The 112501-nt window shown below is 37.3% G+C and overlaps 6 protein-coding genes, 1 long non-coding RNA gene and 1 other non-coding gene across 9 annotated transcripts; 4 read left to right on the top strand and 4 right to left on the bottom strand.

Annotated features, from left to right (window-relative positions):
- Positions 1-221: 221 nt before the first annotated feature.
- LOC125239629 (dynactin subunit 1) lies at positions 222-90144 on the bottom strand. Its single transcript, XM_048147248.1, has 31 exons — positions 90014-90144; positions 89097-89280; positions 79418-79551; positions 74019-74051; positions 69612-69662; positions 66253-66364; positions 65312-65425; positions 63790-63987; positions 62963-63062; positions 60653-60763; positions 55698-55843; positions 44093-44272; positions 41386-41520; positions 40966-41098; positions 37168-37368; positions 36611-36695; positions 36088-36193; positions 33915-34077; positions 32318-32484; positions 29032-29169; positions 27629-27814; positions 26475-26603; positions 25334-25456; positions 22694-22833; positions 21729-21853; positions 16298-16336; positions 6444-6528; positions 4758-4920; positions 2482-2601; positions 1980-2188; positions 222-701 (listed from the first exon to the last, which is right to left on the bottom strand). Exons 2-31 carry the CDS (start codon positions 89268-89270, stop codon positions 617-619), a joined length of 3885 nt encoding a protein of 1294 aa, XP_048003205.1. The 5' UTR covers positions 89271-89280; positions 90014-90144; the 3' UTR covers positions 222-616.
- LOC125239630 lies at positions 18800-19501 on the top strand. The gene is made up of 2 exons (XR_007178541.1): positions 18800-18864; positions 19325-19501. It is a non-coding gene; the product is annotated as an uncharacterized LOC125239630 (long non-coding RNA).
- On the top strand, positions 42785-42859 carry Trnas-cga. Its single transcript has one exon. It is a non-coding gene; the product is annotated as a tRNA-Ser (tRNA).
- Positions 90145-90444: 300 nt separating the features above from the next.
- LOC125239626 (BRCA1-associated RING domain protein 1-like) lies at positions 90445-92139 on the top strand. The gene has a single exon (XM_048147245.1). The coding sequence runs from the start codon at positions 90534-90536 to the stop codon at positions 92049-92051; it is 1518 nt and encodes a 505-aa protein (XP_048003202.1). The 5' UTR covers positions 90445-90533; the 3' UTR covers positions 92052-92139.
- A 1052-nt stretch (positions 92140-93191) lies between these two features.
- On the bottom strand, positions 93192-94023 carry LOC125239628 (eukaryotic translation initiation factor eIF1). Its single transcript, XM_048147247.1, has one exon. It carries the CDS (start codon positions 93878-93880, stop codon positions 93548-93550), a length of 333 nt encoding a protein of 110 aa, XP_048003204.1. The 5' UTR covers positions 93881-94023; the 3' UTR covers positions 93192-93547.
- A 140-nt stretch (positions 94024-94163) lies between these two features.
- Positions 94164-94752, bottom strand: LOC125239627 (protein D2-like). The gene has a single exon (XM_048147246.1). The coding sequence runs from the start codon at positions 94722-94724 to the stop codon at positions 94164-94166; it is 561 nt and encodes a 186-aa protein (XP_048003203.1). The 5' UTR covers positions 94725-94752.
- A 9084-nt stretch (positions 94753-103836) lies between these two features.
- Positions 103837-108282, bottom strand: LOC125239997 (caltractin-like). 2 transcript variants are annotated; one of them, XM_048147793.1, is made up of 5 exons: positions 107947-108282; positions 106987-107080; positions 106588-106761; positions 104055-104167; positions 103837-103946 (listed from the first exon to the last, which is right to left on the bottom strand). In XM_048147793.1, exons 1-5 carry the CDS (start codon positions 108049-108051, stop codon positions 103887-103889), a joined length of 546 nt encoding a protein of 181 aa, XP_048003750.1. In that variant the 5' UTR covers positions 108052-108282; the 3' UTR covers positions 103837-103886. The 2 variants fall into 2 exon arrangements, with proteins under 2 accessions (XP_048003750.1, XP_048003749.1); XM_048147792.1 differs by lacking the exon at positions 107947-108282 and adding an exon at positions 107396-107862.
- A 74-nt stretch (positions 108283-108356) lies between these two features.
- LOC125239967 (small nuclear ribonucleoprotein Sm D1) lies at positions 108357-108892 on the top strand. The gene has a single exon (XM_048147760.1). The coding sequence runs from the start codon at positions 108451-108453 to the stop codon at positions 108829-108831; it is 381 nt and encodes a 126-aa protein (XP_048003717.1). The 5' UTR covers positions 108357-108450; the 3' UTR covers positions 108832-108892.
- Positions 108893-112501: the final 3609 nt, after the last annotated feature.

Below are 112501 nucleotides of genomic sequence, written 5' to 3' on the forward strand. Positions count from 1 at the left end.
TTATTGGAATTAGTCCGGTTTCCTCACGATGTTTTCCTTCACCGAAAAGCGACTGGCAAATATCAAATGACATTTCGCACATAAGTGAAAAAGTCATTGGTGCGAGAGCCGGGGTTCGAACCCGCGACCTCCAGAACGAAAGTCGCACGCACTTACCGCTAGGCTACCAGCGCTTCAATCTCTAGTTGCAATTATAATAAATAAATTCCTTCATAATGTCCTTTATACTTACATTTATTTGAAGCGTTCTTAAATAATTAAATATCCGCCAGGGAATCGAACCTTCACAACTAAGCTACCGAGTGACAGCTCTAGTCAACGAATTCTCTTTAACTAAAATTCGATTTACAAAAAGATTTCACTGGGAAAAATTATAATTCTTCTATTTCGTCACTACTTTTAAAAAAACTTGTATCTTTGTCTGTCAATGAAAAGAAAATTGTAGTAAGTATGTATGGAATGCGTATACTTACTGCGTTTTAACTTTAAGGAGAAGCATGAGATACGAGATTTTTTCAAAGTAGTGACGATTTGTATGTCTCGAATGGACATATTGCAAGAAATCTCTATCTGTTATTAAAGGTTATATAATCGAGCTCTATTCTTATCTTGAAGTTTAGGCTGCGCAGACTGTAGCGTCCAGCGGTTTGAGTTCCAGTTTCACGTCGTCCGATTTGAGTTCAGCCACCAGTTCTCGTAGCCTGTAGACAAAGAATTATTATTATTACAAGCCTATACTGTGTCCCACTGCTGGGAAAATTCCTTCGATTTTCACTCGTCCCGATTATGAGCGATCTCCGACCAGTAGGTAGCTGAGTGTAACCGAAGTTAACGGAATTCAATAAAAACCGGCCAAGAGCGTGTCGGGCCACGCTCAGTGTAGGGTTCCGTAGTTTTCCGTATTTTTCTCAAAAACTACTGAACATATCAAGTTCAAAATAATTTTCCTAGAAAGTCTTTATAAAGTTCTACTTTTGTGATTTTTTTCATATTTTTTAAACATATGGTTCAAAAGTTAGAGGGGGGAAGCACTTTTTTTTTCTTTAGGCGCGATTATTTCCGAAAATATTAATATTATCAAAAAACAATCTGAGTAAACCCTTAATCATTTTTAAATACCTATCCAACAATATATCACACGTTGGGGTTGGAATGAAAAAAAGATATCAGCCCCCACTTTACATGTGGTACCCTAATAAAACATTTTTTTCCATTTTTTATTTTTGCACTTTGTTGGCGTGATTAGTATAAATATTGGTACCAAATTTCAGCTTTCAGTAATCAGTATATTTATTGCTTCCATAGGTAAATACATGGTGTTACATTTCGTTAGTTCAGCTATGAAACCCTGTAGGGCACTGCAATATGACTTAAATCTAACTTATCTAAATACATAGTGATAGTTATGACTATGGCTTAAGGCTATTTATTAAATATACACTGTTTTAAGGAGAGATAAACACATAAATTTCTTATAAAGTTATATAACTCTACTCAAATAAATATTATAACTATATATCACTATCAAAAAACTCTTGTAACGAATAAAAGGAATTATCTAATAAGTATTTCGAGATCTTTTTATTAAATAAACTGTTCGTGTCTTCATCTCTGATGTGTTTCGGAAGTTTATTATATACTTTAATACACATTACATGCGGACTGGATGCATGCATTTTTAATTGAGATGATGGCACTGGAAGTCTGTCTCTAGGGCGTAAGTTAAAGTTTGGAGGTAATTTGGCAACTGGGAAGAATTGTCTGTTTTCTAAAAAATTTGCATATTTCAAATATATATAAAGATGTCAGAGTCATAATATTGAGTTTTTGAAAATGTTTTCTAGTGCTAACCGTTACAGAGATTATCCGCGGACGGACGGACGGACGGACGGACAGACAGACATGGCGAAACTATAAGGGTTAGTTAACTACGGAACCCTAAAAACACAGTGTATATGAAATCTATGGTTAATACTCACGTAGCTAGCTGCCTAGGCGTGACATACACCGTGTGTTCAGTGTTACTCGGCGCTGGGTAGTACAGGGCTCCCACGGGCACTGTTCTAGGTGCTAGGGCTCCGGTGAGGTCGGGAGCGGGGAACGTAGCCAATGGAGCCTCCACGCAGCGCCAGGGTCGGTGGAGGAGGAGTTGCTCGCGCACTTCGGTTTGCAGGGCTAGGAGACGGTCCTGGGAAAAGATTTAAATTTCGTTCAGCTGCGTTTGTGGCCCACAAACTGGTCTCGCCGGAAGATCAGCGCTGACCCCCGGGTCAGCATTTATGCTGAGGCGGGACCATTTCGTGGTAAACCAGTTACATTTTTTTAAAATCTCATCACTTATTAGAATTTTATATAATACTTACTTATGTATATTAACTGTGTTTACCATTGAATAAATTATTGAATCTGAATCTGAAAATCTTAAATAACGAATTAACAACAGGTTAGGTACTTCGCAAATGTGTGAGTGAGACAGCCTACCTCTAGCTGTTTCCTCATCTGCCTCTGCTTCTCCTTATGTTGTTCCAAAGTTTTAGCGTACTTGCTCGGGTTTTCCGGGAACTTGACTAGCCCTGAGCGAGCCACGAATAGCGTCCATTCCTGTTTCAACAATACATTAATGCCATTATCGTTAAAGGGTCAAAATATTTTTTTTTCTACTCCCGAACCGTTATTCGTCATTTACAGGGTCGTGCATAGATCTTTAAAACCCTACATAAAAGTCTCTTCCCCAAAGCCAGCGCCGGCCAGCTTCTGCGGACGCGCGCAGTGACGAAAAAATTGAAAACGCATTATTTGGCTTTGTAACCATGGCAACGCATTGTTATAACGATACTGCGCGCGTGCGCGGGAAGCCGGCGAGGGTGGCTGTGGGCAAAATACAGGAAACAGTGTGAATTTCACGAAAGTTATTTTAGAAAACTATTAAAAACTAAGTGCATGGTCGAAGAAAAAGTATTGTATGCAACGGTGTTTAACTGAGTCAAAAATACTCGTGGCGTCTTTATTAACAATTATCGGCTTCGCCTCAAATTGTTACTCACGCTACTCGTCTTTTTTCACCTCACTTAAACGCCAGTTTCATAAAATACAATTTCACCACGTAAAGGCTGTTGATACTTGAATAAACGAATGACAAAATTTCATTTTGTGAATTTTATCCACAAGAGTGTAAAGTAACTTCATACAAATTTTAACTTGATGCCCAACGTTCCGGGATTCTCTAGTTAAGGTAGATCAGTGCTGACAGTGCGTCTCTTTCCATATAATTTTTTGCTCTAACCAAGCTCACTGCATACAAATCGAGGTCATGATTCTCGAAAAAATCTTAACAGCGCAATGTAGTAGGCTTGTGTAGTACATGTACTAATAGTACAAAAGACACGATTCCCTGCACTGTACTAGACCGAATGACTCCCATATGATTCTGCTCTCTAGTACATTTAGTACACTCACACACGCGCAACAGAGTGGGAGCGAAAGGACCGAAGAGCCGAGAAGTGACAATGACAGCAAAGCGATCCGTGTGATCCGACCGCAACCGAACTAGAACCGACTGACTCGGACCGAGAGCGCGCGAAAACGACCGATCAGCTCTCGGCTAGTACGAGCGAGTTACTGTACGCCATATCGTCACTACTTTTTAAAAAACTTGTATCTTCGTCTGTCAATGAAAAGAAAATTGTAGTAAGTATGTATGGAATGCATATAGACTTACTGCGTTTTAACTTTGAGGAACAGCGAGAGATACGAGATTTTTTAAAAGTAGTGACGATATGCACAATTGTATCGCTTAACTTCAAACCTGGGTAAATCCATTCTGCTTTAAGGTTGAATACATAAAAAAGACAAAATGATCTGAAAGAAAATCAACCTTATGGCACTGGTCCCACCGCGAGCTAGTAAGCTATGAGCTATCGGCTATAAAAACGATCAAAAGATAATCACTCCCGTGTAAATAAAAGAGACACGGCGATATTGATAGCTCACCGCTGGGCGAGTAACTATAAACATCGCCGTGTCTCTTTTATTTACACGGCAGTGATTATCTTTTGTTCGTTTTTATAGCCGAGAGCTCATAGCTTACTAGCTCGCAATATGACCAGTGCCTATAGCAGAATGGATTTACCCAGTTTTGAAGTTAAGCGACACAATTTGTCTCTCGCTCTCTCGGTGTACTACTGTCCTAAAAGAACGAACTAGTACACTCGCAGATCGTACGAGTTGGGAGCGATCTTTTCAGTGAACGAGCAGGCACAACAGTTCAATGTAGGATTTTTCACACCCGGTACAGCGACATCTACCGAACACTTCCCGACTACAGTATGTCAAGAGGTCATTATTCTGGGAAAAATCGGAACAGCGCGATGTAGGATTTTTCGCCAACAGTACAGCGACATCTAGCGGACATTTTAAACACTCACCGACTGTAGTGTATCAAGTCTAGTCTGCAGCGCCGCGGCGGCTTGTCGCCTAGCAACGGCCTCGGGCGCTCCGGGATTCTCTAGCGGTCACAAGTTACGTGCTGCCACGGTTTCGCTATCTCACTCTAACATTATCTTTGTCAATCCTATACTAGAAAATCCAAGGAAGATCCCTGCTAATAGCGCGTCTCTTTCCATTAAATACGCTGCAAAAAAGCCCACTGCATACAAATCTATAGGCCAGAAGTCATGATTCTCGAAAAAATCTTAACTGCGCGATGTAGGATTTTTCGCCAACAGTACAACGACATCTAGCGGATATTTTAAACTCACCGACTGTAGTGTATCAAGTCTAGTCTGCAGCGCCGCGGCAGCCTGTCGCCTAGCAACGGCCTCAGGCGCTCCGGGATTATCCAGCGGTCGCAAGTTACGTGCTGCCACGGTCTCAGCGCGGCGGCAAGCGGCAACTCGCGCGGCGCGCTCGCGTTCCAGGGTCCTGAAGAATGAAGCGACATGTTGTGTGTACGTGTAATTTTATGTAATAGACAAAATTTGGCCATAAGTATGAAATAGAGTTCGAAACGAGTAGCGATAAATTAAAACAAAATAGACACGAGTTACGATATTTACACGAATATCAATAAAAATAAAATAAAATAAATATTGGGGACACCTTACACAGATCAACTTAGCCCCAAACTAAGCATAGCTTGTACTATGGGTGCTAAGCGACGATATACATACTTAAATAGATAAATACATACTTATATACATAGAAAACATCCATGACTCAGGAATAAATATCTGTGCTCATCACACAAATAAATGCCCTTACCGGGATTCGAACCCAGGACCGCGGCGCAGCAGGCAATAGAAATAATAAATAGATCTATGGCCGCCTTTACACCTGTAAGTTGCTTACATAAATCTTTCGTAAGCAACTTATGGATCCATTTACGCTTATCGTAAGTTTTGCTTATGGGAGTTTTGTGATTCTCAACTTACTGGAAGTTTACATTGTTGCAAGCAACCAAAGTTGAAAAGAAAGAAAAAACTTTCACTGGTGTCTCTTCTACAAGACATGTGGCGTGTCTCTTCCACAAGATATGTGTTAATAGTTATAACTTACCATCTGAGCACCTTCAGCTGTTGTTGTAACGCCTCGTTTACCTCCCCAGCGGCCACGCCCGGCGCCACCTTAACTGGTGTCTCTTCTACAAGACATGTGGGGTGTCTCTTATACAAGACATGTGTTAATAGCTACAACTCACCAGCTAAGCACCTTCAGCAGCTGCGGCGGCGACGCCCGGCGCCACTTTCACTGGTGTCTCTTCTACAAGACATGTGGAATGTCTCTTCCACAAGATATGTGTTAATAGTTATAACTTACCAGCTGAGCACCTTCAGCTGTTGTTGTAACGCCTCGTTTACCTCCCCAGCGGCCACGCCCGGCGCCACCTTAACTGGTGTCTCTTCTACAAGACATGTGGGGTGTCTCTTATACAAGACATGTGTTAATAGCTACAACTCACCAGCTAAGCACCTTCAGCAGCTGCGGCGGCGACGCCCGGCGCCACTTTCACTGGTGTCTCTTCTACAAGACATGTGGCGTGTCTCTTCCACAAGATATGTGTTAATAGTTATAACTTACCAGCTGAGCACCTTCAGCTGTTGTTGTAACGCTTCGTTTACCTCCCCGGCGGCCACGCCCGGCGCCACTTTCACTGGTGTCTCTTCTACAAGACATGTGAGGTGTCTCTTCTACAAGACATGTGTTAATAGCTACAACTCACCAGCTAAGCACCTTCAGCAGCTGCGGCGGCGACGCCCGGCGCCACTTTCACTGGTGTCTCTTCTACAAGAAATGTGGGTGTCTCTTATACAAGACCTGTGTTAATAGTTATAACTCACCAGCTAAGCACCTGCAGCTGCTGTTGTGGGCCACCTTTACTGGTGTCTCTTCTACACGACATGTGGGGTGTCTCCTATACAAGACATGTGTTAATAGCTACAACTCACCAGCTAAGCACCTTCAGCTGCTGTTGTAACGCCTCGTTTACCTCCCCAGCGGCCACGCCCGGCGCCACTTTCACTGGTGTCTCTTCTACAAGACATATGTAGGGTTAATATAAAGTTATGATATACTGTGTGACACTAGGAGGTACCAATATTAATCTTACCACATCTTACTAATAAATCATATTGCATTATATTCCAAGAGCGTTCTTGAATTTAAAACTTTTCAGTTTAGTAATTAGAGCTTGGAACCTAGTCGTTTTGTAGCAATATATAGGTAAGTCTAGAGAGCTCAGTGTTCACTCTATACAAAAGAGGATCGAGTATTATAGAGAGTTACTGTCGAAGTAAAATATGTAATCACAGGTGTGTGTGTGGATTGAGTGAGCACCCTCCGAAAATAAAAAAAAATATGCTGATCATTTAGTAAAAGTTCTAAAACAATTGTAAAACGAATCTCTGAATTTGTAAAAAGATAAATCAAAAGATACAGCCATTAACATGTGCTCACTCAGTTCTCACAAACTACCAACGAAAACAGTGAATATATTCATTTAACATATAATATTTATATACTAACATTTAGTAAAAAATAGGCCAACCTACCTCTATAAATATTAGATCACCTAGTGACGTATTTTATTTTTTACAAATAGTTTCTTATGCTCACTCAATCCTCACACTTTTTAAAAGCCGAATTTTGATGAAAAACATAAGATTTAGACCGCTATTATATGTGTATAGTTTAGTAAAAGTGAAATGGGAATTTGTAAAATACAAAACGAACCACTAACGTGTCAGGTTTTTTTATAATGAATTTTTGTAAGTGCTCACTCAGTCCACACGTTTTGAGAAAGTTAAAAATGTAAATATCTTACGATTTGTAGCACCTAAGACACTCGAAAGTACTTCAACATTTAGTAAAAATTTTTACTAAATATCCACCATCTAATATTTTATATTCGTTGTCTGGTTTTAAAGATATTCAGACATAACTTTTCTCATACAAATGTATCAAGTAGGGTGACCACACTATGTCGGCTCCTGATTTTCCCCACCTTCCCATTGTCATATTGAGATTGGGGAGTTTCGTTCGTTCAATTTTGATAATAGTTTATATTAAACTAATACCATATTAATTCTCCATCTGCAAACTGTTTTTAGGTTATGTTCTTGGCCTAGTGATGATGTGTATTGTGTAATTTTTATCGACGTCAGGATAATAACCATGTCGACATCTATATAGCTCGTGCGTATTGGCGCGACAGAGCCAGACTAACTGGCACGGCGTTTCGTTTTCGTTTGGCGTCGGAGTAATGCCATTCGGCTACGCACGCTGTAAAGCTGCTAACACATGACCGTACGAGCACCGTACCGCACCAAGGTCATCCATATGGATGCTTGCTAGCTTGTAAATGGGAGCGAGAAAATAATATTTCTCGCTCCCATTTAATAATCTAATCGTGCTAACAGATGAGCGTACCGGATTTATAAGTGGGAGCGAGAAAATAATATTTCTCGCTCCCACTTATAAATCCGGTACGCTCATCTGTTAGCACGATTAGATTACCAGGTTCTGGTTTCTTACTAGTGAAGTATTATATTCTTTGTTTCTTACCAATTATCATTCATGTCCTTTTTAATGCATGAATGTCGATATGGTTATTATCCTGACGTCGATAAAAATTACACAATACACATCATCACTAGGCCAAGAACATAACCTAAAAACAGTTTGCAGATGGAGAATTAATATATATGGTATTAGTTTAATATAAACTATTATCAAAATTGATCGAAACTCCCCAATCTCAATATGACAATGGGAAGGTGGGGAAAATCAGGAGCCGACATAGTGTGGTCACCCTACTTGATACATTTGTATGAGAAAAGTTATGTCTGAATATCTTTAAAACCAGACAACGAATATAAAATATTAGATGGTGGATATTTAGTAAAAATTTTTACTAAATGTTGAAGTACTTTCGAGTGTCTTAGGTGCTACAAATCGTAAGATATTTACATTTTTAACTTTCTCAAAACGTGTGGACTGAGTGAGCACTTACAAAAATTTATTATAAAAAAACCTGACACGTTAGTGGTTCGTTTTGTATTTTACAAATTTCCATTTCACTTTTACTAAACTATACACATATAATAGCGGTCTAAATCTTATGTTTTTCATCAAAATTCGGCTTTTCAAAAGTGTGAGGATTGAGTGAGCATAAGAAACTATTTGTAAAAAATTAAATACGTCACTAGGTAATCTAATATTTATAGAGGTAGGTTGGCCTATTTTTTACTAAATGTTAGTATATAAATATTATATGTTAAATGAATATATTCACTGTTTTCGTTGGTAGTTTGTGAGAACTGAGTGAGCACATGTTAATGGCTGTATCTTTTGATTTATCTTTTTACAAATTCAGAGATTCGTTTTACAATTGTTTTAGAACTTTTACTAAATGATCAGCATATTTTTTTTTATTTTCGGAAGGTGCTCACTCAATCCACACACACACAATCACAGTGCATAGACTGCCATCTCTTGATACAGGCTTAAAACTTTTGAACCTCAGTTTTGACAATTTGGTCCATATTCTTAGCTCGATATGTGTTAAAATATCAAATATTAATATTAGCGCCACATAGCTGAGCGTACCGTACCTTTTTCCGTATGGTACTGAGGTACGTTTTTTTCTTAGACTTTATCTGTCTATACGGAGTTATATATGTCTTTTCTCTATACATACAACTGGCTATTAGTCATATGAACATATGAAGATATAACCTAACCACAAAATGATAATTTAAAAAAAACCCCGACATAGTAGACTGATTTTCATGAAACATGGGTCCAAAACAGGACGCAAAAACGACGGGGTGTTATAAGTTTGACGTGTCTGTTTGTCTGTCTGTGTGTGTGTCTGTCTGTGGCATCGTAGCTCCCGAACGGATGAACCGAATTAGATTAAGTTTTTTTTTGTTTGAAACGTCCGTCCGTCCGTACGTCCGTCTGCATTACTGAACTAACAAGTCTTGAAGAGACTTCCGGTTGGGACGCCATCATAGCGGTTTCGTGTCGTGAATAATTTATTTTTCTTTTACTCATTAATGTTGTTTAAAGTGTAATATTGATAGCTTATTATGCAGTAAACTAATGGTGTAGTGAGAAGCTGATGAAGAATTGTTCTCGAAACGCGTTTAGCCTCTTTTTTGTCGTAAACGACCGGTAGTCCACGTGCTCTTGTAAAATCTAGCTATCAATTTACAAGTGCTAAGTCACCGTAATTACCGTACAAAAATTACCAATATTAGCTCATATCACCTTGACACTGGCGAAATAGTCCCAATGGACTGAAGCCATTTAATTTTAAAAAAGTCTTGAAGAACCATTTTTAACCCCCGACGCAAAAACGACGGGGTGTTATAAGTTTGACTTGTCTGTCTGTCTGTCTGTGTGTGTGTCTGTCTGTGGCATCGTAGCTCCCGAACAGATGAACCGATTTAGATTTAGTTTTTTTGTCTGAAAGCTGAGTTAGTCGGGAGTGTTCTTAGCCATGTTTCATGAAAATCGGTCTAGTATGTCGCGAACGGGGGTTTTTTCAAAATTTTAATTTTTTGCTTAGGTTATACGATTTTTGTTCTGAAATATCATTCGATATTTAGAAATCGCTTTACGGTAAAAGAAAACATCGTAACAAAGCTCAACTAATTTCACTATACCTACGTTAAAAAGACTACTAATAACCACAAAATTAAAATTTTGAAAAAACCCGACTGATTTTCATGAAACATGGCTTAGAACACTCCCGACTAATTCAGCTTTCAGACAAAAAAAAACTAAATCTAAATCGGTTCATCCGTTCGGGAGCTACGATGTTACAGACAGACACACAGACAAACAGACACGTCAAACTTATAAAACCCCGTCGTTTTTGCGTCGGGGGTTAAAAAAAACTAGTTCCTAAAGACCAATTCTATGGTACCTCCATAATGTCGTATTGGAAACATTTTTTTATAGTTAAATCATTCACCAGTTCCTGTTATTTAAAATTACAATAAGGGTCTGTTGCATCAAACCGTCTGTCACCGTTAAAGCGTTCGTTAAATTTTATTGTATGGGAAGTTCCATAGACGTCTACAGCGTGACGATGATGTGTCTGTCAAATGTGGTTGATGCAACTGGCCCTAAGTAGCGCATGGCACCAGAGAAGATCTCAAAAATATCTACACAATTTAACTTTTTTCAATTTTTTTTCGACTTCGACTCGTTCGAAACGAGTGGCGATATATTAAAACACGAAGGTTTTTAAATCGACACGAATTACGAATTTCCTTTTCGCACGTGTATTGTACGACATTTTTTGCGACTGTTTTAAATTTTGATATTTTTGTAACCTTCGTCGGTGTGGAAAAAGGTTAACATTTAAATCGGTAAAAATAAGTTAATCTTAAGAGTTACAATGATAAGTACATGGCATGACACAGATTAAATTAAATTGCATTCTGCATTATGAATTGAGCAATGACTTTTAAGTTTAGATACATCTTATTTAGGAAGTCACAAGCTTTAAAAAAGTCATACGAAAACCATAATTTAAAAATCATTGCTCATAATATGATACAAATACTTGAGTAATTTAGCCTCACAAAGTCTTACCCTCTTATTCATACACTGAGAGAAAATACAACCAGTTTTCATGTTCGTTCAACAAGTTTTTTGGTTAAAATAGCGCCTACGTGCTCTTTGGTTCAAACAACAAGCTACTTGTCATTTGAATTGGCAATATATTTGAATCAACAAGTCGATTTTATAAAAACAACCTGACACATATTGTTTTAAACATACGTTTGGCTGATTCAAACGGATAAACCGCAACAAGTCGAACTTGTTAAATTCACAATGCAAATTTCTCTCAGTGTAAAAACATTACTAAACTGGCCCCGTAGCCAATGGCATTTCTCCGACGCGGAACGAAAACGAAACGCCGCGAAAGCTAGTCTGGCTCTGTCGCGCCAATACGCGATAGAGATAGATATCTACTATCCATCTACTACTATCTATCTACTACCCCCGACGCAAAAACGAAGGGGTGTTATAAGTTTGACGTGTCTGTCTGTCTGTCTGTGTGCGTGTCTGTCTGTGGCATTGTAGCTGCCGAACGGATGAACCGACTTGGATTTAGTTTTTTTTTAGTCTGAAAGCTGAGTTAGTCGGGAGTGTTCTTAGCCATGTTTCATGAAAATCGGTCTACTATGTCGCGGTCGGGGGTTTTCAAAATTTTAATTTTGTGGTTAGGTTATAATTTTTTACATAAATTCTTACATTATTAACTAATCAGTTTAGTAAGTTTTTTATGAATAAGTGGGTTAATATCTAAAATAAAATAGATCAAAAAAGTTCAATATTCACTCTAATTGATATAGACTTTGCAAGGATAAACGTCAATGCATCGCATTACATTAGTTATAAGAATTAAAATTAAATTAAAACAAAGCAGATTGACAGTTGACATAGTTTCACATTCACAGCAAATTATAAAAAAAATGACGACATGACAAAATTAATACATTAATTTAAATTAGTATCCATTCCAAGTAAAATTAGTTACCTAAACCCTTAGTTTTTAGAGGATACCAAAAATTATAATAATTAGCACTATGTTTATAACATTTAAGAGTTAACCCTTTGGCTGCCAATAACGACGAGATGAAAAGGGCTTCTAAATAAACTTAAAAAAATGACAAAACGTTCGGCATGGACAGGAAATTAAAAAAAAAGTTTAAAAAAAAACATTTTTGGCACAAGCTTTTATGCTGCTGCTCTCCGAGACGTTTCTAAAAACCCCTTACTCGATGGGGATACGACGTTTCATAACAGACCACCTTTCGGCTCCATCATCAGATCAGCTCCGTGACACCATAATATTGCATTGTCACGTGATTTACATATGTGGGCAAAATTTCAGCTCAATCGGGAACCGGGAAGTGGGTCAAATTTAGCTTGTACGTTTTGACGCACACTAACATACTAACAAGGCAAGTTGAATAAAAACTTGTAACAAAATGAGATGTATTTGCTCATTTCAAAATATTATTTGTGATCCAAAAAAGTACAATTTTAAATTTATAGAAGGAACTCACGTTTTTTAACGGTGTTGTAGTGCTGCCTTGTGTCGATAAATTTATCGATATGTAGAAATAGTATCCTATCTATTAGATAGCCTGAGTTTGGACTTTTGCAGCTAAGTAGTGGTATGTAGCCAAATTGTATAATTGTATTTTGTATACCATTTGTAAATATTTGCATACTGTTTAAAACCACAGAACTAAATCAAGATAGAAGGAAAAAGTGTATCTACTTCGCGTGCGGAAAAGTTAAATAGCGAGCAACATTGTTCGCCGCGCAAGTCAGTCTGCTCCCGACCGCTGCCCGCGAGTGACATACAGTGAAAAATACAAAATGGGTCGGTATTCGATAATTAACTGTTCAAACACCACCAATAAAAGCAAGAGTGTTAAACAAAGTGTTTCCTATCATCGGTAAGTACCATTTGTCCTAAAATATTTTTTATTAAATAAAAAACACGATTTTCCTATTTTTATCATCAAAACATTAGCTGACGTACGGCCGTCAAACTAGTTTTCCATTGCGGCTTTAATTTGACGAGTCCGACTTGGCGTGCGTTTAAAACAAGCGATATAAAAATAGGCTATTTAAACTGTCGAGACAAAGTGAAGGTAGATTTGTTATTTTGTCCGTCGAACTCACGTCGAACTTAAGAATAGTGGTGCACCACGGAACTATATCGTCATGTATGCTGCGATTTCCTTATTCGATTTAAATCGATTTTGCGAAGCAGTGGAAATTATAATTATGTTTTTATATTGTTATGAAACTATACATATAAAGTACGAGTGAAAAGTAAATTTAAGTTTAAAATAGGTTACAGTTACGGTATTAACGTTGAATTTGTGGTCGGCAGAAAAACAAATACAAACATACGCTCTATATTTATTATGAATAAAAATAACTCTAAAAATGTGTTAATGGTTAATTATATTTATATATTACTAAAAGTTGTAACAAATAACAGGAGGATAATGAAGTGAGTAGATACATGGTCGATTTTCTTAAAAATATTACGAAATATTAACTAGTATTAATACCTACCTACTAAAATCTTTGTTCCTGGCCTTAGGCAAATTATATACCTACTAGTGAATTGTTTGTCATCACACGAATACAGGTATATACTTACTTCATTTCACAATGAAGATGAACATCCGATATTTTTAACTTCGGCGGGCATCCCGCACGCAACCTCCACAATCGATCGAATGGGTTACGCGGCGACAACGTTCCCATCACTAAAGTACACGTGACGTCATAGGCTCGACACAAAACGTTACACGCTCGGTTTCGCTGTTAATCGCCGAGCATTTTCCTTCTATCTTGATTTAGTTCTGTGTTTAAAACAGTCGAAAAAGGTGATACAATTTGTCTTTTACACTGTCACGTAATTTATACCCTTTTTCTGTAAATAAAATATTGTTTGTTTGTTTGTTTGTAGTTATCTTTTGTCAAACCACATAGCTCATAAGGGCGTTTTCAGACTAGCGTTCTATGGCGCCCAAAAAAACGTTTTTGTACCGTGACGTGACGATAACAAGTTCGTTTGAAACAACCCTAATGCGTTAAATGTATTCTGTGTGTATCAAATGACGCAAAAATAAAAACAAATACATCTCACAAATCTCACGGGACGACGATCATGCGACACTGATTATATTTAAATCATTTCTCTTACGTATTTCCGCGGGCGCATGTACTGGCGTCACTGCCGCTGTATAAATATATATACATATTTATACATTATATTCACACTTAATAGTACTTATACATCGAAAACACATGTCTAACACGACAATTGACTGGAAAGGTTGACTGGAAGAGATCCCATTAAGGGATAAGTCCGCCTACATTGTATATTACTGACTCTGTAACGGTGTCTCTTTTGTTTCCTTTATGTACAATAAAGCTTATACATACATACATACATACAATTATTTAGAAAACACGATCAATGGATCATATAATATGAGACATTTAACCAAGAAAGTTGTGATTTTGAGAGTCCAGCAAGCCTAGCACATGATCGCCACGAGAGTATGTCGCCGCGAGATAGATAACACGTCTTCTTCTAACTGTATTAATGACATAAGGACGGGTAGTCTATCTTGCGGCGACATACTCTCGCGGCAATCATGTGCTAACTGCAGAAGGTACAAGTGTTATTTTGGGCGTCAAATTGGGAAGTTTACTAAAGTCTAAATACTCGCTTCATGTAGGTACTCGCTTCAAACTTAGCTCGGTCTCTCAACCTCTTTGTTACACAGAAACAATATGGAAATATTTTATAGAACATTTTTAAAATATATTGACAGTATTCGATGATTAATTAATCTACGGTTGTACTCACGTTACTATATCGCTATTGCTGCGACATGTTTCGGGCCAATTTGGAGGCTCTTCAAGCGTATAGGAGTTCACGCGACGGCTAAACTCCGTGGACTCATTAATTATTTGAATATGTCTCACGAAAGTTTAACGCGTATAAATGTATTCGATGAGTTAATTTTTATGTTAGCTGCTTTTCCAGCCGCCTTGAATAAATTATTAATTAGGGAAGGATAGGCATGCTTGGTTATGACAGACAACATTTAGAGCCATTTTTTATCGACATCGATACACAACACAAAAACATGTCTTAAAACATTTTGATATTCGAAAATACACATTTCAATAACGACGCATTTTGATCACTTTATGTATATTATTCATTTGACATATCTCAGAAATATGTCAACAGATACAGAATCGCGTTTACCCAATAAATATAATAAATAAATAAATAATAAATATTATAGGACATTCTTACACAGATTGACTGAGGCCCACGGTAAGCTCAAGAAGGCTTGTGTTGTGGGTACTCAGACAACAATACATATAATATATAAATACTTATATACATACATGCACATACAAACATCCATGACTCAGGAACAAATATCTGTGCTCATCACACAAATAAATGCCCTTACCGGGATTCGAACCCGGGACCGCGGCGTAGCAGGCAGGGTCACTACCGACTGCGCCAGACCGGTCGTCAATAATAATTCCTAACGTCAGGCATACCCAACAAATTTATTATTTTTTATCAGATTGACATTTATATATGTATGACACAGCATTTTAACTGCGTTAGTGAAAGACTCATTGATTTCTTTGTTATTTAAACCAAAGAGGATCGAGTATTATAGAGAGTTACTGTCGAAGTAAAATGTGTAATCACAGTGCACAGACTGCCATCTCTCGGCACAAGCTTAAAACTTTTGAACCTCAGTTTTGACAATTTCGGCCATATTATTCTTAGCTTGATACGTGTTAAAATGTCAAATATTAGTATTAGTGCCATCTAGCTGAGCGTACCCCAAAGGTGTAATGCAATCTAGGCGGCCACCGTACCTTTTTTTCTTAGACTTTATCTGTCTATACGGAGTTATATATCGTCACTACTTTTAAAAAATCTCGTATCTCACGCTGTTCCTCAAAGTTAAAACGCAGTAAGTCTATATGCATTCCATACATACTTACTACAATTTTCTTTTCATTGACAGACGAAGATACAAGTTTTTTTAAAAGTAGTGACGATATGTCTTTGTTTAAACGTATTGACATCCATATCGGTAACACTTATATTCAGTGAGAGAAGAACCCAAATGTCTTACAATAATAAAATAACTAGTGTTGTAAATATCGATGTCGATAAACATTAGTAGGCGTGGCTTACGTGAGTAGTCTCTGGAAACGACCGCCGGTGTCGCCACCGCTGCGCGCGCAAACACACCAGTTACACACTAGTTACACACTCTTTTACACACGCGTTACACACGTCTAGTAAACGTGTTAACATTTGTATAAGAAAATGTTGAACACAAAAGATAAATATTAAGCTGAGTTTAGACCAGCAAGTTATTGCTGCGAGTTTTGAGACGCAACTATAGGTAAGAGTGAGTGGCAAATATCTGCATCTCTTTCTTGCATATACTTCTGTGTCAAAACTTGCAGCAATAACTTGCTCGTCTAAACTCAGCTTTAGAGCCAAGCTTAATTCTGCTAGGCACTGAAAGTGTGGAAATTTCATGATTTAAGTAAATTTGTTATGAAAATATGACTTGTGAAACTGTAAGTAAAGAGTTGTAACTCTATACATCACTAAATAAGAGTTATTTGTAGTGACATCTAGCGTCAATCACGCGTCAACTAGCGTAAATTATCAGTACCACTACTAGACACTAGGTGTCAACAGTGTCGCGTCTGCCAAAAAAATAATATTAAAACAGTTTACAACTTATATTACAAGCAGAAGGAATTGAAAACAGAATACTGATTAATACTATTGTAATATTAACTAAAAATTGTTGAGCGTTAGACTTTTCGTTCGTAGCGACATCTATTGACAAGTAGCAGTACTGATAACGATATTTGACGCGTGAATGTCGCTAGATGTCACTGCAAATAACTCGCATTTACTGATGTATGGAGTTAGAACTCTTTCCTCTAAAAATGGTATTATTATTTTTATTTGAAGTGATTTAACTGTGTTCAACATTTTCATTAGATTATAAAAGTATTACTAAACAATCATTGTATTTATTAGATAACCCTTAGATCAGCAATTCCCGTCAACTTTGTACAAAAATTAAGGGAAAAATTAAATTTGTTTTTATTAATTCCTATTTTGTTACCAAGATTTTGTTGATGAATTGAGATTTTATTAAGTTTTATTTCGTCATTAAGGTTCTCTAGTATCTATATTTTCTTAATTATAACAATTATCCTGTATATATCTTACGAAAGTCGAATTATATTACTAAATGTTGGTAACAAAATAGGATCAATTAAAATTTGCTGACGTGGCATTGTACAAAGTTGACGGGAATTGCTGAGATGCATATTTCCGAAATTGATTAGATTTTTTCACTTTCCATCTAAGAGTTATTGAAATAAGTTAAAAAAAAAACTGTTAATATACAATAAAAAAAGACTTACGAAGAAGTATCAAATCTAAAAATATAAGTAAAATATTACTTCACTGTACATCATTTTTAAAACAAACAATAAACTTAAAATAAATCATACTTAAACAATATTCAATAATTTAAAGTAGAAAATTAGTATCGAAAATTCCGGTCGAAAACTAAAACTGGAAATTGTCAAAATTAAAAAGTGACAACATTCTAGTATCGAATTTGCAATATTATAGTCACTTTTTCTTCAGTCAACACAAAGTGTTGCCACTTATTAATTTATACAATTTCTTATAAAACAGAAAACATGACTCAGGAACTGTCTGTGCTCAACACACAAATACCCTTACCGGGATTCGAACCCGGTACCACGGCTTAGCAGGCAGGCCAGACCGGTCGACAAGTAAAACCTGGCCAGAAATATATGACTACGCGCCATCTTGCGGAATTTCATTAGAACTATTTTTTTCATACTATACTGAACTGTTACTCCATACATCAGAATAACAGCGTCCTCTTGACAACAAGCATATATTAGGCTAGTTTCCTAGTCAAATCAGCTTCTTATGAACTGTCAAAACGATTTGCTAATATGGAATTACTATGAAATACCATAAATTAAATATAACAAGATCATACCATCCCATACATTAAAATGCGACCGCCTACGAACGCGCTTACACTCCACCACACATGGCGCCACAAAAAAAATGTCTCGTAGTTTTCGATTATACTTGTAGATGGCGTTAAGTGTCACTTTTGACATAGATTTACGGCTCTTGACACTTAATGCCAATCTACAAATAATCGGTGGCAACAAGGCATTTTTTTGTGGCGCCATCTATGTGTGGTGAAGTGTAAGCGCGTTCGTAGGCGGTCGCATTTTAATGTATGGGATGGTAAAAAAATGAAAAATGAAAAATGAAAAATCTTTATTGATAACAATTGTTACATGTCCATATTTTGTTGCATAATATTTATGTCTCTATGTATATGTCATGCGTTTATTCATCATTTATAAATTAATCAATCTACCTAATAAGGTGGATGTACTAGTGCTCGACGCGGTACTAGTACTCGTCACCCATGGTTTAAATAGCGATTAATAAGATAAGATTACCGTTACATTCATCGCAATTAGATTTATTAGATGAGAAATGTTTGTAGCCTTCACATTTCATACGCCATATTATAAAATATAGAAACTTTTTTCAATTAATGAATAATATATGTGATGACATTGTCATGAGCAATCAATCTCTCAATTTTGTTAGCGATTTGGTAAAGCTTTGCTCGTATTTGCTGACTTATTTGAAATACTTTCACGGTAAGTTGTGAACATATTCTATAATTGTGTTGGTGCTAGAATGTGCGGGAAGATATTTAAGTAATTAAATGTCGATTTCGTTCATTGTTACTGTGATAAACAAGCGTGTCATTTATTAGGACTGAAAACCGTCGCAAGTCTAAAACTCGACACGGCTGGCATTTATTGGGACTGTTACGTTATTTTCCAAGTCCCAATGTTTGTCGAGCCGTTTTTTCAGGATATCACGATTAAAGTAGCCAAAACGAATCGTTTACAGTTTCATATTATCAGCATATTTTTCTGTAAGTCACATTAACTTTACTGAAAAAAAAACAAATTACATGCACATAGACAGTTTTTTGTATATCTTTTACGGTTTTATTGATATGTTTTCTCGTTAAATGTAGTGAAATCTGTATAATTTCTTTGGGTAGTGCTTGACATGTCATTTTTCACAAAACTTTGGGTATATTTTCAGAAATGCCGCCTGATAAAGGTCAGTGGAAGAGATATTCTCAAGAAGACTTAGAAAAGGCCATAGAAGATGTGTTAAGGGGTTCGTCCATCGCCTCGGCAGCAAAGAAATTACATAAATGTAAATTACATATTTTATTACATAAATGTAACACGTAAAAAGTAAATGTTATCAACAGAATACGTTTTTTTTATTAAATTATTTAATTTTGTAGTAAATTTTAACCCAAAACACTTGTTTTTTACTGTTTTTCCTGAATCATACTTAGATGTCATCTATTAGGACTGCCAGCAAAAGCACCTGTCAGTTATTCGGACAAGCGTATTGACTTATGTTTTATTTAATTTTGAGATTTTTTTATATTATCACTGTATGAAACTAATTGCATTTAACAAAGTTAAAGGTCACATCTCCCAAAAAAGATGGATATGTTTTGTATAGATGGGTAAATTATCGTAATATCACGAAACACATAAATATTTTCCCTTAACCTGTCGAGCAGTGGTACATCCACCTTACAACTTTATTGTATTATTACTTACTACATACATATCCAAATCGTTAAAATACAACATTAAATTGTAAGTGGAATGTCAAAAAACTCATCATAATTGTAGAACATCTTCTCAAGGAGCCATTTTTAGGGTTCCGTAGCCAACTAGGAACCCTTATAGTTTCGCCATGTCTGTCTGTCCGTCCGTCCGTCCGTCCGTCCGTCCGTCCGTCCGTCCGCGGATAATCTCAGTAACCGTAAGCACTAGAAAGCTGAAATTTGGTACCAATATGTATATCAATCACGCCAACAAAGTGTAAAAATAAAAAAACCGGCCAAGAGCGTGTCGGGCCACGCTCAGTGTAGGGTTCCGTAGTTTTCCGTATTTTTCTCAAAAACTACTGGACCTATCAAGTTCAAAACAATTTTCCTAGAAAGTCTTTATAAAGTTCTACTTTTGTGATTTTTTTCATATTTTTTAAACATATGGTTCAAAAGTTAGAGGGGGGGGACGCACCTTTTTTTTCCTTTAGGAGCGATTATTTCCGAAAATATTCATATTATCAAAAAACGATCTTAGTAAACCCTTATTCATTTTTAAATACCTATCCAACAATATATCACACGTTGGGGTCGGAATGAAAAAAAATATCAGCCCCCACTTTACATGTAGGGGGGGTACCCTAATAAAATATTTTTTTCCATTTTTTATTTTTGCACTTTGTTGGCGTGATTGATATACATATTGGTACCAAATTTCAGCTTTCTAGTACTAACGGTTACTGAGATTATCCGCGGACGGACGGACGGACGGACGGACGGACGGACGGACGGACGGACGGACGGACGGACGGACGGACGGACGGACGGACAGACAGACATGGCGAAACTATAAGGGTTCCTAGTTGACTACGGAACCCTAAAAATGGAAAAAAATGTTTTATTAGGGTACCCCCCCTACATGTAAAGTGGGGGCTGATTTTTTTTTTCATTTCAACCTCAACGTGTGATATATTTTTGGATAGGTATTTAAAAATGAATAAGGGTTTACTAAGATCGTTTTTTGATAATATTAATATCTTCGGAAATAATCGCTCCTAAAGGAAAAAAAAGTGCGTCCCCCCCTCTAACTTTTGAACCATATGTTTAAAAAATATGAAAAAAATCACAAAAGTAGAACTTTATAAAGACTTTCTAGGAAAATTGTTTTGAACTTGATAGGTTCAGTAGTTTTTGAGAAAAATACGAAAAACTACGGAACCCTACACTGAGCGTGGCCCGACACGCTCTTGGCCGGTTTTTTAATTTTTAATTTGAAAGTTTCTGTGGAAGCTGCATTTCTAATGTGATCGGGTAATCGATTGTAGACTGTGGGTCCGAAGCAGTAAATCGACTTTGCCGACTTTGCGAGTGTGTGTCGCTCCGCCACCAGCCGATATGATCTTGTTATATTTAATTTATGGAAATACTGAGGAGTGACGTCGGGGTCAATTCATTTACATCTTTCTTTTATTTTTTATCTTTTATTTTATATCTTTCTCTTTGACATATTAAATATAAATTAAGTATGTTTAAACATAACTACTATCCATATTTTTCTTCTAATTATGTGGTGCTTTATTTCGTCCACTGCGTAAAATATTTTAAGTATAGGAAACTAGCCTTTTCTGGTCAGGTTTTAAATTAAGATAATAAGTGTCTTTTGCTTGTCATCCGACGACATATCGTCACTACTTTAAAAAAAATTGTATCTTCTGTCAATGAAAAGAAAAATGTAATAAGTATGTATGGAATGCACACAGACTTACTGCGTTTTAACTTTGAGGAGCAGTGTGAGATACGAGATTATTTCAAAGTAGTGACGATATCGATATCGATAAGTGTACAGTACAACACTACAGACTAGTGACTTACCGTGGTGCTGCCCTCCCCGCTTCGCGTACAACTTGAGTTTGTCTCGGAGCGCGCCGCGTTCGCTCTCGAGCGAGTCTATATCTTGTTGGAGGTGGTCCATTGTCTCTTCAAATTCTTTCTCTTTGCTGTGAACAAAATAAATGTTTGTAATTAAGCAATATACAAATAAAATAAAAATAAATATTGGGGACACCTTACACAGATCAACTTAGCCGCAAACTAAGCAAAGCTTGTACTATGGGTGCTAAGCGACGATATACATACTTAAATAGATAAATACATCCATACTAACATTATAAATGGGAAAGTGTGTGTGTCTGTTTGTTTGTCCGTCTTTCACGGCAAAACAGAGCGACGAAATGACGTGAGTTTCTAAGTGGAGATAGTTGAAGGGATGGAGAGTGACATAGGCTACTTTTTGTCTCTTTCTAACGCGAGCGAAGCCGCGGACAAAAGCTAGTACTTATATACATAGAAAACATCCATGACTCAGGAACAAATATCTGTGCTCATCACACAAATAAATGCTGTTACCGGGATTCGAACCCGAGACCGCGGCTTAGCAGGCAGGGCCACTACCCGCTAAGCCAGACCGGTCGTCAAAATTTTAACCTTAACTTAATCTTTATTAAAGACAAAGACCTATATAACTTCGTAAATACCGATAAAGTCTAAGAAAAAAACGTACCCCAAAACCATACAGAAAAAGGTACGGTGAGCTAGATGGCGTTGGCGATACACCTTTGGGGTACGCTCGGCTAGATGGCGCTAATATTAATATTTGACATTTTAAAACATATCAAGCTAAGAATATGGGCCAAATTGTCAAAACTGAGGTTCAAAAATTTTAAGCTTGAGAGATGGCAGTCTATGCACTGTGATTACACATTTTACTTTGACAATCATTCTCTATAATACTCGATCCTCTTTGCTAAAGATAAGGGCATTAACTCAGAATAAGTTACCGTTTGAGTTGGTTGTTGGCGTCGTCCAGTTTTCGCGTGAGTTGCTCGGCCTTCAATTCAGCGTCGCGAGCGGCCGCCGTCAGCTTCCTTTCGCCGAGCTCGCGGCGAATCTGCATCTCTGAGAGTTCCTCTTGCTTCGCCTGCACACAAATAAATAGTTACGAGTAGTGTTAACGCCATGACTGGCAACACTGTCCAGGACAGCCAACCTCCGGTCACCCCGCTGATCCAATGAGCAGCGGCCAGCGCCTCGACCTGCCGGACCAATAAGAATGAAGACTGAAGCGCCACAGTTTCCCCTTCGCGTCACTACAAAAGCAAGGTGCACGGCACCAGCGACCCTTCTTTTCTAACCAAAATTCTCTCTCCGTCACGTGTCCTAGACTAGAACCTCTCACTGTACTAAAATCCATTAAAATGGTAATATTCTAAAATCTGTTTTTTTTAATATCTGAGTTCCGGCTCAGACAAGTAGTAATTTATAAATGATTTACCCTTGAATCGCCGACAGACACTTGTTCGAGTATTATTTCAAAGACAACGTTTCAAATCATTTCATCGACAGTTCATATCGTAGAACAATCGATACAAGTAAAATCAAACCGTAGACTTTTATTTCATAAATAAGTTATTCCGAGTATACTTTATATCGTGGTATTTCGTTTCGTGTTTTTTCATTTCATTTTGTTTTACATTAAATACAAATAATTACGCATAATACATACATACATACATACAATCACGCCTGTATCCAATAAAGGGGTAGGCAGAACACATGAAACTACTCAAGTTTCAGTGCCACTCTTGCTTGGCAAATAAGGGGTTGAAAGAAAACGAAACTGTGACATTGCAGTGACAGGTTGCCAGCCTCTCTCCTACGCCACAATTTAACCCGTATCCCACAGTCGCCTTCTACGACACCCACGGGAAGAAAGGGGGTGGTGAAATTCTTAACCCGTCACCACACAGGCTCAAAACAGGGTCAAACAAGTCTGTCAGTAAATAAGAACAAAGAATAGGTATATACATACATAGGTATGTACATAGGTATCCTTTTCTCTAGCACCCTAAAGAAAAGGATGCATATAGTTTTCTTTGTTCTTATTTACTGACAGACTTGTTTGACAGAGTATATTTAGTATTTTTCATATAAATCCATACTAAAATTATAAATGGGAAAGTGTGTGTGTCTGTTTGTTTGTCCGTCTTTCACGGCAAAACGGAGCGACGAATTGATGTGATTTTTTTAAGTGGAGATAGTTGAAGGGATGGAGAGTGACATAGGCTACTTTTTGTCTCTTTCTAACGCGAGCGAAGCCGCTTGAAAAAGCTAGTAATTTATATTTAGTATGTTTCATATAAATCCATACTAAAATTATAAATGAGAAAGTGTGTGCGTCTGTTTGTTTGTCCGTCTTTCACGGCAAAACGGAGCGACGAATTGAGCTAAAAATTGGTGAGCATTAGACTCTACGTCCGTCGCGACATCTTGACAATTTCATTGACAAGTAGCAGTACTGATAATTCACGCTACTTGACGCATGGCGACACTTGATTGTCGCTAGATATCATGCATGTTATTTAATGCATGTTAATTATAAGATGTAATGTTTTGAAAAGAAGTGGCCCGCCGAGTTTCTTGCCGGTCCCATAGTGGATACCCCCCTACAACTGAGGGGGGACTGAAATCTTCTCGAGGCTGAGGCGTAGGGTTAGAGCCGGCGTAGCTTTATTTGGCGTCCATAAGCGCATTTTAAATGCCTACTCGGAAAATAAATATTTCATTTCATATCACTTAACCAGACAGATGGGCCAAAATAGCGACCGAATGGGCACCACAAATTACCAGAGGCCGAGGTAGGCCAAAAATGAGATGGCGGAAAGACCTGGACTCATTTTGTGGCGATTGGCGGGAGCATGCAAAGAGCCGTGATGAGTGGCGAAAAACAGGGGAGGCCTTTGCCCAGCAGTGGGAAACAATATAGGCTATTAAAAAAAAAACACTTAACTATGCCTATACAAATAACCCTCATTTACTGATGCATAGAGTTACAACTCTTCCCTTATTTAGTTATTCCTCTATGACACCTACTAGTCATGCTGCAACTCCAGTTAGCGCGTCAATCTGTGTAACCTCCTTCCCGTAACATAACTTGATTTACCAGCAAGTTATACAAAAAGTCTTTCCTGTTCCAGCGCCCCACGCTTTTACAATAAATATTAAATATAAATATTAAATTAAATAAATATTATAGGACATTCTTACACAGATTAACTGAGCCCCACGGTAAGCTCAAGAAGGCTTGAGTTGTGGGTACTCAGACAACGATATATATAATATATAAATACTTATATACATAGAAAACATCCATGACTCAGGAACAAATATCTGTGCTCATCACACAAATAAATGCCCTTACCGGGATTCGAACCCGGGACCGCGGCGTAGCAGGCAGGGTCACTACCGACTGCGCCAGACCGGTCGTCAAATATTATAATTAAAAGCACATAGTTTTTACACTTCAACCCAGAAATAGAGACAACTTGAACGATCCATAATTTATTTTTGGCTTTTACGTGCATTTATAAAAGCGTATTTTATAGTGTTTTTTTTTAATTTTTAGTGTGTAAAGAACTTACTTTAAGGGCCTTCCTGAGTTCCTTGATGTCAGCCTCCTTGTTTTCCAACTTGATGGTCAAAGTCTTCGTCTCCTCCAGTTGTTTTTTCACGAGCTGCGCGCGCAGCACCACAGGCGGAGTTGGCTGAAACACATATACATTTTTAGTTTATTCCCAGGTCTTAGTGTTCTCTAAAACTATTAAATAATTGAATATAGCGCTGGTAGCCTAGCGGTAAGAGCGTGCGACTTTCGATCCGGAGGTCGCGGGTTCGAACCCCGGCTCTACCAATGAGTTTTTTGAAACATATCGTCACTAGTTTGAAAAAATCTCGTATCTCACGCTGCTCCTCAAAGTTAAAACGCAGTAAGTCTATATGCATTCCATACATACTTACTACAATTTTCTTTTCAGTGACAGACGAAGATGCAAGTTTTTTTTAAAGTAGTGACGATATGAATGTCATCTGATATTTGCCAGTCGCTTTTCGGTGAAGGAAAACATCGTGAGGAAACCGGACTAATTCCAATAAGGCCTAGTTTATCCTTCGGGTTGGAAGGTCAGATGGCAGTCGCTTTCGTAAAACTAGTGCATACGCCAAATCTTGGGATTAGTTGTCAAAGCGGACCCAGGCTCCCATGAGCCGTGGCAAATGCCGGGATAACGCAAGGAGGATGATGAATTGAATAACGAACTTCAAAAAAATCTGGTTGAAAAATACTCGAGCCTTATGTAGGAAAAACTTGAGTCACGTACATTTTCGGCTGCCAAGGTCGCTAGTTTGATGACGTCAGCACTCACGGCTAATAAAGAGTGCTTGGTATATTAATTTTTCCGCAATTTAATCTGGCATTTCTGTATATTCCGAAGTTTGTCAATAAATTAAAGAAACTCTTAAGTTTTCTATTACTAATTAGTAACTACAGTCTAACTAAAAATATTAGAAATTAAATAGTGGCAACGTCGTAGTGTCCTGTTTTCTCGTACATATTGATTTTATACTATACTCTGGCACAATGACTGTATCAGTCAAAAAGGAAAGCAAATTGAAAAAGAAAATTTAAATTTTGCGGCTTTTTCTACTGCTGTACTTACTGGGTGAGTTTGGGTATAACTGTAAGTGTGGATTTTGGAATTGTATACTATAGAAAGTTTATTTTACCTTATCAGCTACGTTTGTGATCGACATCATATCATATTCTTTCTCGGCGGCCATAGTCGCTAGTTTGGTGACGTCAGCGCTCACAGCTGCCAAAGCGTGCTTGATCGTGCGCACTGGACCGTGGTCATCCTGTAACAAAACAGTTTGTTTCATATATCCCATATTCCATAAGGGGTAGGCAGAGCTCATAAAACTACTTAAGTCTCAGTGCCACTCTTGGGATTAAAGGAAAATGAAATTGTGACATTGCAGTGACAGGTTGCCAGCCTCTCGCCTACGCCAGAAATTAACCCATATCCCACAGTCGACTTCCCGTCTTCCCGTCACCACCGCGGAAGCGCCACTCCCTACCATCGGGGATTTAAGTAATTGCTGGTGTTAATTATGCGCAACCCAAATAAATACAGTTATGGCATTATAATGTGGAACTTTATACATTATGTCTCTAATTTTAGATTTTTTTTTTTTAGTATGTATAGGTAGACGTTTGACCACGATCACACCTGATGGTAAGTGATGATGCGGTCTACGGTGGAGCACGCTTACCTATGAGATACCTATTTACTCTTCCTATAAACACAGAGTTCCTGATACAGATAGAATAAATACGTAGATATCTATGTTATGTACATATTATCAAAGAGGATCGAGTATTATAGAGAGTTATTGTCAAAGTAAAATGTGTAATCACAGTGAACAGACTGCCATCTCTCGACACAAGTTTAAAACTTTTGAATCTCAGTCTTGACAATTTGGCCCATATTCTTAGCTTGATATGTGTTAAAATGACAAATATTAATATTAGCGCTATCTAGCCGAGCATTCCCCGAAGGTGTAACGCCATCTAGGCGACCGTACCTTTTTCTCTATGGCTTTGAGGTGTTTTTTTTCTTAGACTTTATCCGTCTATACGGAGTTACATATGTCTTTGATATTAATTATTATGCATCACATCATACTGTTAAAGTAAGAGTTAGACAAGATTAAGGGCCAGTTTCATCAAAACGTCTGTCACCGTTAAAGCGTTCGTTAAATATAATTGTATGGCAAGTTCCATAGACGTCTGTTGCGTGACGATGATGTGTCTGTCAAATGTTGTTGATGCAACTGGCCCTAAGTAGCTTATGATAAGTAGCTCTCAAGGATAAGCGTACCTGCTGATAAGTCTTATTAGTGGCTTGCGTCCACACGTTCAGTAGCACGCTGTGTTGTAGCGGAGCCCCATCTCCTCTGTCGCCGGCTGTCGCTGCGCAGGCGCAGGCGGCGCGCGCGGCGAGGTAGGAGGCGCGCGCGCAACGGGACAGGGTGGCCGCGGCTTCTGTGCGAAGCTTCTCGATTAGCTGCAATAAATAAAAAAAAATTTATAATGTAATAGTACATTACATCAGAGGCCGGGAAAATGATGATTTCCGGCCAAGTGGGTATATACCGGATAGGGATACGAGGCCGGGAATCCGTTTTCACGTTGAGGCATGTATAGTTCTTTTCTCAAACATACAATGAAATAAAAAAAAATGTTCTAAAAGACAATATTTTATAAAAAAAAGTTACTTTGCAGGCCTAGGCCTAAAACATAATATGAAATCCCTTTAGAGTCCTCTCGAGTTGTTGCGCCCAAAAAGCGATACTTCCCAGCCCATTTTAAGGAACGTAAAGACAATATTTCATTGCATGTTTGAGAAAACTAGTTTTAAGTTCTTGGCCGAATAGGAATGACGACTACATAAAAAAATGGCATTCTGTTTAATCCGACAGTTAGATCGTCCAAAGATACTGAACACATATTTTTCGCTTTTTCTAAATAAGTAATTAAAAAATACAAAGATATAGAGCATCAAAGTTCCGGAGTGGGGGCTTGCGACGTCACTTCTAAGTAAAAATTGTACCTAGGCGTGACGTCACGCGAAACTTCAACGCACTGGTACCATCGTCATTTTTCGTTTACGAGAAAAAAGAAAAAGTACATGTCTAAAATTCTTTAATAATGACTAATTAGTTTTTTTAGGGTGGGCAACAAAGTTGCTCGGCGACTTACGTATTTGTATGAAAAATTGCGTTTCGACATTTTTATGGAACAGTAATCATTTTTTTCCAAATCCTGCATTAGTTAGCCAGACCGTCCAGATGCACCCATCGGATCCGCCCGGCAGACGTGCCCGGCGGACAAATCCGTACGTGTATGGCTAGCTATTGGTCCTATAATAAAAGTTGTTCATTATAGCCTCAAAAGTCACTATTTCAAGTATGAACGGTCCTTTTTATTCCCCGTCTGTATGTAACTAGCAAAGAGGATCGAGTATTAAAGAGCGTTACTGTCAAAGTAAAATGTGTAATCACAGTGCATAGACTGCCATCTCTCGACACAGGCTTAAAACTTTTGAACCTCAGTTTTAACAATTTGGCCCATATTCTTAGCTTGATATGTTTTAAAATGGTGTAAAGGTGTATCGCCATCTAGCTCACCGTACCTTTTTCTGTATGGTTTTGGGGTACGTTTTTTTCTTAGACTTTATCTGTCTGTACGAAGTTATATAGGTCTTTGGTAACTAGTAATTACCTGCACTGGCAATGGCACCGGCGCTTGTGGCGCGGGCGGTAACCGACGTCTAGCGCTCTTGAGGGCCTGCTGCAGCGCGCTGGCCGTCGTTATCATGTGCGTGTGGAGCTGCCCTAACTCCAGCCCGTGCTCGGCTTGCTGAAACAAAAATAACACATTTAAAGTCCATGCATTCTTATAATTAAAGAAACCCAACAAAAGGGAGTGTACAAGTTTCTAATGGGGTGGCAACGCGCATGTGACACTGTTTGAATTGCAGGCGTCCATAGGTTACGGTGACCGCTTTACATCAGGCGGACCGTATACTTGTTTGCCACCGACGAAGTATTAAAAAAATTTCAAATAAATCGTCAGGTCAAAACCCAACCAAGTCGGGGTGATGAGTGTAAAACCATATTTATCGAACTGTTAATTTATTGAATTGAACTTACATTTAAAACCAAGATGCGTAAGCATTTATTAAACATATTCGTGACTAAGTATTATAAGCTAAAATAGTTATTTGTTTAACAAGGGGGGCAAAGTGGTTTTTTAATCGCACGTGCCAATATTATACACGAGCAAGTGAAAAATTCCAATATTGAACCGCGAGCGTAGCGAGTGGTACAAAAACTAAAATCAAGATTTTAGGGTTCGCGAGGGTTTCAAGGCACGAAGGTTAAACAAACTTTGCCACCGAGTGAAACACAAAATTTTTCACCACACCAACACGAACAAAACACTGACTGTAAAACATGAAACTAAATCAAATCCATGGATTAATTAAATATTTATAATTCAAAATCATCATTTATAAGTTAAATCTACCAGCCCACTTAAGACATCAATTTAAAATTTGTACGAAATTACTTTGCAATCTTGTGGATAAAATGCAATTTTGATATCTGTTTTCTAATAGGAAAGTGAGCCTTTACCAGTTGGGGTGTTGAAAATATTATTTGTTTACCAGTAAATTCGTCTGTTGCAGCGCGCTAGCGTCAGCATGTAACGCGCGTGCTAGCGCGAGCGACTGCCTCGCGAGGGTATTTTGCTCCAGGGTGGACAGGCCGAGGATAACTACAGCCGAGACAGCATCAAAGGTACTTTTCGTATGTATAGTCAATGATGAGATATGCCATAGTATTATGGGGCAACACCATGTCACTAAAACTAGACTGTTTACTTGATACCTACTTGAGAACTGTTGCCAATGCGTACTTTGTTGTACATCAACACAAATGAATTACAGCATAATAAAATAAAACTATGGAAACGGATTAAATCGCATATAATGAGTTTACAATTCATCCCGACGTTTCGAACATTTTACAGCGTTCGTGGTCAACGGGTGACTGAGGAAAAATTACAAAATTCTTGTGATGCAATTGGCATATTTTGTGATCTTTCAAAAGCCTTTGATTGTGTGGATCATGGAACGCTCATTTTGAAATTAGAACACTATGGTTTGTCTATAAATGCCCTAAACTTTATGTCTTCTTACCTTAGCAATAGAACACAAACAGTAGTTGTTAACAAAACTCGCTCTAGCGGGACTGTAGTCCAATTAGGAGTGCCACAAGGCTCAATTTTAGGTCCATTCCTGTTTTTGGTTTATATAAATGATTTGCCATGTATAGTGAAAAACTTTTGTGAAATAGTACTTTTTGCTGATGATACATCACTGCTTTTTAATGTTGACCGAAAATCTACGGATTACAATGTAATTAATAGCACGTTAGCTGATGTACTGCAGTGGTTTACTGTCAACAATTTACTTCTTAATTAACCATTAATTAGCCCTTTGTTGTCTGATATAATAAATAAATAATTAATTAAATTAAATTAAATTAATTCTAAGAAAACCAAATGTATTCGATTTTCTCTGCCGAATGTTAAACCAATCGATACAAAAATACTTTTGAATGATGAATGCTTAGAGATGGTAGATACAACACTGTTTCTTGGTTTAACATTGGACAAAAATCTACAATGGAGTCCTCATATAAAGAAACTAGCAAGCAAATTAAGTTCAGCCGCATACGCCGTTAGGAGAATCAGGCAACTGACTAATGTTGAGACAGCTCGCCTAGTGTATCATAGTTATTTTCACAGTGTAATGTCATACGGTATTCTGGTTTGGGGCAAAGCAGCTGACATACAGACTATCTTTGTATTACAAAAGAGAGCCATTCGTTCTATTTACAACTTAGGAACACGTGAATCAGTAAGAGAACTCTTCAAAGAAATTAATATCTTAACTGTAGCTTTCCAATACATTTATGATAGTATAATTTATGTTGTTAAGAATTTAGACTGTTTCACTAAGAATTCTGATATCCATAATTATAACACTAGAAACAAAAATAAGCTTGCCATAAAGAAGTTTCGTGTCCGTAAAGTACAGAAGTCATTTGTTGGGCAATGCATTCATTTTTATAATAAGTTACCTGACACTGCTTTGAGATTACCCCTCCCAGCTCTTAAGAACTACTTAAAAAAATCATTGATGTTAAAGGCTTATTACAGAGTCGAGGACTATTTGACAGACAAACATGCATGGCCCGAACCAGAAACTACAAAAAACGAATAGCAATTAAAATAATTGTATTATGTATAGAGGACACAGTTCAGATAAGAAAGCACATCAAATATTTTATATTTTATGTTGTGTAGGTAAATTACATATTTAATGATATTGAGATTCATATTATCTTTTTCTTCTATGACAATTTGATATGTTTTCTCTGAAGAAGAACGACGTATTATTAAGCAATAATATAATTTATTGAAATTGATTTCCATAGAGTACCTAGTCTGTTCATATTCTTTGATGAATACTTTTGCATGTTAAATTGTATGTTGTTATTTAATGCATGTTAATTATAAGATGTAATGTTTTGAAAAGAAGTTGCCCGCCGAGTTTCTTGCCGGTCCCATAGTGGATACCCCCCTCCCAACTGAGGGGGGACTGAAATCTTCTCGAGGCTGAGGCGTAGGGTTAGAGCCGGCGTAGCTTTATTTGACGTTCATATGCGCATTGTAATATGCCTACTTGAAAAATAAATATTTCATTTTCATTTCATTTCATTTCATTTTCATTTTTACAATGTACAAAAGCTACCTTTCCATAGTTTTATTTCATGAGTAACTATCGCGATAACCGAAGACAATATTATGTACAGCATAATACTTTGGGGTGAACGTGCCTACGGGAAAATACCATTGAAGTCTGTTGTAGTGCACTTTTATGAACCTTATGTGTCAATAATGAGATATGGCGTAGTATTATGGGGCAAAGACAAGTTACCAGTAGGGTCTGTTGCAGCGCGCTAGCGTCGGCGTGTAACGCGCGTGCTAGCGCGTCCAGAGCGCAGCAAGCGTGAGCGACTGCCTCGCGAGGGTATTCTGGCTCCAGGGTGGATAGGCCGAGGGCTGACCACATTGCGGAGAGGTAGGTCCAACAGCGTTCGATGCCTGTGGGGTGAAAAGGGAAAATAAGACACCCTATAGTACACTACCCTACCCTACTGCCACACCTCGGACACATATATTGAAAGAGGCGCGTTCCTAGCTCACAGTCTAAGCTCGTGTAGGTGAACGAGTACTATGCTTGTATGAGTGAAATATGACAGGTCGACCGTTCGTGTTTTTGACAGGCGGTAACTGTGAGGTAACCGAGAGGGGGTGGGCGGCACTTTCAGTGGGGAGCGGTAGTGGCCATACTGTACGATAGTACTCTTTATATACTGTGCTACTGCAATACAAAATGTTGACCGAATGGTGGCCTCTATCGGATGTAAGAAGCGCCTGGCATCCGTTGGCTCGTTGGGTGGACGACATTCGAAAAACTGCGGGGCACTTCTGGATGAGATTAGCCCAGGACCGGGATAAGTGGCGTACACGAAGTACACATATGTCTTTGGCCTGGGGCTAAGTTGATTTGTGTAAGATATCCCCAACATTTATTATTTATTTATTTAAAATGAGCTAGAGATTAATCAACAATTAAAGTCCGTGACCGTACTTAAAAGGCTCGGGGACTACTGAAACGGAATTTGTACATAGACCAGCAGTTCTCGAAAAGTTTGTACAAAAATTAAGGAAAAACACTCATAGTGTTGTGTTCCTGCCGGTGAGTAAGGCTGCCAGAGCTCAACGAGGGTGCGGGGTGCTGACGACGGGAGGACTTACGGAACTAATTTGTTCCGTCTATTGTCCTTTGAGTCGTCGGCAACCCAAACCCTCCTTTGAACTTGTACACTCCTTTTTGCTGTGTACTTATACTTAACACAGCAAAGGGGAGTGTACAAGTTTCTAATGGGGTGGCAACGCGCATGTGACACTCTTTGAGTTGCAGGCGTCCATAGGTTACGGTGACCGCTTTCCATCAGGCGGACCGTATGCTTGTTTGCCACCGACGTAGTATAAATAAAAAAAAAGTTTAATTTGTTTTTAATTATTCCTATTTTGTTACCAAGATTTTCTTGATGAATTGAGATTTTAGTAAGTTTTATTTCGTCATTAAGGTTCTCTAGTATCTATATTTTCTTAATTATAACAGTTATCCTGTATATATCTTACGAAAGTCGACTTATGTTGGTAACAAAATAGGATCAATTAAAATTTGCTGACGTGGCTATGTATAAAGTTGTCGGGAAATGCTCAGATTTGTTTACCACGAGATGGACATCGGAGAAGTCAATTTAAATAACCTAACCACAAAACCCCCAAAGTGGACAGATTTTGATGAAACATAGCAAAGAACACTCCCGACTAATTCAGCTTTCAAACAAAAAAAAACTAAATCTAAATCGGTTTCATCCGTTCGGGAGCTACGATGTCACAGACAGACACGTCAAACTTACAACACCCCGTCGTTTTTGCGTCGGGGTTTAAAAACATACCGTCGAGGCCGACGTTTTCATCTAGCTCGTTGCTCTTGAGCAGTTGTAAAGCGCCATCTAGTGCTTTTTCTTGTTGACTGGCGTCTGGGAGGGCGCTGGCTGCCTTTAGAAGGAGCTCTGGCTTACAGGAATCCAAGGTCCATACCCACATTGATACAATACACTGGAAAAATAAAATGAAATTGTAATTAGGTGATAGGTGATACGCGAATAGTTGAGCATTTCTTTTTTTGCCACTTTTATTAAATGTGATATTTTTGAAAAAAAATATCGTCACTACTTTTAAAAAACCTCGTATCTCACGCTGTTCCTCAAAGTTAAAACGCAGTAAGTCCATATGCATTCCATACATACTTACTACAATTTTCTTTTCATTGACAGACGAAGATACAAGTTAGTGACGATATGGTATTTCTACTGAGAATCAGTAGCTTTTTAAATCCTAGTAGTTAAAAAAATTGTTCCATACGATTTTTTCTTATTTTGTTACCATTTTCCGTATATGTTGTATGGGGTAACAAAAGAGGAAAGTAACAAAAATGTATGGAAATTCTGGGACACTTTTTGTCTCCCAGTGAGATTGAAAGTACTCGTGATTCTGAGTACAATTGACCTAAAATTCCCTAAAAAAAATCAAAATAAAAAAATGGCAAAAAAAAGAAATGCTCAGTTAACATTATGATACAAGTGCGGAAATGAGGAAGTTAGGAACGAGTGGCGATAAATCAAAACACGACTGAAGGGAGTGTTTTAAATCGACACGAGTTACGAATTTCCTTTTCGCACGTGTTCGACGTTTTTCAATACAGATGGCCCTCTGACGTTTACACCTGGCAAGAAATGAACCACTTTGCGCGCTAGTGTGGAGAAAAAGCACCATATGTACTAAAAAAAATTGAAAAAACCCCCGACCGCGACATAGTAGACCGATTTTCATGAAACATGGTTAAGAACACTCCCGACTATCTCAGCTTTCAGACAAAAAAAAACTAAATTTAAATCGGTTCATCCGTTCGGGAGTTACGATGCCACAGACAGACAAACACACAGACAGACACGTCAAACATGTAACAACCCTTCGTTTTTTCGTCGGGGGTTAAAAATACAATTTGATTAATATTTGTTGTGGTAACCAAGTCAGGATGGTACACTTGACAGATTCAATTCAATAGTTTCAATAGTTTAGTTTTAACAGCCACATAACTTGTCAAAATCGATAACAAAAGCAAAATCATTTCATCAATAAATTGCTCAAAACAATAAATGAAGTAACGTTGTATTTGATTACCGTAAGCAAACTTTCTTAGACTATTCAGCGCTACCACACCTCGGACACTGGCGATCAAATATATGAAAGAGGCGCGTTCCTAGCACACAGTCTAAGCTCGTGTAGGTGAACGCGTACCATGCTTGTATGAGTGAGATATGACAGGTGGACTGTTCGCGTTTGTGACAGGCGGAAACTGTGAGGGGGTGGGTGGCACTATCAGCGGGGAGCGGGAGTGGCCATACTGTACGATAGTACTCTTTATTATACTGCGACGTGTCGATGACACATTTAGCTTTAGTGTAGGCAAAGAGGATCGAGTATTATAGAGTTACTGTCGAAGTAAAATGTGTAATCACAGTGCATAGACTGCCATCTCTCGACACAGGCTCAAAACTTTTGAACCTCAGGTTTGACAATTTGGTCCATATTCTTAGCTTGATACAAAGACCTATATAACTTCGTATAGACCGATAAAGTCTAAGAAAAAAACGTACCCCAAAACCATACAGAAAAAGGTACGGTGAGCTAGATGGCGATACACCTTTGAGGTACGCTCAGCTAGATGGCGCTAATATAAATATTTGACATTTTTAAACATATCAAGCTAAGAATATGGGCCAAATTGTCAAAACTGAGGTTCAAAAGTTTTAAGCCTCTGTCGAGAGATGGCAGTCTATGCACTGTGATTACACATTTTACTTTGACAGTAACTCTCTTTAATACTCGATCCTCTTTGCTTGATATGTGTTAAAATGTCAAATATGAATATTAGCGCCATCTAGCTGAGCGTATCCCAAAGGTGTAATGCCATCTAGGCCACCGTACCTTTTTCTGTATGGTACTGAGGTACGTTTTTTTCTTAGAGTTATATGTATATGTCTTTGGTATAGGTAAATATCATACCTGTATCATGTGAAGCTGGTATTCGAGCTGGCACCTGAAGCTGTATTGCACGGCGGTGTGAGTCTTGGTCACCGCCTCTCTATCCCACACGTTGACAGCTGGGAACCTGTTGTAAAATAATAAAATAAAAATAAAATAAATAAATATTGGGGACACTTTACACAGATCAACTTAGCCCCAAACTAAGCAAAGCTTGTACTATGGGTGCTAAGCGACGATATACATACTAAATAGATAAATACATACTTATATACATAGAAAACATCCATGACTCAGGAACAAATCTCTGCGCTAATCACACAAATAAATGCCCTTATCGGGATTCGAACCCAGGACCGCAGCTTAGCAGGCAGAGTCACTGCCGACTGAGCCCGACCGGTCGTCAAAAATATTTAGAATCTTCAAATAAATACGCTTTGCAATCACAAATCTAAGTAAACTTAAACAAATCATGCAACTTGTCGAAATGCGCAAAAGATTGATTTGTGCGCGTAAGTTTCGGACCGTCATAGAATCAACATACCGTTCCCTGATTTGTCCGAGTATGATGTCCGATTTCGTGGTGAGACGTTGCAGCAGAAGAATTAACAGTATAGCGTCATGGTCACCTGCAACAAGTTCCAGTTATTATTAGAATGTCCTTATACATCTGCTTTTTGGTTTGTAATATATGTATTATTGTAATGTGTGTTGAACACAAATTATTGAAGAAACCAAAACGCAAACCGACATCTAAATCAGGCAGCGCAGGTTAAAAGTGTAGATACTAAACTTAGTTAAATTTCTCCTATCAAAGCATACGCAAAGAGCATGTGTACGTATACCGACCCAGAGAACCAGCGAATAAACTTAAATGGGGGGCGAGTTGTATCTTGTTGAGATAGTAGTATGTATGTACTAACCTGCCGGCTGTATGAAGTGGTCAGGCAGACACGCGGCTAGCATATCAGCTCTCGTGCCTGAGTCAGTTCTAGTGCACGCAACTGTAAGTCCACAGAGCGTGTAGATAGCCACAGGTGAACCAGTGAAAAAACTTAAATCGGGGGGCGAGCTGTATCTTATTCAAAACTTAATACAAACCTGCTGGTTGCATGAAATGGTCAGGTAGACACGCGGCTAACATGTCAGCTCTTGCACGTGCCTGAGCCAGTTCTAGTGCACGCAGCTGTAGGTCCACAGAGCGTGTAGAGGCACGGGAGAGGTGCACTAAGGAGCCAAGTTCGACGGGCGGTGAGCGGGAAGGCTCCGGCGTGTCTTGCTCGGAAGATGGGGCTGGGGAACCTGAAAAAAAAGTTGAGACTGAAATTAGGAAAATGTTGGACATTGCTAAAAATTGGGATAATGTTCTCTGGTCCCGGATTCTTAGTTACTTCTTTGTTGAGTAAGCGCTCTCCTGATTGGGTTCTTACTTATTTTTATTCAACTTTTTTTTGTAACTTAAGAGTGGAAGCAGTTTCTCTTGAATTATTTCCTAGAGTTTGTGTGGCTACCTCCTACCAAATCGTAGCCAGCTTTCTCGTAGAACAGCTCTTCAGGGTTGTTAAAAAGGCTAGTTTTAGTGTCACTCGGACCGACCATGCGGAGAGATCCGCACCGGACTAATATGAAAATTAGGGGGCGTTTTAGAGCGGAGCGGACAACAACATCTTCGACTTCATATAAATTGGTCGCGCGGATCGCAGACTAGGCTTGTGTCGTTCACGAACTATGAACTGTTAGGAATAAAATCCCATCAATGACCGAAATGAACTGAATCTTTCCGTGGTCTGAGTATCGGTCTTTGCTCATTTAGTTCAGTATAGGATCGGCGAGCGGGAGCGGTTTGGATCGAGAACGAATGTGTGACTGCGCCGACCGAGAGCGAGAGCTACTTAGCAGAGCAACAAAAAAAGTCAAGTTTTCATATTAAACTTCGGTTACTTACAACCTTTCGGCCCGGAATGTTACTATCTGTGGACTATTCGTATAATTTTGACACTATTCGGTCCCATTCGTTCTGATCTTTCCGACCGCAGTGATCGCTGGTCTGGCTGAACTAAATGAGCAAAAGACCTAAAAGAGCGAACTAGTTCATGGGAGCGATTGAACGAGATCGGAGCGCTCCGATCAACGAACGAAACGGCACAAGCCTATCGCAGACGGTCCGCGTAGCAATAAAATCAGCCTAACTGTTACATAAATTAAAGTACATACGTAAGAAAAGTAACTGCTAATAGGCTACTAAACTTATATCGACCGGTTTGGCTCAGTCGGTAGTGACCCTGCCTGCTGAGCCGCGGTCCTGGGTTCGAATCCCGGTAAGAGCATTTATTTGTGTGATGAGCACAGATATTTGTTCCTGAGTCATGGATGTATATTTATCTATATAAGTAAGTATATCGTCGCTTAGCACCCATAGTACAAGCTTTGCTTAGTTTGGGGCTAAGTTGATCTGTGTAAGGTGTCCCCAATATTTATTTTTATTTATATCGATTTTGGCTCAATAAATGATTGTCTTCTGTAGTATCTGACATAAAAAAACAATATTTATAGATTTTGGGTATTAAAAGTGTATGATGACTGCGTATTTTCGATTACAAAATGTGTGTAATTTTTTATTCATTTTGGCCACCGAAAACTCTGTCAGCGATGTAGTGACGTCATCGAATTCGAACCTTACTGCATGTCAAAACAATCACTGACATATTGAACTTTATGCCTTCATACTTAAAAAGTCAGAAAATGTTGTTTTCGAATAATGACCTGATGCCCAGATAATCTATAGATTAACATGACTGTGTTGTTTTCGCCTGATTACGTAAAAGTATACTTTAAAAATATTTTCTGCTTGTTTTAAGTCATAATAAAATATGGTAATATTTTATTACGGTTAATTGGACAGTACTTTATCATCAGGGCCCGTGACTTTCATGCCGATGACATAAATTTGACGAGCGTGACGGATAGGATGTTTCAAGAGTTTTATTTAATAATTAATCATTATTCATCAATCATTTTAATCGTGACTTCCAAACTAATCTATTCATACGTGAAATAATTAATACCTACTTGATACGCGAAAAGTACATTAAATTATTTGTTTACTTTTTTTTACATTCATTTTATTAAATATGTTTGTTACCATATTGCAATAAATTATTAAAACAAAACAAATTGTTTCCTTTTCGTTTCACGTATCAAGTAGGTATTAATTATTCCACGTATGAATAGCTTAGTTTTGAAGTAATGGCTGAGATACGCGTCATACTCGTGAACGGGTGCTGTTTGTGGAGACTGGTCTGTTCAAGCTTACCTGGGCCACATGTTTTGTTAGATTATTTAACTTTACTTTTGAGCGGATTGCGAGACACTACATTCGGTTCTTGTAAGAATTAAACTTAAGTAAGTAATGTCTTAAGGATGACACTAGAGACCATCACGTTGTCGTTTAATTTAGTTAATTTTAGCTTTTGGACACTTAGAGACTTTATACATCTCTGAGATTTTGATTATATTTTATTTTAAAATAGACTCCTTACTTTAATGACCTTGTTGTCGTTTGATTAAGTTAATGTTAGTTTTTTGGACACTTAGAGACCTTATACATCTCTGAGATTTTGATTATATTTTTAAACTTAATTTGTAACCTTGATTGGCCCTTATTTGTAAACTTGATTTGTTCTTTAATGATTGACAACTAGAGACTTGTACATCTCTTGAATTGTGTAATTTAGCTGTTCATTTTTTGTATTTTTTTTTTTGTATTATTTGATAAAGGTTTTTACTTTTAAATATTTTAATTTTATAAAATTTGACTCTTGGAGACGCTATACATCTCCATGGATTATTTGATTAAGTATAATATTTTTACTTGTAATATTCAGTCTTTTACAACTATTGAAGTATTATAGATTTCTTTTATCTTTGTATCTGTTTGCACTTTCTTTATGTATTGATTATAGTTAGTAATAATATGACATTTAGAGACTTTATACATCTCTAATTCTATATCAGTGTATAGCTACTTTGCTTATGATTAATATTTTTAGTTAATATTTCTATTAATTTCATTTGTTTAACTTTAATGAATACTCTGTAATGTTGACATGTAAAAGTGCCCCCGTGGCCTATTTGCTGAATAAATGATTTTGTATTTTTGTATTTTGTATTCGTACATGAAAAAATTGATTAATGAATAATGATTAATTATTACAATAAAACTATTTGAATCATCCTACACGCAGCGTGACGTCAAATTGATGTCATCGGCATGAAAGTTACGGGCCCTGTTTATCATATAAGACAGACTTTAAAAAAACCGGCCAAGAGCGTGTCGGGCCACGCTCAGTGTAGGGTTCCGTAGTTTTCCGTATTTTTCTCAAAAACTACTGAACCTATCAAGTTCAAAACAATTTTCCTAGAAAGTCTTTATAAAGTTCTACTTTTGGGATTTTTTTCATATTTTTTAAACATATGGTTCAAAAGTTAGAGGGGGGGGACGCACTTTTTTTTCCTTTAGGAGCGATTATTTCCGAAAATATTAATATTATCAAAAAACGATCTTAGTAAACCCTTATTCATTTTTAAATACCTATCCAACAATATATCACACGTTGGGGTTGGAATGAAAAAAAATATCAGCTCCCACTTTACATGTAGGGGGGGTACCTTAATAAAACATTTTTTCCATTTTTTATTTTTGCACTTTGTTGGCGTGATTGATATACATATTGGTACCAAATTTCAGCTTTCTAGTGATAACGGTTACAGAGATTATCCGCGGACGGACGGACGGACGGACGGACGGACGGACAGACAGACATGGCGAAACTATAAGGGTTCCTAGTTGACTACGGCACCCTAAAAAGGATCAAGTAGTCTATTAGGTATGTAATGTACCTTGTTTGGACTCCAGCTGGTTTCTAATCTCGTTGTACTGTTCAGTCATTTTCTGCACCAACTCTCTAAACTTGAGAATAGTAGAATCTCGGTCCATGATAGTTTCGAATGCTGCTTCTCGTTCGCGCACAACCTGGACAAAAAAATGGTTTTTAAAACGTGCTTTGGAATCATTGTGTTTTACATGAGTATATTGTTCACTCTATACATCAAGTAATTACAAAAAAAACCTACATTTTCGAAGTACGAGTACGTATAGACATTTTGCGTCAAGTAGAGGATTTGTTTGACATCCATTGTCAATTATCAGTACTGATAAATTTTATTTGACGCTAGATTTCGACTACAATCACAATCATTTTGGTAAGAAATGTTTATTGATCTGTCTGTGCTAAGAAAAAGAGTTATTAGTGTTATTACCTCCCTAGTGGCGCTTTGAGCCATCTCCAACTCCTCGCGCAGATCTTGTTCTAACTCTCGGTTGGACTCCACCAGCTGTTCATGGACTTCTTGAAGTGCTTCCAGCTCTGCAACGTCTTGTTTTAGTTGTTCCACCTGGACAAAAATAAAAAATAAAACATGCAAATAAACAGTCATACAAACGGGTTATGTCACGTATTATAAATTAAATTGATCACAAATAATTACTGTAGAGATTTCAAAACGTCGGTAAGGTAACGGACCCAATCATGGACAGTTTCAGAAAAAAATTCACCTGTATTTAATATTTCACTGATAAATGTAAATTTCTACCGCTAAACGTGTTAAATCTTGAATGTCCTATCCTTCTTTTACATTTCAATCGTATTGCAGAATAGATACTCCTATTGGTTTCTTCATAGTTAACCAATTAAAACTAGGTGTTTATTCTCCAGAAATGGATACCCCATTATGGACAGTGAAATAAGTTTAAAATTTTACTTTTAAAGCCAACTGATACTCAATGAGTCAACTTTATACACCATAAATAAAATTAGTTTGGGTTATTTTAACATAGGATTGTTTCTTGTAAATTTTGGTTTTGTTCCTTGTCCAACATAGGAGGTACGCAGTTTTCCGGTTCCAGTAATGGACACTCGCAAAATAACACTATTTCTTTATATCTTTGGAGCAACAAACTAGTATGTATAATACCTTATCTCATGCTTAATGCAGTAAGTAAAACTCATTCAAGTTTACACCGAGTATTATTTTTTTATTAATTTATACATGAACTCTACTCTCTTAGCAACGTTACTAAGAATTCGTCTTGATAGTTTTTTCAGTAAACTGGTGAATTTTATCTTGCCGTCAAATCCTTCAGAAATAACTAAATAGAAACTTTAAAATTAAACAGCTCTACAACTCTAGTTTATGGTACAGTTTTAGAAACTAATTTTAGATACTTATTTTTAAGGATTTAAGTTTTTTTTGTCCATAATGGCATCACCGTCCATTATAGGGTATTTTACATTATGTATAGTGGTTGGCAAAAAAGACTGGCCTCAATGTAGGTAACAAATCAAATTATTTTATTAAATATCAATCAATAAGTGGGCGATCAAGCCCACTGGTGGCGAAGCCGGGAATCGAACCCGGGTCTCCAGCTAACGCGGCTGACGTGATAAACCGCTACACCACCTCGACCGCCGAGGTACCCGTCGAAATTTCCATCATCACCACCAAATCACATTTTCACCATCTGTCTCGCTATATCGTAATCCTGCAAAAGGATTCATATAGGAGGTGCAAGCACAAATTGCTCGCCCTTAGAGTTGGTCAAAGGCGCCTAGCCTTCAGAGATAACATACACTAGAGAAATTTCGACGGGTACCTCGGCGGTCGGGGTGGTGTAGTGGTTTGAGCACGTCAGCCGCGACAGCTGGAGACCCGGGTTCGATTCCCGGCTTCGCCACCAGTGGGCTTGATCGCTTTTTCTTTAGTGTATGGTATCTATTTCAGTTTATAAAGACTGGCCTGCAAACTACAGAGGTGTCACATGCCATTTGCTGACCCTAGCGTTTTTTTAATGTGATAGCAAACGAGTAGACGAGACGCCTGATAAGTGATGAGAAGCAGTCACCTTTACCAATTTCATTTCATTTCAAATCATTTTCATTTCAATTGACTTGTAAGTTTGAGCTTTACCAATTGACTTGTAAGTTTGAGCTTGTATGCTTTTTTAACCCCCGACGCAAAAACGACGGGGTGTTATAAGTTTGACGTGTCTATCTGTCTGGCTGTGGCATCGTAGCTCCCGAACGGATAAACTAATTTCAATTTCGATTTTTTTTGTTTAAAAGCTGAATTAGTCGGGAGTGTTCTTAGCCATGTTGACCGGTGACCATGACGACCGGTCTGGCTCAGTCGGTAGTGACCCTGCCTGCTGCGCCGCGGTCCCGGGTTCGAATCCCGGTAAGGGCATTTATTTGTGTGATGAGCACAGATATTTGTTCCTGAGTCATGGATGTTTTCTATGTATATAAGTATTTATATATTATGTATATCGTTGTCTGAGTACCCACAACACAAGCCTTCTTGAGCTTACCGTGGGCCTCAGTCAATCTGTGTAAGAGTGTCATGGTTTACCCTTGAATCGCCGACAGACACTTGTTCGAATATTATTTCAAAGACAACGTTTCAAATAATTTCATTTCATCGACAGTTCATATCGTAGAACAATATACAAGTAAAATCAAACCGTAGACTTTTATTTCGTAGATAAGTTATTCCGAGTATACTTCATATCGTGGTATTTCGTTTCGTGTTTTTTCATTTCATCTTGTTTTACATTAAATACAATTCATTACGCATAATATTATTTCAATTATGATTTTTTCTAAAACTTTACAATTTGTAAACTGTTTGTTTGGTCACAGTTCTAACCTAACCTACTTTAAAAATGGTTCTTTGTTGTGTAGGGTCGCAGTTCTAACCTAACCTAAACCTACTCTGTAATCCGTTTGTTTCTGTGTGATCACAGTTCTAACCTAACCTAAACCTACTCTGTAAGCCGTTTGTTTGAATGATATTCGATGAAAAGTTTGTCGGCGAAACAAGGGTACACCGAGTGTCATATAATAATGTTTGATGAAAATCGGTCCAATAAGTCAAGTTTTTCAAAATTTATTTGTTATGGTTGACTCACCTGGTCTTCCAAAGCCATTTTCTTCTCAGCCAGCTGTTCCACCATCTCCTCAGCTCCCAAGGCCGCGTCCACCTGCTCCCGAAGGTCCGCCACCTGGGCCTCCAGCTCTTCAACCCTGGTGGACAGCTTCTCTTTGGTGCGGGACAGTTCCGCTATCTCAGATTTGTATTGCTCTATATCCTGAAAATTAAGATGATGTTTAGAACTGTTGCAAATATATTTTTTTATACTATAGCCTGACAAGTATTTATTTGACCCTGGCCGCGTTGCGGATTTTCAGCTGAACTAATTTCTTTTACTGGCAAGGATTAATATTTGACACCCGTCATCGAGTCATCGAATGTCAGTGACATATACTAGAAGTAAATATTTTAAATTTTCTAACGGTTTCATCGCAAATATGCCCAAAATAATATTGAAAAAAGTGAAAATAATTATACTGAACGTGATAAATTACGTACAACAAAAAATTATGAAGGATTTCACAGCATTTCGACAACAATGTTCCGAGATCGGTCGTTGACATGTCCGGCACTGACAGTTCATAGTGTGGTTCTCCTGTATTGATAAGTTGGTTTCTATTGGGTTGGTAAGAAAGTAATGAGCGAATCATAACCAATATTGTAATTTTTATTTAATTTATTATTTTAATCATTTATTAAAAATATAACGGCCTTCGTTATCTACTACTTGTCTCCATCGTTCTGGTAAAGAATGAATAGCATCGGCGAAGAAGTTCTTAGGTTTAGATTAAAAAAACTCAGCTATGTACTGTCGTCGATGGGCTTGATCATCGAACTTTTTTTCATTCAAGGCATTGCTTAGCGACCTGAACAATACGTAATCCGTAGGTGCCAAGTCTGGAGAGTACGGTGGATGAGGTATCACTTTCCAACCTAGCTCCAATAGCTTTAGCCGAGTCACTTTTGCAATGTGTGGGCGAGCATTGTCGTGTAAGAAAAAAACTTTAGCATGCTGTGGACGATTCTGACAGATTTTTTGGTTTAAATTTTCAAGCTGATTACAGTATACTGATGCGGTAACAGTCATTCCACTTGGTAGGAGTTCCCAGTGAATAATACCATGAATATCCCACCAAACGGACAGCATAACTTTTTTCGGGTGATTCTCTGTTTTTGGTGCCTCTATTCCTTTTTCGTTTGGAGCTAGCCACTGACGTTTGCGTGTGTGATTTATATATAAGACCCATTTTTCATCTCCAGTGATAAGATGGTCCAACCAGTTGAATGTGCGGCGAAAAGACAGAAGTTGTATGCAGATATCGACACGGATGTTTAGTTGATCTCTATCAAGTTCGTGCGGTATCCAAACACTGTATTTGTAGTTTTTTCCCAACTCGTGTAAATGTGTTTCTATGGTGACATGAAAGCAGCCTAACTCGGTAGCAAGAGTACGACTCGTTAGCCTCGGATCTCCTTCAATTAAGGTTTTTAATTTGGCTACATCAATCTTCACCGGTCGACCAGACTTAGGTTGATCTGATAATGAAAAGTCGCCACTACGAAACCGCTGCAACCATCGTTTCGCCGTGGCCTCAGACACAACTTCAGGAGCAACACGCTGACATATATTACGCACTGCTTCGGCGGCTGAATGGCCAGACTGAAATTCATATAGTAAGCAATGCCTTACATGCACTTTTAATTCGTCCATTTTCTTCCTTATATTAGCTCGGCGACAGCTAGTGAATGACTGACGAGAAACTGTGCGACTCGCCCTTTATATACTTTCGACCATAGAAGATTCTAGAACACTCTCAAAAATTTTATGTGGAATTCAATCGATCGCTCATTACTTTCTTACCAACCCAATATTTAGCTTAATATATTTTTTGTTCTTATTTATGGTGTCTGTAGCTCTGCCGTGAAAAATATTTAAAAAAATAAGGAGGCCGTTCCATCATTGCCACCAGTACAAAACAAGGTCTTACGTAAAAAGAAAACAAACATCGACGACTTCGATAAAGGTACCAGATTCATGTATTTTAGGCTGTTCGGAAAGAAGTAGCAAAAACCTAGCTTATTAAATTTTGATTCTATAAAACCATACAATTGCCCCAATTTTCTACAGCACATTATTGCCATATGAAATCGGTTTGTAGCGACACTCTCTCAGGGTCAAATAAAAACTTGTCAAGCTTTACATCGGTCACAATTTCGTTTTCATTTAACCCATACTCAAACTGGAGTCTTTTTTTATTTTCTTTCTTTCAAGTCATACCCTGTACATGTTCTGCGTAGCGTATTTGTCATGTGCGTTAAAATCAACTGGGAAGACCTTTTGAAGCCTGACACCTGACACAAAACATCAAAATGGCGCCCAATTTTTATTTTAACTTACTAGTAGAGCGGCGAGAGGGTCTCGGAAAAAGTTGATGTGACTGGAGAGTATACTGCTGACAAGTGGTATCGTTGTGATCGGTAGACTTTACTGAGTACGAAATAATGACTTGTCGCATTCTCAGACTGTGGGGGGGTTAACTATGACGTCACAAAGATCGCGGTCCCGGGTTTCAATTTTTTGCCAATTTATCTAGAACCCCTAATCCAATTTTGAAAAATAAGGTGTCGATTGAAAGCATATAACATGCTGATTAAGATTTCTTATATGTGAAAAGTATAGTTTTGTTAGTTATTTTTTAATTAACAATAATGCAAAAAATACTTTTTTTTTTACTCTCTTTTTTGATTTTTGTGACTCAAAAAGGCAATGAAAACGGCCACTTAGCTAAAAAATATGTTATATAAATCATTCAACTACATTATTAAGCTATCTGTTGTTTTTTAAATTTCTACGATCGGATAATAAATAAGCAAACTACAACCACATACCTGTAGGCGGGGAGTACCGCTTGACACGCGTTCCCATACATTCGGCGTCTACCAAATTACACCTCGCGCAAAATTCGTTTCAAGCAGATATACCTCTAATCTTATTCATCGTAACCTATCAATATTGGTATCATTTGAAAGTAAAATTAAAGTACTTTAAGAAACAATGTCAATCATTTTCTTAAAATCAATAATCGCCAGTCTGTGGTGGTTACAAAGGAAAAAGTGGGTATGCAATTTGACTGGTTTCCTAGGTTTGATACCCTAGACGAGTTTAAAAGGGGAGGTAAAGGTGACATATGGGTTGTTCTCTGGCCTAAAAGCTACACAGAGGGTCAGGGGAGAAAAAACTAGGGTTAAAGTTTAGTTTTAAGTTATTTTTTCTTTTATTTGTTGATTTTATTGTGTTTAATTTTTTTGGAATTTTATCAAGGATACACGTTGGTTTCTTTTGCTAAAAATTCCCTTTTTTATGAGAAATGTTATGAATTTTATGGCATTTTCCGATAGAGACTAAAATTAACTTTTAAATAAGGCCACATAGTCATACTTTTACTTATATAATATTAAGGGTAATAGCCCCGGCGAAGTACCTAGTGCAAGCGGGACAGCAGTGTAGCAATCCATAGACCTGACTTCACTGGTTCCTCAGTGCCACACATAGTCTTACGAGGCGGCCTGCGTGCCCTGCTCTCTAATATGTGGGTCAATACTGCTTCAACGCAAACGATTGAGATGTGTGATTTTTTTGACACTGAGTGTATTTGCAGGAGCTGCATGTACTTAACAAGTGTACCTCAACAACTATTTCATATTTCTATCGCATTATTATTAATAAATATGCTCTTAATGTTATCTTGACTTCTGTTGAATAATTATGTTTTGAGAAAAGTGGCTAAAAGTGAGGATTATAATTACTAAAACATTATAGGTAACTTCATTTTAGTGATTTAATGTGTATAACGACCGAAGCCCAATCGTTTTGATTTTACGATTACTTTTTAAGGCTGCTTTCAAAAAAAACGTCAAAATAATGTAAAATTGATAGTTTTAGTCGGTGAAATACTACACTTTCCGTTATCCAATAGATTTATTTAATTCAAGTTCCAGTTAGAGCATCTTATTATCTTGATTTTTATAAGACTGGATTTTTGAAAACTAACTCACTAAATTAATTATGAATTTTTCTCTAATGCTCGTTTAGAAAAACGCACGTATAGAGCTGAATCAGTCGATCTTATTTGTAAAATTTGGACAATTTTGAATATTAAAACGGGTAAATTTATAATTCGTATATCCTGTACCACAATCATTTCAGACTAGATTTTTATTTTAAGTTTTTGAAAAAGAGTAAACTAGCCTAAGGCGAATTCAATTTTTTTCAGAAATTACCTAAAATTAAGTGACAATTTCTTTGAAAATCTACATCACATCGAAGTAAGTTTTGTACTAAATGAATCTGCAACGTTTACTTAAATTGCTGTTATGCCTTAGTGATTATAAATTGCTATTATTGATTTTTGCCAATTTTTTGAAAACGAGCCTTCACCGGTACAATTATTACCAGTTTTGGACATTTTCTCATATTTTGTTAGACCAAGTAGAAAAATTCCTATAATGTGATATATATTTATAAACTACTCGCAAAGCCCTTTAATTTGATACCACACACGGTATGATCCAGCGCTCGGTTGCGATTTCACTATTTTTAACACGAAAGCCCTCTTAATACCTACTGGGTCAAAAAACCGCACCTCTAAGTCGTTTGAGTTCAAACGGTATTACTTGGTATTACCCTTAATATTATATATTATAAGTATCAGTATGACTATGTGGCCTTATTTGAAAGTTAATTTTAGTCTCTATCGGAAAATGCCATGAAATTCATAACATTTCTCATAAAAAAGGGAATTTTCAGCAAAAGAAACCAACGTGTATCCTTGATAAAATTACAAAAAACCGGCCAAGTGCGAGTCGGACTCGCGCACCGAGGGTTCCGTACAAATGGAAAGGAAATGGGTAGTAAGGTTAAAATTATTAAAAAAAAATATATTATGTGATGTAACTACACAGAGAACCTCCTATAGAGTGGCAGTCTTGTATATTTGGTTCGCGATACGAGTCACCAGTGTTTGGGGTGCGAGGAGCGGGCGGGGAATGTGTTAAGCGCGCTGTGATTGGCCGTTTCAAGGACGGCGGGCAGTCGCGCCAGATGAAAAGGGATAGAAGTATGACTGTCCCTCTACTGACGCGTAAGTGGCCAATGTAAGTTGACCTATGCCGGCTCTGAATAAATTATAAATATGACTTATTTGTGGAATGTAATGCCGTCTGTTTTTAAATTTGAGCTTCTTGTTACCTTTCCACACCATTTCACACTACAGGTGGACATCTTTAAGGCATCAAAATACCCTTTTCCAATTTTTTTGTGCGAAAAACACGCGCTGCTTTCGGGTCTGTTACTTGGTCGATACTGATCGGGCACGGCGAGCGCCCGCGCTTATATCAGTGCAAATACTAGGAAGGCTGGCGACCACGAGTCGTCTTGTAATAGATGTCTATAGGGGTTGGTCTGTGTGTAACTAAAAATTTATGGTTTTCGTAATTTTTCCTTTATCTATGCTATAAGACGTTGCTTCGTACCAAATTTCAAGATTCTGAGTTCACGGGAAGCACCCTGTAGGTTTTGATTCCCTTGCAAGTGTCGAAAATTTGCGGCATAAACGGCTGTATCTTTTGATTGCGTTGGCTTAGAAGTTTGATTTTTTCACAGCTTCAAGGGACAGTAGACCTGAGTAATTGATATAAATTTCAGCTTCATACCTCCACGCGTTCCTGAGAAAAAGGGTCTTGACAGACGGACGGACGGACGGACAGACGGACAACAAAGTGATCCTATAAGGGTTCCGTTTTTTCCTTTTGAGGTACGGAACCCTAAAAACTAAACACAATAAAATCAACAAATAAAAGAAAAAATAACTTAAAACTAAACTTAAACCCTAGTTTTTTTCTCCCCTGACCCTCTGTAATAGCTTTTAGGCCAGAGAACAACCCATATGTCACCTTTACCTCCCCTTTTAAACTCATCTAGGGTATCAAACCTAGGAAAGCAGTCAAATTGCTTACCCACTTTTTTCCTTTGTAACCACCACAGACTGGCGATAATGGATTTTAAGAAATTGATTGACATTGTTTCTTAAAGTACTTTAATTGTACTTTCAAATGATACCAATATTGATAGGTTACGATGAATAAGATCAGAGGTATATCTGCTTGAAACGAATTTTGCGCGAGGTGTAATTTGGTAGACGCCGAATGTATGGGAACGCGTGTCAAGCGGTACTCCCCGCCTACAGGTACTTATGTGGTTGTAGTTTGCTTATTTATTATCCGATCGTAGAAATTTAAAAAGCAACAGATAGCTTAATAATATAGTTAAATGATTTATTTAACATATTTTTTAGCTAAGTGGCCGTTTTCATTGCCTTTTTGAGTCACAAAAATCAAAAAAGAGAGTAAAAAAAAAAGTATTTTTTGCATTATTGTTAATTAAAAAATAACTAACAAAACTATACTTTTCACATATAAGAAATCTTAATCAGCATGTTATACGCTTTCAATCGACACCTCATTTTTCAAAATTGGATAAGGGGTTCTAGACAAATTGGCAAAAAATTGAAACCTGTTAAGTTGTTTTAGAACGCAGCCAATCTTTTTTTTTTTATCCGTCGCCTCTGGCGCCTTTTTACTTGTCATCTGTCACTTGCTTGTCAAATGCTGTGAAATATACCGTTAGTCAAGAATGCTAGTTTTCTTTCTCTAAAATCTCCGAATAAAACCACGAATAATCCTTCATGGTAGCAGAGCGTGGTTCAAGATCAGTAATTGAAGGAAAATCCGAAGTATTTCAAGAAAAACAAGAATATATATTGTTCGTACAGTACGACGAAACAGTCGCCGGGCATATCGTCTGCAGATCGTCGTAATACAACGAAACAGCTATTATACCGATAATTGAACATCAATATGGGCACAAACTTGTTCAATTTAGAGAAATTGACGGGCCGGGACAACTTTGCTACCTGGAAATTTAGTATGAGGACGTACCTGGAACATGAAGATCTTTGGGAGTGTGTGAAACCAAGTGACGACAAGAAAGCCATAGACGCCAAAAAGGACATGAAAGCCAAAGCGAAATTGATTCTGCTGTTGGATCCTCAGAATTATATTCATGTACAAGATTGCAAAACGTCAAAAGAAGTGTGGGCAAATCTAGAAAAGGCCTTTGATGACAATGGTTTGACAAGGAAAGTGGGTTTGCTGAAGGACTTGGTGAACACATCTTTAGAATCAAGCAATAGTGTTGAAGATTATATCAATAAGATTATGACAACCGCTCACAAACTTCGCAATATAGGGTTCGATGTAAACGACGAGTGGCTGGGCACACTAATGCTAGCTGGTTTACCAGAAGTCTACATGCCTATGATAATGGGACTCGAAAGTTCAGGTGTAACAATTAGTGCTGATCTTGTGAAAACAAAACTTTTACAAGAAATTAAATCTACAGACTCAGGCGCTGCCTTGTACACAAACTTTAAGAAGACTAAACAGGACCAACCTAGCAAACCGAAGGGTCCTAGATGTTACAGCTGCAATAAGCATGGCCATTATGCTAAGTTCTGCAAGAATCCTAAGAAAACAACACACAAACAGCATAAGAATGGAGATAGTACAAATTTTGTGGCAGCGTTTTCTGCATCATTGGGAGGTGAAGATAGTAATAAGTGGTTTATCGACTCAGGAGCTTCGAAGACCATGACAGCAAGGAAGGACTTAATGTATAACTTAAGTAAGCCACCATTTGATTCAATCACTGTGGCTAACAAAGAAACATTACCTATATTAGGAAACGGGTGTGTTAACGTCAAGTTAAGCAAAGGCAGGATTCTTCAGTTGAAAGACGTCTTATATGCCCCTGGACTTGCCTCCAATTTGATATCAGTGAGCAGTATTACAAAGAATGGTTATGAAGTTAGATTTTTTGAAAAAGGGTGCCATGTTTTGGATGCAAAAGGGAAGATCATCTGTTCAGGAACGCAGATAAACAGGCTCTATTTGCTAGATACAGCAAATACCATTGAAACTGCTCAATTTACCACAGCCAGAGGTAACGTTGATAATACCTTTTTATGGCATTTAAGAATGTCACATTTAAATGTATCAGATGTCAACAAGCTGCCTACTGCTGCCGAAGGTGTGATTATTGAAACAAAAAGTGACAGTATCAGATGTACTCACTGTGCCGAAGGAAAACAGACAAGACTGCCGTTCAACAAGGTGGGTTCCAGAGCCAAACAGCCCCTCGAGCTGATACATTCTGACTTATGTGGGCCAATGGAGCACCTGTCAGTCTCAGGTATGAAATATTTTATTACTTTTGTAGATGACTACACTCGTATGTTTCATGTGTATTTTTTGAAAGATAAATTGAATATTTTAGAAGTGTTTAAAGATTTCAAGGCTAGAGTTGAACTACAGCTTGAAAGAAAGATTAAGATGATTCGCACCGATGGAGGCAAAGAGTACTGCAATAATAATTTTGAAAAATATTTAAGTAGTAATGGTATCATCCATCAGACCACGACACCCTACACCGCTGAACATAATGGATTGGCAGAACGCGGAAACCGCACACTCGTGGAACGGGCAAGGTGTATGCTATTTTATGCCAAATTAGAGCCAAGGTATTGGGCCGAAGCCATAGCCACAGCTGCCTATATCACAAATCGCTCCCCGTCTAGGAGCCTGGAAGGTAGAACTCCTTATGAAATGTGGTATGGGCGTAAACCTAACTTGTCCCATATTAGAATATTTGGCACGGAGGCTATGGTCCATATACCCAAGCAGAAAAGACAAAAATGGGACAAGAAATCTATAAAGTTAATACTTGTGGGATACTGTGAAGACTCAAAAGGATACCGGCTACTAGATCCAACCAGTAGAAAAATCATAAAGAGCAGGGATTGTATTTTTCATGAAAATTATCAATATATTTATGAAAACACTGTTTCAGTTGACATCCATGAAGAAAACCTGCCGTCAGTCAGCTCCAGTACTGTTCCCGAGGAAAAGGAGAGTCCAGGGACCAGCAACGACAGCGCTAAAGCTGGCACCGAAGACCAATCGAGTTCCATGAGGGTCATCGGTACACCTTGCAGCGAAGGTAAGGCAAAAGAGCCTATTAAGGATAGTAACAGTGAAGACTCTAGTACTGAATATCAAACTGATACAGATGATCTTGATGAGACCTACTATCCCCCTGTAAAAACCAGTTTGCCGCAAACCCAAGATACGAAAATGAATCTGAGGCCCCGTAAAAGACAAAAGGAAAATAGTCTATTCTGTTTATTTACTAATTTATCTGATCCACAGTCAGTAGAAGAAGCCATGTCGTCCCCACACGCTGCTGAATGGAAAAAGGCCATGGACGAAGAGTATAGCTCCTTAATGAAGAACAACACATGGAGCTTGACTGAACTTCCAACCAATAAGAAAGCCTTACCCTCCAAATGGGTGTTCAAAACCAAAACTGACCAAGCTGGAAAAGTTACACGTTTTAAGGCCAGACTTGTCATAAAAGGATTTGCTCAAAGGAAAGGGATAGACTATGAGGAGATCTACTCGCCAGTAGTGAGGTATACAACTATACGTTTTCTGTTTGCCTTAGCGGCAAAATATAGCATGGATATAGACCAGATGGATGCCGTTTCTGCATTTCTACAGGGAGAAATAGACACTGATATTTACATGGTACAACCAGAACTATATGTACGAGGATCTCAAGTGTGCTGTTTACATAAGTCAATATATGGCCTAAAGCAAGCCAGCCGCTTATGGAACACAAACTAAATTATGTACTACAAAATATAGGGATGCAGCAGTCCAAGACTGATCCATGTGTATATTTCAATGAAGAAAGGAACACTTTCATTGCAGTATGGGTCGATGACCTACTTATTTTTACTTCTCAACAAGATGTCAAGGATATGTTGAAGAAGAAGTTGATGAAACATTTTGAGATGAAAGATCTAGGAAAAGCTAGTCAGTGCCTAGGATTCAACATTACGAGGCAAGAAGATACAGTTATGTTGGATCAGAAAAAGTATATTAATGAGGTACTAGATAGATTTGGGATGTCAGAGTGCAAAGCTGTAAAAACGCCTATAGAGCCTGCTATCAAGTTCAGCCAAGATGCAGAACCAGACCATAAGTATCCATACAGGCAAGTCATTGGCTGTCTTCTCTACATAGCCCAAGCAACGAGACCCGATATCTCATTTGCAGTCAATGCATTGAGTCGGTACAATGCTGAACCAAAGACGGACCATGTGACCGCAGTCAAAAGACTATTGAGATACTTGCAAGGCACTAAAGATCTCAGACTAAGTTATACCAAGAGTGGTGTCTCGAATATTACAGGATATTGTGATGCTGATTGGGCTGCAGATGTGGTAGACCGCAAATCCTGCACGGGCTACATCTTCATGTTACAGGGCGGTGCAATTTCATGGTCGTCGCGTAAGCAGCAGACTGTGGCCCTATCTACGGCCGAAGCGGAGTACATGGCAATGTCCTCAGCCACTCAAGAGGCACTGTGGCTAAGACAACTTAGCGCAGAGCTTGGTCAAAGTCTGGGCGAGCCACTCATCATTTTCAGTGATAATCAAAGTGCGATAAAATTATCATTAAATGATTGTTATTTGCCTAGGTCTAGACATATAGATATTCGTTTTCACTTTCTCAAAGAACATGTTTGTAATTCTAAGATAAAATTTTGTTATTGTAAGGGTGATGAAATGTTAGCAGACATTTTAACAAAAGGTGTAACTACCAATAAGATGTTGTATTGTTTAGCAAGAGTAGGCTTGCGTTCTAGGGGTGGGTGTTAAGTTGTTTTAGAACGCAGCCAACCTTTTTTTTTATCCGTCGCCTCTGGCGCCTTTTTACTTGTCATCTGTCACTTGCTTGTCAAATGCTGTGAAATATACCGTTAGTCAAGAATGCTAGTTTTCTTTCTCTAAAATCTCCGAATAAAACCACGAATAATCCTTCAAAACACCTACAGGTGTCTAGCTTGACCTATAGGTGTCTAATTTCACCTATAGGTGTCAAGCTTCACCTATAGGTGTCTAGCTTCACCACTTTTAGACATACCTTGTTCATTTTGTACATAGCCTATTTGACATGTGACTTGAAATCAACTGGGAAGAGTTTTTGAAGCCTGACACCTGACACAACACATCAAATGGCGCCCAATTTTTATTTTAACTTACCTTATTCATCTTCTGCATGGCGTGTTTGTCGTGTGCGCTCAAATCCCTCAGCCGGACGAGCGTCTCTCTTAGCCGCGCGTTCTGTTGCTGCAGCTGCCGCATCTCGTAGCCGGTCGCGGGCGTCCGTCACTGCGTGCGGGCGCTCTCATATGTCACCCGAGAGCCTGATAGGTGTCTGGCTTCACCTATAGGTGTCTAACTTGACCTATAGGTGTCTAGCTTCACCTATAGGTGTCTAATTTGACCTATAGGTGTCTAACTGCACCAATAGGTGTCTAGCTTCACCAATAGGTGTCTAGTATCACCACCTTTGGACATACCTCGTTCATTTTGCATAGCGTATTTTGTCACGTGCGTAGAACACCTGACACCTTACCCAAAAAAACAAAATGGCGTCCAATTTTTATTTTAACGTACCTTATTCATCTTCTGCATGGCGTGTTTGTCGTGTGCGCTCAAATCCCTCAGTCGGACGAGTGTCTCTCTTAGGCGCGCGTTCTGTTGCTGCAGCTGCCGCATCTCGTAGCCGGTCGCGCGGTCGTCCGCCGCTGCGTACGGGTGCTCTAGTCAGCACACACGGTTTCGCGTTAGGAGGGCACTCCCGTCAGTCGTGTCAGGGAAAACGGGGGCTAAGGCTCGAGGGTTTGACTTTAGAATGTTGGTGTGTAAAAATGGTTTGAAATTTGGGACGTTCAGTAAGAAATTAAATTTGGTATGTATAGTAAGAAATATGGAGGTTGAAAGGTAACATGTAAGACGATTTCAAAGGAATCAACTGGGGCCCGGCCTTAAAAAGATTTTTTTTATTATTATTAATGGGCTTACTCTTGACCACAGACTAGCCAAAGGCAAAGACGTGGCCTACAATGGAGTGAGCTCGCCCAGAAGATGCCTGTTCACTCTTGATTTGAATTTTTATTCCTTCAAAGTAAAAAAACAGTTGTCTAAAATAAAATTGGTAATTTTTACAAATGCAAGTTTTTGGGAAAACTACAAAACGATAAATTGTATACAGTGATTTATTACTAAGATTTTAGATAGACACACCCTGTTTTTATTGAATTCCGTTAACTTTAAGGGAAGATTCTTTAGGTCGAATTCAATCAATTTCTCTAAGAAACTAGCCTCTTAACTCTTACGGTTACCGATTTATTAAAAAAAAAAAATCACCCGTGAGACTCATACATATTTAAAAATATTTTAAGCGGGTTACTCACGTATTAAGTCGATATAGCGTTCGACATGTTTCAGCTCAATTTCGAGAGCCTTTCTCAAGAGTAGCGAGTAGAGTCTCGAAATTGAGCTGAAACATGTCGAACGCTATATCGACTTAATACGTGAGTAACCCGCTTAAAATATTTTTAAAAAAAAATCACTGAACACGTGTGTGGCATCCCTTACCACTTCCTAATGTAATGTTATTTGTTTTGACATGTGCCGTCAATCACTTGACAATGACTTTAATGTTATGATTAAGGTCCTCTCACACTAAGTAATCCATTTATTATGTATGGAATAGATTTTTTTTTAGAATTTAACAAAAAGCGATATACAGGGTGGTTCCTGATGATGAACCTAACTGCGTGTCTAATTTAACGGTCTGATCTTGGTTTAAATCACTGAAAATGTATCTAGTTTTAAAAGTTATACGAAATTATCGCCAGTGGCGCTAGTGTCGCAAAAGAGGAACATCACAATAACCATGATCCATACCAACATTATAAATGGGAAAGTGTGTGTGCCTGTTTGTTTTTCCGTCTTTCACGGCAAAACGGATCTAAGAATCGACGTGATTTTTTTAAGTGGAGATATTTGAAGGGACGGAGAGTGACATAGGCTACTTTTTGTCTCTTTTGGACCCCCCACTTCCCTAAAATGGGGGGGGGGGGATTTGGAAGTTTGTATGGAGCATTCGGAAATTATCGACTTTATCGCGAGCGAAGCCGCGGGTACAAGCTAGTATTAAATAAGGATAGATAAAAGATAATAAGTAAGTCGTGTCATGTCAACGGGAGCTATGAACACAAAAAAAAACACAGACACAAAATACATGCAAATAAATACACATACAAAGACCTAACACATTCACCTTTCTTTCATTTTTTTTCTCATACTTTTTATCATAAAAATGACTAAATAACATTGAAATTCAAACTAGAAATTTGGATTATTTTTAGTGATGACATTTCTACTACCTAATGAGTAATTATTAATATCATCACAATGTGTATAAGTCATTGATTAATTTGGCTTTTAAAATAAAGAAAAAGTTTGAAAAAAATCCTTTTCTTGCAGTTTTTGCCAAAATAAAATATAGTATTTGAGTGAATCAACATTTTCATATATGTTATTGCCATGGTTACGGTCCCTTGAGTCACGCTGGTTTTATGCAAAATTATGCAAGCATGCATGTAGTTCATGTTTGTAAGTGGCAAATTAAGGAAATGGCTTGTTAACACCAGAAAAATGCAATTTGAAACAAACAAACAAAACAAACCAGCGTGAAACAGGAGACCGTAACCATGACAATAACAGACAAAAAAAAGTTGATTCACCCATTTAATACCCAAAATGGTGTAAAAGAAAGCCATAAATTTAGAATCTCCTATTTTTTAACCCTGCCAATAAGCGCCCCACTACACCAAAAGCAGTGAATGTGTCAAGTTCGTGCAAAATATAATAAATAAAAATATAAAATATGAAACTATATGAGCATATAATACAAAATAAATGGTACCTAATGTGCGACCCACAACCAAAAATTGCTATGTATACGTACAATCATAAGCTGTTTAAATTTTTCTAAAAAATAAATATAAATATATAAAATAAAGATTTTATTAAGATCAGTGTGGCAAGAGAAGTGTATCTGGCCTTCGCATTTGGCCTGTTTGGATCATTGTTCAGTGTTTATTAAGAGTCCAAATCGTGAGTCATAAAATTATGAACTCGCAAAAATATATATTGATTTAAACTAACACGATCTTCACTCATATTATTAAATTAAAACGGGCCCACGGTCAGTCTACCCGTGACCACGGACGTAATGTCATGTCCGAAACGTCGGGTTAAATGTAAATCGCAAAAATATTTCTAAAATACATACAAACATACATACATACAATCACGCCTGTTTCCCAGAGGGGTAGGCAGAGATCACGGATTTCCATTTACTACGATCCTGACAAACCACTTTCGCTTCACACACTTTCATAACGTTTCTCATACGCGCTCGTCGGTTTCGAGTACTTCTGCCCTGGCCTTTTTGCAATATTTCCCCGATTTGAACAAGAAAAGTTCGCCTAGGTCTTCCACTTCCAACTGACCCTTCCACTCTTTTTCCTCATATTTCTAACAATGAGTAAAAATGCCAAATATGAAGGCCACACACACTTTCCCTTATAACACACTTACCCGTATTGACCTTACTATATACTTGTCTTAAAAAAAGTATTTTTAAATATATATTCTACAAATATATGAAGCATTTTAAGACCGACAAAAAGAAGATTTGTGAAACCGTGTATGCTGCCTTTTTATACGCTCAAAAGCAACAAAAATAAGGTTATTTTCATTGCTCTCGAGTGTATATGTTTGCCAAATTGAAATTTAAAAATAATTATTTTCTACAACTTTGAAAAGCGTTCGTTCAACATTATTTTTAGCTCTCAAATAGCAAAACAATAATTCAGATATATTATTATTTAAAAAAATACTGTATGAAACCTACGGCCAAAGTAAATAAAATCTACACGAGAGAAAGCATTTGCAAAAGAAAATCCCGTGCTAAAATAATACAAAAATAATTCAGTAATCCACGAGCGTTGCGAGGGTTGAACATATTTTGCCCCTAAATGAAACACTACGTTTTTCATCACGCCAAACCAACCAAATATTAACTGTAAGATATTACTGATTAATCAAAGTCAAAACAAAGCAAATAAGATAAACGTCATTATTCAGTAATGACGCAATAATAAGTATAATAACACAGCTCTAAAAAATAGTATTTTATGCAATAGGCGTTTAAAGGAGGTCAAAAAAGACGAGTGGCGTGGGTAACAATTTGAGGCGAAGCCGAAAATTGTTATTAAAACGCCACGAGATTTTTTTGACTCAGTTAAACACCGTTGCATACAATACTTTTTCTACGACCATGCACTGAGTTTTTCATTGTTTTCTTGAATAATTTTCGTGAAATTCACACTGTTATTTTGACGCAAAGGTTTGCACTGTCAGCTCAGCTGCCCAAAGCCTTCCCGCGAACGCGCGCAGTATCGTTATAACAATGCGTTGCCATGGTTACAGAGCCAAACAATGCGTTTTCAGTTTTTTCGATACTGCGCGCATGCGCTGAAAGCCGTCGGACGCTGGCTTTGGGAATAGACTTTTATGTAGGGTTTTAAAGATCTATGCACGACCCTGTAAATGACGAATAACAGTTCGGGAGTAGAAAAAAAACATTTTGTTGCCCTGGATATCAAAAAGCATTTTTTTTTGTTTTTTAATCATTTTTTTGCCATTTCTATGTTTTCATATTTTTAACCCCCGACGCAAAAACGACGGGGTGTTATAAGTTTGACGTGTCTGTCTGTCTGTCTGTCCGTCTGTCCGTCTGTCTGTCTGTCTGTCTGTTTGTCTGTCTGTCTGTGTGTGTGTCTGTCTGTGGCATCGTAGCTCCCGAACGAATGAACCAATTTCGATTTAGTTTTTTTTGTTTGAAAGCTGAGTTAGTCGGGAGTGTTCTTAAGACATGTTTCATGAAAATCGGTATACTATGTCGCGGTCGGGGGCTTTTTAAAAATTTTAATTTTGTGGTTATGTCCAGATTACGAATGTTTTTATGAAAGTACTCAATTGCTCGTACTTTTATGATATTTGCATATCTTATATTTTAAACAATCATCGGTAATATTATTATATGTTATGCAAGATGAAAATAGATGTTCAACAAAAAATCAGATTAAATCTTAGAAAATCATTGATAGTTTCATGAATTGTGTGCATAAAATTAAATAGACTCAAAATCACTTTCTTAATCTAGGGCAACAAAACCACTGTTTTCATTTGATCAGCGTAATAATTTGAAAGTCAATTGACTAAGCATCAGATTTTTTTTTTTATCAAGAATACCTTCAACCATTGGTGTGACGAAAAAAAAGTTCCCGACTCACATTGTGCCTTTATAAATAAGAATACCGCATCTACTAGGCAATTTTTAGTTAAACGCAATTATCGTAAATAAATTACTGTCACTGTCAAAATGATCACACCTTGGTTTACAATAATTCTGTCTAAATAAAAATGGCGGTTTACATAGTGCCCTCGTAAAGCCCCTCTTTGCAAGCAAGTGTGATATAAACATTACTCACGCGTGTTCCCCGAGGCCTCCATCTCCGCGCGCATGAGTTGCAGGTCTAAAGTGGCCTCCTCCAGCTTTTCGCGGCAGGATTCCAGCTCCAATTGGAGAGCTTCGGCGCGCTCTGAAAAAAAAAAATAAAATAGATAATCAAACTATCAGTATCAACAATAATATTAATAAGTACGGTATACAAGGTTCATCATTCTCCTTGCGTTATCCCGGCATTTGCCACGGCTCATGGGAGCCTGGGGTCCGCTCTGACAACTAATTCCAAGATTTGGCGTAAGCATTAGTTTTACGAAAGCGACTGAATCTGACCTTCCAACCCGAAGGGTAAACTAGGCCTTATTGGAATTAGTCCGGTTTCCTCGCGATGTTTTCCTTCACCGAAAAGCGACTGGCAAATATCAAATGACATTTCGCACATAAGTTTCGAAAAACTCATTGGCACGAGCCGGGTTCGAACCCGCGACCTCCAGATCGAAAGTCGCACGCTCTTACCGCTAGGCCACCAGCGCTTCTGGAAAAATAAACGTAAGAATCTTTAATTAAGTATTATCAAAGACATATGTAACTCCGTATAGACGGATACAGTCTAAGAAAAAAACGTACCTCAAAAGTTTTTTTGAGTCAAAACCATACAGAAAAAGGTACGGTGACCTAGATGTCGTTACACCTTTGGGGAACGCTCGGCTAGATGGCGCTAATATTAATATTTGACATTTTAACACATCAAGCTAACAATATGGGCCAAATTGTCAAAACTGAGGTTCAAAAGTTTTAAGCTTGTGTCGAGAGATGGCAGTCTATGCACTGTGATTACACATTTTACTTTGACAGTAACTCTCTATAATAATCATTGATGTAAAGATAATAATCGATCCTGTTTGGTATTATTAAGAGCCCATAGCCCCATATTATTAGGAGAACCTCTCTCAAAACTGTTGGATAGTCTTTGACACTTAGTCAACTATAATATTTCATTACACTTCACGTTTAGTTAACTGTAATAATTTCAAAAATAGAACTTCATACAAGTTCTTTACTAATTTGCGGTACCTGGCACATTTTTCTGCATCTGAAACACGTTTTTTTTTATTTATCGCGTTATCTACCAATCAGAGATCGTTATTAGCAGTTTCGTCCATTGATGATGAAGATGATGACTCATAGAAAAAGTATTGTATACAATAGTGATATAAGTAAGCTTTCCACTCTCGTACCGTACTATTAGGCCACTCAGCAAGCTTCGTGGCCTAAACATGGTACTCGACTGAAAAGCTTTGTATTAAATCACGATTGTATAAAATACTATTTCGTGCCTATGTTTTTTTTTAATAAGATAAAAATTTGAAAACATAGAATGTTTTAAATATCGGTCCAACTAGGGTTGCAAATAGAAAAAAAAACAAATGTTTTTTTTTTCAGAATTATGAAAAAAAACATGAAAAAAAACCAAGCACCATGGTTTCTTTTCTAAATATGGTTTTTTTTTTCAGATGAACAAATAATACGACAGTAACGGTTTTTCGTGATTTGTAACGTGTCAATAACAATTACGTACATTTTAATTCGATAAACATTCAGTATACAAACATTTATTGGGGAATCCCCGATGCGGCGTGGAGAGGCGGTGGTGTTGCCAACAGTAAATAGCGATAACTACTAACCACAGATTGTGTAAATGTTAGTTTTATAAACCAGAAATTAAAGCTACGAAATTAAATTTGTTTAATAGTTTACATAAAGTCTAAAAAACCGTATAAAAGTATTAACTGTTCTGCATATTTTGAGATTTACACCTTTAGAAAAAAAACATACTCCAAAAAAAAAACTGTTTTTTTTCACGGTTTTTTTTCATGTTTTTTTTTTCAAGCCAGAAAAAAAACCGTTTTTTTGCAACCCCTAGGTCCAACTTTGTCAGAAGATTATTTTTATATGACTCACCTATGGCGCGGCATTTTGAGTGTGTCATGACCGCCCCTAGGCGAGTGTTTTATTGCTGTAATGAGTGTAATGTGTACTTATTGCTGTATTGTTGTGCTGTCTACTTTCATTAAATTATTAAAGCTCGGCCACACATGCGCGTTTTGAGAGCGTAGGTGGAGCGCAATGATAGCGGTGCGCCGGACGAACGCTGGCGTTGCGCCCAGCGGACGCCGGCGGGAATTAACCGGATTGCGAGCGGAACTCCAACGTTCGTCCGGCGCACCGCTATCATTGCGCTCCGCTAACGCTACGCTATCAAAATGCTTTATGTGTGGCTGAGGCTTTAGTGCAAATTTGGTTTCCCAGAGTATGTATTTCCACTTATTCCTACCTTCGGCCATCTCCTTGTCGAGTGCTGCCATCTCGGCCGCCTCTTGCAACTCTGCAGTTTCGTCGTTATGGTTGTCCAGGGCCTCTTGAGCTTCGCGGACCTGATCAACAAGTAAACAATACATATTACAACATGTCTTAAATATTAAAAATATTTACCATTTCTGCCTTAACTTCCAAGAAACCTCACCTATTTTAATAAGAATAAGAAAAATAGTTATTATTCAGTATCTAGTATCTAACGCATAAAGACGGGCATTTTCGAATCACATTTTTTTTTAATGTGGGTAAATTTTATGTTTTCCCTACTCAGAATCACGAGCCCTTTCGATCTAGGATAAAAACGAGAGACAAAAAAATGGTCCCAAAATGTTGTATCATTTTGCATACTTTCCACTTTGTAACCGATGTGCAAAGTGTTTGAAAAATAGTAAAGAAGTGGAAAAATTTTATCTGAGACGCTTTTTTCCGCCTAGTAAGATCGAAAGTGCTCGTAGAATCACATTTTAGTAGGAAAAACATTTTTACCTATTTTAGGGAAAAAGTTATTGAATCTTTATTCTAGAAAACGCCCAGACACAAATAATATCTTATTTTTTACACTTACTTAGGTAATTTTCTTTGTCATTCCTTCCTCGATATGTATTGTAACTCTCCCATATTGCTTCGCCTTTTTTACAATTACAACTTGTAATTCCTCTAAAATACTTTTTAATAAGAACATACAAGAAGAAAACTTATATTAACAAGTAACTAAGGCTAAAAGACACTCATTACTGAAAAAGATAATTTTTTCTTTGTCATTCCTCGACGTATAACAGTACTCACCTCTTGCTTCGCCCTCTGTAAGTCCCTCTGCAGTTGCGCTTGCGATTCCATAATGCGCGCTTTGAACTCATTGGCCTGTTCCAACTGCAGACGCACGCGTTCCAACTCGCGGAGACGCTCGCGATCCTCGGCGCGTTTTACTCGTAGCGTTTCGAGTTTCTCCTTTAGGTCTTCTACTTCGGATTTTAGTTGGGTTATCTGAAAAACAATAATGGATATTAATTTAAACGACTAGGGAACAAATCAAATTATTTTATTGAATATTTTTTGATTTGTTCTTTTTCAAGTAGTCACACAAATAAATTATAAATTGAAATAGATATCATACACGAAAGAAAAAAAAACGACAAGGCCCACTGGTGGCCGAGCCGGGAATCGAACCCGGATCTTCAGCTTCCGCGGCTAACGTCATTACCACTAGACTAGGTGGGCGGGTGGAAATGGAACTATTTTTTTATAATACCAACACTTAACTTAACTTATAAATGCATGCACGTTTCTTAGAAATAAACAGATTAAATTTTAATTTTTTTTTTTTTAACTGTTCTTTTATAAGTGTCAAAATCTGTCAAAATAGTTGCCACATGCCAAACGGTTTACATATATTTGCCCCTATTGTTTTCTACTCTTTTTTGCCAGCCTGTACATTTCATGTTTTACTCAAGTTTAATAAACAAAATTTCTTCTACTCCATGTAACACTGTCCTGTCACGGTCGCCAAATAAAATCCATCACTTTACCTCTTGTTGTGCTTGTGTTGGCCAGCCTGTCTTCAGCGTGAGGTGTTGGGTCTGGCGAAGTGATGCTCTGACCCGATGTGTATTGCCATAGTGGGTGAATCAACTTTTTCTTGCTTTTTGCAAGAATTGCCCATACTTATTATTACCTCTACTTTTGTGAGTTTTAACCTGGTCATCGTGAATAAAGATCCTTATTTTTATTTTACATTAGGGATTAAAAAAAAAAATTTACAATTAAATCTATATGTGACCCAGTGGAAGAGACACTTTCTTCATACAAAAGTGAGGGACAGCTATGTCCACTGGGTCATTGCTCGAAATTAGGTAATAAAATGGCAAATCCTATAAAAACATGATGTATTGCATAGCTTGTATATCTGTTTTTAATATAATAAGTATAAACTAATTACACTAAATCCAAATCCAAATTAAATTTTCTGACCACATGTAGTCGAAGTATGCGTAATTTTGCTGGCAAAGGAAAGTTGATTCACCCGTATACACGAACGATTCATTCTCACATGTGTTGCGTACATACACGGCGCACACACATACATACCGCGCGGCGTACTTTTGTTAGAAGAGTTACTACTGTGTACTGCGGAGTTAGTCTCCACAGAGGCAGTCTAGTTGCTATGGTTACCTCTTGTTGTGCTTGTAAGTTGGCCAGCCTGTCTTCTGCGTGCGGAGTCGGGGCTGGCGAAGTGATGCTCTGTCCTGGCGTGTATTGCAGAGTTAGTGTCTCCAACTCTCCACGGAACCAGTCTGGTTGCTATGGTTACCTCTTGTTGTGCTTGCAAGTTGGCCAGCCTGTCTTCAGCGTGTGGTGTCGGGGCTGGCGAAGTGATGCTCTGCCCTGGCGTGTATTGCGGAGTTAGTGTCTCCACAAAACCAGTCTGAAAAAAAACATGAATAAAATTAACACTTTCCGAACTTCAGGGTGGAAAATTCTACAATCTTAGAATCGAACAATCCAAATTTTTCATCACCTGAAGTCTGAACGCAACTTCGACTACGTAGAATTGAAATTTGGTAATTTTCCCAGCATCAAAATACGTCCATAACAGATTTTGTATTCGGTTCAATAGGAAAGGCAACTGCCGTTTATCTATAGAAACGTTTTACCGTTTCTTTCATTACAGATCGACATAATAGGAAATTATAGTACATTACGATACAAGTGCGTAAAAAAGGAAGTTCGAAACGAGTGGCGATAAATTAAAACACGACCGAAGGGAGTGTTTTAAATCGGCACGAGTTACGAATTTCCTTTTCGCACGTTTATCGTACGACGTTTTTCAGTACAGGTGAGCCTCCGAAGTTTCGACCTGCCATAAAATGAACCACTTCTCGCACTAGCGCGTAAAAAAAACACCATCTGTACTGAAAAATAACATTACATTACATTACATTATAGTAGTAGTAGTAGTAACTCTTTATTGTACAAAAACACATTAAAAAAATAGCATACATTGAGATGTGAAGTACAAAGGCGAACTTATCCCTTTGAGGGATCTCTTCCAGTTAACCTTTGAGTAAATAAGAGAGAAAACTTGAAGAGGGTAACAAATTTCGCAATTAGAATTATTATTAATTCCGCATTATTTAATGTATAATTACCATAACCGCTTTATTTAACTCTTCTTGATATTTCAATTATTGTAAACATCAAAAGCAAAAACTTATTCAACCAACGGAGCGGCAGCTGATTTATAGTACTCACCTCGACAAATGACGCGCGCTTCGCCGCCTGGTCGGGCGACGCGGCTCGCTCGGCCGTCGGCGAAGCATACGAGGTTAGCGACTGGCGACTGCTCGCTAGCGAAGTGCGTGAGCTGAAATTTATTATGTGATGTAACTCAGAGAAATGAAGTAACGGATAGTACTGCCCCCATAGCGTGTGGGTGAATCAACTTTTTCTTATCCATCATTAACAACATTTTAATTTAAGGATTTATATTTAGCAAAGTCGATTTTTTGTGACCACCAGAGTCGGTGCAAGTAAGGCTGGTTTTGGTGTCACTCGGATCCGCACGAGCAATTTATTTTATTCAAGTTGATAATCAAAACCAAGTGCGGGTAGTTCGAAAAACTCGCGCGGCTGTCAGAGGGTGTTGATGTCATTTCAAGCCAGTCTTCTCCGAGACCACGGGGACAACGCCGTCCCTGAAACGTTGGAGGTCAGTTTAATATGTAATCATACGCGAATAAGTCCCGATTTTAAAAATAATTATGTGTAATAATCGTAAAAGTTTAAAACAGTGTTCTATGAGTGTTATTCTTTCTAATCTTCTGGTTGAAATAGAGTAACAACAAGAAATAGTTGATCCACCCAAGTAATTGTACAGAAAAATAGCATAATACATTTGAAGCACTGAAAAAGAAAACAAGAAATGCAAAATAAAGAACGCGCTGCAAATACGATACATGAGTGCATACTTATTTCTAAAATAACATTAATAATACAAGGTAAAAAAAAAAGTTTAAAGGCATATAATAGACATCGTATTCCAGTTAGGAAAAAGAAAAGCATTTTTAAAATGAAGAACATTAATATTAATTGCCTGTTTTCCAAATATTTGCACGCCTGCATGCAGACTGAATACACGGATTTATTTATTTTGTAACACCTTATAACTGTGTTCTATGCAAATAAATTCTTTGAATCTTTTTGAATCTTCAAACAACAACAGTCTCTACTACGCACTTTTTTTTACTTTTTTTTCTTTTTCCTATTAAGAAAACGGTAAAATTTTACTGAAAACTTAAATATACAGCAGTATCTAATATTTTTCGAGAACAAGCTTTAATACAGGATTTAAAAGAACAGAAAACTATAATTTACATTGAGGCTACTACAATAAATAAGCTAGACTATAGCAAGAACTGTAACCCAGAAAAAACTTCTTTCAAAAATTATGTTCACTAAAACAGCGAAAAATAAAAAAAAAGCTTAAAATATATTGGGCTGTCTTTCCGTAGCAGAAACATACTACTCAGTTGAGACTATTCATAAGCATAGTTCAATAAGTTTTTTGCAAAAAAAAAAAACATTTTTGTCACAAGCTTTTATCGCCGACTGTACCTTTCTTTCAACAGTCATCTACTGCTCTCCGAGACGTTTCTAAAAACTCGATGGGGATACGACGTTTCATAGGAACTCTCCTATGACCACCTTTCTGCTCCATCATCAGATCAGCTCCATGATACCATAATATTACATTGTCACGTGATTTACATATGTATGTGTGCAAAATTTCAGCTCAATCGGCATCCGGGAAGTGGGTCAAATTTAGCTTCTACGTTTTGACGCACTACATACTAACAAGGCAAGTTGAATAAAAGCTTGTAAAAAGTATGTAATCTAATGTAATCTAATAAATATTGTATTTTCCGTTTGGCCATACATATAGAACGAAACAAAACCATATAAAAAAAATAATCGTCCAAGCATATGATACAATGCGTGTACTGCGCATAGCGTGCATACTCGTATATAGTGACATCCCACGATTAAAGGTACCTTATGGCTTTACCAAAGACATATATCTACTTACCTAGGAACCATTGAGAAAAAGCAAAGAGAATCAAGTATTATAGAGAGTTACTGTCAAAGTAAAATGTGTAACCACAGTGCATAGACTGCCATCTCTCGACACAGACTTGAAACGTTTGAACCTTAGTTTTGACAATTTGGTCCATATTATAAGCTTGATATGTGTTAAAATGTCAAATGTTAATATTAGCGCCATCTAGCCGAGCGTCCCGTAAAGGTGTAATGCCATCTAGGCCACCGTTCCTTTTCCTGTATAGTACTGAGGTACGTTTTTGTCTTAGACTTTATCTGTCTATACGGATTTTTTTTTATGAAATAGGCAGCAAACGAGCAGACGAGCCGCCTGATGGAAAGCAGTCATCGCCGCCCATGGACATAGTAACATCAGGGGAGTCACCTATGCGTTGCCGACCTTTAAGAACCCTAAATACCTGCTTCTTGAAGAACCCCATGTCATAGCGCAAGGGGAACACCTCAGAAGGTAGCTCATTCCACAACTTGCATGTTCTGGGCAAAAACGAGCGAGAGGCCCGTTTGTTTTTGGTTTGCCACGTATCTAGAAAGTGAGGATGAACTTTGTTTCTTTGGCGGAAGGTGCGGTGATAAAAGATATTACATATGTCTTTGGAAAAAGGTATGGTCAACTAAATAGCGCTATACAATTTTAAGTATCTATAGCGCTATTTAGTTGTATGCGTATAACAGCTAGATGGCGCTAATATTAATATTTATCAATGTTAACACATATCAAGTTTAGAATATGGGCCAAATTAGCAAACTGAGGTTCAAAAGTTTTAAGCACGTGTCGAGAGATGGCAGTCTATGCACTGTGATTACACATTTTACTTCGACAGTAACTCTCTATATACGTAATCCTCTTTGGTTTTACTATAATGCTGTGTAATTTATTTGTCTATTAAATACAGTTCATATACATACAATCACGCCTGTATCCCATAAAGGGGTAGGCAGAGCACATGAACTACTCAAGTTTCAGTGTCACTCTTGGCAAAAAGGGGTTGAAAGAAAACGAAACTGTGACACTGCAGTGACAGGTTGCCAGCCTCTCGCCTACGCCACAATTTAACCCATATCCCACAGTCGACTTCTACGACACCCACGGGAAGAAAGGGGGTGGTGAAATTCTTAACCCGTCACCACACGGGCACATATATTAATCATATATTAATGACTTGCTTATGTGGTGACGGGTTAAGAATTTCACAACCCCCTTTCTTCCCGTGGGTGTCGTAGAAGGCGACTATGGGATATGGGTTAAATTGTGGCGTAGGCGAGAGGCTGGCAACCTGTCACTGCAATGTCACAGTTTCGTTTTCTTTCAACCCCTTATTTGCCAAGAATCACTGAAGCTTTAGTAGTTTCATGTGTTCTGCCTACCCCTTTATGGGATACAGGCGTGATTGTATGTATGTATGTATATTAATGACTTAAAAATGCAGTACTATGCGACAGCCATAAGGTACCTTTTCTCGCGGAGTCACAGTGACGTCTATAAACGTCGTTACCTCGACATGGAGAGTGTGCCCTTCGGCGCAGGCGTCGTCTTTCGCCGCACCCTTTATCATAATGTTATGTTATTTTTGTTAGTTTTAGTTAGAGTTACTGATACAGTTCATTGACCTTCCTACACGAAAAATTACAATGAGGAGGCACACCCAAAGGTTATAATCAGAGATCGGATTTTTGTGCGTCATCTCATACTAAAAGCACATCTCGGTCACTGGCGGTCAAATATATGAAATAAGCGCGTTCCTAGCACACATTCTAAGCTCGTGTAGGTGAACGCGTACCATGCTTGTGTGAGTGAGATATGACAGGTCGACTGTTCGCGTTTTTGACATGCGGTAACTGTGAGGTAACCGAGAGGGGGTGGGCGGCACTTTCAGCGGGGAGCGGTAGTGGCCATACTGTACGATAGTACTCTTTATTATACTGTGCTAAAAGTCATTAAAATGACGTAAGTCACTAAGAATGTCGCAAATCCGTCCGATCTCTGGTTATAACAGATGGAGCCACCCTATTACTCCATTGCACTTGCATTGCACAGATAAAGAATTTCATACGTGAGAGAAGATGATATATTTTTTCTCTCTCTCACATATGAATGACAGTGACATGCCTAGACACTTGCACAGGCGCCACCTGGCGGGATAAAATGTCAGTGTGCCTCCTCATAAGACTAGTTTAGATATGGACATAGAGAAATTGTAGGCTGTAGAGCATTGTATTTTTCGTCAGTGACATCTAGTGTCTAGTAGTAGCATTGTTAAATCCGCTAATTGACGCTAGGTGTCGACTGCGAGAATCATAAACATTTTGGTAAGAAATATGATGGATTCACAGTATTTTCTCTATTTTTAGGCATTTTCGCGCGAACAATCACAATTTTTTTTCTAATGTGGGTAAATTTTATGTTTTTCTAACTCAGAATTACGAGCCCTTTCGATCTAGGGTAAAAAACAAGAGACAAAAAAATGGTCCCAAAATTTTCTATTATTTTGCATAATTTCCACATTGTAACCGCTGTACATAGAAAGTGTTTGAAAAATAGTAAAGTGAAAAAATTAAATTTGGGCCGCTTTTTTAGGATGGAAAGGGCTCGTGATTTTGAGTAGAAAAAACATAAAATTTAACTATTTTAGAAAAAAAGTTTTAGAATCTTTTTTCGCGAAAATGCTTTTATACCAAAACGATCATATTTTGAAAGCGACGTTTTTAGTGACAAATCGGCAGTTTTTCATTTGATTTAAATGCTAATGTATACAAAGGTCAATGATTACATTGTAATTCTGATAAAAATATAGTAAAAAGGTAATTAAATTAATAATAAAAAGCTCATTTTAATACGAATTTCGTTAAAAAAAGTAACAAATTTATTATACCCAAATACTATATTTTTTAAACAGTTTATTAAAGATTATTAAATAATAAATTAATAATATGTAAAATTAATATTGTCTAACACGAACATAGAAATATTAAAACATAAAATAATTAGACATTTTTTTACTAAACTCTTAATGGGCGGGCATTTTCACAATTTGAGTCCCCCAATTAGCGTAAGTTATTGTTAACAAAAATTAACTCGCTGTCAGTTTTGTGACGACAATTAAGCATAAAATCTGTCTAAAAATTTACTTTTTTCATATTCTCAATGTGGATCGCTACAGTTTATGTAATTAACACAAAAGCAATATTTTTATTGAAATTTCATGCTTAATTATCCTCACAAGACTGTGAGTGAAAGTGAGTTATTTTTTCTTAGCAACTTACGCTAATTGGGGGGTCCCAAATTCTGAAAATGCTCTGAAATACTTAGGAATCTAGTAAGAAAAGTAAAAAATGGTCAAAATAACAATTATGTGCTGTTCATTTACATGTGTAGTAATATTATTTACGGAACATAAAGAATACACGCATCCAAATTAATGAGAAAAAAATAATTAGTTAGTTACGTAATAGAAAATTATCTAAATGTCCAAATCATAGGCTTTGTATTTATGTTATCCACAACTTAATAACAAATGTTTTTGATAAACACACCAGCCCTTACTAGGATTCGAACCCGGCTCCTCCTGATTTGAAGACAAGAAAGCCGTCAAAGAAATAAGGCAGCTTACTTACTTATACGAATTTTATACGCGACATTTGTCTTGAGAACGGCACATAAAATAATATTATAAAATTATTAAAATTAATAATGAAACGCCTATGCTTCAGCTATGGGAATATCCGGAGGGTTTTTTTTTTATGATTTAAACTATATGTCACAATCACAAGATTTATTATATCAGAAATTGCAGGATTTATCTAATTTATCCAACACAGAGTAAACACAAACTCACTCGACCAAAGTTAACCAAGAGGTCCTCGCTTCGAGCTGGATCACCACCTTTTATAGCCTCTGGTAGTCAGGTAGCAACCCGGACTAGTTCCACCTGGTTACTAACTCACCCCTCATTAACTAATGACTTGGTAGCTAAATAATAACCACGTTGGTGGAGGAGGCGGCTTGTTACAATAAAGACCTCAAAAGCTGATTTGGACATCAACATGATAATTTTCTATTGACTGAGCGTAGATATAATCGTAGTACTAGTTATAGACGCTCGAACAAGAAAAAAAGACATACAGACACTAAACTACACATCTATTTTATACTAGTGTGGGCTGGGATCGTCATAACATAAGTTAACTATAAAACTCCCGTGAGACTCATACATATTTAATAGTTATTTGTTTTACAAGGGGGCAAAGTCGTTGTTTAACCGCACGTGCCAATATTGATACCCGAGCAAGCGAAAGATTCCGATATTGAACCGCGAGCGTAGCGAGTGGTTCAAAAAGTGGAATCTTGAGCGTTGCGAGAGTATCAAGGCACGAAGGTTAAACAAACTTTGCCCCCGAGTGAAACACAAAATTTTTCACCACACCAACACGAACAAAATATAAAACATCAAAATAAATGAAATCCATCCATTAATTCAATATTTATGATTTAAAATCATCATTTATAGGTAAAATCTAGCAGCCAGATTAAGACATTGAGTTAAACTTTGTATGAAATTACTTTGCCCCGTTGTGGATAAAATGCAATTTTGATATCTGTTTTCGAATAGCAAAGAAAGCCTTTACCAGTTGGTGTGGTGAAAAAATATTTTATGGGTATGCGTCGCGCTCTCGACATGTAAAGGCGGGGTCGCTACTCTTGAGAAAGATCCTCGAAAATTGGATCGAAACATGTCGAACGCTATATCGACTTAATGCGTGAGTAACCCGCTTAAAATATTTTTAAATAACATAAGTTCATAAAAAATACAGTAGATGTAGTGTAGGGACGCCCGGCCGGAGGCAGGGGGGCTGTGTATCACTTGTTGTGTTCATTCAGCCCATAAAAAAAACAATAATGTCTAATGAAATAAAACTATGGAATCGGATTATATCGCGTATAATGAATTTACAATTCATCCCGACGTTTCGAACACTTTACAGCGTTCGTGGTCAACGGGTGACTGAGGAGAAATTACAATGTGCAAAAGCTACCCACATACAAAAAATATTAATGAACCATGACCATAAATAATATAGATTTTTAAGGCAGGTTCACACACTGTTAACAAAGCTAGTTATACAATATTCAAAAGAAATTACAATTACTATCTTAACCTCGTGGTGCCCAATGTACTTTCTAAAGTACATAATGGTTTCAATGGAATTTTAACTTTCATGTATACAAATAAAATATAATTTCTTTTGTTTCTAAAATTTTTCGAACAATTTAAATTGAATTCAATCTCAACTACAATAAGAATCAAAATTCCCTAGCAAAAATTTTGTATGGTGGGCGCTACGAGGATAAAACAATTAATTAATTAATCTATACAAAACTGACAAAAACAAACTGCAAATGTCCACCATACAACACAAATGCCTCACAGTCTTGACGAGTCTTCGTAGTGTTTGTTATGTGTGGTGTAGTGTATGCGCGTTCTTAGGTGGTCGCATTTTAATGTATGGGATGGTATGATCTTATTATATTCCAGCAGTTCTCGAAAAGTTTGTACAAAAATTAAGGAAAAAGTTAAATTTGTTTTTATTATTCCTACTTTGTTACCAAGATTATTTTTATGAATTGAGATTTTAGTAAGTTTTATTTCGTCGTTAAGGTTCTCTAGTATGTATATTTTCTTAATTATAACAATTATCCTGTATATATCTTACGAAAGTCGAAATATATTACTAAAAGTTGGTAACAAAATAGGATCAATTAAAATTTGCTGACGTGGCTATGTACAAAGTTGCCGGGAATTGCTCATTTAATCTATTAATAAATATAAATAGATATGACGATCTCACCCCACTAGACACCGCAACCAGTGCAAGATACTACAGTGGTGGTACAGATTACTCACGTGGTGGGTCTAGAGCGCTGGGCCACTGTGATACTAGCGGAGAAAACACACGGTTAGAACCCACACTACTCTACTACTGACCATAGACTAATTCTATTTCATTTTTAATGGCACTATGCTTGACGCAGACTATCGTCACTACTTTGAAAAAATCTCGTATCTCACGCTGCTCCTCAAAGTTAAAACGCAGTAAGTCTATATGCATTCCATACATACTTACTATAATTTACTTTTTATTGACAGACGAAGATACAAGTTTTTTTAAAAGTAGTGACGATATGATGATCCGTTCCGTTAATTAAAAAAAATATATCTGATAACCTCCTATGGCACTGTTCCCACCGCGAGCTAGTAAGCTATGAGCTATCGGCTATAAAAACGAACAAAAGATAATCACTCCCGTGCAAATAAAAGAGACGGCGATATTGATAGCTCACCGCTGGGCGAGTAACTATAAACATCGCCGTGTCTCTTTTATTTGCACGGGAGTGATTATCTTTTGTTCGTTTTTATAGCCGATAGTTCATAGTTTACTAGCTCGCGGTGGGACCACTGCCTAAGGCTGCGTCATACAACTTAACAATACAATTTTTAAATTAAAAAAAACCGGACATAGTGGACCGATTTCCCAACAAACATGGCAAGAACACTCTCGTAAATTCAGCTTCTAAATGAAAAAAAAAACTAAATCTAATTCGGTTCATCCGTTCGGTGGCTACATTGCGACAGACAGACACATACATTTCTAAATAAAAAAATGTGTATCAAAAAAGCCCAAAAACATTTAACAATATCAGTTAACTGCCATAGGGATCACCATAGCCAGCGTCAAATTCATTTATTTTCGTAAGCGACATCTAGTGACAAGTAGCGGAATTATCAGTACCGCTACTTGACACTAGATGGCATGACGAACGAAAACCAAGCGAAGAACACACGGTTAGAACCCACACTACTAATAGTAGTACTATCTACTTATGAATTTTACAACTAAAGTAGTTTACACACTTTCAAAACATCTGACAAGTGGGTTTTGAGATTGTGTCTAAAACCGTCATTAACAGTAACTAAAGAAAAAACAATCGATATATGTAGAGTCAACCAAATCTTGGCACTAAATAGCGTCCTTGCGTTATTCCGGCATTTGCCACGGCTCATGGGAGCCTGGGGTCCGCTTTGACAACTAATTCCACGATTTGGCTAAGGCACTAGTTTTTACGAAAGCGACTGCCATCTGACCTTCCAACCCGAAGGGTAACTAGGCCTTATTGGGATTAGTTCGGTTTCCTCACGGTGTTTTCCTTCACCGAAAAGCGACTGGCAAATATCAAATGACATTTCGCACATAAGTTCAGAAAAACTGATTGGTACGAGCTGAAAATTGATAGAAAATGTAGGGGCGAAAAGAAAATTTAATTCTCATAGAAAATTTGAATGTCACGCCATTTTTTGCAGGGTTCGAGGATATATATCAATGGATATATATCAAGATATATATCCGATAAACATCGGATATATATCCAGCGGCGTTCGACAATATATATCAATGGATATAAATATCCGATATTTATCATTTGTTTATAAACATTGCAACACAAAAATGGTTTTTAAAAATGTTACATTGTTAAAAATATAGTTTTTTGTGTTTGTTACTGATTTTTTACTAAATGTTATGTTTTTTAGTAGAAATTTCCTTATTTAAAGTTGTATTCATAAATAGTGCAACAAAATAATATGCCTTCCATACAAAATGGATATATATCAAAGTGGATATATATCCGATATATATCATAAATATCCGATATTTTGATATTTATTATAAATATCGGATATTTTCGAACCCTGATTTTTTGTGCCAAGTTTTGGTTGACCGTCTATAATTTCCATTATTTAGATTTAGACAAATGTAAGGAGTAAACTCAAAGACGAGATCGTCTCAAAATCCACTTGTTCAAATAGATTTATATTGGAAATGGAAAATAAATCTCTACAGGCATAGTCCATACAGAACAATGTGCCTCGCGAAACACCTCGATCTGTGTAGACATGCCCTTATATTAAGAGTCCCGTGAAACACCAGTATAGTTAAAGAAATAAGCTACTAAATGTTAATTTAGCTCTAAAAAGGGTCAGAATAAAACACATTTTCTAGACACATACTACACCGTGTTTTTTTTGTTTTCCGTTAAATTCGACATGTCGTTAGGTAGGTTCATTATCAGGAACCAGCCTGTATATCGTCACTACTTTTAAAAAAACTTGTATCTTCGTCTGTCAATGAAAAGAAAATTGTAGTAAGTATGTATGGAATGCATATACACTTACTGCGTTTTAACTTTGAGGAACAGCGTGAGATACGAGATTTTTTAAAAGTAGTGACGATATCACTTTTAGTTAAATTCGCAAAAAAAATTCTTTTCGTCGTTTTCATACATAATAAATGAATTAATTAGTGTGAAAGAACCTTAAGAATAATATTCAAGTTAGTGTCAAGTGATTGACGGCACATGTCAAAAAAAAACATTGGGAAGTGGTAAAGGCTGTCACACACGTTCAGTAATTATTTTTATTTTATTAATAACTCGATAACCGTAAGAGTTAAGACGCTAATTTCTTAGAGAAATTAATTGTATTTAGTTTAAAGAACCATCCTTTAAAGTTAACGGAATTCAATAAAAACAGGGTGTATGTGGCACATAATATGTATTGATCCTAAGATTCTAAATCTAAATTTTTGTCTTAAATTCAATAGTCACTTTAACAACCATATCAATTTTCACGTGGAAAAGATACTGTCAAATAGAGACTTGAACTCACGATCCCAAAAAGGACGCAATCAAAAAAAGTTGAGAAACAGTCTCAGCCAAGGCTCATCAACTCTTAAATATATTCTAAGCTTAATAACATCAATTTGGACACTATTTGCTTGTTAAAATTTTGCCCATTTAAAATCCTATTGAATACACGGTGCTCGTGAGCATTACAATGGATTTTAACCACGCATTTCTGAGGCCAAAAGAATTTTTTTTTATACACAGATGAAAAAAAAATTGTAATTTTTTTACTTTTTTTTTAAATGTATTTTCACATAAAAATTAAATTTTATTCATAAAACTGGCACTTAAAAAGAGTTTTAACGTTTTTTTCATCTAAAAACCTAATTTTTGAAAGGTTTATATCTCAATTTTTGAGACTTTTCTCCATAATGGCATCAACGCCGTTAAAAAAGCCTTTTGTACTGAGTAAGATTTTTTTTTTAATTGGTAGTAACTCTGATACTAGGCGAAATCCAGAAAAGTATTTATGACATTTTAGTCTCAAAATGGGATCAGGAATATGCTGTTAAAATCTGTCGCAACGCTTACGAATACCGTGCATAATTCTAGCAACTTTTCCGGCTATTTTAATTCTAACATTTTTATTTCTGGCAACACTAGCGGTAGACTGGCAATACAAAAGAAAAAGATGACTTGCTTGTAGTGAATGTATATTGTGTACCATTTTGTGCTCCTATCCGGGCTCGGAGTGGCTGGATGAGGACTGAGTGATAAAATAACTATAAACTGTTGTCTCGCTAGATTTTGCTTAAGAAAATAGAAATTTTAGTACTTTTGTACGAAAGTAAGGGACTGTCCACACTCAAGAGACGCATGTCCGCCGACGCGGAACGGACGTCAGCGCCACGCCGCTTGGATGTAATTAAAAAAAACGTCTCCTCAGTACATTTTGTATAGGAAGGACGCGCAAGGGACGTCGCTTGGCGCGCCCCAGTGGGGGCGCGTCTTACGTCTTTCCTATACAAAATGTACTGAGGAGACCTTTTTTTAAAATTACATTCAGGCGGCGTGGCGCTGACGTCCGTTTCGCGTCGGCGGACATGCGTCTCTTGAATGTGGATGGTCCCTAAAAGAGCTAATAGAATTTATACCATGTACCCGTTTAAAACACGCATGCTCTCGAGTTTCCTATGATAACGGTACCGTAGTATAACGGAAGTCTAAATACAATACATTGTGCAACAAGGGCAGGAAGTTGAATATTACTAACGAGAGTAAGTTAAATGGCGACGGCTTGCCGGAGCGATTCAAAGACTCGAGTTAGTAATATTCATACTCCCCGAGTTACACACAATGTTTTTCATCACACTCGCAATGTAAAAAATATGTAAATAGATATAAAAAAGTGAAGTACGGTACAAGAAATTTCATTATTCCCTTGGGAGAACGATTTTTCTATAACTCACGCTCCGCCTGCGTGCAATAGCACATTTAAAGTGCGGGTGTGATGAAAAATTATGGATAAAACATGGAGACGGCCGTTATACGACGGCCTATATACTAGTATATAGGACGTCATAAAACTAAAATGTCTCACAAAAGTTTAACGTCTATTTTGACATCAGCAGTAGGGTTAAAGGTTTTTAAACGATCCCCCGTATGTGTCTATAGCCCGGTCCACACAAAGCGAGACTGTGCTCACGCGGCAAGCGTGCTATGAAGACATGCCTCGGCCGAGGCATGCGCGCGTTTTGGTCGACCGAGCGACCTGCCTCAGCCGAGGCACGCCTACATTGGAAGTACAGATGGGCCGAATATGGACTTTGCCGAATACTAATATTACTTACTTACCGAACCAAACATTCAGCCGAATATTCGGTTACGCCATATTTTTTAAGAGGATTAATTCAAACTATTAAATGATTGATAATCGTTACATATGTTACTACTTATGTTTTTATGATTTAGTGGATAACTAAAACTTAGTTAAAACAACTCTGAAATTCTTCTCAACTCTTAAACTACGGTCTTTTTAACTTTAAAAAAAAAAACAATTGTATTTATATTTTGACTCACATGTTTCTCTTTTTTTAGCAGTTCCTTAAAAAACTACTAAAATAGGAGCTTATTATCCAATGAAATACGTAAGATCTTCATTAATTATTTACTTTGTTTATTCGGTAAATATTCGGCAATGCAACCTTATAATTCGGCCGAATACGAACAATTAAAAACTGAAGCCGAATATGTCGAATACCAAATATTTACCGAATAGGGAACTTGACTGTAGTTAAAATAAAATATTTTATACCATGCACAAAATAAAGCATCATAATTATAAGAAAAAACTGGACAGACGTTATTTTTAAATTCAATTTCTATTTAATAAGTCAGTCAGTAATATATAAAGTAACTGAGTTGACCGTGACGTCACTAAATTCGATTTCATATAAATTGCATATTAGCAAGTCGTTCAAATTCGTTTTGACAGTTCTTAAAAAGAAGCTGATTTGACTAGGAGGCAAGTAGCCTATATTCGGCTCATCTCTAATTGGGAGTTTGCCGCGTACATTGCCTCGTTGCCTCGCTGTGTGGACCCGGCTGATCCCATGTGAGACTCACCTGCTAAGCCGCCGGTTCGCGGCCGGCACCCGCGGCTCGTCCACAGAGGTGGTTGATGTCTCCATCGGGTTGTCTTCACCATCGAGCAACTGGATCTGCGTCTGGCGGACGAAAACACCGTAGTTTTCCTCGCACTGAAAAATATATTAATGATTGTTTATACTCAGCCTTAGGGTTGTAAATAGAAAAAAAACCAAATGTTTTTTTTTTTCAGAATTTTCAGATGAACAAATAATACGACAATAACGGATTTTCGTGAATTGTAACGTGTTTCAATAACAATAACGTAAATTTTAATTCAATTAACATTCAGTATACAAACGTTTATTGGGGAATTCCCGATGCTGCGTGTAGCGTGGAGAGGCGGTGGTGTTGCCAACAGTAAAAAGTGATAACTACCAACTACAGATTTCGTAAATGTTCCTTTTATAAGACCAGAAATTAAAGTTATTTGATTAAATTCGTTTAATAGTTAACATTAAGTCTAAAAAACCGTATAAAATTATTAACGACTTCAAAATTTTGAGATTTCGTACTTTAGAAAAAAAACATACTCCAGAAAAAAAAACTGTTTTTTTTCACGGTTTTTTCAAGCCTGAAAAAAAACCGTTTTTTTGCAACCCTACTCAGCCTAGCTACATATATGGGATCCATACATTCATACAATCACGCCTGTGTCCCATGAGGGGGTAGACAGAGCACATGAAACTACTCAAGTTTCAGTGCCACTCTTGGCAAATAAGGGGTTGAAGAACATTAAATAAATGTCATATACAAAGAAAAAGTGACCAAAGCCTCCAGTGCTCCGAGCTGGAATCGAACCAGCGTACTCCGCTTACCGGGCGAATGCCAGAACCACTCGGCTATCGGTCCACGAAAGCAAGGGTCGAAATTTCTAAGTATATGACATTTCCGAAGGCTCGTGGCGCCCTCTGGCCATCCCTGAGGTAGAACAGTATGGTTCGACCTCCTAGCCGAATCAACTCAGGTGATTACAAGCTAGCGAAGAGAGATGAGATTCCAGCTCGGAGCACTGGAGGCTTTGGTCACTTTTTCTTTGTATATGACATTTATTTAATGTTTATAACATAATAGTAGTGTTACTACTTAAAATAACAAGTTAAAATATTTTCTATGAAAGTAATTTAATTTGTTCTTAGAAGGGGTTGAAGGAATACGAAACTGTGTGTGGATCTATAGAATACATTATTTTTTTAACCCCCGACGCATAAACGACGGGGTGTTATAAGTTTGACGTGTCTGCCTGTTTGTCTGTGTGTGTCTGTCTGTGGCATCATAGCTCCCGAATGGATGATCCGATTTAGATTTTTTTTTTTGTTTGAAAGAGTTTCATGAAAATCGGTCAACTATGTCGCGGTTAGGGTTTTCAAAATTTTAATCTTGTGGTTAAAGTCGCCGTCAATAGAATTTGTGAACAATGTAAACAAACCTTGTAGTCAAAATTTCTTTAATTATATTCTAACTCATCAGATACTGGCTAAATCCATGTGTTGTTTAATCAATTCATCTCACATTATGATCCTCAACCTTTAAAATAATAAGATTGTGCTAAAATATTGATTTTTTATATAATGGTTTGTTTATATTGTTGAAATGTTCTATTGACAGCGATTTTAGGTTATTATTATTACCTCATAATTTTGATCATACACTGTAGCCAACTCATTGTCAAAATTATTCTCTTGACTGTCAGAAACTATAGTATCAATACTTTGCGATTTTTCCAAATTGATTATCCAGTTATGTGTAGCTATTTGAAAGTCAGGCAATGGTGGATTCCCTATTTCTAAACACTGACTTTTGGAAGTTTCTAAATCTGTTGGCTGCTCAGAAACACGCCAGCGGTCAGTACCTAAACTAAATGCATGAGGTATTGTCAAATCCTTCGGACCCTGAATATTCACCGTTCCAAAATCTGCCTCTGTATCAACAAGCCATCTTCCTGTCGCTACAACCAAGTTAGAATTCTCAATATTTTCCTTACATTTTAATATGTTTGATTTAGGTTCTATAAGCTGGTTCTCCAACACAGCTATAGCAAACTCAAGAGCAGATTTTATAGTCCGGGTACACAAATCGATACTATTTTTGGCTTGGTATATGGGTAGCGCTGCTAACCGACTCTCAGTTACAACTATAGCATAGTTCAAAGCAGCTCTTATAGCCTTATTACAGGTCTCCGCTCTGTGGTATGAGCATCCTTTTTTATTCGCCTTCATCAGAGCAAGACGGCATTCTGTGATAGCAATGGAACAGTTCAGCGCTGCTTTTACAATTTTGTAGTTTTCTCCGCTGTCATGAAATTGTTTGAACGGTTCAATGTCGCTTGGTATTGAAATATTTGGAAGAACAGACACAGTAAGTCTGCTCATTTTTCTATTTTCAACACTTTTTGATGTTTTTAAATCAAAATCATTGATACTATTACACTGATCTATACATAAGCATTCAATATTTGTATCTTTTGTCTTTTCTACATTAAATTCATAATCTTTTGGCGTTTTTTCACATTTCTCCATTTTTATCGCTAGTTTGACAGCTTTCGTAAACGTTAACTTCTCTTCTTTAACCAGTAACTGTTTGATATTATTATCAAATAACCCAAATACAAACTGATCACAAAGAATACTGTCAACATCTTTGTAATCACATTTTTTTGTCAATTTCCTCAAAACTGAAGCAAAATCCATGATTGATTCATTTTTTTTCTGCATACATTGTTTAAATTCAGTCTCTTTAAAGTGAAATTTTGTCTCAAAATATCTCTTCATAATTTTTACAAGTTCCTTAAAAGATTTTTCTGCAGGTTTCTTTGGTAAACACATCTGCACTAACAAATTATAGGCATCTGTACCGATTAGTGTTATTAAGGCAGCCACTTTGAGTCGTTTTGGTATTTTATTTAGGATCAAATAATGTTCCAAACGGTCAATATAATGTTCCCAATTTGAAGATAAGTCAAACGGTTCTATTTGTCCAAAAGTCATTGTATAACACTTTTTCAATCACATATATCAACAGGATTTCCTTATTTATCTCACTATCAACTAATGTTTATTAAAAAATATATATTTGTCAAATTATAAAATAGATACCACACTTGTGTTTCTATACAAATGTAAAACTACCTCCATAAATAAAAATTAATAAAATGTCTAACTACCCACTATTTTGTATTGCAAATGTAAATCATTTTCATGGTGTAATCTGTCCTTTTATTTGTTTTAAGAGGAAAAAAAATATTATGCCTGTGTGGTGACGGGTTAAGAATTTCACCACCCCCTTTCTTCCCGTGGGTGTCGTAGAAGGCGACTGTGGGATATCATGGGTTAAATTGTGGCGTAAGCGAGAGGCTGGCAACCTGTCACTGCAATGTCACAGTTCGTTGTCTTTCAACCACTTATTTGCCAAGAGTGGCACTGAAGCTTTAGTAGTTTCATGAGCTCTGCCTACCCCTTTATGGGAAACAGGCGTGATTGTATGTATGTATGTATGTATGTAAAAAATATTATGCTGACATTTAATCAAAAACATTAATTAGGAACAAAAATTTGTATGTACATTAGATTATATTTCCTAATGTATTGGCCTTTAATTAACAATCTAGGAGATTTACTAAATACCTAGGAAAATAACTGAGTGGCTAATTTAACCAAGCACTAAACTCACGACTCTCACGAGTGGGACTTAATTGGCCTATTCAATTTATGAACTGAACTGTCATATTATGTGGGTATATAGCGAAACTGTATTGGTGTGATCTACCCGTCTTTAGAAATAAAGAATCAGTCATTGCTCGATCTTGTAGTTTGATTGATATGCTCCCTATACTTTTACATGGCGCAGCCGGTTAAAGTGGTAAAAATTGTTTAATTTAGAAGACGAAAGTTCAAGAAGTTCACGTTAATATCAACAAGTGAAGAAAAACCAGAGATGGAATCAGTGCTTACTCCCCCGTTGCCGTTTAAGTTTGAGGAAAATGTAACCAACATGGCGTTTGGTACTTTGTGTGAATCGTGGGAGAAGTGGAAGAATGGGTTTCAAATATACGTGAAGGCATGTGAGCTTAATAAGAAAAGTGAAGAAATACAGATGAACATTTTCCTACACGTCGTAGGGGAACAGTGTCGTGAGATAGTGGAACAAAGTTCTACGAAATGTACAACGTTAACGGCTTTAATAGGACTAGTCGATAATCATTTTAAAGCGAAAAAAAATGTAACGGTCGAGCGTCATCGGTTTTTTACTCGTCAACAAGGTGAACATGAGTCCATAGATCAATACGTCTTTGAGTTGAGAAAGTTGGCTCAGTCGTGCGAGTTTAGTAACCTAAGTGACGGATTAATAAAAGATAGACTCATCTGTGGAATCGTTAGTGCAGCGATAAGGGAGCGGTTGCTACGCGAGGACGACCTCACTCTCGATAAGGCGTTAGAAATATGTCGGGCAGCTATAGTTTCGAAAATGTATTCGGAGGACATAAAACGTGAGTGTAGTAGTGAGATAAAAAGTAATGAAGTGTGTGCGGTGTCTAACAAAGAAGTGTACGAAATAAAGCGGGCAGGTGCAAAGGTCGAGGCGGGCTCGAGTTCCGGACGAGGATGGCGCGGGCGCGGATGGTTGCCTGGCGGGAGCGGGGCGCAGGGCCGTGTCCAGCGCGCCGGGGCCGGCCGCGGCCGGCGGCCAGCACCGCGCGCCGCCCGCGCAGCGCGGAGGGCGGTGCGGCCAGTGCGGCGGGGTGCACAAGAAGTACGACTGTCCGGCGTATGGCAGGACCTGCATGAAATGTTCCAGGCCGAACCATTACGCCAGGATGTGCAGGGTGTACATGGTGGAAGAGTCTGATGAACAGGTAAATAACATAACAAACCGATGTTGTTGTGACTCTTGTGAGGAGTGGAACACCGAATTAAAAATAAATAATGTACCTGTATATTTCAAGTTAGATACGGGGGCAGACATAAATATACTGCCTAAAAAATATTTAACCAGATTAGGTATTTCGAGTAAAGATCTATTAAAAACGAATACAAGACTTACTGAGTACTCGGGCGCGGGTATTAATGTCATAGGCAGGATTTTCTTACGAGTTAGGTACAAAAATGAGTTGTATATATTAGAGTTTAAGATTGTTGATTTAGATTCCACGCCGATACTGGGACGGTTTGCGTGTAAAGATTTAAACTTGGTTAGGCGAGTCATGGCTGTGGAGGAGTCAAACGATAAAGTTCCAGGGTTTGTAAAGGAATTCAGTGATGTATTTGCTGGTATAGGTTGTCTTCCGGGCGAGTATAAAATTCAATTAAAATCAGATGTAGTACCGGTGATTCATGCACCGAGGAAATTACCATTTGCGATAAAAGATGCGGTAAAAACTAAGTTGATAGAAATGGAGGCCCAGGGGATAATAGCTAAAGTTGAGGGACCTTCGGATTGGGTTAGTAGCATAACGGTAGTTAAAAAATCAAACGGAGACTTACGAATCTGTTTGGATCCTAAGGAATTAAATAATGCTATAAAACGGGAACATTTTCGGCTTCCAACCATCGATGAAATAGTATCAAATTTATCAGGTGCACGATACTTTAGCACCCTGGACGCGAGCTCAGGTTTCTGGCAGGTGCGGCTCGACGATACAAGTAGGTATTGTACATTTAACACGCCCTTTGGACGGTACAAGTTTCTAAGGATGCCATATGGCATCTGTTCTGCGTCCGAAGTGTTTCACAAAAAGATATATGAAAACTTTGATGACCTTGAAGGGGTATGTATGTACATAGATGATTTATTAGTGTATGGTCGTACTAGGGAGGAGCATGATCTCAGGTTAAAAAATGTATTGGAAAGATGTGCGAAAGTGAACCTTAAGCTCAATAGAAATAAATGTCGGTTTGGGTTGGAAGAGATAAAGTATTTAGGTCATCGCATAACAAAGGACGGCCTGAGTCCGGATGACTCACACATATCAGCAATAAAAAATATGCCTACACCTTCTAATAGGAAAGATATTGAACGATTTTTAGGTCTTATTACGTACGTAGGAACGTTTATACCGAACTTGTCAGATAAGACGCAACCACTAAGGCAGTTATTAAAAAAAGAAATTGAGTGGCATTGGGACGAGCCCCAGAGTAAATGTTTTAACGATCTTAAGGAATGTTTAATGAAAAAACCGGTATTACAATATTATAGCATGCATCAGCCAATAACTATTTCAGTAGATGCAAGCAAAAGTGGCCTTGGGTGTTGTTTGTTGCAGAATAACCTCCCTGTGTGCTATGCCTCCAAGTCCTTAACTAAAACGGAACAACGGTATGCGCAGATTGAAAAGGAGTTGTACGCTTGTCTGTTCGCGTGTGAGCGTTTTTATCCATATATATATGGGAGATCGGACATAACGATTGAGACCGATCACAAACCATTGATAAGTATAATTAAAAAGCCTATAGTAGACTCACCATCTCGTCTTCAAAGAATGTTATTAAGGTTACAGCGTTATACGTTCAAATTGGTATATAAGCCGGGTAAACATCTGTACATAGCGGACACGCTGTCGCGCGCATACGAGCCGGCTCACCCCGAGCACGCGGGCGCGGGGACGGGAGGCGAGTACGAGGCGCTGCACGACGAGGTGTGCGCGGTGCAGCGCGCGCTGGCCGACCTCGTCGACGACCACTTCACGGACCACCAGTTCCTCAACCTACAAAAACAAACTGACACCGACGACGAGCTGGTTCACTTACGAAAATGTATCTTAAAAGGATGGCCTAATGATAGAAAAGACTTATTAGAGGTACTTAGGCCGTATTGGACTTATAGGGATGAGTTAACTGTAGCACAAGGTTTAGTTTGGAAAGGGGATAGAATAGTGATTCCTAAGTCTCTAAGGAAAGATATGTTAAATAAAATTCATATAGGACACATGGGTAAGGAAAAATGTAAATTACGAGCGAGGGAAATAATGTTTTGGCCGTGCATTAATAATGAAATAGACAATTTAATAAATAACTGTAATATCTGTCTGTCGCACAGAAAAAATAATCAAAAAGAAGAGTTAATTCCGCATGAAATTCCAGATGAACCTTGGGCAAAATTAGGCGTAGATTTATTTCAATTACATGGGGTCGATTATTTATTATTAGTTGACTATTACAGCAAGTTCATAGAAATCACTAAGTTATCATCAACGACGTCTGAACATGTAATATCATCCCTTAAAAATATATTTTGCCGCCAAGGGATTCCTAGAGTAGTTATGTCAGACGGGGGACCGCAGTTTACGTCCTCAAGTTTCAAAAGGTTTGCTGATGAGTGGCAGTTCACTCATAAAATGTCGTCTCCGAGATACGCACAGTCTAACGGACAGATAGAGAGAACAATACAGACCGTTAAGAGTATTATGATCAAAACAAATGAAAATCGCACTGATTACAGACTAGGGCTTCTAGAATATCTAAACACGCCTTTAGCAAATGATTTGGCATCGCCAGCTCAATTGCTGCAAAGTAGGAAAACGAGAAGCATAATTCCAATCTCTCCTAAATTGTTAAAACCAAAAATTCAAAATTTCGTAAAAAACAAATTGGCTTATAAAAAGCACATACAGAAAAAATATTATGATCGCAACGCGAAAACCTTCCCGTTTTATCAGTGGCCGATAAAGTTAAAGTTTTAATGGACCCGAATAAAAAAGGTTGGTCATCGGGGACCATATCAAAGGTGTTAGGCCCACGTAGTTATAAAATTAAATTAGTAAACGGTAACGAAATAGTGAGAAATCGTAGGCATATTATTAGTGACTCGCCACAGAGAAATGACTCGCCTGATGTGGACTTATTCTTTGACTTAGATGACGTAACGCCGTCCCCGTTATCAAGCGCCACTGATATTGCCCCGAATGTAAACAACACTGTACCTAATCCCGGTAATAATATTGTTACTCGTTCCGGCAGGATAGTGAGGGCTCCAGATAGATTGGGAGACTGGATATGACAACATACCTACTTAAATCGGTGCTCCATCAAGGATGTAGAAAATTGGATGTATAATAAACACATAAAATTGTAAATAAATAATGATACTTGCCTACTTACTACATGTTACTTAACATATAATAAATTGTGAATTATTTATTTGTTGCATGAGTTATTTAGCGTCAATTATATCTACATTAAATTATATTGCTTGAACTTTGTAAAAAAAAAAAGAAATGAAATATGTGTTAATTCAATCATAAGTAGGTATTATTTATGCACGAACAATTAGGGTCGTAGATAAAAATATAGGTAGTAAAATAAGCACACTTGTTGTAAAAATATAATAATAAAATAAATTTAAGCATGTTTAATGCACGATACTGTGATTATGTTAATAAGTAATTATAATCAACATGTATTCTATAGAAGCGAACTATTATCTTGTAATTTTGTACCTGGTACTCTTTACTCAGTGAAAAAGTATTGCAGAAAATTCATGGAATCGTTATCATACCAACCATTGTTTAAATGAATATGCCACTATTTTGAATGTCATGTTAGCTCTGTTAAATAACGAAGGTATTGTTGTTTAGAGATATACCTACTGCTAAAATAACTTTTAATTTTGAAGTCTGATATGTTATTTAAAAATTTGTAATTATACATCGTTACATTAAGAGTCATTATATAAAAAATAAATGCATGCCGAATGGCTCATGATTTGTACTTTTGTCGATCGAATTGTATAATCATATACCTATTTATTTTGTTATTTTTGAAGAAGGAAGATGTCATATTATGTGGGTATATAGCGAAACTGTATTGGTGTGATCTACCCGTCTTTAGAAATAAAGAATCAGTCATTGCTCGATCTTGTAGTTTGATTGATATGCTCCCTATACTTTTACATGAACAGTAATTTAATAAAAGATCTAGACATCTAGGTGGCTGGCTAACTTAACCATATGACTGCAAAACGAGTATGAAATCTTAAATGCCGGCAACACGCTTACAACATTTTTGGTGTTTCAGGTGTCCATGGGTAGCAGTGACCGCTTACCATCATGCGACTTGTCTGCTTAATCCATATCCATACTAATATTATAAATGGGAAAGTGTGTGTCTGCTTGTTTGTCCGTCTTTCAGGACAAAACGGAGCGATGAATTGACGTGATTTTTCAAGTGGAGATAGTGGAAGCGATGGAGAGTGACATAGGCTGCTTTTTGTCTCTTTCTAACCCTACACTTCCCTAAAATGGGGGGTGGAAGTTTGTATGGAGCATTCCACAATTTCGAATTTAACGCGAGCGAAGCTGCGGGTAAAAGCTAGTAAGTAAGTAAGTAAATATTCTTTATTGCACCACAAGGATAACAGATTACAAATAGCAGACATTAAACATAGGTAGCAACAGTCGGTCTTATCGCTGTAAGCGATCTCTACCAGACAACCTTAGGGTAGCAGGAAATAAAGAATAGACATTTTGAAAATGGTAGTGCAAGAAATAATTAAAGGAATAGGAAAATTACACATACATTAAGTTAAATAATTATATACACCAATATTAAAAATAAAATATAAAAATAAATAAATAAAAATAAAATATCATGTACACAAACAAAAGTATAAAAGTAAAGTATAAGTACTAGTATTGCATAAATAAAAGTTCCAAAGTGTTACTCACAGTAAAATAGGCATGACCCCGGATGGTGCCATTATTCTTCCCCTTGGGCTCGTCGAGGATGACCCCGATCCACTTGCCGGTGGCGAAGGTGGGGTGCCCCACGTACGCCACGGAGCCCTTCACGTCTTTACCCACCACCTTCACCCGCTGTCCGAGTGTTAGCTTCTCTGACATCTTGTATCAACTGCAATTTTAAAAAATATATTTGGTACAGTTTGTATCATTTCATTTTTTTTTCATTAGAATATGTATAAGGTTTTTTGGTTGTTGTTACATCTATTCATGTTGTGTTGTGGATACAAATAAAACTATTTATCTATCTATTTAATGTAGTTATTTTCTTTTTCTTTTTAATTTTATAGTAATGAGTTTCAGTATTCCTAGTTGTGGCAATAAATATTTTGCTTTATATGTATACAATTAGAGATGTCTATTAGCACAGACCAGATTATTGAGCCAGAAGCACTTATTATAGTTTAGGTACTGTTGCTACAGCAGAACATTTTTCTAATTTAGAATATGATAAGTTTTTCAACTCTTCCACTTCGAATGTCACAGAAAAGAGTTTTGCACTCCTGCAATTCAAAGAGAATGCACAACATCATTTTGTTATTATTAGTAAGTATGCATATACTTATTCCTAAAAGTACAGAGACAATTTTGAAGAGATATATACATAATTATATGCACAAATATTTTCAATGATAGCAGTTTCCGATTTCCTAGTCGCTTCATAAGCAGATTATTGGATATTATACTACATAATAATTTCTAACATATAAGAATTACGATAAATCGAGGCATAGTAGAAAATAGGCGAATTTAAGGTAAAGGAACTAGCAAAAAAAAAACGAACATATGAGTAATACTGCATACTCTATAACTCGTTCATAACTGTAAAAGGAGACTCTACATACCAGGGTGTTATTCGCGAGAGTATAATTGTGCCAAGATGGTACAAGATTAAAACATAATGTTTCACGTTTATTAACAAAACTCAGTAACAATAATACACGAAACAGTATTGACGAAATTGGACATAAGCGAATTAAGAAATGTCAATATACGTCAAAATTTTGAGACGGCAAAACGTTTCGTTATTGCAAAGACTTGAGCAAAAACAAAAATTTATTCGTTCAAAGAATGATTATTGTGCAATGATTCAACTTTAAGTAATTAACATCAGCCATTTGATTAGGGAGTTTAAATAGATTGTAAACAGAATAGCTCAAAATACTGCACTTTGCAAATTAATTTTATATTTTTACTTTTTCGTGCTGTTTTGCTTATCCACGTCTGTCATTAACGTTTTGTTTCATTCACTGTTTCACTCTAGCTCTCTGCTCACTCTACCACCACTCTACTGTGAATTTTCCCGCTCATATACGCAGTTTTATAAATTTATTAATAGTTCAAAACTGTAATATAGTGTTAAAAATGTCTAAAACAGAATACCATAAACTGCTTAAAGCTCTGGAGGACATGAATAAATGTTTATTCTGTGTAGAATGCCATCAATTTTGCCAAAATCCAGTGACTCTAAGTAAATGTTTTCATTTGATCTGTTCAGAGCATTTTACAAATTTGTCTCATTGCCCGAAGTGTAAAGTTTCTCTAGAAGGCTGTATAACTTGGTCGGACGACAAATTAAGTGATGCTATTCACGCCGCGAAGAACTTGTCTGTAATGTTTGAACCTCTTAATGAATACAGTTCTTACGATACAGTTGTTTCTGTCCAATCGTCCGTAGAAAAAGCTCCAAAACCTGCTTCCGATCAAGATATTTTGAATACTTCGACTTTATCCTTAGCTTCGAATATTTCTAAGTTTAGTAAAATAACAGAGAAAAGAAACAACAAAGGTGAGACAGCATTACACATCGCCTGCAGGATGGGAAAAGCTGACAAAGTCACCAAACTGTTGAGCGAAGGAGCAAGTACGAACAATAAAGATAATGCCAGCTGGACTCCGCTGCACGAGGTAGTGCAGAATGGACGGCAGGACTTAGTTAAGCTTCTGTTGAGACACAATACGCTAGTTAATGTGCCAGGACCGGGCAATGAGACTCCCTTACATGAGGCCATTCGGTACAACCACATAGACATTGCTAAAGACCTGGTTACTCATGGAGCGGATATTAATGCTAGAAACTGCAAAGGAGAGACGCCCCTGACACTTGCAGCTCCTGATATAAGAGCAATTATTCAAGATACTGCTGCAAAAAGAATAATAACTGAAGACAGTTTTGATTTGGAAATTGTTCAGAGACAGATAGAGCTGGATTGTGAAGATATCAGGGTGTTCTGTGTGTCACAGTCTCGCTTCGTCACCAACAAACTGAAAGCCCTCACGAAACATCACGGCAACCTCCATGTTGAACAAAAATTCACTAACAAAGTAACACATCTCATAGTTGACGCCGAAGATGGCATCTGTGACTCCAGCCTCGAAGTCCTACAAGGCATTGTCAATAATTTATGGATTTTAACTTCTAAATGGGTGACAGCATCTACTGATGATAACTTAGAATCCTTTGAAGAGTATGAAGTGCTAGGTGTTGGTGCTATTACGTACAGAGGCCCAAATAATGCTCGCTACAACAAATATAAGCATCTACCCGGCATTTTCAATGGCTGTCACTTTTACTTCCATAATTTTAATACAAAATACAAGATTTCAGATAAAATAGAGGTTAACAAAGCTATTTTAAGCAAGCTGGTTACGGATGCTGACGGAGTAGTCCTAAGGCGGGCTCCAAACCCGGAATCTATACCAGAGGCAGAGAAGCTGGTGCCGTATCATGCCCAGAAAGACGGCAAACTTTACAACTGCTCGCATTACATTATATACAAGGATTTGTATGAGCCGCACTACAACATGGCTCATTTGAAGGCTCTGCCCATTGGCTGGCTCATTGAGTGCATTGAGAAATACCAGCTTTGCGAACCTTGGTGATGAAACATTGGCTTCATTGTTGATTTACATTCATAAATCATTATTTTTGTAAAATACTTTTACAAACATAGAATGACCTATTTTATTAACTTTTAAATTTTTACAAAAGCTACTTACCTACCTAGTCAGGGTCTCCATCCCTCTTGTTATTGTCAGTCATTAGATCTGAGTGCAATTTCCAAAAAGTGCCTATATATGCCAACTTTCCTACATAATTTCATCAAAATTGGCTTAGGAAATTTTTGTTGAGCTGTGTTAATGTCTTCTACAAACGAATACCTACCAAACCAAATGCATGTAATTTACTAATGTGTGCAATTAACAATAGTTTTGAAATAGTTGCACTAATTAAAAAAATATTGAGTAAGAGTGTCCTAACAATGACGCAGAGTCATTAGCAACTCTATGTCCTTGAAATAATGATCAAAACTGCTCAAATGTGCCACAATGGAATGTGGGGGTGTCATTGACATTGTTTTCATACTTCGTGACGTCACGGCTAGCCAGATATGGTCGAATAAAATTGCTCATCATATTTAAACGCTAAGAAGGAACCAGCTATGCCCTAATGACTTATGACACAAGCAGATTACAAACACCCTTGAATTGAATTTCCTGTAGCAAAGGTGACGTTTTCCTGTATACCTCTCGCTCTACGATAAGTCGTGTGAAGGTGACAGTATTACAAGTTCTCAACTTTGAAATAGACTTGCTGAAATCAATTCTAGAAAGATACAAAACTTATGATTGAAGAGTTGTCCTCGCCGCTCGGACGTTTCCTAAATCGAGATATGAGTCATATAGCGAAGTCCGCCAGCCGTTATGCGTCACGTTATCAATGTCAGACAAATGAATTGTTTACTCGGATAGCACGTTTAGACTCAAAATACTAGGAAGCAGTCACTAAAGAAGCTAAATATTTAAAAAAAGTTAGAGGACACCTTGCAAAATTACACGAGTTCGTAATGAGAGTAGGTCGCATGGCAACAAAAATATGCAGAGTTCGCGTCGCGTGACAACTTGGAATTGCCGCAAAGGCGCGAACTCTCGTTCCTACTTTCACTATTACCTGCTATTGACGACATCAAATCCCGTTATATTTCGTCTGGAAGTGTACCCGTGGCAATAAAGAAACCAGTATTCTTAGAAAAACATGTTTAATTGAGACACATCATATAATCATTACAGCAATTTAATAAGTATTAATGTCGTAAAAAACAAAGTGATTATTACTATTTCGTTCGGCGTACAATTGCAACTAAAGTTTTCCAGAAACGCGGGAGCGTCGCTCGAAAATATTTACTTTATACACGGGAGTCAGAAAGGCACAGGGCGCGGGAGGCCTAAGCCTCGTTATACGATTTTCTCTGTAAACATCAGTGCTTTCTAAATACATTTTCGATAGGGTTATAACGCGCACGTTCTCATTTTATTTAGAGGACTATGATGATTTCACGATGCGGACATGTTAGGTCGTCGGACGACCGCGGCGCGGCTTAGAAGCCGTGCACCTTGAGCTGCTCGGGCTTAACCAGTCCAGACTTGGTGAGCCACTGGCAAATGTTCTCGCGCTGGTCGCCTTGTAACTGAAGCACCTCTCCGTACTCGGGATGCTCGACCACGGTCCCGTTGCACGCGAACTCCTTCTTGCATGCCCGCACGATCTTCTTCAGGTCATATTCCGATGACAGACCCTGCACCGTCGTCAGCGTCTTACGCCCGTTCCTCTGCTGGATTCGGACGTGGACTAATCCATCTTGAACGTCGTCTTCCGAGCTTTTGATAGCATCGGCGAACGGGTCGAATGTGTTGAGATTCTGGATGGACATACGATTGAACGTACAGTCTCTTTGTTCTAACGAAACGCTGCGACACGACGCACGTAAAATGTCACTGATAACCGATGTGGGTTGATGATCGCACACGGCAACGACCAATTTACGCAAACTCTAGAAATGTAATGGCGGACGATATGGCGGACCGAAAAAATGAGAATGTCACGCGGAGGCGGAAATTGTTATCGATCGATACCATAGACAATACAATTTTTACTTTTAAATTAAAAGCACACTATTCACTATCTTTCAAGAAATGTTAAAGTGAACAAAATAATTAATCTTTCAGTTTTGCATAGAGTTTAGGTACGTAATCATCCCATTGGGCCACATAAAAATTTCCAGCGACAGGAGAACCAAGTTTGAATTGCTGAGCAAATTTAGCAATAGAAAAGTTGCCTCTATTTTTTCCAGAGGTACATGGCAATTTCGGGATTTTCGAAAAATCACACTTTTCCAGCTGTTTAAATACCAAAAAAACATATCGATGAAGACCAGTGCCTTTTGGAGGTCCGGATCCTATGTATTCAGACAAAACTTCACTTTTATTCATATCACCTCCGTGAATATTTCCCACCAACCAATGATGCCACTCTCTAAACTTCGGTTTCTCTCGACTCGGTGCATCTGGATCAACCATAGCCAGAAGATAATACTCTGTATCTTTAGCTGCCCACTTAACTTCAGGCTTTTCTTTGACTTGCGTGGGGGTTAATTCTTTTCCCGTCTCAACATTAACACCATTATTGTATTTAACGGTCAGTAGATCGGAAGGCGCCGTGTTTATTACATCAGGTAAAACACAATGTTTCTTAAAAAGCCCTTGGAGTTCTGACATTTTTTGCCTTTAATCTTGTGCAACGCAATACCTACAACTCAAGGAAAATGTCAAATGAATCACGTCAATTCTATTTATCTTGTTACTAAGGAAACAAGGAAAAGCATGTTTTGTAACTACTGGAAATTCTAATAGTTTAAGTTTTGGTTTATGTCTACTAAAACTTGAAAACGGCAAATGAAAATTGTCAAAAATTGTCTTGTTCAAAAAATTTCAAAGTTTAAGTCGTGAATGAATATAACAAAAATTATTTAAATTTTCAGACACATTTTTCGTTTTTCAATGATATTATAAAAATATAAAGAAAAATACAGCTATAAAGAAAGCTGTTCATGTGAATAACATTGTTTATGGTTACAATTTTTAATTTGGCAACTGGAATCGGTGTGACCAAACTAGAAAAGGGATAGTTTCATCAGCTATCAAGCTAAATTCAACTTTATTGATTTTGGATACAGCTCAAACTACAATAAACATCAGTGTCCCATCAGCGCTCTACCGCGAAATACAAATGTTTCACGCATTGCATATTATATTTTTTTTTTTTTTTTTTTTAATTTATGGCCTGGATGCGAGTCCTTTAAGCCAAGTCTTTGTTTTATTATGTTTAAAGCACTTCATTTAAACAGTTTTATGGCATATTATGCACTAATAATTTGTTTTAAAACACTTCACTTGTTTAAATCTTCAGCGAGGTATTTTTAATATACTTGTACAACGGAACGTAACTGTCAACGTTTTTGAGAATGTCGGCAAGGCGGCGGGGGACATTATTATTAAACACTTCACTTAATTCACTTGCGAGGATAAGTCTTTCAAATGCAAACACTTGACATTTAAATATAAGGTGCTCCACATCTGCAATACTACCATTCTGGCAGTGAGGACATGTACCATCGGCTATTATTGAAAATCTGGCTAAGTGCGCTGGTGCACGATTGTGACCAAACCTTAATCTGTTTATGGTGGTTATAAAACTTCGACTTCCCATCTTCATCTTCTCATACCAAGGTTTTCCAGGTAATTCAGATTGAATACTAGCATACCATCTTCCTTTTGTTTCCCTGTCTCTGGTCCATAATTCCATCCATATATCAACAACATCAGTTTTAACAGAGGCATGACAATCCGTCAGGGGAACTCTTGTGGCACATCTAACATCCAATTCATGGATCCCTGAGTAAGCAGCTTTGTCAGCAATTTCATTCCCTGTTATACCAGTGTGGGAAGGAATCCACATAAAATTTATATGTACATTATCATTTTTGAACTGTAATAGCATCATTTTAATTTTGTACAAAATGAAGTTATCCTTGTAATGCAACTGATTATTTTGCAATCCATAAATTAAGCTAAGTGAATCAGTAAAAATAAAGAAATGTTTATATTCTGACACTCTCATTATAACTTTCAGGGCCTCAAATACTGCATAAGCTTCAGCTGTGAATATGGAACATAAATCGTGCAACCTAAAGCTCTGTACAAATTTAGTTTGCGGATCATACACTGCACTTCGCACATGAGATTCAGTTTTACTACCATCTGTGTAAAGGTTGTAATAATTAGGAATTAGCGATAAGAAATTTAGGAAGTCAGTATTATTATTGATAGACTTTGTACATACGGTTATGTTTATAACTTTACTATTAAAATTATCTTCATAACATGGCCAAATTTCATTTTTATATACATTAGAAAATTTAGCTTCCACCTGTAAGAGTATTGTTGTTAGCTTAGGGAGTTGGGGATGACTCTTTATTCTTTTAATTATACTCTGATTGTTTTTAGCATATATCTTAATTAAATATCTGTAAGCTAACAGCACCCATCTGACTGGTAGAGGCATTGTTTTGGTCTCTACTTCCATTGCTCTTATTGGGGTTGAACACATTGCCCCTGATATTATTCGCATTGCTTTATTTTGAATTATTTCTAACTTATGTGTATGACAGGTATTCATATGTACAAGAAAACTATAGTCGAAATGACTTCTGACAAGGGTTTTATATAGTAAAGACAGTACTTGAGGGTCAGCACCCCAAGATATACCTGCAAGACATCTCATAACATTTAAACCTTTAACGGAATTAGACATTATATGTTTAGCATGTAAACTAAAATTTAAATGATTATCTATGACTACACCTAAAAATTTATGGGATGGAACTTCTCTAATTATCTCATTATTATATACAATATTTACATTTGATGTATCTTTGCTCAATATTAATAACTTGCTTTTGTCTGGATTTATTTTTAAATGTAAGTAATTGTTGTAATAAACATAAAGTTGATTTAACGCATCATTAATATGAGCTTTAGCTACATCTAAATTTGAATTAATAGAATATATTACAAGATCATCTGCAAATTGCAGTATATTAACATTAGAAGTATTTACAAATGAGTTAATCTCACTAGTGTATAAATTATACAATAGAGGAGACAGCGTTGCTCCTTGCATAGTGCCTTTGAAGACTTGTCGTGGTCCGTGTAATATGTTATTAAATTTAACATACAGCTCTCTATTATCTAAGAAATGAAAAATCCATTCGCAAAGTTTTCCTGGGATATTAAAATTGGACAGAACTTTTACTAAAATTGTAGGGTCAACATTATCAAATGCCCCTTGTACATCTAAAAATATGCAAACAGCATGTGACTTGTTGTAATTTGCTAGTTTTAAATCGGAGATAAGAGATATGAAGCTGTCAGAACAGCTTCTACCTCGTCGAAATCCATTTTGAAATGAAGGCAATATGTTGTTGGCCTCCACATACCAATCAAGTCTAGTTTTAATCATATTCTCAAAAACTTTACCTACACATGAAGATAAGGAGATTGGTCTATACGAATTTGCCTCACTAGGTGGTTTGTCTGGTTTTAAAATAGGTATTACACACTGTGTTTTCCAGGATTGAGGTATTTTCCCTTGTAACCAAAGTAAATTCATGACTCTTAATAAAACTTTTTGACCGTTAATATGTAGTTTTTTTATAAGAAAATATGGTATATCATCTAAGCCTGGGGTAGTATTTTTCCTAGATTTCAAACTTCTAACAAATTCTTCCCAAGTAAAAGGTTGAATAAGATACCTAGACTGATCATTATCGTTGTTCATTTCGAAAAAACTTTCTAAAGACCTACAATCGTTATTATTACCTTGACTAAGTTTATTTAAAAATGGTTCTATAAATTCATCGTTTTTATTTACCTGCTTAGATTTTAGTCCTTTAAAACGTTTAATATTATTCCAAATTAACCCAATTGGTGTACATCTATTTAAAGTTCCACAAAAACTACGCCAACTATTAGTCTTTTCCTCAGATATTGTTCGTTTTTTAAGAGCAACGAGTTTTTTGTAAGTTATATAGTTTTCTAAGGATGGATTAGACCTGTAATATTTTAATGCCTCATAGGCTTTAATGACACTGTCCTGACATTTTTTATTCCACCAGGGAACCGGTGGTCTGCTAATGAAATTATTAGTTCTAACAAATTTTGGAATACACTGTATTTTTAATAGGTTGAGTTCAGAAATAAATTTCTCATATGACTCTATAGGATCATTGTCATTTAAAGGAAAATTAGAGAAAACCTCTTCTGAAAGCTCTTTATACTTATCCCAATCAGCTTTAGCATATATAAATTTATCTGTCGGTTCACTTACTTGATACTTTTCAAGAGAGGTCTGCATACTAATTATAGTAGGATAGTGATAGCTACCCATAGGGTCATCATGGACTTTCCACTCACAATGAGGTGCTAGACTTGCACTGCAGAAGCTAACATCGATCGCTGAAGGATTTCGATTGGGGTAAGTTACAGTTGTTGGATTTCCATTGTTTAAAATACACAAGTCTAAGTCACTAATAATGTCAAACAAAGTGTTACCCCTCGGTTGATTAGAAACGCAGCCAAATTGCATATTATATTTAATTGGCGTTTTTACCCGCACTAGTTCACAAAGTAGTACATTTCTTGTCAGGTCGAAACTTCAAAGGGCCATATGTAATTATGTACTGAAAAACGTCTCTCCCTCCCTTCGAATTTCCTCTTTTCCACACTTGTATCATAGTAAAAATACCGATTCGTCAGCTCATTTACCTTAGAAATGAGACTCGACTTAAATAAAAGTTTAAGACGTCTCATTAATTTGGAATGCATATTATTTGATTATATGAAACCTTCTTTCGTTTTCTTTCATCCCCTTGTTTGCCAGGAGTGGCACTGAGACTTGAGTAGTTTCATGTGCTCTGCCTATCCCTTCATGGGATACAGGCGTGATTGTATGTGTATGACACCTTGATTTTTTCCTGTTATATGTTTTTTGGGGTCAAAACCGCCAGGTTAAAGTGGGACTGGGCAGGCCATGTACGGCGTATGCAGCCAACACGCAAACGCCCGAGGGGCCAGCCCGGAAAGAGATGGCGGGATGACCTGGACTCCTTTCTCAACAACTGGACGGATGCTGAACTTAATCGGGAGGATTGGAAATCTAGGGGAGAGGCCTTTGCCCAGGAGTGGGACACTATAGTCTATAGGCTATAAAAAAAACCGGCCAAGAGCGTGTCGGGCCACGCTCAGTGTAGGGTTCCGTAGTTTTTCGTATTTTTCTCAAAAACTACTGAACCTATCAAGTTCAAAACAATTTTCCTAGAAAGTCTTTTATTTACAAAGTTGTACTTTGGTGATTTTTAGGGTTCCGTACCTCAAAAGGAAAAAACGGAACCCTTATAGGATCACTTTGTTGTCCGTCTGTCCGTCCGTCCGTCCGTCTGTCAAGACCCTTTTTCTCAGGAACGCGTGGAGGTATGAAGCTGAAATTTATATCAATTACTCAGGTCTACTGTCCCTTGAAGCTGTGAAAAAATCAAACTTCTAAGCCAACGCAATCAAAAGATACAGCCGTTTATGCCGCAAATTTTCGACACTTGCAAGGGAATCAAAACCTACAGGGTGCTTCCCGTGAACTCAGAATCTTGAAATTTGGTACGAAGCAACGTCTTATAGCATAGATAAAGGAAAAATTACGAAAACCATAAATTTTTAGTTACATCACATAATATATTTTTTTTTAATAATGAACGAACTTTGTAAACCTTGCAGGTTTGTACGGAACCCTCGGTGCGCGAGTCCGACTCGCACTTGGCCGGTTTTTTTCATATTTTTTAAACATATGGTTCAAAAGTTAGAGGGGGGGACGCACTTTTTTTTCCTTTAAGAGCGATTATTTCCGAAACTATTAATATTATCAAAAAATGATTTTAGTAAACCCTTATTCATTTTTAAATACCTATCCAACAATATATCACACGTTGGGGCTGGAATGAAAAAAAATATCAGCCCCCACTTTGCATGTAGGGGGGGTACCCTAATAAAACATTTTTCCCATTTTTTATTTTTGCACTTTGTTGGCGTGATTGATATACATATTGGTACCAAATTTCAGCTTTCTAGTGCTTACGGTTACTGAGATTATCCGCGGACGGACGGACGGACGGACGGACGGACGGACGGACGGACGGACGGACGGACAGACAGACATGGCGAAACTATAAGGGTTCCTAGTTGACTATGGAACCCTAAAAATGTGTTTTTATTTTTGTACATTAAAATGTATTACTACTACTACTACCTTGTAGATTAGGGTGGCATGAAAAAGGGGTAACAAAAAGACGAATAAAGTTTGTACTGACATTTTTATTCCAGAACAGTTTATGTAACTACATACTATGGTCACAGTATAATAAAGAGTACTGTGGTATGGTGAACATGATTGCAGATTTCTACTAATATAACTGTATACATAGATATGTTGTGTGAATGAGTAAATGTTAAACTAGATAATTATTATGTATCTCTTTTTGAGAGTTTGAATATTTGGAAAAAATTGAGACAGGATTTAAAACTTCATTGACTGCATAAAGATAAGAAGATCTAAGATCAGTTTGTAGTTATTCATTAAATTGAACAAGCTATTATTATTCACTAAAGTCACAGTATAGTAAAGAGTACTACCGTACAGTACGGTCACTCCCGCTCCCCGCTGAAAGTGCCGCCCACCCCCTCTCGGTTACCTCACAGTTACCGCCTGTCAAAAACGCGAACAGTCGACCTGTCATATTTCACTCACACAAGCATAGTACGCGTTCACCTACACGAGGTTAGACTGTGTGCTAGGAACGCGCCTCCTTCATATATTTCATCCCCAGTGTCTGAGATGTGGTACAGGCATAGTTAAGTGACATCTAGCGACAATCACGCGTCAACTAACGTAAATTATCAGTACTGCTACTTGTCAATAGATGTCGCGACGAACGAAAAGTCTAATGCTCATCAATTTTTAGCTGATGTTACAATAGTATTAATCAGTATTCTGCTTGTAATATAAGTTCTAAACTGTTCTAATATTAAATTTTTGCCACCTAGTATCGAGTAGTGGTACTGATATTTCACGCTATTTGACGCGTGATTGACCCGTGATTGTCGCTAGATGTCACTTAACTATGCCTATACAAATAACTCGCATTTACTGATGTATGGAGTTACAACTCTTCCCTTTCGTATTCTGAATTTTGGTGGGCTGCAGATAAGGCAGTGGGGCAGGAAAAGCGACTTCAACTTCTGCCCCTGAGATTCAAGCACAGATATTTTCAACATGCTTTAAATGCATAATACTATCAGTTGTCATTGATGGATCATAATTGCTAACCTCCATACAAAAAGTATAGAATCACAGAATATATAATAGTACAAGTACAGTCAACCAATTGGAACCCTAGGCCACTCTACAACCATGTCAAAATAACAAGCTGTAAGAGATTTCTTACAATCGATTTATAATGTCACTATGACATAGTTCTACAGTGGCCTAGCGTTCCAATTGATTGACTGTGCAGAAGGCTCACTCCTTTGATATTCACAAACTGCTGCCATTCTGAATTCTTACCTACAACTTACGGACAAAGAAACAGACACACACACTTTCCCATTTATAATATTAGTGTGGATTATGCTGGCTTTTTTCTACATAACTACAAGTAAAATCAATTCATTAATGATTAAAATTATAATGATAATCTGAAAGGCAGGAATAACCTTCTAAGAACACTTCAGGCGTACAATTGTTTAAAAATACACACTTGCTAAGACTGTATTTTTAACTTAGATTTTAAAAGTGCAACATCGACAATTGATATACACAACAAGTTCTCTTATTATATTTTATAGAGGAGCATTCCATGAAGAAGTCCAACATTGTGCCACAAAAATGTGAATTATCTACAAATTGACTGGCACAAGAGTATCTTTATCTAAGGTAATGTGCAAAATTGTGCACAGAAACATGATCACCTGATTTATTGCACTTTAAAAATCACACGAAAATAATAATGCGTTGGTATGGGACAGCCCATGGAATGCTCCTGTATCTTTCGTTCAGAGGAAGTGATGAACCTGCATATGACATCAAACATGTTCATTCAGCTTTCATTCCGCCATGTCTATCCTTCGCTCGTGCCATAAGCGTCTCTATCGTCACCGGCTGATGCATCTTCTTGGTAATATTATCATTTTGCACTTGCAACAGCACCTCCTGAGTATCATTAAGTCTTTTACACAAATTCTCGATTCTCATCTGCTTTTCCATAATCTCCGCTTTAATATCTTCAATATTCAACGCCATGTCGTCGATATCGAAATGGGGTTGTTTTCTTTTTCAAAATTTGCGAAGCTTTCTAGTCGTAGTTGGAGCAACTGATTTTCAACACGAGAAGTTTTGTGCTGGTAGTCGATACACTTCTTTCCGAACTGCTTGCGAGTCTCCACGACTGCAGTCATTAAATTCTCGCATCTTTCCACTAATGATAGCTCGTCTACGTCTGAAATAAGAATGTATAATATAAAAATTAAACATTACACTTTTAGTGTGTACACATTGGATGAATTGTATTAAATGAAGTACTAACCCATTCTTTACAAGCTTTTTATTAAATCTTGTAAACAGCCGTGACTGCTCGTTTTGTAAGCGTATAAAATTAAAAACAATCTAATACAATCCTGAGAGAATCTTGAAAAAGACGTTAATTTTGTCAATCCATTGTCAATCTGACATTTGAAGTGCATTTGAACCTATGGAAGTGAAACATCAACAAAAAATTTGAATTCATGTGGCAACATTGTTGTGTGTTTATTTTTAAAGGTTCTTTCATGTGCAAATAGTACATACAAAAATAAGAAGGATAAAAAATAACATTGAAACAATCAAAAAAGTGAATACAATTTAGTGACATTCAAAAAGAGTGAAAGTTTATTATAAATAAATCAATCTGTTTTAATCCTCAATTGAATTATTTCTTCATAAATCTATCTGTATAAAGTACCTTTTTCTACTAAAGTTGCCAAAGCTAAAATAAAATAACTACCAAACGTGGAAAGAAAAGGTTTTTTTTTTTTTTTTTTAAATCTTTATTTGGGTAAAAGGCCTTTATCGCTTAGCGATGATGCCGGCCTCATTGTAATTACATAGTGTGATTAATTTCTACAATTAAACAGTCTTATAATCAGATAATATAACTTAATAGCTTGCCTAGATGTGGGTTGAGATAGCAAACTATTACAAATGCCCACGTCAATTAGGTTGATTTTGGTTTGCTTAACAAATGCCCTGCGGTCGGCCCCGATCCGGGCACACTCCACCAGTGCGTGGTAGGTATCTTCTCTTACCCCACAGCTCGAGCAGTTAGGGAATCTACTACTCTCATTAGGTGTCCGAACACATTAAGTGGCATGTGCCCGGATCGCAGTCGCATACTAGTAACAACAAGTTGTCTGTTTAGCTGAGCATCGTAAAACCAGGGTATTTTGGGCGGTTCACTAACCATAGTTTTATACCATATGCCTTTCTCTTTCGACCTCCTATCAAAATGATCCTTCCAAATTTCGTAGCACTTTATTCTGACGTCTCTTAACAAATCAGTAAAGAAAGGCATATAGTTTACAGATATACCTTCAGTAACCCCAATTTTGGCTAATTTATCGGCGATTTCGTTACCTACGACATTCACGTGTGATGGAACCCATTGGAATTGTATATAAAGAAAAGGTTGAATGTCATAACAAATTTATTATAATTACTTAATTAAAATATTATTGATAAAATTAGGGAGTCACAATATCAACACTGCTCTTTATCATCTTCATGAATTCATGCACCGAGACCTAAAACAAAAAATAACATTTAACATTAACTATACATACCTACAGCAATCTTAATAGGTCAAACGTGAAAATATCGCAGTTTTATAAAATAAAGAAATAATTACTTACAAATCCGTCGTAATCTTTGTCCGCGTCATCCATCATCTCTTCAATCTCTTCATCCGTAAGATACGTGCCTAGAATTTCGGTGACCGCCTTCAAATTTTCGAAACTAATGAGCCCTGTACAGAAAATAATTCAGACTTAAAACATACTAAAAATACTTACTAAAACATACTTCTCATCCTTCACAAAAATATCTAAACAATTGGATATTATATGTGTCAATTCATCCATCCATACTATCCATACTAATATTATAAATGCGAAAGTAACTCTGTCTGTCTGTCTGTCTGTCTGTCTGTCTGTCTGTCTGTTACGCTTTCCCGCTTAAACCACGCAACCGATTTTGATGAAATTTGTAACAGACAATCTTTAGACCCTGAGACAGAACATAGGCTACTTTTTATTTCGAAAAAAAGGGATGAAGGGGTTGAAAAAGAGGTTGAAAGTTTGTATGGCATTTCTTAATTTTAAATGATAAAACCATGAAACTTTATATTTTAGCACTTGATAAGAAATCATTAAACATATATTTAAAGTCACATACAGGTCGAACGCGACGCGATTAATTAACATTATTTTTACCTTTAAAATAAACATGGTGGGAAATAAACATTAACTAAAAGCGGGTAGATTATATTTATTTGTCTACCCCGAACATTTATATAAATTAATATCGGGTAGTTTTGTGTTGTTTACATCTCCGGTGACATTTTGCTGGGACGTCAGTCTTCCGCGACCACGGCCAGTGCAACCTGGCCGAAACGTTGGGAAAAAAGGTAAAAATAATGTTAATTAATCGCGTTCGACCTGTATGTGACTTTAAATATGTGTACAAAGCGCGAGAACTTAAAGTGTTATATCATTAAACATCTTGATAAGGGATAGGGATAGGGATAGCGATAGGGATAGCGATAGGGATAGCGATAGGGATAGCGATAGGGATAGCGATAGGGATAGCGATAGCGATAGCGTTAGCGATAGCGATAGAGATAGCGATAGCGATAGCGATAGCGATACGGATACGGATAATATGGGTATCGTTAGAGGGATACGGATAATCGGTCGGCGGTCTCTTACAATCAATGTGCTCTAAGACGATCGTTGTTTGCTTGCTTGAAGATTATGTTTGCGATAAGTATAAGCAAAATGTAAAAAATTGTAAGGGATAATAGAAAAAAGTACTTTTTACCCACCGATCAGTGTCTAAATACGGGCTATGTGGGATGTTTATAAAGGTTTCCCCAGCGTATATAAAATTACCTACGCTGTGGTCGATGTGTAATATTTCTACAATCATTGCAAGCAAAAGTATTATGTGCAATCGAAATAATCGCAGATAAATATACCTACAGAGAAACCTACGGTCCCTACGGATCCAAATGAAAATCTTAATGAATACTTTTATTACGCGGGCGAAGCCGCGGGTAAAAGCTAGTCTTGGAATAAATTTACAGTGGAAAACTACTGCCTTGGGTGAGACTTGAACTCACTAGACCCGGATCGATACTCCAGCACTCTGCCATGTGAGCTACTAAAGACCTTATCAACACCAAATAGGTAACCACAAAAATTAAAATGTATTAAATATAGACGGTAAACCAAATCTTGGGACAAAAAAGGCGGCAAATTAGATAACTATAAAGCTCAGTGGCCAATTGTCTTCATAAAACGGGTGCCTTTCTAAACCTTGATATTGGTGGAAACATCGACGTCCTCTAAATATTAAATATTGATTGAAAATCTTAGGACAAAGGTTTAATTCCCATAGAAAATTTAATTTGGCGCTATGTTTTACTTAATTCCAATATTTAGTTGACTGTATTGTACAGGGTGGTCCAAACCTTGACGTCAAGTATTTTTTTTAGATTCCTCAAATCGTGGGCTATCAGAATATATCCCATGTATATTATTGTAATTTTCGAGTTCCAAATTTTTGATTTCACTTTCCTTCAAAGAATTATTTAAAAAAAACTGTCGAGTTTTTTTGCTAGTTTCTTTTTGCATAATCATCACTACAAACGATGCATTTACTGAAAAAAAAAACAGCGTCCTCACTTTGATGCAAGTCGGAAAAAAATACCAATTTCAATGTTTTACGTTCTAATTTTTTTTTGCTTTTAAGGCTTATGGTCAAGCGCGGGTTGTAAAATTACCGAAAATCATTCATGGTATTTTCTTAATTTAAGTACAAAATGTTAAGTTTGATACGTTTTGAAAGTAAAACTTTGAAGTTGGTATTTTTTTTATCCAAATTGTGTCAAAAGTGAGGACGTTGATTTTTTTTCAGTAAATGCGTCGTTTGTAGTGATGATTTTACAAAAAGAAACTAGTAAAGAAGCTCCACAGTTTTTTTAATAAATTAATTTCTTCCTCAAGAATTTCTCAGGGAAGAAAATTTCATAAATTCGTAACTCGAAAAGTACAAAAAATCGGCCAATATACACAGGGTTTATTCTGATAGCCCATGATGTGAGGAATGTAAAAAAAAAAAATTATGTCAAGGTTTGGACCACCCTGTAGGCTGTAAAATTGATACCAGTGTCATCGCCGTCGAAGAGACGGAAACTCTTCATGATATCCCCATCAGTGTCGAGAGCCATGACTTTACGCATGATGAGCGTCTCGAAGTTCTCGAAGCTCAGCTTCCCAGAGTTACCCTTGTCCACCTTGTTGATCATGTGCTGCAGCTCCTCGGCCGTTGGCTCGTAACCTGTTAGTAAACTTCAAGTTTTATTATTTGGAAGAATACACATAATACGTCTTAAGACTGATGACGTCCACTAATCTCAAAAATTTGCGTTCTTTACAATTACTTTGAACGATAAAATCGATACTTCGGGAACCGTATACGTAATTTGTAAAATTTGGTATTTGAAAATAATAGAAATTTCGAGAGCTAAAATTTATATTTATGACATCACATATTATATCATACCTAGAGCTTTTACAGCCACTCGAAAATCTTGAGCGTTAATTTTTCCTTCTCCAGTATAATCCAACAGATTAAATGCTTGGCGCAAATCATCTTCCTGTAATTAATAGGATTAAAAGAATTTAAGTAAAAGCTAAATATATTTTGGCGACTGTTCCTGCAGTACTTCTACCAGAACAAATGAAATCGGAGGAGTTCCTATAATTTTTATAACACTTTTTAATATCTAGACAAACTTATACAAGCTTCCATACAATGATTTCCATCATTGGGAATTGGGAAGCAATCGATCATGATCATGAACATGAACCAATTCCATTGCAATGCAGCTATAGCATGGGTACTGTGAGTTTGGCCGTAGCCCTGGCTCAATGATAAAAAAGTTGATAAACAATGCTAAACGAACAACCACCTGTTCTTTAGTAAATGTAAGTTTAGCGTGCACTTCACGGTTGCCAATTATTTCTTCTTTTTCCTCAACTTTTTCCTCTTTCTCAACCGAGAATTCAGCAGTGACAGAAAATACGTTGTCTTCCATTGTGTGCGCATTAAATCTATATGGCTACGGCTGCATCGATCAAACGGTCTCTTAGCAATGAAGTTTCCCGCGGTTTTGAACAGATTGTCGGTCATGTTTCAGGACAGGAGGATTGTGGGTCATGTTGCAGTAGTTTCAGGACTTTAGAAGCGGCATTTATGTATTTATTGTAAGTAATTATAGACGGTCGACCAAATCTTGGCACTAAAAGATAGCGCGAAATTCAAATTTTCTAAGGGAATGAAACCTTCGCTTCAATATTTAGGGGAATTTTCAATAAATTTTTAAGTATTTATGGGTCGTCAATGGTTCCATGAACGCCAAGGTTTAGGAAGGCACGCGTTTTGTGAAGATGATTGTCCAGTGAGGCCTACATTTTTCATTAGCCAAGATTTGGTTGACCGTAGGTATAGTAATCAGTTTACCTGCTCCTGTGTGAACACTAGCCGTGCACAGATTGGTTTGTTTACCAACTCCTCCTTTTCTTCCACAACACCTACGATAGCTGATAAATCGTCGAATGACATCATTATTGTAAATTACAAGATGTAGACTAGAAACCAAAGTGTGTTTTATATTATATTTATACAAATACTCAAGAAGAAGGGAGATTACTAATAAATCTATGAGTGATTGAAGTCTGTGCGTCAATTTCCAGAGTGGAGGTAGACGTAAGAGTAATATGCCAGTATTAAATTAATTCATAAGCAGATAAAGAGATTTTATGCGCCTGAATTTAAAATTATGATCAAATTCTACCATTCCTTTATATTTTTTTGTAACAGTAACATTACATTCAGTTGTCAGTTGTTTAACAGAAAAAAAAAAATTGACGCCGCCATCTTGCATTGTTTGCTGTTTGAGGTTAGAATAGGCGGGCAGACGCCGGAATTGTTTTTGTATTTAACTAGCTAAAATTAAACTTAACCATGAAACTGGTTCGTTTTTTGATGAAACTTAGTCATGAAACAGTGACAATAGAGCTGAAGAATGGCAGCGTTGTCCACGGAACAATCACAGGCGTCGATGTCGCCATGAACACGCATTTAAAGGCTGTAAAAGTAACGCTTAAAAACAAAGAGGAGCTGCAGTTGGAGACTTTGAGCATTCGCGGGAACAATATTAGGTACTACCTGTTACCTGACAGTCTACCTTTGGAGACCCTTCTGATTGATGATGCGCCGAGAGGGCGCGGCAAGCGTGAAGGTTTCCCGAGAGGCGGCGGGGCCCGCGGCGGCCGCGGCAGAGGCCGCGGAGGCCCGAGGGGTGGCCGAGGAGGCCGGGGAGGCCGTGGTCGCGGCCGACGATAAACTAGTTCGTAAGCTACAACCTAAGATTGTGCGTGATTATTAATTATAAGACTATTCCACATTCTGTGTTTTAATTTCTAATTATCATATCCCTCAAGGTGAGTGAGTGTGCTTAAATCATGTGGGGCTTGAATTAAAGCTTTCCTAGATACCTAAGCTGATGGAGTGTTCCAGGATTAGCTAACTAACTGTTTACAAAGTATAATATAATCCTGTGTTATGGTTAACTCATGGTACCTATTTGGTTAACTCTGTTACATAGACTAGTAATTAACTAATAGGCTAATAACTTAAAAATCTTTCATTTCATGATATCTTTGCTTAACTCTTGTATCTAAACAAGGTTCAGTCAACAGTTTGGTGTAATTTTTAAAGATCTTTATAAAAACCTTTACCAAATTAAAGTGTATCCATATTCTATGAGGAAAAAAATCTCATTTAAAAACCGGGTAAGCTAAGAAGAAAAAAAATTCTTCATAGAAAACTGCAAAAAATAATGGTTTTCTGCAAAGAACAAAAAATCCTATTGCATAACCCAGTTAGCTAAGAAGAATTAGTTTTCCTCATACAAAACCAGTTATCAAACTTGGTTATCTACGAGGAACAATGTCTGATGTCTGAAGCCAAAGAATTTAAATCTCTATACAATTCGGGAAATCCTTCTCAAGTCTTGAGCACCAAGTCTCTTAAAGGGTTAACACCACATGCCTGCAAAAGACTTGAATCCATGCCAAATCCATCTTGGTAATACTTACATGGGGAACCAGGTAACTAGAAAATTATAATTACTGAAATCATTGCAAAATCTCATAATGTGTGTTTAGTTTGCTTAAATTTAAATACATACTTATATACATAGAAAACATCCATGTGATCCATAACTCAGGAACAAATATCTGTGCTCATCACACAAAGGAGCAAGGCCACAAGGGTCGCTGAAGATAGGAAGGCGTAGCGCGAGCTTGTGAAGGCCCTTTCACCTCTAGGGTACTGTCGGCTTTTAAGATGTATGAGCTTTTAAGTGGAAAAAGACAAAATACCTCTATTTGATCTACTCCATTGAGATGTTGTGCCTCCGTACTAACTCACTAAGTTTGGCTTGGGACTGTCTCATGTGTCATCACTACATAGTATAAAACAAAGTCGCTTTCTCTGTCCCTATGTCCCTATGTATGCTTAAATCTTTAAAACTACGCAACGGATTTTGATGCGGTTTTTTTTAATAGATAGAGTGATTCTAGAGGAAGGTTTACATGTAGGTATAGTACCCGTGTGAAGCCGGGGCGGGTCGCTAGTATGTAATATTTTATAGAAATACTTGCTTTTGGCCGCGGCTTCACTCGCGTTAGAAAGAGACAAAAAGTAGCCTATTTCACTCTTCATCCCTTCAACTATCTGTACTTAAAAAAAATCACGTCAATTCGTCGTTCCGTTTTGCCGTGAAAGACGGACAAACAAACAGATAATATTATAACAATATAATATCATTTATAATATTATAATATCGTCCTATTGCAGTCTTTTTACACTACCTAAAAGTTAACATAGAAATACCCTGCAAACCGTTTTCTTACATTTATATTACTAAATATAGTATATAATTATATTTTCACAGAAAACGATAATTTATAGAGTTGCATTACAATTTTAGAAACAATAAATTATCGACTTGAGGCGCCATCTAGTGTTGAGTAGACATAATATTTGTTGTATCTATATCACGACAGATGGCGCTAGTAGTCTTCAACATAGCAAATAATTTTAATGGAGAGTGCATTTACGTAAAATTAATAACAAATTCACATGGATTTGTCCATGATTTCTGTATGAAACAATGTATTTCATTCAATACCGCGACGATGGGTAATGTATAGTAGATGTATGCGCATATTTTTATTTAGTTGTTGTGTGCGGTGACTAAATAAATGTATGTTTTTTGTATGGAAAGCGAACCACCTTAAGAATTTCACCACCCTTTTCTACCCGTGGGTGTCGTAGAAGCCGACTGTGGGATAAATTGAAGTTGTTTCATGTGCTCTGCCTACCCCATTATGGGATACAGGCCGGGATATAGACCGTGATTACCTTTTTGATTTTTCACGATCACGGAAAACTGAAGAAAGCGGGTGGATGTCAAAGTTGCGTAGACAGCGCGCGATCTACCCTCCCTCGCAAATTAAGTCCAACCTAAAGAAAATCGAAGGAACCAGCATAGTGACTACACAGTCTACGGAACGCTAAAAGCGATAAGTTTGTGGCTCTTGAGTCAGTTAGAGGGCGCCACCGCCGCTGTCATACGCAGGTGCACAATTGATGACGTCACACTGCATTCGCTTTAGGGTTGTGCCACGAATTTTCTTTTATGAGTCGATATCGTTATAATATAATACTTAACTGGGTACTTGACACATGTTAAATAGTACGATAAAATATTGTTTATTGGACAGATAATGAGATTCTTAAAAAAACATTTGTCTTTCCCATCACGGAACAATGGTATTCCGGACCTTTGGGAGGCGTGCGCGGGGCCGAAGCCAATGCGTAGAGGCCCTTTCGACACTTTAATGAAATGTAAGGGTACACCGAGCGGATGTTGCCCTTGCCCGTATCATGGGACACACGCAGAGGCAACACCCGCCAGGGTGTAAGGACTATTTGAGAGTTAATGGAATCTAAAATGAACTGGTCTATTTTGATGAAAGTGATGGACTAAATACTGGACTATGGATAAAAAACCGGACGCCTGCCTAATAAAACGGTATCCAATAATAAAACGGTATCCAAAAAACATTATTATTACAAAATACTAGATTCTGATCTCTCAAAATTCAGTTTTTTTTTAACTTTCTATATATAGGTCTGGTTATTGAAGAAAATTCATATCGATTGACATTATTTACAAAATACTAACAAGTATGTAGCCAATTATGACAATATTTTTTTCCCCTCACTAGCTCGGAAACACGTGTTTTGTCCTTTAATACCAACGGGTAAAAACGCATTTTATCCACTAGTGGGTAAAGTGATTTGACCTTGAATAAAGTCAAATTAACTGCTTTAAAATTGATAAAAGTAGGTGAATCTAGTAATAAAGATGATTTACCACCTGTGGAACTACTGGATGCAGTGATAAACGCATTTTTTGCATTGTAGTTTCCTCGCTATAGTGAGGGGAAAAGTTTTGTGTTACACTCGGGTGCAAATGTATTTTACTTCTCGTGTGTTCAAAAACTCGCAAGTTCAGGATTCTATTCTCGAACCACTCGCTTCGCTCGTGGTTCAACTATAGAATCCTTTCACTTGCTCGTTTTTCAATTCCACACTCGGCGTCAAAATACAACTTTGCCCCCTTGTATAACAAATAACTATTTTAATCTAACTCAAAATAAAAATTCCATACAATAAATATCATAAACAAGGCAATCAAAAAAAAAGAAAACTAAAAATCTAAGTCTAAAGAGGGCCCTGAGGCATAGTGCCCGAGATGTTGGCAGCATTTCCTCGCTGAATCGCAATAAAATCGAGACCCTCGGTCCGTGGGGCCCGGGCGCCCAGATTTCATACAAGGACTTGGCGAAGCGGCTGACCCGCTGACTGATACTACGGGGGACATAACCTAACCACAAAATTAAAATTTTGAAAAACCCCCGACCGCGACATAGTAGACCGA

The sequence above is a fragment of the Leguminivora glycinivorella genome, chromosome 26, assembly GCF_023078275.1.
Source record: "Leguminivora glycinivorella isolate SPB_JAAS2020 chromosome 26, LegGlyc_1.1, whole genome shotgun sequence".
In the NCBI taxonomy this organism is placed as follows: domain Eukaryota; kingdom Metazoa; phylum Arthropoda; class Insecta; order Lepidoptera; family Tortricidae; genus Leguminivora; species Leguminivora glycinivorella.

Bases quoted from the DNA above. Each gene is read 5' to 3' on its own strand.
- LOC125239629 (XM_048147248.1), bottom strand. From the start codon at position 89,270: ATGTCAGAGAAGCTAACACTCGGACAGCGGGTGAAGGTGGTGGGTAAA. The intron at 65,426-66,252 runs GTGAGTACTATA...GTTTTTTTTCAG, and splicing joins AGCGCGCGTCATTTGTCGAG to ACTGGTTTTGTGGAGACACT. The intron at 16,337-21,728 runs GTAAGTCACTAG...TTGCGCGCGCAG, and splicing joins GCGGGGAGGGCAGCACCACG to CGGTGGCGACACCGGCGGTC.
- LOC125239626 (XM_048147245.1), top strand. From the start codon at position 90,534: ATGTCTAAAACAGAATACCATAAACTGCTTAAAGCTCTGGAGGACATG.
- LOC125239628 (XM_048147247.1), bottom strand. From the start codon at position 93,880: ATGTCCATCCAGAATCTCAACACATTCGACCCGTTCGCCGATGCTATC.
- LOC125239627 (XM_048147246.1), bottom strand. From the start codon at position 94,724: ATGTCAGAACTCCAAGGGCTTTTTAAGAAACATTGTGTTTTACCTGAT.
- LOC125239997 (XM_048147792.1), bottom strand. From the start codon at position 107,521: ATGGAAGACAACGTATTTTCTGTCACTGCTGAATTCTCGGTTGAGAAA. The intron at 104,168-106,587 runs GTATCAATTTTA...TTTTCTGTACAG, and splicing joins CTTCGACGGCGATGACACTG to GGCTCATTAGTTTCGAAAAT. The intron at 103,947-104,054 runs GTAAGTAATTAT...TTTTTGTTTTAG, and splicing joins ACAAAGATTACGACGGATTT to GTCTCGGTGCATGAATTCAT.
- LOC125239967 (XM_048147760.1), top strand. From the start codon at position 108,451: ATGAAACTGGTTCGTTTTTTGATGAAACTTAGTCATGAAACAGTGACA.